At 37.9% G+C, this 122,876-nt stretch overlaps 4 protein-coding genes across 4 annotated transcripts; all 4 read left to right on the forward strand.

The window, feature by feature from the left end:
• Positions 1 to 40,762: 40,762 nt before the first annotated feature.
• On the forward strand, positions 40,763 to 51,883 carry LOC135157590 (mucin-4-like). The gene is made up of 5 exons (XM_064113828.1): positions 40,763 to 43,663; positions 44,663 to 44,735; positions 45,444 to 45,574; positions 48,097 to 48,181; positions 48,820 to 51,883. Exons 1-5 carry the CDS (start codon positions 41,174 to 41,176, stop codon positions 49,092 to 49,094), a joined length of 3,054 nt encoding a protein of 1,017 aa, XP_063969898.1. The 5' UTR covers positions 40,763 to 41,173; the 3' UTR covers positions 49,095 to 51,883.
• An 8,668-nt stretch (positions 51,884 to 60,551) lies between these two features.
• On the forward strand, positions 60,552 to 91,158 carry LOC129282658 (regulator of nonsense transcripts 1 homolog). Its single transcript, XM_064113766.1, has 13 exons — positions 60,552 to 60,670; positions 62,471 to 62,641; positions 62,761 to 62,899; positions 67,442 to 67,546; positions 68,878 to 68,966; positions 71,039 to 71,089; positions 71,918 to 72,025; positions 73,728 to 73,903; positions 82,119 to 82,190; positions 83,572 to 83,718; positions 85,248 to 85,358; positions 86,965 to 87,055; positions 87,936 to 91,158. The coding sequence occupies exons 1-13, from the start codon at positions 60,572 to 60,574 to the stop codon at positions 89,595 to 89,597; spliced, it is 3,021 nt and encodes a 1,006-aa protein (XP_063969836.1). The 5' UTR covers positions 60,552 to 60,571; the 3' UTR covers positions 89,598 to 91,158.
• A 1,380-nt stretch (positions 91,159 to 92,538) lies between these two features.
• Positions 92,539 to 95,907, forward strand: LOC135157663 (uncharacterized). The gene is made up of 2 exons (XM_064114059.1): positions 92,539 to 92,604; positions 94,735 to 95,907. Exons 1-2 carry the CDS (start codon positions 92,539 to 92,541, stop codon positions 95,905 to 95,907), a joined length of 1,239 nt encoding a protein of 412 aa, XP_063970129.1.
• Positions 95,908 to 111,759: 15,852 nt separating this feature from the next.
• Positions 111,760 to 121,261, forward strand: LOC129283112 (uncharacterized). The gene is made up of 2 exons (XM_064113879.1): positions 111,760 to 111,911; positions 120,192 to 121,261. The coding sequence occupies exon 2, from the start codon at positions 120,294 to 120,296 to the stop codon at positions 121,233 to 121,235; it is 942 nt and encodes a 313-aa protein (XP_063969949.1). The 5' UTR covers positions 111,760 to 111,911; positions 120,192 to 120,293; the 3' UTR covers positions 121,236 to 121,261.
• The last annotated feature ends 1,615 nt before the right edge of the window (positions 121,262 to 122,876 follow it).

Below are 122,876 nucleotides of genomic sequence, written 5' to 3' on the forward strand. Positions count from 1 at the left end.
TTAAAGGATGATAATCCTTCTACTCTTTTCACCATAGCATGAACACTCACTTTATAATATAAAGTGAAATGACTTCCAGGCCAGTGACTTACACTGCAACTCACAGTTATCATCGAAACATTTGTTATCAATCTCTTCAGTTTTTGTATTCTGTTCTATTACATTGTCTTTTTACTTTTTACATCCTAAATTGTGTACTACTACGAAATTTGCCTGTTTTACTCATATTTTGTCACCTCTTGTTTCAATTTTGCATAGTATACCGTTCGCTAGTTTTAAGCATTTTGTTCAATTCAACTTTTCTATTCTAAGTGTTTATTTGTAAAATGTTTGTAAATCCCTTACCTATTGATACTGACACAATGTTACATTTACAGTATGCTGACGGCAGCAACAATTCCTCTGAATCTTGTTACTATACTCCAAACCAGTTTAATAATTGTAATATCCTTAAAAATGAAGATCCTAAGAATATGTTTTCTCTTTTACACGTTAATTGTCGGAGTGTTCCAAAGAACTTTGAAAACTTATTAGTATTTCTCAATAGTATTGACCTTGAATTTACAATCATTGGCCTTTCTGAGACATGGCTCAAACCTAATTCACATATACCTCTTTATTACTTGGAGAATTATGATATGTTAACGAATAATCGAATATGTAAACAGGGAGGTGGAGTTGCAATATATATTAATAAATCTCTAGCATATAAACAGAGACCAGACTTAACGTACATGTTTGAATCTCTAGAAACCATATTTATAGAGATTAAACCAAACAATAACTCACGCTCTTGGTATATTATTGGTATAATTTATAGACCTCCCTCAGGAAATGTAGATGATTTTATTTGTAAAATGAATTGTATTCTGAGTATTGTCAATAACGAGCACAAAAAAATGTTATTTGCTTGGTGATTACAACATAGATCTCAATGATATGAATGCTTCTCAAACCACCAAGAACTTCTCTGACTGTATTAATACCAACTCTTTAACGCCGTTAATATCTGTACCCACACGTATTACTGGTCACACTGCAACCCTCCTTGACAATATATTAACGAATGATGAAAATAACTTAATGAATGGAGTGTTTGTTTCCGATGTAAGTGACCACTTACCTGTTTTTATCATCACTGAAATCCCTTCCTCAATAGATAGTCTTAGCAATGCTTATTCTAAACGGTCCATTTCAGACACTTCCATTGCAACCTTTTACCATAAACTCTCTTCCGTCAACTGGCCTATTAATGATGATGATCCAAATAGTAGTTATGATAGATTTCTATCAATATTCCTTAAATTATACAATGAATGTTTTCCTATTATATCTGCTAAACATAAAAGCTCTTCAAATAAACCTTGGTTCAATAAACATTTAAACTGCCTGTCAAAGAAGAAACTAAAATTGTATCGTAACTACCTTAAAAACCCTTCCGATAGCAATAGAGAGAAATATAGGTCTTTGAGAAACATTTTTACTAAAGAACTACGCAAAACAAAGAAAAATACTATGATCAGCTTTTCAAAGACACCAAAGGTAACTCATCTAAAACATGGAAAATATTGAATAATATGTTGGGTAAAACTAAAAGGTCAAATCATACTACTTTTGAAAATAATGGAATCACCCTTGAAGATGCAGAGGTTGCAACTCAATTCAATGACTATTTTATTAATGTGGCTCCTCTTTTAATATCAGAAAACATACGATCAACTGATCATAATTATTGCCCTCCTATACCAAAGAACCCATATTCTATATTTTGTACTCCAATTAAATACTCTGAAATAATTGACATAACCAGCAAACTAAAGAATGGAATTAGTCCTGGATTTGACAGTGTAGATGTTTCCATTGTAAAAAAGGTAATCTTTGTCATATGCAAACCACTTTGTAAAATATTTAATTCATCTATAAATAATGGTATTGTTCCTGACCAATTAAAAATAGCAAAAATCGTACCCATATATAAGAAAGGACAAAATAATGTATATAGCAATTATAGGCCGATCTCATTATTGCCCTTATTTTCAAAAATATTAGAACGATGTATGTATAACCGGATCTTAAATTTTATAAATAAACACAACATATTATATTGCAATCAATTCGGATTTAGACCACAACATTCAACTTCATCTGCCCTTATAGAATTTATTCATTATGTTTATAATGCTATTGACACCAAACAAACAACTATTAGCTTATTTCTCGATTTATCAAAAGTCTTTGACTGTCTTGACCATAAATTATTATTGTATAAACTTAACTGCTATGGAATAAGAGGTACAGCTTTAAAATGGGTTAACAGCTATCTGTCGGGGCGTAAACAATATACTACATATAAAAAGCATGATTTTGAATCTAAGATCATAATGCATGGTGTTCCTCAAGGGTCAATCTTAGGTCCCCTTCTATTTTTAATATATATAGATGATATCAGATTTACTTCCAAAAAATTGCATTTTACAATATTTGCTGATGATACAACAATTTCCTTGTCAAATGATAATGTAAATAAATTATGTGAAAATCTCAATCAAGAATTAGTTCATGTAGAAGAATGGTTAGTCAAGAATAAACTCATAATAAATATTTCTAAAACAACATCAATTATATTTTCAAATCGCCACTTCAATCCCAACGATGTTAATATATATCTCAGCAGTAAGGAAATTCAACACACATCTTATACAAAATTTCTTGGCATCCAACTTGACGATAAACTCTCCTGGTCCAATCACTTTAATTATTTATGCTCGATTATTTCAAGAAATATAGGTGTAATGAATAAATTAAATTTCCTTCCCCAAAACATATTAATCAACCTTTATTATACAATGGTTTATCCCTATTTAACTTATTGTAATGTTGTATGGGCCACCGCAGCCAACAATAACCTAAATATGTTAAGATTATTTAAATTACAGAAAAGAGCAGTAAGAATAATATGTAAGACTTCATTTAATGCTCACACCAGTGTCCTTTTTTAAAGATTAAAATTCCTGAGTGTATTTGACCTTTATAAACTATCCCTTGGATCATTTATGTATTCTTGTCACAAAAAGATAATTCCTGAATCATTAAGCAGATATTTTTTGTCTTAATATTGCTACCCACTCTCACCAAACTCGTAGACAATTTGATTTTCACATGCCCTCCGTCCGTACTACTTGTACCCACAAAACTATAATGTATTCAGGTCCCGAATTATGGAACTCTCTCCCCCCCCCCCCCCCCGACCCTTAAAAATAGTTTATCCCTTAATAGTTTTCAACGTCAGTACAAAGAAATTCTGTAAACAACGTTCGCATCCAATAACTAAGTAATTGTAACATGACTATAATTTCTGTGTTTGCCTTTCTCCTACACTTATTCTCCCTAATTTCACCTGTCGATTTTCTGTGACCCTCCACATACGCTAGTCCTTTACCTTTTTTCTATCATTTTCCTCGAAAGGCAAACACTTCATTTTAACTTTATTAATGTTTGTTTTCCCTTGTATTATTTTGTCTTTGTATGTTCTATTTTGTATCCCTTTTCTTTCTTTACTGGGCTGGAACTTCTAAGATCTAACAGATCTTTAATGCCAGTCCACACTCGAAGCCTGCTCTGTACACTATTTACTGTATTATCACTTTTGTTATTTTGTTTTGTTCTTGCCATTATGTATTTCTTATTTACCTGTATGTATGTTATTTTTATCGAGTGAAATAAATGAATTGAATTGAAATGTGACGTCTATGCTCTGCACAGCGATTCGAAGACCGCTGATTCAGTGGTTCATCGACCAGGAACGCCATGACCAAGTTCAGGTATATTCATGCAATGCTCCGAAATACGGAATCTGTGCCGTTCCAGAGCATTGCACAGTTTTAGCAGTCGTCTGACCCTACAGCAGTTCCGGAGACCCCAATTTTAAGACCAAAGTTTAGTTCCAGAGCCCCCTATTTTCGTTTTTGATGCGGCACATAGGTACCCCCGGCACCAAATCACTATACATGATTATAATGTTGATTTTAAATTCTCCGTATATATCCAAGCGCTATATCATTTTATAAAAAACATTTTAAGACAAATTTTTTTTTTCATCGTCACATCATCGGTTCTCTCACAAACACTCTTCGACACAAGAAGGCAACATTATTTTTTTTATTACATGATAATCCATCCATATGCTTGATTATTTTTTCTTGAGGTGGGCCTGACCTTTCATATATCAAGATACAGATCTACGAGACAGTTGTAGCAGGTCCAGATGTTTATACCATGTAGCATCAGTTAGTACTAAGAACAGAATTAATTGGAACTAGACAATGTGATTAGGCTACGGTCACAATCCCCAAAATTAGCCTGCTCGGCTACCGGCAGCGAGTTTTTAGCCAATTTCGCCCGGGCACCGGGCGGCGGCCGTCCGGTTTAGGTGACATCACTCGGTCGCCGTGCTCAAGATTTATAGTGGAGTTAAAATTCTGGCGGCACCTGCTCACTTTTCACTCGCCGCCCTAAATATGCCTATACGTTCGGTGCCCGGATGTCCTGGCGCCGACGCACAGTGGGCCAAATTTTGTTTTTTTCATGTTCTAAGCAAAGATAAGAACCTGTAGAATGCCTCCATACAATATTTCTCCATTAAATTGATTATTAGTTGCTCATTTTTATTCAATATTACCGGAAAATGACTCTTTACGGCTACCGCATGTGTAAATGACACGTTTTAGATATTTCACTGTTTTAACAAAACGGATTGCTTAATTTATTTCTAATTCACTGTGCTCTTTGATAAATGATTGTTTTCAGTGATCAAAGATTTTCAAGATAAAATAATAATCCCTTCAGAGGCAATTTTGGACGAAACCATTTGACAATGGGGGGTTTTAGCAATTTTTTTTTTCATGAGCATTTCTTTTACAAATTGCTGCCGATTGCTGCTCTGTAAATACCATGACGGTCTTTTTTATAGTTCATGCTTTACACTGATACCAAATTTAGCTGCATATACGTGCATTTTCTGGAGATATAACCAATTTTCCAACCACATGTTCGCCGTATTTATCACAAAAATCGTTCCAAGTTAGTGTCCCATTATGCGCGTGCCGAACGTTGCGGGTGACATCATAGAGTCCCCGTCGCGTGCTGGTAGAGAGAGAGAGAGAGGGGGGGGGGTGGGATGTCTGGCTCATGTGCCTGGCTCTTGTTGTTGTTGTTGTTTATTGGAAATTAATGGCGACCAGTCATATTTGACTATTACCGCCAACTCGTTTGGTCAACTATTATTTTCTTTCTTTTCTTTGACGTGTCCTTTATAATCGTTCCTCTCCTTTCTTTGTTTGTTTTTGTTTTTTGTTTTTTAATAATAATTTTTATCATTATAAAGGCTATCGTATCTTACAGGTTACCGCATGATCCCGTCCCTTCTAACGACACCGTCCAGACATCGTCCTGTCTCTCCGGTGTAGACAGGGGGCTCCCTTTGGGATACTCTATAGTCTTGAAACTCGGAAAAGAAATAGAGCAATAAACTGTTAAAGAGTCTTTTCCCGTGAAATGATCTCGCATATAATTACCAATCAAATACATGTATGTCTGTTTTGTTTTGTAAAGAGAAAATATAAAATTTGATATGGGGAGGTTCGGATTATTCGAAATTTATGGGGGCATTCAAAATGAGGGCTTTAATAAATGAAATGGTGCATTGTTAAATTGTGACTGGTGTCTGCCTTTAAAATAGTTTTGTTAAACATACGTAAAGGCAAGCTTTCATGTCCAATTCCACGAACTATATAATAATACATGTAACACAATTTCATTTTGATGCCAAACTGTTCCACCCCGTGTTCCATATCTGATATGCTGTCATCCTGAGAAGATTAATTCTTAAGGCAAGATTCCCGGGTAAGATTATATATTTGTTTTGTTGTTCATAAACCAAGTAGGGGCTACTGTATATCCATATAACACACATGACTAGGGATGTGATAGGTCTCATGCAGTTTTCTGACAAAATATGAAATGTGTATAGGGCAGAGATGGGATATACGTGGGCTCTATTACATGCATAAGTTGCATTATCATTATTAGTATTTATCCGCCCCCCCCCCCCAAAAAAAAAAGGTTTGTAATTTCACATACACGTATGAATTCGTTTATCTCTTTGCTCACTCTAAATTTGCTATAATTGTTAGTATCGATCAAGAAGGTAGTGTATATTATCATTTCAAGGATTGTTTGGTTTATGACTCTCATTGACTTTATATGTATTCCACAGACTAATGGTAACAGGTGACATTGTGATTAGTAGCAAGTTTTTAAGAGTACAACAATCACATCCTCTTCCCTCTGATGTTCAAATTATGCTCAAAGATCCACTCACCAAAGACATAATAGTTGGTGAGATAGAGAGACTCTGATTCGGAATAACTTTGTATCCGCCGTTCTTGGTGAAATAGGTAGGCCTTGTAGGGCCTTGTACTGATTAACATGCAGAGGACCCGGCCTCTATTATTTATAACTGGAATCATTATTTTAAAGATTTCACTGTCCACTTCTGGTATCAATCCATTTTAATTCATGTAGGTGTGGTTAATCATTGTACCCAGGGAATAAAAATACTCCTTTCCATTTTTTTTTTCAATTTCACTTTGAATTTTACAATTCCGGATTCATGGTAGGGCGCCCTCTTTAAACGATACTCAAGTCACCAATTGAATTATTTGTACCCCGAGCACAGATTTTTCTTGTTTGTTTGCCTGTTTGTGTTTGCTGTTTGCTAATATGCCTAATTATTGCTGAAATTTCTCTAAAACTAGTTTCTGAAAATTTGAAACTTATTGTAGAATTAGAAATATGTAATTTCTTCTCATTTGTTAACAGCCAATCAGAAAACAGTATTTTAACGACGTCATCAATATTTGAAAATGCTTTTATTGAATTATACGGGTGAAATTACCCCTATCTACCAAATTTAATCGTACAAATGTGTGAATAATGGGTTTTGGCGCACTTTGGGTTCATTCTGGCCCACTGTGCGACGCACAGTGGGCCGGGGCGAAACAAAAGTGCGCCAAAAGTCATTTTGGGCAATTTCAGATTGTTAATTTTTGTTATGCCCAGCTGAAAGACAACACTTTGAAGAATACTTCAGCAAAATATTTCATTCCGGAATTTGCATAAAGGTTGTTAATTTTCTACCTCAAATCGTAAAATGTGACATTTTGGGAAATTTCGTGTATATGATAACCTAGTTGAAAAACAGGCCATTTCACATGAGGTTTTTCATGTAGGAATCTGAAATGGCTCCAACATAATCCTGAAATATTCTTTTTTCGTAGGAAAGGGTTCAAAGTAGATTAAAAGACACCTTTCAGGCGGGTTATAGGATGATTATTCCTCGAAATAGGCTGAAAATCCATGTTTTTTGCATTTACATTAGAAACGTTTAGATTTCCGTGGATTTCCGTCTAAATTCTATAAGCATCATTTTTCCCGATGTCTAAGCTTTAAGTCGATACCAAATTTAGCTGCCCTTTTTTTGCCCGTTGTCATGTTAGAGCCGATTTTACTTGACACAACACCCCAAAAACCTGTTCAAAAACGGTCATTTTTATACCGCGCAGTCATCGTAGCGCACCGTATGGGTGTACATTGCCGTTCGCTTTTGCATGGCGAGGACGATTGCCCTTCCATTCCATGAAAATGACATGAATTCCGGGCATAATAAACAAAATAAAGGTTGCTAACGCAATAAGGGCTATACCCACAACTCTTCTAGAGTTAAACTTACTTGTAGAATAATTTCAGCCAAAACCCCTCCTCATAGTGATACATTCGTGGTGTTATATACTCTGCGTTTTACACAAGTCTACATCGCTTGATAAAGCACGGTTAATATTTTTCAGATTTTAAAGGTTTTTTTTATAAATCTATTTAATGATCATTTTGATGCCATAAAATTATTTTCGGCATATCATACACACCTTTTAGGCATGTGAGAAGCATAAATCAACATTCACTTTATTCAATTTATATACCACAAATAGGTTTTAAGCAGCCAATCAAAATTTGGTATTTGCGACGCACAGTGGGCCAGAATGAGTTGAAAGTGCGCCAAACTTATATTCCTTGTTAGATTTTTACTTTAACATGTTGATTTTGGGCGTAGAATCGACTGAAAATAATTTAAAACCGATATGACGTCACCTTGATACCAAATTTTGATTGGCTAACTAAAACCTAGCTGTGAAAAGACAAATTACGCTAAACAATTATGTGCTACTTTAAGATTGACCAGAGTGAATGTTGGTTAATGCTTCTCACATGCCTAAAAAGGGTGTATGAGATGCCGAAAATAATGTTATTGCATCAAAATGATCATTAATTAGATTTACAAAAAAAAAATCTTTAAAATCTGAAAAATATCAATCGTGCTTTATCAAGCTGTGTTGACTTGTGTAAAACGCAGAGTATATAACACCACGAATGTATCACTATGAGGTGTGTTTTTAGCTGAAATTATTCTACAAGTAAGTTTTATCTCTGGAAGAGTTGTGGGTATTGCGTGAGCAACCTTTATTTTGTTTGCATTATGCCCGGAATTCATGTCATTTTCATGGAATGGAAGGGGAATCGTCCTAGCCGTGCAAAAGCGGACGGCAATGTACACCCATACGGTGCGCTACGATGACTGCGCGGTATATAATGACCGTTTTGTGTCAAGTAAAATCGGCTCTAACATAGAAAACGGGCAAAAACGGGCAGCTAAATTTGGTATCGACTTAAAGCTTAGACATCGGGAAAAATGATGCTTATAGAATTTAGACGGAAATCTACGGAAATCTAAACGTTTCTAATGTAAATGCAAAAAACATGAATTTTCAGCCTATTTCGAGGAATAATCATCCTATAAACCCCACGAAAGGTGTCTTTTATCTACTTTGAACCCTTTCACACGAAAAAAAATATATATATCAGGAATATGTAGGAGCCATTTCAGATTCCTACATGAAAAACCTCCTGTAAAATGGCCTGTTTTTCAACTACATGTAGGTTGTCATATACGCGACATTTCGCAAAATGTCACATTTTACGATTTGAGGTAGGAAATTATCAATCTTTATGCAAATTCCGAAATGAAATATTTTGCTGAAGCATTCTTCAAAGTGTTGTCTTTCAGCTGGGCATGACAAAAATTAAAAATCTGAAATTGCCCAAAAATGACTTTTGGCGCACTTTTGTTTCACCCCGGCCCACTGTGCGACGTAATCGAGCGGTCGCCGTCGAAACGATTTAGGTCAAAATCGAACTCGTTGGATCAAATTTAAGGCTGTCGAGCTCGCGATGATCGGCCGCTCAGAGTTCGTTCGATGATTTCGCTGCGAATTCAAGATCGGCACGGCGATTACTTGTAAATAGACCGGGCCGATCTTGAACTTTTGTTAATGTCACTTAATTATGAATAAAACCTTATTTTTTTATGTTTGGCGGTATATTGACTTGTACGGTTATTATTCAAAACGCCTTTTTATCCTTTTAAACAGGATAAAATATGTCATTAAACACTCGATGCGAGCGCGAAGCCTGTAGTGACATGAAAGATTTTATATTTTCAAATTCCTTCCATCTCCTCAATTTTAGTCACTCTTCCTCCTTCTTTCTTATCATGGGCGGAAATCCCAGGGGGGCTGGGGGTACGTGTCCCCCCTACTCAAAATAGTTGCGGGACACAATATCAAATGCCCCCCCCCCCTCCCTACTACTTATGGTCTTTTGTGATGGTTAGAAATACATCATTCAAAATGGAAATAAAACATGTATTTTAGGACGAGATGACCTTACTTTTGGGATGATAACCTTTTTTTTGCTTGTCAAATTTATTTTCGTCGAAATTACCTGAAATTTGGCTTTTTTTTTGCTTGTCAAATTTTCCAGCCCCTTTTCCCCCTACCTTTTGGGAGAGATTTCCACCCCTGCTTCTTACCATTCTTCTTCTTTCCACTTGATTCTCTCCCCTCCCCTTCGGCCTATCGTCAGCTGCCTACGATCTACCCATCAACAGAACTCCACCATGTTTTTCTATGTTTTTTCATTGTCAGAATTTTTCCCTCTTTCCTTCGAATGCATTTGCTTCAATTTTTATTCTTTCTGTACATTCTTCCATATTTTTATCTTCTTTTTCCAAATTAGTTTATACCCTGAAGTTGCTCCAATGGGCCTGTTCCATCTGTTTCTAACAATATCTGAAAGGAATGGTTTTATTCTAATAACAATTTACATGAGATAATTCCGAGAAAACGAGTGATAAAAGCTAGCCATATCATGTGTGTGCGTATATATACGACAATCAATATTACCATCCTGATCATTATTATTCTTTATAATTCTATTGAAATTCGATGTGAATTTCATGAAAGAATAATTATATCTTAATGAGTTATTTATAACAGAGAACTCACATAACAAGCTGTGATTTATAGTGGGTTCCTTGTTTTCCTTTATTTATCTTATTTTGGCTTTGCATTGTAAATTTGTTGAAGATGAAATGAAAAAATAAATAAAAACAATCAACCAAGACAAAGTGTCCACTGCCTCCTGATTATTCTAATCCTGATGTATTTGAATCATCATACACTGTAAATGTTATGATTTCCGAACTTTTATTATTGGGGAGGATGATAACACAGGCCAATCCCCCACCTGAAATACATGAATTAGGTGGGATGTATCCCCCATGCCCCCGGAGATCGATTTTTATGCAGTTTTCGATATCTTTGATACTTACATCTTTTGCATAGTATGTTGTTGTTACAAATGTGATTTTACAAGATTTGTTTTTATATATACCACCTCTTTCAAATAAATCAGATATTCCTCATTTTTTGTTATTGCCGTGAGCTCATGATTTTGAACCTTATTATATACATGAATGAAAGTATTGTTCTTGGTTTTCAGGGGAGAGAAATAAATCATCTTGAACTTGAATGCTCAGTGATATGCCGAAACAGAATTTTTTTCATTTCTTATTTGTTTTGTACACCCACCATAATTACAAATTCAATTCAAATTTATTTCGACATCTGATTGAATAAAGACAAGTACAAATTCGCATGCAGATACACACACACAATAATAAAACATTAAAATGAAACATATTCACTGCAAAATCATGGAGCGAATTGACGGAGGCCTAAGGTCTATATCAAGATTATTCCCAAAAGTAAATAAAAATTACATAAAATATTTCTTAAATATTCACCAAATAGCATGTTTAAAATGCAAAACAAAATACCCACCCCCCCAAAAAAAAAAAAAAACATATGACATTCGGAAATATGATTAGAAATCTGCAACAACAATAAAAATAAAACTCTAGGTTACACTTCGTAATTCCTAAGGTTCTTTATTCCGAAGGTTCGTAATTCCGAAACACGTAAATTGCCTATACCTCGATGTTCGTTAATCCGAAAACGTAAAGGGGTTCGTTAATCCGAACATTTGTGGCGTTATTCCGAAGGTTCGATAATCCGAAAACGAAATAAGGTTTGATGTTCCGAAGGTTCGTTAATCCGAAAACGAAATAAGGTTCGTTGTTCCGAAGGTTCGTTAGTCCGAAAACGAAGTAAGGTTAGTTAATCATTTAGTTTTCGGACTAACGAACCTTCGGAATTACGAACCTCATTTCTTTTTCGGATTAACGAACCTTCAGAATTACGAATCTCACTTCGTTTTCGGACTTACGAACCTTCGGAATTATGAACCTTCGGAAATACGAACCTTCGGAATAACGAACCTTCAGAATATCCGAACCTTCGGAATAACGAAGCTTCGGAATTACGAATGTATGCGAAACTCTAGACCCGTACCTCAATACTTCGCTTTCTACATTTCCCACACTTAAGTAATATGGACCTAAACTCCGCGAGGCGCCACCAATAAACAACAGAATTTGAGAGGGCGCAAAGAGCGTAAAAAATATTCATCATATGGTTCAAGTGTCCTAACCTACGAATCTCCACGAAGACATATCCTATTCTGTAAATCATTCGGAATACTAAGGTCGTCGCATAAACGAGTATCAATGTGATGAAGATTTGTCTATTTTCCTGTTTTCTCTGTTCTGAGATGGCCACACCCGGTGGTCCTTCCGACACAGCCCGATAGAGAAAAAGATAAAACATGCCGGTGAGAAAGAGAAGTCCGATGTCAATGCCAAAAAAATAAAATGCATAGTATTTCTCGTTGGATAGAAGGAGGCCAGTAAGGACGGGTACAGGTAGTAGCCAACTAACGATGCAAGCAGCGATTGAGCGTGGCGTTGTGATGATGCGACGGGCGCCGAAAGGATCTATCCGAATGGTTATGAACTGATGCAGAGCGGCGAGGAAGATGCTCAACAGGGACGTCGCGTCGCTTCCAAAAACTGCCATGTAGGCGATAAATCCTAAGACGCCTTCCTGAAAGACACAAGCAGTAGGAAGAAATTTAGGCCTCGATCTGTCCACTCATAAAACTTCGTAACAGCTTTAGATTTATTGTCCATTCTGTCGAAAGACAGGGTTTGTAGACTTGTTGTAGGCCTATATCTCCGTGGGGGGGGGGGGTCAGTCAAAATATGTGAATTGCTGTACACATTATTGACCAAATTATTTCCATACACCCCCCAAACGAGTTTTTCTCTGTGCGAAAAATAACGCTTTAAAGTTTTTCGCGGACTTCATTTAACCCTAAATATGCTAAACAAGTTGTCACTAGAATATGACCACTGGGGAAAAAGCTTGGGGAAAAACATACTCTAAACACGTCTGGCTAGTCTTAACAAAAAGCTTTGGAAAAAAACTACCGTAAATACGTTTGACCCCGCGATTGACCATTGACCAGTCTTTCAAAACCATCTTTTAGGGGGGGGGGGTTGTGTTTTTGATACTCTTAACGAGTGCACGCGCGGCCCGCGTCCAAAACTGAAAAGCGCCCCTTTAAGAGCGTTTTTTTTTTGGGGGGGGGGGGCATGCATTTGTACAGCAATATATTTGACCCCCCGGGGGCCTATCTATGTGTATTTTAGAACCTCTAAGTGTCAACTGAGGACATTATCGTGATTTTTTTTCTATTTTAATTTCTCTTCCTCTTTTCCCACCCCCCCCAAAAAAAAAAAACGCCCCAAAAGGGAAACAAAAAAGAAGGGGGAAAGGAGAAAAAAGAAGAAGGGAAGGGAAGAAAGGTATAAATTTATTGTTTTTCTCATTTTTTGTGTGTCAAAATAAAAAAAATCTATACGAGACGGATTTCTTCCTCTTCACACAATTTTTTTTCTTCCGCGCTGTGCGCGGAAATTATATCGAAATTGCCTTTTCCCTCTGCTTCTCTCACCTATTCTCTACTCCGTTTTACCCTCCCCAGCAATGGGAACCGTAAATTCTTGCCAGAAAGTATACATGGGTGTAAAGAGTATGATTTTTCTTTTCTTTTTAATTTCACCGTCACAAAACGTCTGCTCTTCTGTTCAGGGGCCCGTTGCAGAAAGAGTTTCGTTTAAACGCAAGTCAAAAAATCAATCGCAAGTCCCAAATGCGCGCTGTTGATTGGTTGAAAGTCAAATTGCGCATGATTTTTAGAGTTGCGATTGATTGCAACTCTTTCTGCAACGGGCCCCAGAGCGGGTAAACCTTACCCTCACTCCCCGAGTCCCCAAATGCTATTTCCTCCGCTTTTCAGCAAGCAATTTTTGTCAAAGTATCTGCATCAAGGGGGTGGCATTAATTCGTGCCGTGCTATTTGCAAAAGTCAGTACGATGAAACTTAATCGCAGCACATCCATCTCCTCTCTTGTTTTGCGCCATTGATTTAAAATTTTTAATATCACTTAAGCTTCATACAAAAGGAAATGCTTAATTAGCAAAATTACAACAAAAAAATCTTGCAAAATAAATCATGGAGATTTCCGTGCTTTGTGTGCATGGGAAAGGGAAAGTCATGCATCTTCTAGCTTGCACCATCCCTTTCCAATTTGGACTCTATGTTTTTCGTAATCGAGTTATATAATCTAAGAAATATAACAAATTAGAGCAGGTTAAAGTTTCAGAGAAATTTGTAAACTTCAGAGCTTCAACGACATTCGCGGGAATGAATATTTCCTCCCTTCATATACCCGTCTTCTACTCTGTTTTACGAGTGAAAGAAATTTAATGTTTAAAGCTTTCAAATCAGATGTGACAAAAGTAGGCATTTTATACCACTTCTGTTCTCAATTTTTATAAAAGGTTTTAGCTTCTGCGCTTCGCGCTATAAGGTGAATTATTTCAAATTCCTCAATCTTTTCCAATTTTGGGGCGCCCATTAATTATTCCAATTTTTTTTCGTCATAGCAAGTCAATTGAATTCGAGTTGATAAGGGTACTAGAGACGCAAGAGACGTCTTCTTTTGAATTTGAATTTGATGAGATATAAAAAACCTCGCGCTTCGCGTGGGAGGGGGGGGGGTCCCCCTCCCCTGAACCCTCCCCACTAGGGAGTGTTGGCACATTTCGCGTGCACTTTTACCGCCCCCTCCAAAATCAAATCCTAGCTACGCGGTTGCGCCAGGTATTAATAGTTCCATGTAAGACCCCGTATCTTTTTGTTGTCAGTTCATTAGACCCCCATATTAGGGTTTCGTGAGGTACACCCCCCTAAAATATCGGAGTGCCTCCCCCCAGGGGGAGGGGGTTATATGTTAAAGCTGGTCCGAATTCGATAAGTAATGCCAACAAAACATCTTTGCCAATGACGTGATCATCGTAATTGGCCGTTCAATAGCTGATCTTCAACAACGTTTTGCAACGTTGTGCCATCGTCATCCACTGTCCTACCATGGAGCTACTAACGTTACAACGTGTAATAGCTGGCCTAGTAATAGTTTCATGTAACATTGCCAACATAGTATGCCTATATTATTGCTGGTCGTCCAACAACTCTAGTACCCTATCCAACGTTGCTCCATGCAGCGCCACAAATGTGCCTTCCAACCATGGGCGTAAACCCCTGGCGCCATGCTATGTAAACATGTCATTAAAACTGCGGCGTGCCCCCTCTTTTGAAAGTGAAGGCCCTTTTTTTTTTTTTTTTGCTTGTCAAATTCTTCCTCCGACATAAATGTGCCCCCCTTTTGGAAAATCCTGGATCCGCCCGTGATTGGAACAACTAGATCATCCCCTGAACAATAAGAGTGACGCAAGAATTTGCGCCAGTGCTTCCAACGTCCTTCAAGTTTCAGGTTTTCAACGTTGATCCAACGTCAGCTATTTAGCTAGGTTGTCAACAATTTATTCACGTCGACACAAGCATGACAAGGGTACACCATAAATGAAGGTAAATCGGTTGAAATTCCTCTCGTCCAAATTTGGTCGTGGAATAAAATTTATCAACTACAAGGAAATAGTTGACATTTCCTTTTCCTGGCGAATTTCCCTTCTTTTTGTAGCCCTTAAACCTATGTAGGATTGGGCTATTTGGGATGTATTGCAGGGGCTGCGAAATGGTTTTCAAAGTGGGGGCTGACCATTTCAAAAAATCACAATCATATGGTCATTCCCCCCTTTTTTTACACGGTTTTGCGAAAAAGTGGAGGGGGGTGAAGCCCCCCCCCCCCTTCAGCGGCCCCTGTATTGAGGACTGGAGGGGGGTCATGATGGCCCCCTTCTTATCTCGGCCGTCGTTCGACCGATCGTGAATTTATTATGATTTATTCGTGAAAGACATTATTTGCATATTTAACATTTGATTTGCAAATAAATATTGCCATTATTTTCCTTATGTATTTCTTTGTTTTTAGAATTTCTTATGTATTTCGATGTTTTTATTTTATTTTCATTGGAAACTATTACAGACCATTTAACAACTAAATTAAACCCTAAATTAATTAAACAGACCAATAAGAACAAAAAAATAGTCGCCCAATTATGAATTTCATCTGAAAATGAGCCATTTTCGGCATGACATTGTCTCTTGTAAAAATTCGTGCGGCGTCGTGATGCTATACCCGTACGTCGCGAAATTGGTCTCAAAAGTTTTGTGAGACTTTAAAAAAAAGTCATAAAATTTTGTGGCGCTATCTATTTGCGTTTCGGAAATATCGCGCGAAGCGTTGAGGGGGGGGGCATCATGCCCCAGTCTTTTTAGGGTTAATAGAATCACGATTTCTATATTATTTTTCGTCGCATTGTGACAAGATATTTTTTTTCCTCAACAGTTACTAACCATTCCGTTGAAATATCTTGTAGCAATAGAGATGAAATCACAAAGAACAATGTTGAAAGGGATGATAAAGCTCTGCCTCCGGAGGTTCCTGTTGAATAATATGCATAAAAGAGTGAACAGACACAATGCTCCTGAAGCGGTATTCATGAAATGGAACGTCAAGATAAATGCTCCAACTAATGTAGGGTTTTCCATATCAGAAGCTGTAGCAGAAGCATTGAATGATATTGAAGCTGTAGACATGTTCATGGTGATGATAGTATGATCATAGATGTAGATGATGATAAAGCTAGGAGGCGTGATACCGGCAGAGCGAGAGTTTCGCAATTCGATGACCCGGGTAACTCCGCTACCGCTTTGTCATGTTTGTGCGCTAGTGTCCTTTAGGCATACATCCTCATCACCAGTTCCCTCGGAGAGGACTTTAAGCCATGGGTCTTGAGTCCCTTTCACAAAAGTTAACAATCGTACGCTTGATTTTCCCCATTGATTGTACATTGTAGCCAAGGCAATCAATCGTAGAAAAAATGTTCCACACTCATAATTAAGGGCCCCTAGGTTGCTTTGCTTATGAATCACGCAAACGAAATCACCAGCACCATTACTGCATATATACCAAATAAAGGGGTTTTGTGCATTCGTTTCCAAGCTCATTAAAATCGCATCATCCACGCCATCAGACGAATCGGGTCCAGTGTCGTTTCTACTTCAACATGCTCATTCTCCTTTCAACATGTTCAATGTCACTGGGCTTAAAGAGACACCAATTTCGAAGCGATATCTAACAAAGCTGTCATTTTTTAAATTGAGGAGAGTGGTAATATTAACACGATCCCTTAAACAGTGATTAGTACAGATCGAGCTCGCTGCTGTGATAAATTCCAGTTGCTCTATAATTAAGAGGTACCATATCTACAATCTGTATCATTCTGACAGCCAAGTAATGTATTATATATGCAAGCGTAGAAAGAGTATTTATCTAAATCAATAATAGGAAATATTTTTCAATCCGATCACCAATGAGTTTAAATAAAGTTTCAGATTTCTTTGTGATATTTGTCTCATTAATACCTTCGCAAATGTCCCCCCCCCCCCGAAAAAATGGAATATGTTATGCATATAGGCAAGTGAGGGACCCTGTTTTGTTTTGTTTTTTGCTCGTCAAATTTTTCCTGGAACAAAATTACCTGGATTTAGTAGTGAAACCCTCATTTTGATGTTGTTGTCAAAATGTCCCTGCACAAATGCCCCCCCCCCCCTTGAAAAGTGGATCCGCCCCTGGCTTCTACCCATTCTCTGTTGTATATCTCTCTCTGAGTGAGGCCTAATGCAACACCAGTCGGAGTCCCCCATTTTGCGAGTTAATTTATGCTTGCAAAGATAATAATAATCCATTAAAAATGACATGGTTAAGTAATTGGAGAACATGGATACAATCATGACAATAGGGAAGTTCTAAGTATTTGAGATTACTCTTTTCTTCCAATGTCATTTGTTGAGCGACTAATGGGGTTTTTAATTGACATGGCTTCATCAGTTCATGCCGTCAGAGTGCTTGTTAAAGGGGAAGTTCACCGTGACGAAAAGATTGTTGTAAACATACCAGGAATAAATAAATATAATAAGTATTGGTGAAGGTTTGGGGAAAACTCAATTAAACATTAAGAAAGTTAGTATTTCATTTATTTTGCAACGTCACAACGAGCAGCTGCCCCATATGTTATGTCATAGGAAATGCATAAATTTAGTTTTTAATGGTTCGTGGTGACTTATTTTTTTACTTTTCTTTTCAGGGGTGTGTGTGAAATGATTTGTGTATTGATATACTGAATGTACAATAAAACCCATTTTCAATTTTCTGAGAAAATGGCGGCATTTCATGGATTTTTCCCCATACGATGTAGGAAACCCGGGGGGGGGGGGCACTCAGTATATAATGCATGAGTGGGTATGTGCCGCGGAGGGACCCCCATTTTTACACTCAAATTTCCGTTCCAAGGCATAGCATTTTTGTCTTATTGAGAAAAATAACAAAGAAAGCCACTCTAAAGCATAGCATTTTCTTATTATCGAGAAAAAAAGAATAAAGAAATCCGCTCCAAATTAAAGCTTCGCATATTTTTTGTTACACCGTTCCGGTCGCATTGATCTGCTACAATGAGCTGCAATTTTGGTGAAAAGCGGCCGCAGAGCGCTCTCCGACCATCGCCTCTGTGCGAGCGCACCCGGCGGAGGCTGCTCTAGCTGCATCATGCACGCATTCCCGCTCTATAGGAATGCATACGAATCTCTGTACACGATCCGTTTCAAGAACCTCCGTTTTCACAAACATTTGTAGTTCCGAAGCCCGTTCCGAGGACCCTCCATTTTACAATAAGCCCGCTCCAAGGCCCACGTTTTTTGTCTCGCCCGCGGCACACCCCTACAACTTTTTTTGGTCGAGAGCCCCCCCCCCCCCCGGATAGGAAAGCTGCTCGCACGACGGCCGATTTAAATTAATTAAAATTCCAATAACACGTTTTATTCTTTGTTGGATTTTCCTCAAACTTTCGCCAATTTTAAATTGTATTTTATGCTATATTTTTACAGTAAACTGTCAGGATGAACTTCCCCTTTGATAAAGATACACCTCATATCCACCAGCATGAGCGTCAAATATAATGTTCAAGCCCGTCGAAGGGAATTTGAAAGTAGCGTGGTATGATTCAAGGAAGTTCAGGGGCCGGTCCAGCATTTTAAAATAAGTGTCAAGGACGATTAAAAAATAATCCACTAATACAATTTGAACTCTAATCTAGTAGAGCAAAAATAAAGGGGGAGGGGGTTCTCTGTGCTTAAGAAATTGAACCCCACCTCCGATTTTGGATCAAAATTTGAAGAAAAAAAAGCTAATAATAAACTATTATATATTTCGGTGAAAAAAAAGATTGTTCGATAGTATGCTGTATGTGTTTCTTCATGATTATTCAATGAGCAAACCGATGATGTCATATCCCCAATCCCTGGCCTTCGGATGAGGGGGGGGGCTGTTGACCCCAGATTTGTCACTACCAAGAAAAAAAGAGAAAATGAAAAGGGATAAGGGTGAAATATAATATTATTTTCTGAATATTATCACAGACCTTTTTTTGTAATGAAAATGTTAGAATTTTTGCTTGCTCGCTTCGCTCGCTCCTTTTTATTAATTTTACGCGAAGCGCCATATATCGACCTCCCCTCAAAATATTTAGCTCATTACGCCACTGTCCTCACTTGTTCTTTTGTATTTCATTATGAAATTATATGTTTATTCATTTTTTATTCTGTTTTTATTATAACAATTTATAGCCAATTACAAAATTTACAACTAAATGCATATCACACAAACACGCGTACATTCGTAATTCTGACGCTTCGTTATTTCGAAGGTTGAGTATTCCCAAGATTCGTTAGTCCGAAAACGAAACGAAAGGTTCGTTTGAAGTACTTATTCTATCCATGTATTCCATGAAGTTCTCAAAATATTCCTTTTCAGGTCTGATCATCAAAATTTATCAGCTGGCGCTGTTTAAGCTAACTTCTACATGAATTCGATTAAACTACTTAAAATATCTCATTATGACAGTTTATATAATTTCAGCTCGCACTTCGCACTCGAAGTAATTAGATAGTTCCATACGCGTCTTTTTCATAATACCAAATATTTGCTTTCAATTTTTAGGACAAAATTCCTGAACTTTCTATAAAATTTAGCTCGCCTCTCGCATTCACATTTTTCAATCAGGGATTAAATTACAATTACAGATACAATTGTCTTGTTTATAAGAATAAAGCTAAGAAGTCACTGTTCGGACTACACCTTCAAAGAAAAAAAAAAAGCTTTGAGCAGCCGATCGGGTAAAATGTGCATGAACCCCCGCCCCTTTATTGGCGAAAGCTCGATGTACATGTACATATGTAGGCCTATATATGCATACACATATAAATTTAGTGTGAAATAAGTGTGGCTGCGGATTTTTTTTTTTTGTTTTTGTTGCCCGGCCCAAGCCAAAAAAGGGGTCTTTATCACGCCTATTCTAGTCCAAACAATCACACCCACCCCTCCCCCGCCCCCCCCCCCCCCCGCGCAGAGCGATTTTTTTTAATTAGGTTTATAATTGTTAAACATTAATGAAAAATGGATCTTTTAGTAGACATTTTTAACTTTAACAAAACAATTTCAAAATGCATCATAGCGCCCCTATCGTTATTTGATTTGATAACTTCTATGATAATAATTCTGCTCTTATACTGGTTTTCGTTAATAGGTTAATAGTAGTTTTCTTGGTGAATGTATTTATATTTTATTTGTTTGATTATCGTAAACATGTTAATTTTGGTCCTTGTATCTTTTGTATCATTTGCATTTATTTACGTTTAAACCAGATAAATGAAATGAATAATCAAATAAATTTGCAGGTCTAGCAATGAGAGATAAACATGAACTAGCCTCATGAGCCTATGATCATCCCTTTTAGAGAATTCTTGGTAGGTAAACGCCCATAGTAACGATGGATCAGCCCCTTCCCACAGGGGCGGTGAAAGGGGGTGGGGGCAGTGGGCAATTGTACCCCCCCCCCAAAAAAAAAAAATATAAATAAATAAACAATAAATGAATAGATAAATAAATAAATAAATAAATAAATAAATAAATAAGTAAATAAATAAATAGATAAATAAATAAATAAATAAATAAATAAATAGATAAATAAATAAATAAATAAATAAATAAATAAATAAATAAATAAATGAATAAATAAATAAATAAATAAAAAAAAATAATAATAATAATAATAATAAATAACAATAGCAATATTATTTCATTTTTCTGATTAACGAACCTTCGGAATAAAGAACCTTATTTAGTTTTCGGATTGTCGTAGCAACAAACCTTATTTCGTTTTCGGATTATCGAACCTTCGGAATAACGAACCTTATTTCGTTTTCGGACTAACGAACCTTCAGAATAACGAACCTTATTTTGTTTTCGGACTGACGAACCTTCGGAATAACGAATCTTCCGAATAACGCCACAGATGTTCGGATTAACGAACATGTTTCGCTTTCGGATTAATGAACATCGAGGTATAGGCAATTTACATGTTTCGAAATTACGAACCTTCGGAATAACGAATCTTCGGAATTACGAAGTGTAACCCACAAACACACGAATTAAAAAAAAACGGATTGACAAAGGTTAGAAACTGTATGTAAATTTTTCTTTTAATTTATGTTTGTGGAAAGACTGTGCCCACAGTCAAACATTTTCAAGCTGACCATTTGCAGTAATGAAGGAGACACTAATCCTGTAATTTGGAAAGTTTAGAGGAACCTTGTCAGTAAAGAAATTTTATACCGATTTTTTGTTTTTTGTTAAATACTTAGAGTAAGATTTATTCATTTCTGTTCAACAAAATAAACAAAATACAATCAAAGAATCAATACATAATCAAAATAGCACAGACAATTCAATGATATTTCATAACAAATATTGAAGATAAATTAAACATTACTTTAATTACTTTACATTTAAAGTTCATAAAGTGCATAAAATCTATTTCCACATTCGTACATGTACATAAAAAGATGTCAAAGACACGATTACAGAGTAAAATCACATAACATCAGAATACAAAGCAGAATAATGAAAAAAAAAATACAATACAGAAACAAAAATAATAATATAAAATGTCTAGAATGTGGGGGAGCAACAAAGGTCAAATACCTATCGAAGTTGCTCCCAGGTCATATGGTTAAAAAAATATATATATAAACAAAGACAAAAACAAAAATCAAAACAATCACAAATAAGTACTTAAAGAAAGGACTCGGATTCCATAACATTGCAATTTTTGTAATAAAATTTGGTGGTTAATGCAATCGAAAGTTGCCAGGTATATTGACCTAATAGAGACATTTTAAGGACAGTGCCAATAAATTGATATGTATCTCACTGGTCAAATAATGCGAGCGCGAAGCGCGAGCTTGAAAATTTTGATATTCAGACCTGAAAAGGGACATTATAATCAATCTTTTGTAATCATGGTACGTACCTGTCTCGCTAAATGATGCGAACGCGAAGCGCGATTTGAAATTTTTATAAATATTTACCCCCAAACAGGAAGATTTTAAGGACTATATCTTAGGAATCCATTAAGAGTATACACATCTCCCATAGTCATGTAATGGGAGTGCCAATAAGCGCTTGCTCATTTTGTTAGAAATATATCTAAACATGCACATAAAGCACTGGTAATCATGATTAATTTACCCATCTCACTAATCAAATATTGCGAGCGCGAAGCGCGAGCTGAAAATTTAGGAAATTCAGACCTGAATAGGAGCATATTAAGGCTTGTTTGTAAGAATTCACGAAGACCATACGTAGTTCACTAACCAAATGATGCGAGCGCGAAGCGCGAGCTGAAAATTTTTGATATTCAGATCAGAAAAAGGGACATTTTAAGAACTGATTCTATAAATTCATGGAGAGCAGCGGGGAGAGCAGATATATTTCACCAATCCACTACTGCGAATGTAAGCACGGGCAGGAAATGTTTTATATTAAGACCTTAAAATGGGGCAATCAATTTAAGTAGTCATAAACAAGAAGCATACTCTTGTACATAAAACAATAATAACTCGAAATGCGAGGAAATATATTTGGCAGTTAGGTGTATATTGACTTGAAAACGGGAGGTTTTAGTATAACAGACAATGCGAGCACCAGGAGCAATGAAGACATAGGCCCTGAGCAAATTATTTTTCATAAAATTATGAAAAAAATGTTTCTTGTGTAATACAACATAACATAATTATGATATGATATTACATTACAATGAATAAAAATGTCTTCTTTCCCACTACGTTTCTCTTCCTTTCTCCCTCCTTTTCTCCTTTTCCCCGTTTTTTTTTTTTTTGGTCAGCCGATGGGGGGGGGGTGGGGGGGGCACGTGCCCCCCATGCCCCCCCCCCCCCTGTAGTTACGCCACTGTATATATAATATATATGCAATAACTTGACAAAGCCCTATGGGCGAAAATTCGTTAAAATATTATTGTCCACGGAGTTTTAATACTTTTCTTTGTTTGAACCTATATATATATATATATATATATATATATATATGTATAAAAGATTCACGTATTGGCTTCTGTAAGGTAACAAAATAATGCTGAAGATAATGCTTTCATTGCCAATTTATATATATATATCTATATATATATATATATATATATATATATATATATATATATGTATATATATATATATATATATATATATATAGGGGAAGGCGGGGTAAGTTGAGCATAGGGGCAAGTTGAGCCACCACACCCAGGCCAATAATGAATGAGTCAGACATTGTGGTGGTGTCATGTATTGATGACCCATTACACAACCCTTTACCCAACCATGTTGTTTTCGACTTTGAAACAAAAAATACTTTTTTAGACGGAAAATACAAATTTTAGCCAAAAAAGTAAAAAAGGGTGTAAAATAGAGGAGTGCTTTTTACCCATACACGTCTTTAAATATAATAAAGACATAAGAGCAATATTGTTAGTCCAGGTATGGATCTTCATTCTTGTCATAGTCTTTTAAATGATGGATGCATAAGAAATGTGTGGATGTGAAAATATCACATTAAGTTCGGACTAGGGTACTTTGAGCCAGCCAACATGGGGCAAGTTGAGCCATGGTAATTCTTATGGTAATAAGAATGAAAAAAAAAATTAAAAAGCCATTGATATGCAGGCAGAAAGGTGTAAATTCACATGACAGTTCTTTTACTTTTAGAGGATGTTAGTATTTATAGAGAATTTGCAAGTGAAAAGACTTGAAATGAAAAATTGACATGCTTCTTCTTCCCGCATACATATTGTACATAGTTTTTGTTGGCTCAACTTACCCCAGAAGGTGGCACAACTTACCCCACATATGGGGCAAGTTGAGCCATTTGACATCGATTTTTTCAAAGGTCACAATGAATTTCAGTGTGGGGGTAGAAAGTTATATATAGCTGAAAAATATTTCCCAAGAATCAAATTTAAAGGCAAGATACTTATTTTTTACAATATTATTAGTCATATCAATTCTAACATGCAAAATGTAAAAAGTGTCACAACTTACCCCGCCTTCCCCTATATATATATATATAGATATATATATATATATATATATATATATATATATAGCTGGGGGCCCGGGTTCGATTCCCGGCAGAGAAATTTTTTCGGCATCACCAATTTTTCCAAAGGGTAGATAGCTCTGGGGAACCTTGATTTAAGCTACGCCTACCATTGTTCTCTTCATTCATTTCTTTACAATATTTAAATAAAAAGAGTTGCCAAAGCTGTTGTACATGTATAACTTCACACATTTGTATACTTTCTCCCATACGTGTACTGTATCAAAGCAATAGCTTTGATCTAGCTGAGGCATGGCGGCTTGTCATTGTTCAAAACCCACCTTCACCCGACAAAGGAAATTATAATTGGTATAGTGTCGAAAATCTGTCTATCTGACGGTCAATCGGATCGGGGTCGCCCTAGCCACTAACCCGTCTCTGTGGTCTAGTGGTTAAGGCACCGGCGTTCAAAGCTGGGGGCCCGGGTTCGATTCCCGGCAGAGACATTTTTTCGGCATCACCAATTTTTCCAAAGGGTAGATAGCTCTGGGGAACCTTGATTTAAGCTACGCCTACCATTGTTCTCTTCATTCATTTCTTTACAATATATATATATATATATATATATATATATATACTAGGGCGCTTGATACTTGGTAGGCCTATCACACCATTACTGCAGCTGTAGCTGAGCCGTCATATGGGCACTAGGCCATTCAAGGAATAAATCATAAGGGTACCCATCCACCTCATCCGGGTCGAGTGCAGCACAATGTGGGTTACTAACTTGCCGAAGGGAAACACGGCATGGCTGGGATTCGAACCCACGTCCCTCTGGTTGAACGACGAGAGTCATAACCACTAGACCACGACGCCCCTACATTATCCCAATAAATCAGAGGGTCTTGTGTCCAGATCCCAACGAGGTAATAACTCCGTTTGGCAAGGAATCAACCCACTATTTCCCAATGTGTGTATAGGCTATTGAGAACTTGGTAGAACTCAAATGTGAATGTCGTTGCCGTTGGCCGTCACACTTAAGCCTATTCGTTATGAAGTAGAATATCAACCGGAATGAAATCGATGCTCGTCCACCAGCTGGGCAAGTTTTTCTCCCCCTTGTCAGCTTACACAATGAGTTCAATATGTTTCAAATGTTGCTAGAATGTTGTAAAACTACTTCAAATGCATTCAGAATTAAGAATGTACTTCTACTTCGGACACTGTTCGATAGTCTTTCTGCTTCAAATACAAATCAAAATGTTAACATGGTCAAACCTGTTCGGAATCAGTGTGAAGGGGCCTTTACTTTAGCAATTAAGTATTTACTGTCCATTTCTGGAATATTGTACATGTATTGGGATTGTGCATGCACCGTTTGGCGATAAAGTCAAAATGCAATGACTGGGGTGATGAAGTTTCTGTTTAGTGCTTAGAGGCGCCGTCCTAATGTGCCATGCACTCAATAAAGCGGATACCATTATTTATTATTGACTATATTCCCGACATGCACCTCCGAAAATAATGAAATAAAAAATGCAATTGTATGTACAACCATGGACCTACTAGGTCCTAGGTACAAATGTCACTTTCTAGAAACCATGGACCTTGTAGGTCCATATGCTGAAACTAACCTTGAATTGTAAACAGACACAGAAGTGATAGGAGAACCCACACTGATGTAGTCATGGCAATAAAAAGGGATTTTAAAAAATCGGCCCCTCTGCAGGAACCCTTCATCATCATGTTCAAATCTCGTTGAGGAATAAAACATCCAAATTAATTCCCTCTGCTTGTTGATAATTACAGTCTTGTAGTTTATAACGCTGTGTATCTTATTCCAGATTGTTTTTAAATACACTAATGATATGTGGTGTTTCAGTCACCATTGAATTTTGACTGATATCAACCATTTGATCAACTCCCTCAAACGTTCACTGTTTATTAGACAGAATTCATGTACAGGGGCCGCGGAACGGTTTTTCAAAGTGGGGGGGAGGGGGGAGCTGACCATGCAAAAAATCACAATCCTATTGTCATTTTTACGTTTTTGTATACGGTTTTGGAAAAAGTGGGGGGCTGAAGCCCCTCAGCCCCCCCCCCCCCTGCTTCTGCGGCCCCTGATGTAGATGACGAGGTGTTCATTCATCATGTTCATGGGTGTCTAGCTAAATTGTCACCAAATATTTGGTGTTTTTTAAAGATTTTTTTCTGCACACTGAACATAATTAACTCGATACAACTTTGAAATATTGCAATGAGGCCTTGAGGCCTGGCGTAGGTCCAGTGCTGGGGGTGTGTGTGTATTTATGATCATACTCTGTAAAATCTATTCAATTCAATTCAATTCTTTATTCCATTTCCATTCAAAACATAAAGCTGTCTATAAATGGACAGCTTACTTGTATGTTAGTGCCCCCCCCCCCCTCCCCAACGTTGGAATGTTCGTATTTTTTGGTATTTTTTTTTCATTTTGATTTAGCTTATAACTTGTAATTGCATTTGCGTCTTTTTTGTGTTTGGAACCTCTTTATTTCTATAGACGAGGCGCCTCAAATATGACGTCATATTTTTGTCGGTTTTTTTTGTGTGTACAATATTCAAAGCTTGTTACTGCCATATTTTACCTAATTATATTTGATATTGTAATGTTTTCTGAACTGGTTTTTATCCCCCGGCAATGCGGTGATCTGCAAAATTTTTATTTTTAGATCAAATGAATGTAACAGTTAACTCTAATGCATGTTTATACTAAATTGTAATTCGTGCCAATGCCCATCTTCCTTGCCTGCCATTATCTCATCGACCACACATCTCACCTTCTATTCTCTTTGTGGACTTATTCTTGGTAATTTTTTATCACTTACTGCTATATTTTACAAGGTTAAAACCAGCTTTGCGTCCATATTTTCCTCCTTTTTGTACTCTCCCCTTTCTGTTGGTCTTCTTTTCCATATTTTCCCTTCATCTTCCCCTCCTTTACCTTTCCTTTCTGTCTCTTTCCACCCACTCTCTTCCCTTTTCACTCTTTTCATCATTCATCCTATCTTATCCTCTCTCTCTCTTTCTTTCTCTTCCTTTTCTCATTTGCTTTTTATATTTACTGTTTCCCGTAATATTGGTTTCCTCTCACTATCTCTCTCTCTCACTCTCTCTTTTTCCCCCTATATTACATGGTTATACATGTAATATAGCATTTAATGTCCTAGTTGCGTTCTGTTCGAATTACACCTACACACTTTATGACGTTCGTACATGCTTTCATCGATCGATATGTTACTTTTTAAAGTGTTTATTTTTTCAGTGTTTCTTTTTCCTGGTATATCTTTTATGATTGTGTAAATATGATTATCGGTTGGTTGTAATTTTGTGCTTATATTTCATCTTTATAATATTGTACTTTGCCTTTGTTTATACTGTACACTGGATTTTTCAATCTTTGGACTGTTTTGTCAGTTTTCTTGATTGAATAAAATACCATACTACTACTAATCGTAAAATTTTACGAATCAGACTTTTCCTTTTACTCGTTTTCATTCCATCTTCCCTTTCCTTCATTTCCCCCTTTTTTTCTCTCCCAGCCTCTTTCCTTTTATTAATACTTACACTATATTTGCAGGGGTGGTACCCCTTCCCTGCATTTGGCGCCACCTGTGTGGGTGCGTATATGTGTCTGTGCTCGAGTTTTTACACTGTAAAAAATGAAGTGCTAATTTAGCACTCACAGTGCTTGTATAGTGACTGCACTACGAGTGCTGATTTTCTAGTTCAACTTTAAACTAGACAATCAGCACCCAAAGTGCAGTCACTATACAAGCACCATCAGTGCTAAATTAGCACTTCGTTTTTTTACAGTGTACAGACACATATTAATCAGATTATGATTTTTGTATGATAATATCGTTTGCGGATAAATGGTTCCCCCACGAATGCGAGGAGTACAAAGAAAACATTACAAAACTTGCCGCAAGTTAGAAAAGGGGTACATTCTCCAACATGTTATTATAGTAAGCATGGTACGGGGGATGGGTGTTAGCCCTATCATGAATATAGAATATTTGAGGCATTATCTATGGTTGCAAAACACGACAAAATGTCTTGTTAGGGTAGGCCTACTCTGAGTTCGAGGGAAGATTAACAATTCTTTTATTAAAATTCGATTAACGAGCATGGTGTACTTGTATAAATGATTATTGACAGTAGTAGAAAGTAAGGGAGTATAATACTGATCTCCCATGAATTGAACGGGAAGGGGTCATAAATACCCATCATGATTTGCGAGGGCGTGTCCAGAAAATTCATATCCAATTACCTGACAGGACCCCCTCCATTTCACCCCACCCTTCCTAGATATGCCCCTGTCTTTGAGGCTTCATGTCTTGCGTGACTGCAATGTAATACATTTGTATTGAATTATGATGTCTAATGCGGTGCAACGACACAAAGCATTCATAACAAAAGAATATTTGGTTAGATTCCAAAAGACACCCGCATGAGTGAACAGTTTGGCGTTTTACACCTGATCGTGAGTAAACATGAATATGATTCGTATTGCTCATATTACGTCTTGAGGAAGTAGTAGACAAATTGCTATCTAACCACTTGACATACACAGAGGCGATATTCATACTCAGTCCTTACATGAAAATTGTGACAATTTGGATAACTGCTGCATCGTACACTGCGTCGTTACTACAAAACGCTCACCCTTCTAAATCATGTAAATTGGATAGGGAGGAGGAGGAAGAAGACTCCAGCGATGACGGATCTCAATCGTATCTAATGCGGATATCGACTAACGTGATAGTGAAAACGAGGGAGAATCTTCGGAGACCCACGAACCCGAAAAATCTAGAGACGCAAGAACCCGAATACAACAGGTGTCGTTACAGGCGGGGGAGGAGCAGGGTAAGAATCCATTAAAGATTCGTATATAGATCAATAGATATATACATGTATATAGATCAATATATATTTTGAACGTTGACTACACTTCTTCCTAGAGTCCTTTCAACACGAATAAAGGATGTTCTGGGTGAAATAATTTCACCAGATCAAGTTGGTTATACGGAAAATAGAAATATAGGTGAAGCCATAAGGTTAATAGATGATAATATGAATAAGTAGGCCTGGGAGTAAGACAAGGAGATCCATTATCTCCCTATGTGTTTATTCTTTGTATTGAAACACTCTCTCGTGTGATTCGAAATGATAATTTGGTTTTGGGTTTCCAATTTGGAGACACAGAAGTGAATCAAGTTCTTTATGCAGATGACATGACCCTTTTTGTTAAAAATCCTAGTTCAATGAACCGTTTAGAAATAATTTTTGAAAGTTTTGCAAGTGTACCTGAATTGAAAATTAATAACGAAAAGACTTATATATATGTAATATTACGAGGCAATGATGATCAATAAAACCCAGGGGTACCCTCTTCCGGAAAAGTAATATTATGGGTATTTTGTAACTTAGACATTAATGTAAAAGCATGTAAAAGAGTGTATGAACTGTAAAGAAACTTCGAGTAAATCAACAACTCCCTCTCGTGGTGGAAACAAAGAGATTTAACCTTAATTGGTAAAACACCATTGTTTAAAGCTTTCATATACCCTAAGTTGATATTTATGACGTCACTCAATCAAATTCCACATTCGATATTTCAGGAACTTGATAAATTGATGTATCATTTGTTATGGAGAGGAAAATATAAAGTTAAAGGTAAAGGCGAAATATACCTTTAAAGGTAAAGGCTTCAGCCCCCCCCCCCACTTTTTTTTCTCCAAAACCGTGTACAAACACGTAAAAATGACCATATGATTGAGATTTTTTACATGGTCAACCCCCCACCCCCCCCCCCCCCCACTTTGAAAACCGTTCCGCGGCCCCTGATTACGTATACTACAAACTATTTTTGAGAGCTTCGTTATTTTGAGATTGTTAATTAATTGTTTATTGGCCCTGTTCGCTGCCAATATTTGGGGAATCCCCGGCATGGGAATTCCCACAGTCCGCGTCCATTGTTCTGATATTGCATTTGCGTCGCTCCTGATCGATCATATCGATCAGAACACATTTATATATGATGGACCGAAGTTATGGAACTCACTTCATAATGATATAACAAATGCAACATCTTTGAACTCTTTTAAGACTAAATTCAAATTATCTCTATTAAAACCTTATAATATACTCTCAAATTAATTTTAATTCATCATCTCTGTCAAGTCATCATTATTACTTTAAAGACTACAATTAAAACATAAAATAATTATTATCCTTTTTTTATTAAAAAAAATCTGACACAAGTCCTTCTCCGATGTGCTCATTATTGAACCTCATACATTATTGTGTCTATCCTCTCCTCTATTTTCTCCTCTCCTGTCCGCTTATCCGCCTTCCTACCGGTTATTTGTTTACGGCATCAATCACATTTTTCGTGCATTATATTCTTTCCAGGTTATTTTATATCCTTTTTCTCCTTTTATACACATCATTGAATCCAGTTTGCTTGAGTCCACGACGGCATGTGTTCTATCTACATACAACAACACCCATCCATCTTCTCAGGGCATTCTCCCCTTTTTTTTTTTTTTTTTTTTTTTCCTTCTCTTTTTCTGGGGGGGGGTGGGGTGGGGAAGGGTGGATATTTTTAGGACGGGTTGTTTTGTCCTTTATCTAACTGTATATTTTTGATAACTTTGTATTTATTTTGTGAGTATTTCCCTCTCAGTTATTGATTTTTTTCTCATTTGATTATCTGTATTTATACTTTGCTATTTTGTTATTTTGTTATTTGTTGTGTTATCCATTTTTTTGAGGGGCCCACATTGTACAAGCATTGCTTTTTAGTGGGTCCCTCCATTTCCATCTTAATTTAATTTCTATTGAAAAATAGTATACTTATTTAAAACCTACAATGTGTTGCCCAAATTGTCTAAGTGTTTTTTTTTTTTGTTTTTTTTTTCACAACATATGTATCATTATTTTCTTTTTTTGCAAAGTATACAAATATTTATGTTTATATATGGTATACAATTCATGTATGTACAATTGATGGAAGTGGTGGTGATTTTTTTACCTGATTGCTAAGAAAGCATGAATGCTTGTAAGCAAGCAACCAGAGGACCGACGGCTTAAGGTCCCCTCCGAAGTGAAATGAATAAATTTGAATTTGAATTTGAATATAAAACACCGCGGGGGGAATCCGACCCCCCCCCCCCTTTCTTGACCTCAACGGGCTCCGCCTGCGTCTCATACTCAAAAGCAGAGCTAACGTTAGACTGTATACAACAAAAGATCATAACATCCTATTTTCACAGAGCATGAACGTTCATTGACTTTGCATAAAGGTGTTGCTGCCTCGGCTACCCATGATGATCGTGGCGAAGCCGCCGGGTCGTTTTTTTTTCCGTACCGCTAACGCGTCATATTCTCTAATTTAATGCCAAAGAGCGACTTGAGCAGAGGCCGTTATCTGTCTACGAATGCCTCAGCCTTGGCCTCAGCTATCTCGATCTCGCGCGCTATACAAAAGTGAATTTGTGTGTGATATTATCATAGAGTTATATATACCTAACTCTGTGGATATGATCAGTGGCGTACCGTGGGTCACGGCATTGGGGGGGGGGGCACCAGCAAAAATTTTGAGTCACTTATAGAGCTAGGTATACTGACATAATAGACACATTTAAAGGACAGTGTCATTAAACGGATATGTATCTCACTGATCACATAATGCGAGCGCGAAGCCCGAGCTGAAATTTTTTGAAATTCAGACCTAAAAAGGGACATTATAAGCAAATTTTTGTAATTATAATACATACCTGTCTCGCTAAACACACAATGCGAGCGCGAAGCGCGAGCTGAAATTTTTGTATATATTGACCCCAACCGGACATTTTAAGGACTATATTTTAGGAATGCATTAAGAGTATACATATCTCACCATAGTCATCTAATGCGAGTACAAAGCGCTTGCTGATATTGTCAGAATAATATACATCTAAACACATGAAGCACTTGTAGTCATTGTAATCATGATTAACATACGCATCTCACTAATCAAATATTGCGAGCGCGAAGCGCGAGCTGAAAATTTAGGAAATTCAGACCTAAAGAGGGGCATTCTAAGGCCTGCTTTTAGGAATTCACGAAGACCATGCATATTTCACTAACCAAATGATGCGAGCGCGAATCGCAAGCTGAATTTTTTTACATTCAGATCAGAAAAAGGGACATTTTAAGGACTGATTTTAGGAATTCATGAAGAACAGACATATCTCACCAATCCACGAATGCGAACGTAAGTACGGACAGGAAATGGTTTATATTAAGACCTTAAAATCGGGCAATCACTTTAAGTAGTCATGAAAAAAAAGTATATGTCACTATCTAAAACAATAATGATTCGAAGTCTAAGAAAATATATTTGGTGTATATTGACTTGAAAACGGGAGGTTTTAGTACAACAAGATTATATATATTGTTAAACAGACAATGCGAGCACCAGGAACAATGAAGACTAGGCCCTGTGCAAATTATGTTTCATAAAGTTATAATTTATTTATGTAATATAACATAAGATAATCATAATATTATATAACATTATAATTAACAATAATTTATTCTTTCCCACTACGTTTCTTTCCCTTTCTCCCTCTTTTTCTCCTTTTCCCCGTTTTTTTTTTGGCCAGCCGATGGGGGGGGCACGTGCCCCCCATGCCCCCCCGTAGTTACGCCACTGGATATGATAGTGATAATGCTGATGGTGATAATTGATACAGAAATGATGGTGGCAAGATGAAAGTATAGCAATATGTACTGGTGGTGTAATAATGATTGAATTAAAATCAATTTAAACGTCCCTAGAAATTAAAATACATGTTGATTTTTATTAATATGTATATGACATATATCTTGTGACATTGTGATAAATTTGTGTCATAAATTTTAGAATATTTTTTTAGATATTCTAAAACCCCATCCCTTAAACAAACTTCCACTGAGAGTACAGGGATGACATTTGCCAATCATTAGTCAGGTAACATGAATAAAATAATAAACTGGTAACCTGTTGACGATATTATATTGCTTCACATTGTCAACTCACAATTATGCAAGTACAATTACATGTAACATTTTTTGCTATCAGAAATTCCCATGCAACATCAGGGAAACCACAGCTATGATGGGATATTTCAGGAAACATTCAATGTTAATGTTATCGCGATCAAATAGCTAGTACATGTAAATAGGTATATATACACAACAAAAAAAGTAAGTCCCCTAAATCAAATTACTGTAACTTTTGAACCGAATTATTTTGAGATATGATATTTTTATAAGTAATTAAAGATTGAGTAATTAAAGATTGAATTAAAAATGACCCTTTTTAAAAGTCACAAGAGTTGTTTTTCAGTTTGTTCAAATACAAAGTTGGGCAAAAGTTGTTTTTAGGTGAAATTTATGGTGTTATGCTGTTTTACTATCCATCATTCAACCACTTCAGACCAGATTTTGATATCGTATGTTCATGGTTGAGTGAGCACAATATATTGTAGGGGCTGGGGAAGCGGGGGGGGGGGGTTGGGCTTCAGCCCCCCACTTTTTTCCAAAAGCATGTACAAAAATGTAAAAATGACCATAAGATTGTGATTTTTTGCATGGTCAGCCCCCCTCACTTTTGGCTCAGTGGCCCCTGTATTGTGACGTATCATCATAGGGGTTTATGGTAGTATCCTCTACAACTCGTTAGATCATGTTAAAATTTGAAAAATGTTGGTGGCTCCCCCGATTATAGTCCCCTCCCCATTTTATAATTCTGGATCCACCACTGATTTGTCCATACATTCAACTGATCCTGAGACATTGTTAGGAAAAGAATACATTTAAGCATTATAAAGAGTATTCATTGCTAAGTTTTCGAATGTGCTCGCTCAACCATGAAAGTTTAAAGTTCGGAAAGTGTGTGGTGATAGAAATGATGGATGATAAAAACAACAGCAATTAAAGTCACATTTAAAACCGAATTTGCCCCCAATATTTACTTTATCACCCTTTAAAATGAGTCTGTGACATTGAAAATACCAAGCTTCCCATTTTGATGCGTGCCCACTCATCCATAAATAAACAAATCGATTTCATTTTTTAACAGGATTTTGCCCATAGGTTGATAAACATTATCAGGAATTAGTACCAATAAAATGGAATCAAAGTCATTATATTTGGCTTGTGACTTTTGAAAAGTGACAGTTTTGCCTTCTGACGATGCTCACTGAAGCATGACGTAAAATACGTCCATAACATTTACTTAGAGGGTAGCTTATAAAATTACCTACACGCTCATGTAAAAATATATTTAAAACTCGCATTGGTTCGGAAATCATTGATGTTTGTTTAAGAGGGGAATCACTTTTTTGTTGTGTATATAAGCATAATCGGAGTTTTCTTAAGGGCTTATTGAAAATTTGTTTTTCTTTTCTTTTAAAAATTAATCATATGACTCAGATTTATATGTGGTATTACTTAAATACAGATCATAAGAGGTGACCATCATGCATTTATATTTTTTGGGGGGGCCTAACCTTATGACAATACCCACTTTGTAGATATAGGCAGTGGCGTACCGTGGGTCGCGGCATTGGGGGGCACCAGCAAAAATTTTGACTCACTTAGTGAGCGCGCGAAGCGCGCTGTTGCCAGGTATACTGACCTAATAGAAACATTTGAAGGACAGTGCCATCAAAAGAATATGTATCTCACTGATTAAAAAAAATATATATGACTATGGTGAGATATGTATACTCTTAATGGATTTCTTTAAAAATAGTCCTTAGAATATTCTTGTTTGGGGTCAACATATACAAAAATTTATGTATATATTGATCCCACACAGGGACATTTTAAGGACTATAGGCCTATTTTAGGAATCCATTAAGAGTATACATATCTCACCATATTCATCTAATGCGAGTGCCAAGTGCTTGTTGATTTTGTTAGAATTACATCTAAACATATGAAGCACTTTTTGTATTCATTGTAATCATGATTATCATACGCATCTTATTAATCAAATATTGTGAGCGCGAAGCGCGAGCTGAAAATTTAGGAATTTAAGACGTGAAGAGAGCGTTCTAAGGCTTTTTTGTAGGAATTCACTACGACTATACGTATTTAACTAACCAAATGATGTGAGTGCGAAGCACGAGCTGATATTTTTGTAATATACAGATCAGAAAAAGGGACATTTTAAGGACTGATTTTAGGAATTCATGAAAAGCAGACGTATCTCACCAATCCACTAATGCGAACGTAAGCACGGACAGGAAATGTTTTATATTAAGACCTTAAAATGGGGCAATCACTTTAAGTAGTCATGAAAAAGAAACATATGTCACAGACTACATAAACAAATAATAACTCGAAGTGCGGGGAAATATATTTGGTGTATATTATACAGTGTATTATATATCTCGTTAAACAGACAACGTGAGCACCAGGAACAATGAAGACATAGACCTTGAGCAATTATGTTTTATAAAGTTATGAAAAAAATGTTTCTGTTACATGACATAATTATGATATAAAATTATAATGAACAATAATTTCTTCTTTCCCACTACGTCGGTTTGTCTTCCTTTCTCTCCTATTTTTCTCCCTTTCCCATTTTTTTTTGCCAGCCGATGGGGGGGGGGGGGGGCACGTGCCCCCCATGCCCCCCCCCCCCCGTAGTTACACTACTGGATATAGGTACCCATACCTACGTACACGTTATTTGGATGGACCAGGGTGTTCAGAGTGATTGGATCGAGTCACTTACTGAGATAAAGTTCAACTGCATACAATCACGACAATTTGTGTGACTTAATTGCGTCATAGATAGTATCTATGACGCAATTAAGTCACACAAATGTATTACATTCCTCTCTATTCCTGAATTGATATTGAAATTAGTATAACACTGCCCTTAAAGGGGAAGTTCAGTATATGGGGTAGAGGGTGCAACGTTAATTTGTGATTTGTTAATTTGTGATTGAAGACCTTTTTTTTTTTTTTTTTGCTTGTCAAATTTTTTGGTGGACGGTTTTGCCCCCCCCCCCTGTGGAAAATCCTAGGGTCCAAAACGGTTTGGCAAAATTTTTCGCGATTTAGCATAATTTCGCTGCTCCTCTGGCATAATTTGATTTTTTTCACTGGCCACTGCTTCATCAGGTTGATAACTACTTCGGGAGGGAGGATGAAAACTACCATGAGTATTGAAGCAGAATTATCATCTATGAAGAAATATGTCTTTGGTCTGAAGAAAATCTGTTCAGAAATGGCTGGAATATGAAGAAAAAACTACTGTAATGAACAGTTGGGTATACCCGACAATAATTACAATTTGAAAATAACCATTATGCTATGCGCTGATTTGCCTATTTTGGGGTAATGCATATGTTAGAATTATGTTAATTTGTCATTAGCGACCAAGAACTTACATTTTTAATGGACTAGCTGTCATCCTTATTTTGGGAAAAAAAAATTTAAACCGATTATAATCCTAATCGATTGTTAAGTAATTTAATCAAATTCATCTCTAATAGTGTAATGGTTTCCAATGGTTTCTACAATTGCTGAATAATATTCCACTCCATAAATGCAATGTTAGCATGATGTTTGAATTTGGTTGAAAATTCAAAACCATTACTGATCTACCCCTTTGAATTATGAGATCTGAGACAAAACATAGAGCAGATTATTACTATAGGTAGTTAAGTTTTTTGTTTCTAAGTATATTCATAGAATAAATCTGCACGAATTTGGGAAGGACTTGTTATTGCAAACTACCATTACAATACACCCCAATTTATCCTTATTAGGTCCCTCGGAGAGGACCTTAAGCCGTCGGTCCTCTGGTTGCTTGCTCACAGGCATTCGCGTTTTCTTAGCAGTCAGGTAAAAACCTCGATAGAAATATAAACATAATTATTATACATGTGTACTCATGTCAAATTGAGTCCACGCGCATGCGTATTGCACAATTCTACCTCTGTAGTATTGCACTATTGCACTTGTTTGCGTAAAGCGACAATGGCCTCTGCTCAAGACGCTCTGCGGCATTGAATCAGATAATTTGACGCGTTTAATAGCGGTACGGTAAAAAAAAATACACGCCGCGCGTCAGCTTAGCCAGCATACCGTACCGGTACATCGATCGGCAGTGGAGGCCGGAGGACCAGGCGGAGTTCTCTATTTGCATCCGGCCAGGCGCGGCTGAGCCGCATGCACTAAGAACGTGAATTTCCTTTGTTGACTTTTGGAAGGTATGATGGTAGTTAACTTTGACTAAACATGTAACTTTTAACTTTTAAACATGTAGTTTTGTTGAAAACAAATAGGGCAAGAGTGTCATCTGCACGGCCCCACTCCATGGTTTGAAACCTTATATCGCAATAGAAATAGCGTTCGTCGCGTGAGGGCGTATGTCACTGCAAAGGATCTCGGGAATGAAAAGGGAGCAAACGCGAAATCGGCTTTCGGGAAGCTATACAACGCCATATGTTTTGCGTAGTGTCACTCGAAATCAAGGCTTTTTAAAGTTTGATTTCTTCGTATGGAAATTATTTTTGATACTTGAATGTGGATTTATATAATTATACTTTATAGAACAATTTGTATCATGATTGGGGGGAATATAGTCCTTTGCAATCAGGCTTTTGAGTTTGATCATTAATGTGAGGAGGGGGGGGGGGGGGGAGAATTGAGAATCGAGCGGCCGGAGAGACCAAATATAAAGTATATTAAAAATAAGCTATATATATGTATATATATATATATACATATATATACCATATAGAAAACCCTCAAAAAGTTTGGAAATCTGTGTTTGGCAATCAATTTCTCCGAACTCCCAATTTTACACAATGCATATTTTAATCAAAATTTCATTGAAAAGATCATTTGATTTTCGTTAAAATGATACCATGCTTGTTATAATATGATCATGCCATCACGAAAAGAGCAGGATTCAAAAGCGTTGGATAGTGACTCACTACGAGTGCTTATTTTCTAGTTTAAATTTAAACTAGAAAATCAGCACTCGTAGTGCAATCATTATACAAGCACTGTAAGTGCTAAATTAGCACTTCATTGTTTACATGAATTGGCGATTGTTTCATCAAAGTTAAATACATGGATGTCAGGAAAGGAATTTCACGATAATATGCCGTTAATATTAATAACAACAGCAGATTTAAGTAAGATTTCCATATGAAAACGTAAACATAAAACAGACTTACCGGTGAAGACTGAAGAATTTAGTCAAACTCTGACTCCATTGCATGCAGGCAGCCGATCTTTGCTCTCGCATGATCGCTTGTATGACACCACGTGGCTGTTAAACTAATTTTCGTGGAGGCACTGCAAGAATATGGTGTTGAAAGAATCGACCGAAACGAGACAACGAGTAAATGAGTTAAACGGACAAGTAAACTGCATCGAAGAACGAGACAACTAGTCAATGAGTAAATAAGTAAAATTTTAAATGAAAACTCAGTGATGCGTAAATGATGTGTAGATTTACTCATTTCACATGATTTTCATCGAGGACTCAGCTTGCGTTTGCATGGTCGCATCCGGACAATAGCGGACTATGATCCTAGGAAGCCTGAGGTCAAAGGTTAAGATCACAGTGACTTGTTTTCATCTTACCCTTCTGAAGTCCTAGATAACGCAATAATTTTAATTGAACTTAACCTAGGCTCATATAATTTGGTGTGTGTGATACTAGCATAGATCCCAGGAATTCTATTTATTTTTGAGGTCAGACAGTCCTTGCTTGACCAGATTTTCCGCGCTACAGGCGGGCTTATTATGTGCTCGCTTTAGCGACACTCTTGTTCATAGATCTAAGCGTGCCATCATTTGACTGAATTTGAGAAAGTATTAACCATTTGAATTTGTATTCAAAAGAGTGTCACTGAGTGAGAGTGTATCATCAATTGAGTGTGTATTTGAGAGTGTATCATGAGTTGAATTTTCAACTAAAAGTGTGTCATTATTCAACCATGTTTTTAGGGGTGGTGATAACGATTCTGGAACATCTGTAGTATCTTGAATTCTGAATTCTGAAATTACATGTGGCTCTATCGTGTCCTGAAAGAAAAACTTTTTTAATCATGAGCCATATTTTTTTTTTGCATTAGTGGGCCGCGCTGCTCGTATATGACATTACAAATCAAAAACTTTAATTCTAAGTACCGTTGATAGCTTTTTCAATCCTTGATGAATTTTCCTCAAACCTGATATCATCCAATTTTTTTTTTTATTATTATTTCCTGTGCTTAAGATTGCTGCATTGAGAGTGCACACAAGGAGAAAATGAATAGGTATACAAGGCCGCAGGTAAAAATGTTTGCCATGATATAGTTCATTTTCTTTGCTGGCTTCACGCATAGTCTCTTTTTTCCCTAGAGAAAAAATGAAGTATATATTTTTCCGACCCCCACTACACGCACAGTGCGCTCAAGACGCATACACTGCCGCGCATGGCAGCTATATCCATTGTGTACATCCCACTGTGTGAGCCTAGCACTGGGATGGGGGCCGCCTGCCAAGCGTTCAGCATGTCCATAAAGTTTGATGAAATCCTTTATAAGTTATTGACTTGTTTTCTTTATTTTTTTCTTATTTGATGTGATGAGGAATGATACAGGTGTGAGGGATTTAAAAAACACACTGACCCATTCTCCAACTAGGCTAAAACTATTCACGCTCGGGAACATCAATATTAGTAAAAGTTCGATGTGAATAGTTTTAGCCAGATCCTAAAGCGTCATAGTTTTTATTTATTTATTTATTTATTTATTTATTTATTTAATTTATTAATTTATTTATGTATGTATTAATTTATTTATTTAATTTATTAATTAATTTATTTATATATTTATTTATTTATTTATTTATTTATTAATTTATTTATTTATTTATTTATTTATTAATTTATTATTATCATTATTGTTTTTTTTTTTTTGGGGGGGGGAGGGGTTATTTTTACAACCAATATCTTCTTAGGGTGAACTTCCCCTCTTTAGATTTAATTGCAAAAAGTGTCGACTATTATACAGGTTTATACAGCCTTAGAAAATGTTGTGGGATTTCAGAACACCATGCAGGGGCTTCGCAAATTGTCATCTCGGTGCCTCAAGCGTTTCTCATTTATGGATTTAATACACAAAATGTTGAGGCACTTCTTGGCGAGTCTTTGTTCCAAGTTTTTATGCTAATTTAGTTCCCTTTATCAATAAATTATTACATATATTTTAGTAAATTGCATAAAGCTGCAGCAGTTGGATTCTTCGCCACGCCTCAAAACTTAATGTTGTTTTTTATTCCGTTCATGTAGGTGACTCTAAAGGATCGAGAAGCATGGAGATAACATTCCAGTGAGTGGATGACCAGGACCTTGATGATCAGCTGATGAGGACTTCTTTCTTATTGGAAAGACCAGATCTGATCTGACAGCTAAGCTTCATGAAAGTCACATGTGGTTATATTTCAGGACCTTCAGATGGACATATATGTAGATACTAAATGGATTCTCATAGTCCATAGAAGTTAAGATTGGCGGTACTCAAAAGTCTCTATACAAAGATTTTCAAAGATCTGGAGCAGCAAACCTGTCTAATCAAGAAAACTCTTTGACAGTAATCGAGAGTGAAGTGGACAAGCCTAGAAATCTGAAAGATATTAACAAGATCAGAAGTGTAATGATTGGCGTAGTGGTGTAACAGAACCGAGGATGGCCTAGAATTCATGGTACTGTCGATGGTGAAAAGAAGTGACGGTACCATGGGTGACGATTTGATTGTGATTTCTGATAGTGAGGATGAGGAGTATCCTTCAATCTCTTCATGGAACAGTCACAGAAGATCAGGGGGAGTGAGATCGAGAGAGAATTTAACCCCCAACCAAAGTGAGAAGGTGGGAAACGACGAGCTAGAAAGTGATGTCATACTTTTATCCTCGGAGACTGATTCAGACTCTGACTCAGATTTACCGGATCCTTTCACCAGAGACGATGATGATGGTAAAGTCAAAAGAAAGAAAAGGCAAAAGAAAAGCAAAAAGAAGGCCAATGTCCAAAGGACAGAATGTCAAACTCGGCATGCCAGAGTAAAGCAAGAAGTCAACGAATCTTATGAAGATCTAGCTTTTCAAGCGGAAACAAATCGTGATAGTGACCAAGACAACTCTAGACATTTGAGAAATGGGCCCACTTCAGAGGATCCTGAGTGTGATGATCGTGAAGTTTATCCAAGTTCTGGTAAAAGTACTTGTCCTTCTTGTGTTGATTTTTCTGAGCCTTTTTCACCATCTGGCGGTGCCGAGCCTGATGATCAGATGGGCAATTCAGAAGGTTTTGATACCCGGCCTTTCCAACCTGTTCTTGATGACCAAATTGAGTATTCCTCGAGTATGCACAGAGACACTTCTTCTCCTGAACAGAAATTCGCCACAGATTGTACTGATTCGGACAGTGATGGTCCTGGAGGATCATCCGATCAAGAACAGGATGGACCCCTTGATAATTCCATAGGACAGTATTTCCCTACAGATTCTCAGTTAAGTTGTAGCCTTGACAGTGAGGACACTGAAGATCAAAAAAGCCTTTCAGCGGAAGCAACAGCATTTTGTGGTAAAGAGGCAGATTCTGGTTTGTCCAACCTTTCCAACGGCCACTTACCTGGAAGAGATTCTGACTGCCCTGAAAAGAGTGATGGAAAGAAAACTCTTCCCTGCCTAAGAAATGCTTGGTCTCCTTCAGAATTGGATCCACAACAAAGATTCTTGCTGCTGCAAGGGGACGAATCTGAGAGTATTTCTTTCTCGCAGGACACTCCTTCCAATAGTGTTACCCTAAGCCCTGCACTTTCACATTGTGAATCCCAAGACATACATGTATCTACTTTGTCACCTGACAACTCAATGACTAGTGGAAGTAAGAAATGCTCTCCCATGAAGAAGAAGAAAAGATTCCCAAATCTTTCAAGAGGTGAAAAATTACCGTCAACCTTGAAAGAAAATGAGAAGCAAAGGGAAAAGAATGAGACAATTACTGCACAGGATAATGCTGACATTGCATCAACATACAATCCATCCAACAAAAGTCCTGTGGTATCTTCGCAGACCGCTTCTACCTCTGTCAAGGACATTCCTAGCACTCTAGGCAATCAACCCAGCTCAAGTTCAATGGATTCTTCCGAAACCCCTTCCAAGTTTGGGAACCTTTCTATGCAGGGTCAATCTTCGCTGTCACATTCCAATGAGGTTTGCTTTGAAACAATGCAAGTAGATTCAAGGACTTTTTCTAGAGACAATCCAAGTGTGTCCACTCCAACAAAGTCAATAGATAATGGTCGCACCGCTTCTGCAGGCATCTCAAATGGACTCGATATTGCACCAACTAGTGTGCTGTCTAATAGAGTCGGTAGAAGAATCTCTTGTGGCCATCCAAGTGTGTTCACTCCATCAGCAAGCGCATCTGTAACTAATGGTCGCAGGGCTTCTACAGGAATGTCCAATGGACTCGGTTCTGAGCCAATCAGTGTACTACCAAGTGGAGTCAGAAGTATCTCTAGTGGCCATCCGAGTGTGTCCACTCCATCGGCAAGTGCATCTGTAACTAATGGTCGCAGGGCTTCTACAGGAAGTTCCATTGGACTCGGTTCTGAGCCAATCAGTGTACTACCAAGTGGAGTCAGAAGTATCTCTAGTGGCCATCCGAGTGTGTCTACTTCATCATCAAGTTCATCTGTAACTAATGGTCGCAGGGCTTCTACAGCAAGGTCCATTGGATTCGGTTCTGAACCAATCAGTGTACTACCAAGTGGAGTCAGAAGTATCTCTAGTGGCCATCCGAGTGTGTCCACTCCATCGGCAAGTGCATCTGTAACTAATGGTCGCAGGGCTTCTACAGGAAGTTCCATTGGACTCGGTTCTGAGCCAATCAGTGTACTACCAAGTGGAGTCAGAAGTATCTCTAGTAGCCATCCGAGTGTGTCCACTCCATCATCAAGTTCAACTGTAAGTAATGGTCGCACCACCCCTGCCGGCATTTCTAATAAATCCGGTTCTGCATCAACCCCAGTCCTATCAAATGGAGTCAGTAGATCTTTTAATCCAAGTGGCACTTCAAACCAACAGTGTATGGAAAGCAGCATACCTCCTAAGAACCGATGGCATCATCAGACATCAAGTGTTCCATCGGGAAGCCATGGGTCAGAAGTCTCCACAATGACAGAGGTAGGTTCCTTTCTTTATCTTCCTCTTTTATTTATATATTGTGGTTTGGTCTACACCCACTCTCTCTATTTTCTGTTTGTTTTCATCCTAAATTGTGTAATCCTAGTTTGTTTACAACCCTTGCGTCATCTGCTTACCATTTTACCATTTGGTTTAACCCTACCTAGGCCGGGGTATTTTGGGAGTTCATATGGCCGGGTGTATAAAAAAAACTCTTTTTGGTGTTCCTAGCAAGTTTACATGAAAAGAATTGCGATATCAAATCAATTTCTTATGTATTTTATTGGTTTTTTTGCAATTTCTTTTGTATTTCTTTGTTTTTTGGACCTTTTTTTTTTTTTCTATGAAATTTGTTGTGGAATCTTCTGACATCATAAACAGCATAAAATAAATACATTTAGACCAGCAAACACTAAAAATAATCATACATTTATGAATTTCGGTTGAAAATACAATTTGCATTGACTTTCTACACAAAATCACGTTTTTGAGCTATTGTTGGTCTGACATGCACTTACATAATGTTGCGTAATTTCGGAACCGCGTACTTGGGTGACGCAAAACTGGTCTCAAAAGTTGTGCAAGACTTGAAAGTAAAAAGTCAGTGAGCGGCGCGGTCTAAAATATTTGCGCGGCGAAAATATTGCGCGAATCGTTGAAGGTGGGGGCCTCCGTTAATCGTGATTTTCATGTAACCCATGCACCACTTTGTCTGATTTCCAGTTAGACCATATACCCAGATTTCTTTACATATCCACGTAGTCTAACGGTTTCATGACATTTCCTCCAGTGACAATTTCTCTGATGGAAAATCTGCAGCTTATAAAAAAGCCAAATGTAAATCTAACCTCTACAAGTAAATATAGCCCTATTTGTTGCAGGAGCAAAATTTCATTAAAGTTTTATAAAGTAAAAAAAATAAATAAGTACATAAATGTTGTGTTATCCTTTGTGCATTGCCGTGTAAAGTAGTTCCTTTCTTTTATCCTGTATATCTAGGAAACTGGAATTAAAGAGGCCTTGTCATGTATTCTTTCGTGGAAATGTGATCGGATATCAAGCAGTGAAGGAGGTAAAGTTGTTTCTTTCTGTTGTTTTTAAAATTGAAATTATTGCTGGAGCCTTGTTTTGTAAATCGTGTTTCTGAAATTTGTATCTCTATGAAGTAGGCAAGAAATTTTGAGGTGAAAATTAGGTATGAAATCTGATTTTTTATGAATCGTTGAAATGCCTTATATTTTCCCCAAGGGGGAAGGGGTTGTCAAACTACAAGATTTAATTGGGAGTTCCAATGTTATCTCAAAAAATATTTTTATGTTATGATTATCATTATTTATAAGATTATTATGTGAAATAAGAAGACGAGCAAGATAGGACAGAATGGCACTTGTCTCTTTATGGACTGGCGCATCGGCATGCTCATGGACATTTTATGCATTCACGTCTCCTCCAGGTTTCAAAAGGCCTCATGTCTAAAGTTGCTCAATCTCGCCCTCGGGTCGCGCCGATTATCTTCGTCGGACGCTAATCTCTACTCAGCCACTACTTGACAAGGAATATAGCAAGTCACGAGGCCTTGTCAAAAGGCTACCTTTTGCATTGATGAATTAATACTTCCAAATGAGATTGCAGTTATTTATTTATTTATTTATTGTATTTATTTATTTTTTTATTTATTATTATTTTTTTTTTGGATTTAATTTTTTTTTTTTTTTTTTTTTTTTTTTTTTTTTGGGGGGGGGTAGTTTACTGGTACTTAATTCTCTATTGATTTTCACAGTCCCTTCTGCGAATGTATTGCAATCGTTCTTGGGGTGTAGAGAAGTACCTCGACACCAGGACGCCTTCCAAGACATTGGAAGCTATCAGATGTCCCTGATTTGCTTTTTACTCCTTGAAATGTGGTCGAAGGTGAGTCTGCACCCCCCCTTGTATTTTCAAGGTCAAAGGTCACAAAGCTCATTATTTGAACTTTGTGGTGAAGATACTTTGTGTTGTTTATCATTGACTGCATTATCAATAGCTGGTCTTAACCCTACATGTAATTTAATTGGGCCATTTCAGAGCAGGATATACGGGGGGGGGGTTCAATTTGAGCCCCCTTTAGATCTCGGCCGCTGATTGTGCGATCGCCAAATTTTCGATAAATTGATTGTTTATATTTTTTTAATTAATTAATTATGCCAGGGCTCCACACTAACTCTAGTTTTCTACTGGTCCAACCTGCTTGTGTCAGACCCAGTTTTTCCAGTTTTTACTCTTCTAAACCTAAAATTTAATGTTCCCCCAAAATATAAAAAACTAAAAAAAAAAAAAAAACAGCTTATTTTTCTGTCTTTTACTGCCTTTAGAAAAAAAAAAAAAAGGAAAACAAACAGTACACACATACACAAGATAATTTAGGCAGTTAGGAGAGCCATTTCTCAATTTTGGAGACCCATTTTTATAATTTACAAAAGAGGAGAAAATATTGTTTGTATCAGTTTTATATATATATATATATATTTACTGCTCATGTCGGACCAGTAAATCGAGGGGGGTGTTTCATCAATATTTTCGTCCGACAAGTTGTCAGATCTGACAACTTTCCTGGATTCTGATTGGTTGAGAAGCAATGTTACTATAGTAACTGTCGGATAAAACCATGGACCTAGGTCCATGATAAAACAGAGCTTGTCGGATAAAACGTCCGACAAGTCCTTTCATGAAACGCTCCCCTGGCTATTTCTGAAGTTATTGCCCCGGCAGCATTTTGTACTGGTCTGGGACCGTCGCGCCGATGCCAGTGTCGTGTGCTGCTTATGCAAATAAGCACATGGAATTTGCGGTAAAAATAGTTTTTTTGCCTTAACTCGCTTTATTTAGCAAGTAGAATGCTAATTTTTGGTAAAAATATTATTACATTTCTAACAAATATAAACAAAAAAAATTGCCGAAACATAATTTCCTATATGTATGTATGTTATTGAATTTTAAAATTTATCGATATTTTGAGAAAACAGTTACATGCACATCGTCGTGAAAATTTATTAGGTGGGCTGATGATGTCATATCCCCACTTTCCTTGTTCTTATGTCATTACATGAAATCATAAATGTTTCATTTTCACATGCATGTGAAAACTATGTGTCTCCATTGATGATGAGAAATAAGTTGTGGCAATAAATAACTAATTCACGTAATCAGTTGTCAATCTAATTGTCTTATTCTTGGTAAAAAAATTGTGAATAAACCGAATAAAAAAGAATAAGTGGGAATACATATATGACATCATCAGCCCACCTACGTTGTTATGAATATTCATAAAGACATGCTAAGAACTGATTCACCGGAATAATGCAAATGTTTAAAATTCAATAACTTTGTTATTTGTTATCCGATTTTGATGAACTTTTCAGCATTTTGCTCTGTGAATTTTACTCTACTTATTAAGATAAAAATATTCCCGGCCTGGACCATCCCTTTAACATAGTTAATTAGTGTGATATCCTTTCAGTGGGCCTACAAAGGCTACTGTATATTCTCAGAATGTCATATAATTGGCCAGATTTGAGTAGGTTAGACTGGAGGTGGCGGTGACATACAATACTGCTTGACCATACACTGTAAAAACTGTGGTGTTAAGACTGACACCAATTGGTGTTAATAGAGTACCACACCCTGAGGTGTTAAAATAACACCCTAGAGATTGAACATAACACCAAAGAGTGTAAATGTAACAACCATAGGTGTTGTAATAACACCTATAGGTGTAAAACTAACACCACCAATTTAACACCGGTGTAAAATAACTGGTGTAGTCCTCTATGTACACCAGGTAACACCACAGTTTTTGCTGTGTAATGGCCTAGGTATTTGCCCCTGGTGAATTGTCAATTCGTCCACTGCCAACTTGTCCCCTCACCACGTTGTTTACCTTCATTTAGTCTAATGCCATTCGGTTCTTCAACATTTCTTCTAACAATCGTTTAGTCCAATCATCACTTCGTCTAATCACCATTTCGTCTATTACCTTTTCGTCTTTATAACCAGTTGGTCTAATACCCACTTTCTTTTGATTCATTTTGCACAATTAACACTTCTTAATAGACCAAATGATACATGGATTAAGTGGTTATTGGACCAACTGGTTATGAGACGGAATGGCATTAGACTAAATGAAAGTAGACCATGATGTGAGTAGAGGAACTGATGATAGACCAAATGGTAGTAGACGAGTTGGCAGTTGGACGAATTTGAAATAAAACTTTGACCCATAATACATGTCCTTGTATTAGAACCATGACTCATACCATTATACTTAGAAACCTGCTAGTACTCTTAGTCTTAATACTAGTTATGATGTTTTTAAATGAAGTTGGGTAAATTATTTCTTTATTCAGTTCGGTGTTATCATGCGATATTTGATGATTTGATTGTCATGTTTTATGCAGGTTTCAAGTGCAGTACACAGAGAGTGTGATGTGGCATGGAGACAGATACCATGGCTAAAACAGATCTCAGAAGCCATTGTTGAAGGTACAATTAACATCAAACCACTGGACTGTTTGTATTCATAAAGTTGTTTGTTAAAATAAATACCATTTGTGGTTAACAACCTCAAAATGAGATCGAAGAGAATCCAATAAAATGACAACCCAAGTGTTTGTATATATAAATATAAATATGTGCCAAATGGCTCTGGTAGAAAATGCGTATTTTCTGAGAAATTAGCAAAATAAGCGCGAAATTCCATCAAATGTCTGGCATTTTTCCAAGCTATATAATTTTTTTTAGAATACAAGTGTATAATTATGTTATGTCTTCCTTAGAAAAATAAGTTGTAGCAATGAATAACTAATGCTTTAAATCAGTTGTCAATTCATTTTTTTACTTCTTGGTAGAAAAAATTTGAATAAACCTAATTACATATAATAAAATACAAATGAACAAGTGGGTGTATGACATCATTAGTTTGCTTATTGAATATTCATGAAGACATGCCTCGGACTATTTCACTGGAATAATTCAATTCTTTAAAACGCCATAGCTTTGTTATTCCTTTTCCAAATGTGATACATTTTCACTGTTTTCTTTGTCTGATTTTTTGTATCTGTTCAAAACATTATTTTCAGCCTGAAGTATCCCTTTAATATTTTATTCCCCTATAAATACAGTGAAATACGAACCCATTGATAGTTCTCACCAAGGCCTGATTGATGAGGACCTGGTCCTAGTCGATATGACGGCCACCAATGCTGTAGAGAACCAATACCAATTTGGACTGGTACGTGGGGTGTCTGATGGGACCGTGACCCTTGCCCTTCCTTACAAGAACAAGGTTGTACCCAGGTCAACAAGACTAAAGGTAAAGTATTACATAATGGTAATGATAATAATAGTTAAAATAATGATAATGAGAAGGGCCGTTCTTGGTCACCTGTGTGACTGAAATTATGATGAAAACTCTTGACTTTAATTAGTTATAAATCTGAACATTCTTGAGATTTAGTAATTCGAATAATATATAACATTAACATGTCAAGTCAGCCATAATTTGGAAATATTTTTTTTGCTGTCTCCAATATGCAGATTCAAGGTCAGAGGTCTAATGAAGTGTGTCATGAGTGTTACTTCACACAGAAACGTGATTTTGAAAGTTTAATTTCTAATTAACAAATGAAAGTCAAGATTTGCCATAATTTAGGTCACATGCATTACACGTGACCAAGAATGACCCAAAGGTATACCACATATCACATTTATTGTCTCGTCTGAACAAGGTTCGGCAGAGAGATCTAGTTATCACTTTTCCTGTTGGTCTATTAGTCTGTTAAAAAAATGTTAAAGTTTTTGTTCAACTTGCTCTCATTTCTTTATTTATGCATCAATTTTGATCACACTTGGTTGGTTCAAATGATCGTTGGTACCACATGTGTGTTGTTTAGGATGATAAGGTCAAACGTTATCTAGGGGTCAAATGGTCAAGTTTTTATTCAACTTGCTCTCATTCCTATATTTCTTCATCAATTGTTATCACACATGGTACAAATGATCCTTGGGCAATACCACACGTATATTCATGAGGATGATAAGGTCAAACGCCATATAGGAGTTTAAAAATTATATTGCCTATTTTATTGATCGCGAAATCAGGCAAGCTACGTTGTATTGTAATAAGTCTCAATGCGGGTCCTTACAATGGATGTGTACGTTGCCTGTGGGCCGTCAACTGTGTTTAGGTAGGTCACACTGCGGATGAAAAATGAAAAAAATCAAAGAATTGTTTTATATTGAATCCAAAGAGTGTGGATAAATAAGAACAGGTCTTATTCTGTTCTGCATTTGTTATTGCAAGTTAGGTCTTGTGAAAACTAGTATTTTAGCAATTTACTGATCTCTTTTTATACACCCGTCTCGACGGGACGTATTATGGTATCACGCTCGGTGTCCGTCCGTCCGTCTGTTAACTTTTCCTTGTAAACACGATAAATTCAGTTTAACTTAACCTAGGCTCATATAATTTGGTGTGTATGATACTATCATATAACCCAGGAAGCCTATTATTTTTTAGGTCAAAAGGTCAAGGTCACAGTGACGTATTTTCTTTTTACCCTTCTGCAGTCCCTGTAAACGCGATAACTTCAGTTTAACTTAACCTAGGCTCATATCATTTAGTGTGTATGATACTAGCATGGATCCCAGGAAGTCTCTAGATTTCGAGGTCAAAAGGTCAAAGTTCAAGGTCAAAGTGACGTATGTTAATAATACCCTTCTGCAGTCCTTGTAAACGCGAAAACATCAGTGTAAAACCTAGGCTCATATAATTTGGTGTTTATGATACTAGCATGAATCCGAGGAAGCCTTTTTATTTTGAGGCCAAAAGGTTAAGGTAAATGTTATAGTGACTTGTTTTCATCTTACCCTTTTGCAATCCTTTTAAACGAGATAACTTTAGTTTAACTTAACCTAGGCTCATATAATTTGGTGTGTATGATACTAGCATGGATCCCAGAAAGCCTATTGATTTTGAGGTTGTTATATATACAGTTGTCCTCAAAATTATTCATACCCCTTGTGGAAAAACATTCTTTGGTAGATTCTTTACTTGTAAAAGCTATTATGATGTAACTTTCTTTGTATCTTTTGTCTGCTTGTTGCTATGCATGATTTGACATATAAGCTGGCAAGTCTTCATTAGCATAATAATAGATAGGGTCGAAAGTTATTTTTTGCACTTGTTCAGAATTATTCATACCCTTGCCAAAACCTCAACAAAAATGTCCTTTTATGACAATGCGCATTATTTTCACTGTCTGGGAATGTGCTATTCTTTGTTCTATAATTATTTCAAGATGTTCCAATGAATTAAATACCCTCTTTGATAAACAAGTCATTAAACAATGATGGAAAATAGCATCTTTCTAAAAGGGTATAAATAGAGGAAAGCATTCTGGTTATTCTCTGTCTCTGATAATCATGGCCAAGAAGAATGAGCTCAGTGAGGACCTACGGCAACGGCCTCTGAATGCCCACATTGAGGGAAAAGGTTACAAGGCCATTTCAAAGCAGTATGACGTCCCTGTGGCAACAGTCCAGACCGTAATCAAGAAGCACAAGAGGTACAACACTGTGAAGAACCTTAGTGGGCGTGGCAGGAAGTGCAAGGTGTCCCCTAAACTTGCCAGGAAAATCTGCAGAGAGGTCAACAACAACCCCCGGACCACAACCAAGGCCCTACTTGAAACGCTTGACCGGTCAGGGACGAAGGTGTCCCGGTTCACCATCGAGCGAGTCTTGCACAAAGGAGGTCTCCATGGACGCAGGCCTCGGAAGACACCGTTGCTCAGGAAGATACACCTAAAGGCTCGACTGGCCTTTGCTAGAGGTCATCTGAAGCAAAATCCAAGCTTTTGGTCAACCATCCTGCGACAATAAATTAAGACACGAAAGCAACTTTGTAGTTAGGATCAACATTTAATTAACCGTAATCAAGTCAAGAGTCGGACAAACGTGTTGCCCTATAACTGACGCAGATGGCGCTGTAATGTCATATATAAATCAACTGGCGTAATCACTTTTTCCTTATGTAAATGAAAAAAAATTTACAATGATTCAAGGTATAAAGCTTTGTAAAAGTATTGTCATATTATAAAGGAGTTAACTCGCAAACAACTGCAAAGCAAATGCGCAAACATTAACGCGATGACATACCCACTGATGGGACGTGAAACAAAACCCAAAATGAAAAAAAAAAATTAAATGCGCAGCATAATTTATCACAAGCGCACAAAATGCGCAGCAATTGGTAGTAGGCGAACTAGCTGGAGTAAGAAGAGGTATTAGTTTGGTAAGGTGTGGATCCTGAAAGCAATAAACTATCAACTTAGAATAAAAAACATTTAAATTGAGGTGGCTTGTTGTTTGTGTTTGTTCGGTCGCTGAAAATAAAGGCTAAACCCATTAAGGAACCCATTAGCATACATAACTACACTCATAAAAGTAAAGTGTATGAAAATGCATAAAAAAACCAAAAGATATACACGAAAAAATAGTGTCCATCAGCGAGAGTCCATCAGTAAAGGGCAAGCTGGACAAGGCACATGCAATGGGGAGGGGGGGGGCATAAATGCAGGCTAAAGTCAATCACAAACGTAGTCGCTAAAATTCGAAGGGGGAACACGACGGCGTAAGGGATACCGCCGGCCACGATTGGGGGCAGTGACGTCAAGAGGCCCTGGGGGATCTGACTGACCAGAAAGTGAAAGGGAAGGACTAACATCAGGGTGAGAAAGTTCGTGAGGAATATCGGGGGGGGGGGGGGTCAGGAGGGGGGCAAGAGACATCCGGCACATCAGTAACGTCAGAGGTATTAGGCAAGCTTTGTGAATCATCCGCTGGGGTGGGACCGGGCAACTCCTCATCATGGTGGTCGTCGTCGTCATCAGAAACCCTCAGTCGGGAAGGATGAGAGGTAGGAATCCCTGGGGGGACCTTCAAGCAATCCGAGCGCCGGACACGGTATGACGTAGATCGGAGTTGGCTCCCAACAAACTTGAGAATGTTGCACCACTCGTTGTTGACACTGCAGACAAGGTAGCGAGGTCTGGCCTGGGTCTTAGTCAGGTCCAAGCGCAGGTAAACAAGGTCACCAACGTGAACAAGAGACTCTCCCATCGAATATAGGCGTTTGGGTGCCTTCGATTCCATACTGGGGCCATGGTTGGTGAGCCGTTTCTCATGTTGATTGGTAATAACGTCCATGTCACGCAACGGAATCTGTTCACTTATGAATTGGTCATGCTGGGTCCAAAGCTCACGAGCCGAGAGACCAACGCCACGGATACGGCTGTTAGGACGTGCAGTGACCAGAGCAAGCGCAAGTGGAGTAACAGGACCACCACGGGGATCATCACGAAGCAGCTCATCTTCCAGCTCACGGACAGCCTTCTCAGCGACAGGATTCTTGTTGATGTTCTTGGCATGGCCAATCTCCAAAGTGATACCCTGACTGCGCAAAGACTCATCATGTTGGAGAGCAGAAAATCCTGGCGCAGGGTCGGTGCGGACGACAGATGGAGAGCCATTAAGTGGCCTGAGAGGTGCGCATAGCTGAATGAGGGCTGTGCGGAGAGTCTCCTTGCGTTCATCTGGAATCAAAGCGCTCACAGCATAAGAAGTGACACTCTCCCTGAGGATGAAAACGAGTTGGCGGGAACACTTGATGACATCCGCAGCAAAAGACACCCCAATGACACATGGAGGGTCACCTGTAGACTGGGGAGTAGCAACACGAGGAACATTCTGGAGGGAGAGACATATGTGACAGCCGACAGTCACCTGTTGAATTGCTGCATCAAATACCGTGAGACAACCTGCTTGAGTTGGTGTGATGTGGGGTGACCAAGTTGAAGATGCAGGGCAGTAAGAATCCTCTGTAGCACATTGCGAGGAATGACGATACACTCCTGCTGTGGCAAGAACGCATGATCCCGGCGGACGACCAGTAAGCCATCACGAGCGATGTTGGCAACCTGGAGATATCGCTTTACATCACGGATACCTGTCAACTTCTTCGACGGGCGAGTACCATGAGTAAGGTGGGCATGGGCACGGCGGAGGGCCGGACCATCAGACTGAATCCTACCCCACGCGTGACGAGATGTGAAAGGGAGGCGTATCTTCCCTGAGAGGATGTCAGCAACAGAAGTAAGATGGACAACAGAGTCTTCCATCCGTGAAATTAAAGTACAAATCTGGCATCGAACATCAAGGCATGGGGGAGCATTCCTACTCGCAAAGTCAGCTGGGACATTAGCGGAGCCCGCTAGGTGACGTAAGGAAACCTGGTATCTGCTAATGGTTGCCAAAAAGGTAGAAACCCGTGGACTGGCAGAAAACTCACCACGACACAATTTCTCATAAGCCTGAACACAAGGTTTGCTGTCAGTAAGAATGCAGACAGGGTGGTGAGACTGGATGATGTATGGGCTGAAATGCTTGGTGGCAGCAGCGATGGACAGTGCTTCCACTTCACCAGGTAACCATGTGATTTGACGACCACGGAGCTTCGCGCTGAAGAAACCTGCGACGAAAGGCGTCCGGTCTCTTGTGACGTACATGGTAGCGCCGAGACCATGGTTCTTCACGGATCCATCAGTGACAATCCATAGCTGATCAGATGGCCGGGGTAGAGTAACCGTACGAGTAGACTTGATGCCGGACTGGGCTTTGTTGCAGGCATCATGAAACTCATCCGTCCAGCAGATGCGGACTTGAGATTTCATACCTGCAATCGATTCATCCAGGAGGGCCCAGATAGGACGCGCAATCATGTGAGGACTTGCTTTGAGGTTCCCTTCAGACCAAACCCACCCTAAAATAGTGGTGGTTTTTGGACAGACGGTAGTCTTAGATGGAGAAATGTGAAGACCATTGGAAGCTAGTGCATGTAACACTCTGGACCAGTTATGCAAAAGGGCCTGCCAGGTGTCAGCACCACAGTACAAGTCGTCTGCAAGCTTGACAACAACACCTTCAAACAATAGATCTCCTAGCACTCGACACATCAACTCCTCCAACGCAGTCTCTGATCCCGGCATACCCATAGCACAACGGGTGTAAACTCTGATGCCGCGGAAAGGGGTAGCAACACCACAATACTTCATCGAATCACGAGAGAGAGAGGTATTTGATAAAAAGCGCTTGCAAGGTCAGATTCAATAATGTACTTCCACTGACCTATCTTTCTCAGAGTGGAATCAACATCAGGCAAAACTGAGGGCTGTGGCTAAGAGTAGCGACCAACATCAGCAAAGGCTGTGACAAGACGAGAGCCGCCATTCGGCTTCTTCACAAGAAACGACGGATTGACATATTCAACCGTAATACCAATATCATCAGGGCGTGCAAAGACGCCGAGTTTCTCAAGTTCATCAAACTTTACCTGCAATTCAACAAGCTTCTCCTGGTAATACAAGGGAAGGCGACCCTTGCGTTGTGGGGGCTGCAGAGGACCCATGTTCACAACGGCCTTGAATGGACAAGATGCACCATTGTAACCCTTGAATGAAGGGCTAAACACACAATCATGTTCTGCATGAAGAGACTGAAAATCGCCCCTTGCCTTTGGGGGAGGATATTATCAGGATCCACAATAACAGACTGAGAAGGCTGTGATAAGGTCGGCCCTCCCTCCATCACAGAGGGAAGGGCAGTCTGACTAGGAGGAATTTGCGCAACCTGATCGCCATCTGAGACAACCACTGGACAAACCTGACAAAGATGTTCATTGCGACGGATAACACAAGGACTGCGAGAGAGGTTCGGGATGCGGATCCTACCAGCAAAACTTGAGACAACACCTGGAGCCAAAAAAAATATGTGATCATTGGTGTAGGAGGGGAATCCGAGCGAGGCTCCAAGACAAGTGTCTCATCAGCAGAAAACTCAGGAGGTAGGGAAAACTCAAGGAATTCACCTGGCCAAATGGTGGTAGTTTGAGAAGGGGCACGAAGGACAAATGCGCGACGCACTGCATGACCAGCCTTAGGCTCACTACAGGAACCGTAACTAAACACAGTACCATCAGCCAAGGAAATATCCCTCCTTGCTGGCCTGATGGCCACATCATTCCTTTCCATAAATGGAGTACCAGCCAAAACGTCAACATCAAGGTTCTCAATGACCAATCCTTCAAAGTGGAACTCATGACTGCCACGACAAACGGTGAAACGAGTTTCACCAAATACCTGCAGCGGGGAGGACCCATCAGCCTGATGGGCTGACTGGGTGGTGGAGGACACGTTCCAACCTAATACTCGAGCTGTAGAAGCACGCATCATGTTCCCAATAGCACCGCTGTCAAGGGTGATACGAACAGCATGATGATTATAAAATGCGTCGAAATAAGGAGACTGGCGAACTTGGACGCGCAGTGTGGAAGAGGTACCTCCACGGCCAGGGTCTGGTGACAAACAAGCCTCGTCACATGACTCCTGGGGCGGTATTCTGAAAATCGTGTTAACTTTCGTGTTAAATGTCGTGTTATCTCTCTAATTCAAAACGCCCCTAACATACCCCCAAATCAGTATTCTGAAAACCGTGTTATCTGCGTGTTATCTCATTTAGTGTTATATTCAGCTCCTCCCACTCTGCATCTATTTAATCCAATCAAATGCGCTGTTAAAGAAACAAATCGCGCAAAATTTTCAGGGAAAGGGGAGTGCGCGCTCGGTGACACGAAGCCTGCATTGTGACATCATACTGCTAAATAAAAGTTAGAGCAAGAAAAAGACGTCGGGAGGGTGATTGTGACAATTAAGAATGGATTATTTCAGACAGCATGAATACAAAATTATGACAGGAGACAGAGGCCTCGATCGATTGTGGAGCAGGCAGGGGACGTTCGCCCCCAAAATATGGGGCAAGCGTAATTCATACATGCCCCCAATGATTTTAAGAACTTGAAAAAATAAATATGCAACGTAAATTTTGAAAAGCATGAAAAGCACTTTAATAAAAATTAAACCTGACATAAGTTTAGAAATATCAAACATATAAAATTGCATTTTTTTTTAAATTAAAATTTGATGCGTATAGCGATCAGCCCCCTCCCAAAAAATTCCCCCCCCCCTCCCCTATCCGAAGCATATAGATTGACTAGCGGGATAGATGAATTAAAAATAACTTATAGAAGCATTGAGAGTCAAAAGTGTAATTTGAACTATATAACCATTGAACAGGGGGGGGGGAGGAATTGTGAATATTATAGAAGAGTTCCCCAATCGCCAATTCTATTCCTTTTAATTTCTGTTTGTGACTTTTTTAAGACGTTTTTTAATTTCCTTCCTCTCCTTCTGTCTTCTTTATATTATGGCAAAAAAGTAACTAAATAAATAACTCATGAGCACTAATGATAGTGATTTTAATTAATACAAATTAAATATGCATTTGAATTGTATTTTCACAGGAAATTCCAAAGAAATTGTTGTTTAATCATTGTTAGTAGAAAGGTAGATGGAAAATGAAGCTGGAAAAATGAAAGAAAATTACAGTAAATTATGCCAGACGATAGTTATATGCCCGTTTATGTTCTTTTTGACGTTTGCGTCTGCTAAAAAAGTGCAGCCATCGTCATTCCCAACTTAACCTCTCCTTAACGCAGTGTTAAATGTTCGTGTTATCTTTGAACAAAATTTTGACCTGCGTGGTGTTACCACTTGGGCCACGTGTTTTTAATGCTAACACGATTTTCAGAATACCAATCGTGTTAGCTAACACCGTTTTTGTGCTAACACGGTTTTCAGAATACCGCCCCTGGGGGTCAACATCAACGTCAAAATCATCGAAAATCTTGGCAACCTGCTTGGCCTTTGCCATGTACTGCCGATCAGAGTCTGGAAGGTAAGGACAGACACTCAAAAAATGGTCACTAGGACGGCAACCCTGAACGCAGAGTGGACATGATTTGGGAGGCCTGGGACGGAACTTCGCCGGGGTCCGAGACTGAGCACGCCAGGAAGCAGTCTGACTACGACGAGGCGAAAAAGCCGCTGTACGCATTGCCCTGGCAATCTGACCGAGCATAAGATCAAGTAGGTTCGCTTTCTGTTGAGCATTCTTGCGTAGCTCTGAAGGAACAGAGGGATTGTCATCTTCAAAACCCCTTGTGGGGTTAGCTTTTGTTTTCTTACCCCATATTACCGACTCAGAAAGGAAGAAAGCAAAGTTAGGATCAAGATTCAAGGTGTACAAAAGATTCTGTCTCCACCCTTCAAAGGATGTAATTGATTCGACTTTACCCAAGCACCGTTGCTTTGGTACTTTCGGCATACTGCACGCCATTGTAAGCCTGTGGGACCAACACTATTTACGGCTAGATCTAACTAACTACTCGTTCACGGTAAACTTACTTTTACGGTGCAACCGGCTGTTTTCCTTCTCAGCAAAGTCCTTCAAATGTGGCCTAAGAAAAAAATTCACTTGAGTGAATCCCAATAGCGGCCAGCACGACAATAAATTAAGACACGGAAGCAACTTTGTAGTTAGGATCAACATTTAATTAACCGTAATCAAGTCAAGAGTCGGACAAACGTGTTGCTGTATAACTGACGCAGATGGCGCTGTAATGTCATATATAAATCATCTGGCGCTGTAGTCTCATGAGACGAAGTTGGAGTTATTTGGCCATATGGATGTTGAATACGTCTGGATGAAGAAAGGGGAAGCATAGAATCCAAAGAACACTGTGCCAACCGTCAAGCATGGTGGTGGGCACATAATGCTATGGGGATGTTTCTCTTCCAGTGGCACAGTGAACCTCGTTAGAGTCCAAGGAATCATGAAAAAGGAGGATTACATCCAGATCCTTGATGAGAACTTGAAGGAATCTGCAGAAAAACTCCAGTTTGGCCCCGACTGGAAGTACCAACAAGACAATGACCCAAAGAATACCGCCAAGCTGGTGAAAAAATGGTTCAAGGACCATGATGTCAACGTCCTAGAATGGCCAAGTCAGTGTCCTGACCTGAATCCGATCGAGAACTTGTGGCGAGACTTGAAGGTCAGAGTGATGGCTAGGAACCCGACCAACCTGACCCAGTTTGAGGCCTACGCCAAGGAAGAATGGGCCAACATCACTCAGGAGACGTGCAGGAAGCTTGTGGACACTTACAGGAATCGTCTAGAAGCAGTCGTAAAGAACAAAGGCTGTGCTATTGACTATTAACGAAAGACATTGGACTCAGAAAACCTAGGGTATGAATAATTTTGAACATGACATTGTTTGAATATCTATGAATAAAATACCCCTGAAAAGAGAAATTTCTTGAATTGTGCATTGTTGTTATTCTTTCACTAGTAGGTCACACATAAATCATAGAGAAACTTGATAAAATGCATTCATTTCATCACAAACATGAAAAATCACAAATATCAACAAGGTTATGAAAAATTTTGAGGACGACTGTAAGAATAATTGTAAAAGCAATTCCATTCATTTATTTAGTTTTTTCCTCTTTAAGGATATTTATAGCATAAGAATGATCAAGAATGTTCCAGTACAGCTTTGTTGGACACTAATCTTTGAATAATCTTTGTTATCCCTGGAATGTCCCAAGAAAGACAATACAGACTGGTAAACAATAGAGATTGCTTTACAATAGACTTGTATTGGTAGTGGAAATGAACAATAGGCTTAGCTATTTCGTTGACATTGTCGATTTCAATGAGGTTATTCAAGAGTGTTTTAAATGTAGACTGCTCTAGAAATGGGCAGAATGTTCTTTTGTAGACAATACTAGAAAATTCCAGAATAGTGAATACTAGAAGTTTCTAGAATAGTTAAAATTTGTATATATAAGCTGCAGTTTCTTCAAGGACATCATCATATCAGATCAGAACTCAGAGTTTCACGCCAGACTTTATGTCAGAGCCGAGTTTATTTCCATCTGGAATACTTATCTTCTGTGGAATTATTTGCACGCCATCAATGAACGGTTTGCAGTTATTTTGGGAGGAATACTCAGTTCTCATCGAGATCATCAACCTGTTTAATGAACACTCTTCAACCCATGGATTGCTGAAATTGACTGTTAATCATCATCAACATCGTCTTCACGGACATTTCAACTCGTTACAGTGACTTATCTTATTCATCGTGCTTCAACATCAGTTTCATCATCGCTATCATTGTGAACTTTAATTTACGGAATCTTCGCCAACCAACTTGGATCTTATTTGGATTATATACTGGACTATAATAACTGTGAACTCTAATCAAGACATCAAGATATGTAAGACCGTTATCATTTATTTATATTTGTTAATGTATGCTTAAATATTTCCTGTAATAAAAAAAAAGGAAATCCAGTTTAAAACTTTAATTTCTTTATTGTTATTTGTTGCAGTATCGTAACAAGGTCAAAGTTCAAGGTCACAGTGACATGTTTTCATCTTACCCTTCTGAAGTCCTTGTTAACGCGATAACTTAAGTTTAATTTAACCTTTAGACTCATATAATTCGGTTTGTATGATACTAGAAAAGATCTCAGGAATTCTATTGATATTGAGGTCAGACAGTCAAAGGTGAAGTCGCCACCTTCCACTTTTCTTGCTTGACCGATATCTCCATTTTCCGCTTTACAGGTGGGCGTAATATGTGCTCGCCTTAGCGACGCTCTTGTTCCCAGATTATTTTTATTGACCTTTTTCCATGTTGTTTCTCATATTTCGTTTTCTACACGTTTATTCCGTTACCTAATTTAAGTATTGAGTAGATAAGCTTTTATTTTCATTTATTGCAATTACTTTGTAATTTCAGAATGAGTTATCACTTTTGTATGTGGTTGATATATGGAAAAGGAATAAAATTATGGTTTTTTTTCTTGTTTGTCTTTTCTGCAGATTGTAACATCCTTGAGTCATTACATGAACCAGATAAGAGCGTTGCTGTCATTTCAAAGTAACCCTCTTGCAAGGCATATCGCACAGCCAGAGGACTTGTCTGTATTTGTCAAGGATGGAAAGGTGTGTATAGTATAGGGGTGACACTATTATGCTCCTGCGACATACATGTATGCTCCAGTCTCAATATCTCAGAGGGAAAAGGGTTACAGTTGGAATTGTAATGGAGATTTTGGTTCAGAATAATGTAAAGATTATGATTAGGGTTAATTTAGTTTTGGAGGTTAGATTTTATGTTTGGGTGTTATGCAGATTTTCCACTGGAACAATTGTCACTGGAGCAAATTTCATGGAATCAGTATAGGATGCCATGTCAATACCTCCATGACACACTACACAATAGGAAATATAACAATTACTGGGTGAGAACGTCAACATCTACATATATGTCAACTGTTCGTTTCCACTCATATATGAATATTTTAGATTTCACTCTATGTGTACACTGTACATACGTACGTACACAGAAAGTATTGAGACATCGTTGCCATGGTAACAAGAGTTTTTGTGGAAATAGTAGAGATGTCATTGTGAGAGCTCTAGCAGCTGCATTACTTTTTCGATAATCTTCAAAAGTGGCATGAAGGTCCATTATGGTAAAGCAAAGCCGCCTATTGATTTTAATGTGGGCGGAGACATCGTTGCCATGGTAACAAGGGTTTTTGTGGAAATAGCAGAGATGTCCTTGTGAGCATTCTACCAGCTGCATTTCTTCTCAGATCATCCGACCATCTTCAAATGTGGTATAAAGATCCATTATGGTAAAGCAAAGCAGCGCATTGATTTTGGTGTGGGTGGAGACTTTGTTGCCACGGTAACAATAGTTTTTGAGGAAATAGCAGAGATGCCCTTGTGAGCGGTCTACCAGCTGCATTTTTTTCTCCGATCATCTTCAAATGTGGCATTAAGGTCCATTAAGCAAAGCCGCCTATTGATTTTCGTGTGGGCGGAGACATCATTGCCATGGTATTAAGAGTTTTTTGTGGAAATAGAAGAGATTTCCTTGTGAGTGCACTACTGGCTGCATTTTTTCTTGAATTATCTTCAAATTTGTCATGAAGGTCCATTATGGTAAAGCAAAGCCGCCTAATGATTTTGGAGTGGGTGGCGATATGGTTGCCATGGTAACCATATTTTTGTGGAAATTTGGTAAAGCCTGTAACTTCTGCTTTTTTCCAGTCTGTAAGAACAGTTGGCACACAGAAGCAATATTAGAAGGTGAAGCCATGATGCCCATAATTTTTGGTGGGGGTCTTAGGGTTAGTTTACAAAATATATCCAGATTAGTCTATAATTGTATTCCCCAACACAGGTGATTCTGGATAATATAGGTTCCGCAGAGTCATGCTGCTACGTCATATTATTGTCATCAAATTTGGTACCCACAGGCATTTTAATGTTGGCAGGGTCATTGTCACCATGATAATTATATTTATTTGTCAAATTTCTGCGTGAGCTCTATATATCGCAATGACGCATGACGCGGTGGGTTCGGGGGATACATGTGCTCGGCCGCGCGACCCGCCGAGCATCTCTAGTTATTATTATTTTCATCATAAAATAACATGGGTGCTGTAGTGAGATTTAAATCTGGACCTTGTGGTTCAGTGTCTGTAGATTTATCCACTGAGCCACAGCACCTCCTATATATTCTTCTTATTCTTCTTCTCCTCCTCATTTTCTTACTCCTACTCTTCGATCCTTCTTTTCTCATCATCGTCATTTTTTATTATGATCATTATTACTATGAAATAGTGTGAGTGCTGTGGTGGGAATTGAACCCCCGACCTTGTATTCCAAAGCCTGTAGAGTCTTTATACACTTATCCCCAACACCGCCCTCTCTGTTTAATCCTCACCACAGCCCCCTGCAGAAGGCAAAGTCTCTGATGATGCTCTACTGAAATCTTTGTCCATGTCAAGGTCTGCGCAGCAGCAAATTCGACTGATGAATGGGCCACCCGGGACGGGAAAGACTTCCTTCTTGGGTCATTTCATTCAACAAACTATAAAAGAACACATAAATATTCCAACGGTAAGATCAATTTTTCAGTCAGTGGAAGAACATTTGCTTTTGGTAAAGTTAAAATAAAAATATTTCCTGCATGTCTTTACTCAGTGCCATCTTTTAGTATACACCTTTTTGTCTTGCAGGCCCCCAAGAATCCTTACAAACTGCTTGTATGTGCACCTACTAAACAGTCACTGGATGTGCTTTTGAGGAAGATTTGGAAAAAGCTTAAGAACATGGATGAAATCAAACCATTTGACGGTGAAGCTGTTTCACACCAGAGTAAGTGTACTCAAAAGCCTTGTTCTCATCTACGTTCCAAACTAGTTTAGTTGAAAGTGGTTTAGTGGAGGCGATCTTAAGTCGTTTTCTAAACTGTGGTTTTCAAGACCTCTATCCCTCATTAAACTGGTTAATGCGCTGGTGGGGACATTATTCTTCAGGAGGCGATAATAAGAGGAAGTGCATTTTTGGTGTGCTACTCAGTACACAGTGTGTGTTTCAGATTTTCAGCAAAACATTTCACCCCACTGAGAGCATCTGCGCATAGCATAAAGATCGCTTTATGTGAAGTGTCTTTTTCTAACCCAGAAGGAAATACCAGTTCCACTGGACCAGTTAGACCAGTATGATTTTAACTGGTAACTCTGGAAATTGGAACATCGGTTTACTGGTCTAACTGGTCCAGTTAAAATTTTACTGGTCCAGTTAAAAATTAAACTGGTCTTCAATTACTGGAATTTCATACTGGTTTTGTTTCTGGTGGTTGTTACTGGTCTCACTTGTCTTCATACTGGTATCCAATTTCAGCTGGTCTTTACTGGTATTTTCTACTGGTCTGACTGGTCCTCGAACTGGTCCTCGTACTGGCCTTACTGGATCAATTTATTACATGCATTTGGTTTGTTATATACCATGGTCAGTGAAATGTGATGGAAAAGATGGTTAGTAAATTAATCTTTCTGCTGTTATTTCAAATGTGATGTATGAAATTACACATTTTCATTGTGAATTAGTTCACACACTTATTTAGAAAGTTTTTAAACAACAATGAGTGCCATTGCAAGGATATACCATTTTAAATCCTGATTTTTCGTTTAAAAACAGGAAATATGCAAATGAGGTAAACCACGTGATCAGCATCATCAGAATTACTGGTATTACTGGTCTTGACCAGTTCAATTTCAAACAATGAATTACTTTAGAACAGTTGATTCTATCAGAGGAATATATCTTGCTTTGATCTTAATCTTTTTAAAAAGGAAATAATTATTTTAATGATAATGTTAATACTTGATAATTATGATAATATTAATAATAATAATTACAATATCAATAACAATGATAACAGTAATAAGAATGATAACAACAATGTTCATAATAATCATAATAATTATGATAATTATAAAAAAGAAAGATGATAGCAATGATAAATAATAACGGTAATAACTTTCTCTGAATTGCAAGATTAATTTTCCATAATTTGTCATATGATCTGACTTGAAATAAAGTCATTATTTATTGGACCAGTACAACACCAGTTTGATGAAAAACAATTTAACTGGTATTACTACTTTGTTTGAACTGGTCTCCAGTTGACTTTTACTGGTCCAGTTAAAAATCAACTGGTCCAGTAAACATATACTGGAAACCAGTAAAAATCTACTGGAAACCATTAATTGGACCAGTAGCATCAGTTTGATCATATGAAAAACAATTTAACTGGTATTACTAATTGCTTCAACTGGAATGCAGTTGTTGGAACTGGTCTCCAGTTGATTTTTACTGGTCCAGTTAAAAATCAACTGGCCCAGTAAAAATATACTGGAAACCAGTAAAAATCTACTGGAAACCAGTAAAAATCTACTGGAAACCAGTAAAAAAAATTACTGGTCTTACTGGTTTTTCCTTCTGGGAACCTGGTTTCCAAAACTCGTTTAACCCTAACAGCATGGGCATGATGGGGGGTGGGGGGGGGGATTCACCATGTGTGCGAAACCACTGCAACTTGCGCTTTGCAATCTTATGACTTGTTACGATACTGCAACAAATATCAATGAAAAAAAAATAGATTCAAATTGTTATTTCATTTTTTTTTTACAGGAAATGTAACTAACAAAACATAAATAAATATATATATTGGTCTTACATCAATCTCTTGAAGTGCTAGAGGTAAAATTACGAAGTGATGATACTATATCCCAGTAATAATCTAAATTATAGTATCCAGATAAAAGTCCAAGTTGGCTTGCGAAAATTCCTTAAGTTAAAGTTCACAATGATGGCGATGATGAAACTGATGTTGAAGCACGACAAGAGTCACTGTAATTAGGTTAAATGTCCGTGAAGACGATGTTGATGATGATTAACAGTCAATTTCAGCAATCCATTGGTTGAAGATTGTTCATTAAAACAGGTTGATGATCTCGATGAGAACTGATAATTCCTCTCTCAAAATAACTGCAAACCGTTCATTGATGGCAGGTAAATTATTCCACAGAAGATAAATATTCCAGGTGGAAATAAAGTCTGCTCTGACATAAAGTCTAGCGTGAAATTCTTAGCTCTGATCTGATATGATGAAGTGATCTATGATGATACTGCTAGCTTATATACAAATTATTCACTATTATAGAAGGTTCTAGTATTGTCTACATTAAGAATATTCTCCTTCTTTCTGGAGCATTCAAATTCTAAAATATTCTTGAAGGACCTCAGTGAAATCAAAAAGATGTAAATAACATAGCTAATCCTATTGTTCTTTTCCACTGCCGAGGAAGTCCAATTGTCTGCCTTAAATAACACAATTCCTCGGCCTATTGTGTAGCCTTCTCTATCATGTATCTTTGCAAATTGCAGAAATAACAGAAATCACTTTATCTCATTAAATATAGTGCCTAATAAAGCTTTACTGCCAGGACATTCTGGAATATTCTTAAAGAGAAAATAACTAAATAAATGAATGTAATTGCTCTTACAATTCTTCTTATATATAACATATTTTTTTCTCTGCGCATGTTTCGACACCAAGTTTGCGAAGATCGGACTGTCTATTACGGAGTCATGAGAACTTTTGTGACCAAAGGTCAACCCAAAAAAAAGATTTATTTTCCATTTTGAGTACAAATCCAATAGCAAAGTGATATTTTCAATTTAAGCTTTAAATCACTTTAATATTTTGCCTTTGTTTATCATTTACTTTGACATAATATTGATCAAAATAAAGTACTTAAACAAAAATGTAATAAAATACAGTAAAATACATTGACATTAAAAACAATTATAGCAAACAAAAGAAATTCATAAAAAATGAAATACATAAAAACGTTTATTTTAGATATTTTTCAATGTTAACAATGCTTCTGGGAAAAAAAAATGATTTATAAGAAGCCGTGTTTATGAAGTTATTATAGAAAAAGCATGATTTATGCACATCATTTGCATAATTTATCATAACTCATTTTAGAAAGGCAATTCTTATTCTAGTCTTTTTTTAGAGTCTCCCTGTATAAATGGGAAAAATTGGTTGCAAATCTTAATGGCACCATCATCAGTAGCAATTTGAAACTGTTTTGGACTTCACTCAGACTGCAAGGCCTACAGTTACGCAGAATTTAGATTTTTGTACTCCTAGCGTTATGTCGACCTTCAAATGAGATTATTTCACTTTTTTAACTTCATACTTAATTGAGGGTAATTCGGGTTTTGCTGTGACGATTCTTGATTTTATTTCATTTCAATTCTTGTGCAACTGTAGAAACACAGTTACATAAAACTCACAGGCCTGAATTCACAAAGGTAGTTTTGAAAACCATCGGTTGAATCCATGGCTTGTACAGATTCCCTGTATAGGTTTCGCTTATTTACATGTACTGTGTATATTTAATAAAATGCCCAATATTGATAAACGCTTTCATCAAAGTGCGCTGTTGCCATGGTTAAAGGTCAAGTCCACCCCAGAAAATTGTTGATTTGAATCGATAGAGAAAAATCAAACAAACATAATGCTGCAAATTTCATCGAAATCGGGTGTAAAATAAGGAAGTTATGACATTTTTAAGTTTCGCATATTTTTCACAAAACAGTTAAATGCACAACTCAGCGATATGCAAATGAGAGAGTCGATGATGTCCATCACTCACTATTTCTTTTGTTTTTTATTGTTTGAATAATACAATATTTCAATTTTTACAAATTTGACAATAAGGACCAACTTAACTTAACCATAAACTGTTAAAATAATGGTAATTCCACATGTTCAGTGAGAAATAAAACTTTGTTTCACTTGACAAGGAGGTGAAAATTAGAATATTTCATATTTCATATAATCAAATACAAAATAATAGTGAGTGGGTGACGTCATCAGTCTGCCAATTTGCATACCGACCAGGATGTGCATAACTGTTTTGTGAAATTAAGCGAAACTTTAAAATGTCATAACTTTCTTATTTTACATCCGATTTTGATAAAATTTTCAGTGTTATACTTGTTGGATTTTTCTTCTTTTTTCAAATCAACTTTTTGTTGGGGTGGACTTGTCCTTTAAGGAGCTTTTCTATTCATGAGTCCACTGTTCTGAATTAAGGAGTCCACTCTTCAAACAGTGGACTCGTGAATAAAATATGGCAACGGGCATCAAATTGGAGCACTGACAAAAGCAGGCATCAGTATTGGACAATTTTCAATATTCACGGCAAATTAAGCGTAATTTATATGGGAAATCTGCATAAGCCATGGGTTCAACCGATGGTTTTGAAAACCACCTTTGTGAATTCAGGCCACAAAATTCAGTTTTTTGTAAACGTTGCTTATTTCGTTCTCCAGAAAACATCGTAAACGGTGTACAGATTGTACGTGTTGGTGAAGAAGCTAATGAACGACTAGAAGAATTTCTCCTTTCGACTGTTCTGGCAAGAAAGAAAAAGCAAGGTATATTCGCTGTACTGGGTCCCTGTCAAAAATGGGATTATCTTTAAGATTTTGTTGCTTGCTTTTCATAGTATTCTTGGATCAGCACCACAATAAAGTCTTTCATTTATTAATTACTACAGACCAAGCAGGTCTTTGTTCTCATCCACTTCTGGCTTCCTTCTTATTCCAAAAGTTGCAAAAACTTTGGGGAAAGATCATTTGCTTTTGCATGCCCCACTTTGTGGAATAGCCTTCCTGAAGACATTAAAAAATGTACCTCTATCGAGACTTTCAAAAATCAAATTTTTCAACTCTTAGCTCTTGAGCACTGTACAGAGTGGATTTGGCGCTTTATAAAGTCACATTTATTATTATTATTACATTTATATTACTTGCTAGGTTTGTATTCAGTTACATGACATTTTCTTCGGCAACAATTGCTCTGATGGAAAATCTGCATGTTAAGCCAAACCTAAAACTAAATAAACTCTGTTGCCCGTATTCTGAAGTCGGGTTTAATTCAGACCATGGTCTGACTGTGCTAAAATTATGGGAAGCCAAACGTTTCAAAATTTTGTTTACAGTGAATGCTTCTCATGTTTTCTGTGCTCTTTACTGATTATTTAATGGCGAAGACAACTGTCATACTTATCCTTCCCAGGCAGAATAATGTTTTGGGAGACAAATGAGCTAATACATTGGATCTTTACTGTCATAGACTTATGTAACAACTGGCTTTCCATAGTTAAACCACAACTTAAAACCAGAGTTTGAATTAAACCTGACTTCAGAATACGGGCCCTCATCTTTACTTTATTCTGAACCAAAAACTATATTACAATCCTACATCTAACCCTATTCCCTCTGACCGGAGCAATTGCCGCTGGAGCAAATGTCTTGGATCATATGTCGTAGGAGCATATGTCGTGTCACCTTGTATTCACTTGGCTACTTCCCAGAAAGGCAACCAAATACCACAGGGTTTAAACCATTTGGTCTATTATCAATTCGGACTGCTTTTATTTGGTCCAATACCAATTTAGTGTAATTTTCAATTAGTCTAATGCCCTGATGGTTCAATTCCACTTCTTCTGCCAAATGGTTTGTACATTATGAAATGAATACTAAGTGGTTTTAGACCTAGTGGAATGTAGATGAAATGGGTATAGCTTAATTAGAAATTTTCCAAATATAAATGGACTAAAATGCCAATTGGACCAAACTTGTAGATGAACGAGGATAAGACCATCTGTGGCGAAACCAAGCACATGACAAAGCTTACTTTTAGAGATTTTTTTTGGATGCTAAATTACATCACCATGAAACAAAATTATTTTGTTTTCTTAAAGGTGCCAAGCTTGGTGATGCAGACCTTCGGACGAAGATTCTTCAGCAAGCTGATATAGTTGGATGTACACTTAAAGATTGTGGATCTAAGGTACAAATATCGGATTTGGAATTGTTCCACTTTTAATGATAATAACGGTTATAATGTTGATAGTGCTTCATTCTTTGTGTATCCAAGGGCTTAACATGCAATTATTAATACCCCGGTCATAGGATCCATCACGGTTCCACACATAGAGTGCACCATCTCCCTTGATATGCACATCATACCGGGTAACCATTTAACACCTGGGTGGAGAGTGACAAACGTGGTATTAGCGCTTTGGTAAAGGACATAAGCACCGGATGGGATTTCACCCCTCGACCCTTGGTTTAAGAGTAAAGTGACTGAACCACTACATCATCACATCTGCAAATTGAATTTCTGTTGAAATTTTGATTATGGCCGAGTCAATTAAGCGGGTGGTCGCTGGTGACCTACTAATGCTGCTGGTCAGCACGGCAATTTCCTCCAGACCGATGGACCGCTCAAATAAGAAAATAGTTAAGAAACTCAGTGTCGCCAAAGACTAAAAATAACCACATTTAGATCTATATTTTCTAATGTACTTTAGATCTAAACTTTCACATGATATTATAAACTGTTAAATGTTTTGATCCATCCTGGTAGAAAAGCAGATTACAATTGAGAAAATAAATTTGTTCATCTGGACGTTACTGGTATTGAAATGGAGAACAGTTTCATGTCGGATCCGGGACGCCTGTTAGCTCGTCTGAATTGGCTTGAATTTGTCTGTGGCCGAAGAACATTTGAGACGTCGAGGAATTTTCTGGATTACTGGAATATAAATCCGAGAGAGGTTGTGTGTGTCATAATTCTCCTCCTGATGTTGTCTTTGAAACGTCAAGGAATTTTCTGGATTACTGGATTATAGCTCCGAGAGAGGTCGTGTCATAATCCTCTTTTGTTGAGAGAAGGGTTCTTGCGGTGACGTAGACTGCATCCCGGACTCCCCTCTCAAATTAACCATCTAGGTTCTTTGTCTAGAATGAGTACCCGGTTCTTCTTTGTCTTTGTAGTTGTGTTCACGTGGGAGTATACTGTTCTCTGTATCAATAACAGTAAGTCCAGATGAACGTATTTATTTTATCATTTTGTTATTTGGCACATGATACTATGTTTCCAACCTTGAATGAACTAAGTATAGCTATGGACATAATACTACTGGGGGCCGTCTTACAAAGAGTTGCGATTGATCCAATCAACCACAACTATGGACGGCTAGCAACATCAACATCCGAAATGATTTCTAGATATGATGTATATTCATACATGTTCATCGTTTTCTTGAAGATTCAGTGCGATTCCCCTTATTTACTATAAGGAGATTGTGCAAATTTTCTGTAGAAAATCGGACGTGAAACTGTCCTCTGTTTGAATCAAAGTAAGTCCAGATGAATAGATTTATTTTTTTCCATCGTAAGATATAGATGGATTTCCATACAGTTAAAATTGATTGGATCAATCGTAACTCTTTGTAAGATGGGGCCTAAACAGGATTTCTCACTTTTTGCTGGAAATTATCGGCCTGTAATGTTACAATTCTGGTGTATGGGTGCTGTATTTTATTTTGTTTGTGACTTTTAGTAGCTACACTCAAACAGGAATTGCTTCCTAATATAGGTAATATGCAGTAATGAATAATTGTTGGAATGAAATATTTCCGTGCCCTGTCTTACAAAGATTTACAATTGATCCGATCAACCTCAAATATATGGAAATCCATCAATTACCTAATTTCTTTCTTTAGGAAATTAGCACAATGTCCTTTGAAAAAAAGTAAGCATACTGAATTGTCAAGAAAACAGTGAATGTGTGAATATGCATCATATCTAGAAAACAATTTGAACAAACATGTATTTAAGATGTTGACGTTGCTGATTTTCCATAGTTGTGGTAGATTCGGTCAATCGTAACTCTTTGAAAGACTGGGCTCAGATGATTAAAAATAGCCATATCTTTCTCAATAGTAAAGAGATAAGGCAATATACATGAATATAAAACATTCACACAAATTCTAGTAGTCTCGTTAACATAAAAAATGGCCATTATGTGGAAAAGTCCAGCTATATTAATATTGATTTATTTTGTTTAATTTCAAGATTGTGAGAGAAAGTCTGGAAGGAAATGTATTTGCACTAATTGTTGATGATGTAAGTATAGTATTATTATTTATACCAATACCAATGTTTGGAATGACAGGAAAATCAGCTTCTTACGGAGTGAGCGGTAAACTGGATCTCTCCCTATTCTTTGGGAAAATTTGAATTCATGCATTTGAACATGTTTTATAAGCCCTTTTGGCTACGCTACTTTTCCTTACAAAAACTTTGTGAAGACTAATAACTACAGGTATGACATATCATTAGGGAAGCAATCCAACATTATATCTCAAAATTTTGAGCCAATTCCATACTCAAGAAATTGTCATATGCCAAAATGGAAAAAAAATCAATTTCTGTCAGATTCTTGACCAAAATACAAATAATACACATTATCTAGGATATTAATAAGAATCATACCCCCGGGTACCTTTGGATTAGGTCGAATATGCCCAAGGCAAAGCTGAGGGCAATTTTGACCGTTTCAAATTTTACAGATTTTGATAATCAGTCATATTACCATGCAAAATGAAGTGTATTATTTTATTTGTTTATAAGATAGTGATGGAGATCGTTCTAATTTGATAAATAATCCTCATCTCAAAACCGCGAGGGTCCGTTGCATAAAAATTATCATGATGGTAACTGTGGCATCCAATGGTAACTTCTCGTGAAACCTTGATTTTGATTGGCTGATGATCAATGTTACCATGGTAGTCACCATTGGAGGGTAAAGATAATAGCTTTTATGCAACGGGGACCTGGTCAATAGAAATATTAATGTAGTCTTTATAGAATTTACCTGTTGGCTCAAATAACGTATCTACATATTTTTGTCATTATAAAAGTTGTCTCATCTTTTTTCTTCTTTTTTATAAGGCCTGCCACTGTTTAGAAACTGAACTTCTTCTCGCCCTTCAATGTAAAACTAAACGTGTCTTTTTGGTTGGTGACAGAGAGCAGGAAATCATTCACATTCGTTCAAAGGTATGTGCACAGCTTGAATAGACTACTTTTAGAGCCATCTTATGGAGTGTTCATGCAATCAACCGCAAGTCAATTTTAGGTCACAGAATCAACCATAAGACTTGAAATTATTTGCAAATTTATGCTCAATTACTGATTTACTTTTTAAAGCAACCATATGGCCAGGATTTAATTTTGGAGGGGGCAGTATAAAGTGCACGCGAAGCGTGCCAACACTTACAGAGCGCGCTCCCTAGGGGGAGGGTGCAGGGAGGGGGACCTTCCCTCGCGGAGCGCGAAGTTTTCGATATCTCGTCAAATTCAAATAAAAAGAATGCGTCTCTAGTACCCTTATCAACTCGAATATTGACTTGCTATGATAAAAACAAAATTGTTTTCAAAAGAAATTATGAGCGCCTCAAAAATGGGAAAAGATTGAAGAATTTGAAATAATTCCTTGTACCGCGCGAAGCGTCGGAGCTTAAAATGTTTTATAAAAATAGATAACAGAAATGATTATGCCTACCTTGGTCACATCAGATTTGATTGTATAATGTGTATCCACATTAATTTCTTTAACTCAAGTCGCAAAACAGAGTATAAGACGGGTATATACATGAAGGAAATAGGCGCTATATTCCTTCCCGCGAATATTAAAACAGAATTCTCTGAAACTTTAATCTGTTCTAAATTTGACATTTCTTAGATTATATATAACTCGATTAAGAAGAAAAACGAGCTCAAAATATGAAAGGGATGATGCAAGCTAAAAGAGGGACTTTTCCTTTCCCATGCTCGCGAAGCGCGGAAACCTCTGTGATTTATTTTGGACAAAATTGTGTGATTTCGCTCAAATTAAGCGCTTCCTTTTGATTAAGAATCTTCAGAGATATTCAAAATTTCAATCAATGGAGCAAAACATGAAATGGATGTGCAGCGATATAGAATAAAGTATAGTATCGTACATACTTTTGCATATAGCACGGCACGAATTTAATGATCCCCCCTTTGAGCAGATACTTTGCCAAATATTACTTGCTGAAAAGCAGAAGAAATAACATTTTTGGACTCGGGGAGTGACGGTAATGTTTACCCGCTCCAAACAGAAGAGCAAAACTTTTGTGTCAATGCAATATTTGAAAAAATACTTGTCATACTCTTTACACCCATGTATACTTATAATTTCTGGCAAGAATGTACGATTCCCACAGCCGGGAAGGGGGAAAACGAAGTAAAAAATAGGTGTGGGAAACACAAGGGAATGGCAATTTTGATATTTTTTCCCACAGGGAGCGCGGAAGCAAAATCTTGTATGAAGAGAGAAGAACGTCTCGTTTGGGATTTTATTCTTTTAACCAAAAAGGAATGGAAAAGACAGCAAAGATAAACCTTCCTTCTCTTTTCTCATTTTTTTTTTTTTTTTGGGGGGGGGCGGCCGCCCCCACCGCCTTGACAGCCCCCTTGCATACTACGCGCCTGTTTTAAAGTAGTTCAAATTGATTTACTATGATTCATATTGAACCATCCATTGTAAAATTGCTCGGGAAATTTGCAATTTATTGCAAATATTTGCTTTCAACACCAGATTAATCCCATACGCACGTAAATACACACACAAATTCATGCTGGGTATGCTTAGTATTATTGATCTTTAATTGTGGAATGTGAAATAATTAATCAAATCACTTATAAGCTTCTGCACATAATTTCCTGTTTACTATAGGAGGCGAAGGAGTTGGGATTTGGTCGTTCAATGCTGGCGAGAATCGCTCAGAAATTTGCGATGGAGGATCAAAACACATGTATACATAATTGGGATACTCAATACCGCATGGAGGCAGAAATTGCAAAGTATCCGTCATCTGTGATGTACTTGCACAAACTCAAGACTGAAAAGAAGTAAGTGATTTAGATTGTATTTTGTTTAGTATATAGAAAATTAAAAATGTCAGTGAGCAACATGAACCTAACTTTATTTTCTTAATCTGCAGATTTTTTCCCCAAAATACTCTTTTTTTCAGATCGTGATTAAATTTTGGTTTGGGTACTAAATATTTTGCAGCTTCAGAACATTATGTATGTATTTCACGAGTTTGTTTTGGAGGATTGGCGAAATGTGAAGGGGGGAAAAAAGCCACAAAAGACTGCTGCGGCTTTCTAGTGAGTTGTGAGAATATTGCGCGTCCCTCATCCTCGTCTACCCATTTACTAGTGACAAAATGCCACATTTATTTGTTATTTATTACTCAGAATTATTATTTTCTACCACAATCACTTGACATAAATTAGAGCCACCCCCCCCCCCCCCCACTGCAGCCTTGTATAGCAAGTCCTCACCTTAAGCCTGGCTAGGTCCCTAACCAGGTTTCCCAGCCCATCGGGGACAATTATTGTGACGGATTTGCTGTGGCGGGTGGTCCTAATTGGTCCGCCGGCAGCTCGCTCTTGTCAGGATGCCTGCCGCCGGCGGGTGTTTTGCCACGTCGATTTCCAAACTTTTAGTCGCGGATCCCTTTGGCAGAGATATATGCTGCCGCAGTTGACTCTTGCACAAGCCTCGTTCCTGCCAGTGCACCACCAGCCAACCTCCAGACGGCTACACTCTTTGATGTCAGCTCTGGAAACAGCTCATCCGACCATATGCATCTAGCTTGTGTAGTTAAGCTCTCTCGACCATATTCATCTGATTCCTGTAGTCTAATTAAGACCTCTCGACCATACGGATGGGTTCTTCTGTAGTCAAGGTCCCAATTAAGACCATACCCATGGACTCTGCTCCAGACTTCCGTCTGTCTGCTTCAGAGTTCAGACCAGTAACCACGTCAGTTCAGTACAGCTACCACGTCTGTTCCGTACTGCAACCACGTCTGAATTCAGTACAGCAACCATGCACATCTGATTCCGTACTGCAACCAGGTCTGTTCAGTACAGCAACCACGCCTGATTCCGTACTGCAACCATAGAGTGACTGCAACCACGTCTGTTCAGTACCGCGACCACGTCTGATACCGTACTGCAACATCGTCTGTTGTAAGGGTCCTTCTTCAGTAAGGGAATCACGACTATATACCCATTGGCTCTGCTCTACTTGTAGTTTCCACCGTTGTCTGCTCCAGACCTCCGACCGTCTGCTTCAGACCAGCAACCATCCGCTTCAGACCAACCCGTCTGCTCCGGACCACCAGCCGTCTGCTCCAGACTCCGAACCGTCCGCTTCCAGACCAACCAGACTACCAAAAAAGCAAGCCCTTGTATAGTCTCTTGCCGGCATGCAAAAGACCCAACATACAAGGAAATCTAACCACAGTCGTCTCCTAGGACTATAAATCCATCCTAGGTTTCCCCATGGAAAGACATGCGGACGATCATATAAATCATTTCGATCGCATCCAGCTTTTATTATTGGATAGCGAATCCAAATCAATCTGCATACTTTACGTCAGTCAGTCGGCAGGTCCCAAGAAAGTGGCTTCTTTCATCCAAGTGATATTCATGACTAGAGGAGTTTTGCATATTTAATGAGCTTGATGCGGACCAAAACACCTCTTTTCATTCGGTCATTGCTGCTCTAATTGTGCATCGAATTTTATGAATTTGGTATCATTGTAAAGTAGAAAAATCATTATTTCAGGTCATGTGTTTGCATTTATTCAAAGATTTTGTAATATACAATGTAGGTTAAACTTTTGATCTAAAATATGCTACAAAATAATTATTTTCACCTGACAAAAGCTGCTATTTTTACACTTTATTTTTGTTTGAGCCCAAATTATTTTTAAATCGTGATAAAGCTGAATATGTATGCTTTAAAATGGTATAGATTTCAAAATAAGAATTGTTTTAATCGGGTCAAGATCACACTTTTCATTGGCCAAGTACAAAAAGCAGCTTGAAAACAAGAATACTGCACTCTGATTGGTCAAAGAGACCACACATTGGCAAATTCCAACGGTTCCAGTGCATGGGTTCATGGGAAGGTCACACTTCCCACGTGGTAATCTCCTCAAATTACCCGCGCCTGTTGTTGTGTAAACCTTATCCAGCCAATCAGAACTCTGGATTTCATTCAACTACAAAATTTCAGAAATCTCGTCTTGTACCTTGGTGGGAAAAGTGTGATCTTGACCCGATTAAAAGGTGTCGCATATCAAGAGTGGCATTGTGAGAAAGTATAGAGGTTCAGCTTTATGGTGATATATATATATTATTGAGGCTCAAAATAGAAAGTTTTGCACAATTTGCAAAAGAAAACAGAGGAAGAAAATTCAGTTTTGAGGCACATTTTCAGGCCAGAAATTTACTTATTTATCAAAATATTATATACAAAATAAATGACCAATATGAAAGAAAAACATTTACTCTATCTGATTGTGCAATGATATTTCATTTGCCGAATCACGAGATTTTGCAAGGAGGATTCAGCCACGAGATGATTTGGATGAATCTGGCCTTTTGCTCATTAGCATAGGGACCTGCGGTCTGACTGACGTGCAATGCACCCCGTGGGCGCCGTATTTTAAGAGGTTATCGGCCAAACCTTACGTGTTTATAACTTAACGTACTTGTGCATTAATTATACATTTTCTGTTACAGTTAACCTCTGGTACAATCTTAGATCAGCTATAACTTTGCTCTCGGAAATCGGATATGCATGAATGACATATCAAATTAAAGCATTGACTTAGTTTAAGCTAGTGATAACCAAATTAACCAGCTAAACATCCTCAGGAAATAATTATTCTACAAAAACAGTACAAGACATGCATAACTTCATGTTGTTATCTGCGTCATTTTGTAGAAGCATGCATGGAATATCGCCAGCTAGTGTAGATGTAGTGTTCATGGATTTTATGAAAGCCTTTGACACTGTCCCCCATCAACGACTTCTTAGTAAACTACAAGCTCTTGGAGTCAAAGGTAAAATGCATGCATGGATTAGTGACTTCCTGCTTGGTAGACGTCAACGGGTCGTTGTCAGTGGTCAACACTCCCACTGGTCAGAAGTTTGCAGTGGAATACCCCAGGGCAGTGTTCTCGGCCCCATTTTGTTTTTAATGTATGTTAATGATCTCCCAGATTCAGTGCAGACTTCAGCCAAACTGTTTGCTGACGATACTAAGTTGTATGTTCGTTCTGATGTTCCAGGGGCCACCGGTAAATTGCAAGATGATTTGACTGAGCTTGAGGCCTGGGCTGAGAAGTGGCAACTACGTTTTCACCCAGATAAATGTACTGTTTTGAAGATTGGAAGAAGTAGTTCTGACTCTGAGTATCATATGACCAAAGGTTCGCAATCGGTTGTTCTACGTGAATGTGAGAGTGAGAGAGATCTAGGAGTTCAGGTAGACTCGCGTCTTTCTTTCAAGGAGCACATTTCTAAAGTGGTGTCAAAGTCTAATAGACTGCTTGGTATTATCAGAAGAACTTTTGTACATTTGGATAAGACCTCTATTAAGCTTTTGTTTAAGGATATTATTCGCCCTATCTTAGAGTATGGCCAGGCTGCGTGGTCACCGTATAAGCTGGGTGAGCAGAGGCGGTTAGAGAGTGTCCAACGTAGAGCTACTAAATTGATCCCAGGTATTAAGCACCTATCATACTCTGAACGTCTTCGCCTCCTGAAATTGCCATCACTCAATCACAGACGCAAGACGTAAAAGAGGTTACATGATTGACGTGTACAAATATCTGCATGGTTACTATGATTCAAGTTCTGAGCTTTTCTATCTGAGACGTGGTGGTAAAACACGTGGTCATTCCTTAAAGCTAGAAAAAAGATATTCGCGTCTTGATGTGCGTAAGTTTTTCTTTGCTAACAGAGTGATAGATGTGTGGAACAGTCTCCCAGAAGATGTATTTACTGCTTGTTCAGTGATTGCATTTAAGAATAGACTGGATAAGCATTGGGAGAAGATTGCCTATGACTTTGAATGATTTTCGATTCTTGTGTGTTTCCATGGAATTTTTCACTGTCTACGATACCCCTGCCACCCCTCCATGCCAACATAAGTAGCGCATCAAATTTTGTCTGAAGGAGAGCAGCAATATACATTTCTACTTTGATCGATGAACAGGCTTAGTCCTACAACATCGTTGGAGTAAACTAAACTAAACGACAAAAGCATTATAAATCAACCAAAGGTCACATTCAAAATACGAAATAAAACCCATTTCGTGACATTATTTTACTTTCAGAGGTGATATTCCTCCAATTTAAATTGAAGTTCCGATTTTTTCTCTAATCCAGCAAGGCATACGATTTGTTTCCTTCATTTTTGCCCAATAAGCCAGTTCGTAGTTCCATTCTGCGCATGATCAAAATATTCTACGCATGATCAGAGGAAGGTCATTTATACTAAAGTGACATGGTGGTTTAAAATATAATGAGATAAGCACCAACTTTGATGTCTTGATTATTCATATATTCTTTTGAATTGTGGTTTTCATTTACATCCACAAAAACAACAATGCGTCCACGAACGACTGGTATTTCACAATTTGCCAAGTACATTGTGCAACATGCTATGATATGCATTCAAAGTAGTAATGCAACAATTACCTTCATAAAGTGTTCATTGGTGTGCTATTCTAGTCCCCTGGTCTATTCAATCTTTTCATCCTGCTATGTGAGGCAAGCTTACGTAATATCTTGCTTTGAAATCTGTCTATCATAATGAAAGAAATTAAAGGTCATTTGACCAAAATTGTCCCTGAAGTAACTACGAACTGGTCTATTTTACAGTTTGCCAAGTACATTGTGCAACATGCTATGATCTGCATTCAAAGTAGGAATGCAACAAATACCTTCATAAAGTGTTCATTGGTGTGCTATTCTAGTCACCTGGTCTATTCAATCTTTTCATCCTGCTATGTAAGGCAAGCTTACGTAATATCTTGCTTTGAAATCTGCCTATCATAATGAAAGAAATTAAAGGTCATTTGACCAAAAATTGTCCATGAAGTAACTACGAACTGGTCTATTTTGAAAATCCAAGCTTTTTTCCGATTTTTTTTCTGATGTGGTATTTTTGGTGATACCAAACATATTGCACCGCGTGGCTCTAATAATTGGTAATTTCAGCACCGCAGTAATTCCGACCGTACCCCTGAGCTAGCTGCTCTAGCGGCGCGTATATAGCACAGCTAGCACATTGGAACGTGTGTGTCAGTGTGTGCCAATGTTCGTTCGCGGGTCGCGATACGAATATCAATTTGTAGCCTTTTGAGTTTTCTTTCAAGGGGAATTTTGGCAGTTGCAGGCATCAAACTTTCATTATTTATTGTGATCTTGGTCATGGATATTGACGTGCAAATTAATTGTTCTCTTGTTTACGATGACTGAGCTAGCTGAGCTTCGACCTTCGGCTTCGCGATTTTCTTTTTTTTTACTTTTAATTAGCATCGTCTGCGTACTTACAAAGGAGGATCACACAAATTGTCATGACTGTTGCATGCCTTGTGACGGAATTCACCTCATTGATGGACTTTTGTTCTGGATTTCTTCAGCAATAATTTTCTTTTTGGATAATTATTTCGCCAAATTGGATCGATCTATAGTGAATCTCTGTTGGACCTGTGATTTTTTGTTATAGATCTAGATCCTGTGATTTTTTTGTCATAGAGAAACAGATGTGAACAATATGGCCTTGAGTAAGACTAAGTCTGAGAAACTAATTCTTGGAAGGAAAGAAGATGAAGGAAAAGTTAAAGAAATTGACTCTACTGTTCGCGACAAGTGGTCCTGGGAATGGACACAGAGAACTGTTGATGATACTTTTGACTGCAGAATGCATAAGAAAACTTGCCTTACCCTCCCCCCCCCCCCCCCCTCGGTTGATTCAATCCCTCGGGCTTGGTCTGGTCTCTACGCTCCCTCGCTTAAGTATGTTTATTTTTTTCAAGAGTGAATATCACCCCTGTACTTTTTTCCAGTCAGTAAAAATCAGGGAATTTTGATTAAAAAATACCTTAAATCAGGGGAAAATATGCCTCAAATTAGGGAAAAGTCCGGGAATTTTGATCGGCCCAAAAGTCGAAAGCACGGTAGTCGGTCAGATGTTGTTACATTTTGTTGCATATCAAAACAATATCCATTGAATGACTGGTTATGGTGTTTTTTTTAGTGTAGCCTCTTTGACTGCAGTACATGTACAAGTAGACGGGAATAACCATCGTTTTGGGGGACTTCCTTAACAATTTCTGACATTTCACTTTAATCCCCATTCACCATGTTCACCGACGGTAGTACGTTAGTGTGAGCTCGCATGTGTTATCACGGTAACCAATTCGGTAGACTAGTAGCATCAATATTTTTTTTTTTAATCGAATTTACAGTCTAAGGACTACCTAAATAATGTGTTAAGAATGAGACCCAAAAAAAAAAAAAAATGGCAGCCAAAATAGTATTTACCAACGAACGGAGAGGGCGTAAATAATTTACAAATTTGATATCGATATTGCTTTCGATATTATACGATCTGCTCCACATGCCAGCTAATCTGCTACGATCACAGGTAGCAGACGACATTCGATATATCGAGACATTAAACATGTAATAAGGGTAATGACGTCATTCAAGATGGCGACCTGCAAGAAAACCCCTTCAGCTTAGGTGAAAATGTCTTAGATGAAAGATTTCTCAATCATTCAGAGGATTTTTTTTTTCAATAACTCTGGTCCAAGCTAGGCAATTACTTAAGATATTTATATTTCCCTGATAATGGAAACCATGAAACTGTACATTTCGCTTGAAAAAACAGTTTTAAATCGCGACCTATAAAACGTTAGTTCACTATACGTTGTCTATAGGTACGGGCCAACAACTCTCTACATGGTCTGTGAGTGGAGCCAACGTAATTCAGCGGAACAACCAAAATACAGAGACTGAGGCTTTTGGTATAATGTACAAGTAGCTGTAGCACATAACCTAAATGAGGCCTCTAACTTTAAACATGATTATGTACACCAAAATTTGAATGGGTATAAATAATTATCAGGGAATTTTAAAACTTCAATTGAGAGGATTTTGTTTTCTTGAAAAGCTGTGAACCCTGCTAACCCATAATGCAACATTCTGAGTAGTGGAAATAGATCCACTTGAATGAGGACATAGTACTCAACACATTCATACTACAATAATCCTTTTACTGAAGAGTTGAAGAAGAATTTTCCTCTCAAACCTGCAGGTTCTGTATACAAGTCAAATGATAGGTTGATTTATTCTCTGTATTATAAATTGTTTATCTCGAAATGTATTTTTAAGGCTATCCATTCATAACACACAGTCAATGAAAGAACACAGTATTTGTTAGTTCGCTCCTGTTTTTTTTTTTTTTACTTTTTGAGTTTGGGTGGTCCATTTTAGGACCAACACTAATTGCCCAAGAAAGATATTCCATGAAACCTACTACACTTCTTCTTCACTGTGGAAACCTTCAGAAGTTGCTCCTAAAACTTGTAGTTGTTGGTAATTTTGTATGATTCTGTGTGAACTCATGACCATATATACCTGGGTTTTTTTACCAAGATTTTAAGTCAGTGTGATTCCCAGTTGCGTGTGGTACTAGTATATAAGGCATCATCGCGTTCAGATATATGAGATTACGCATTACATTACACGTTTGCTTTGACGTTTAAGCATAACTGTAATGCCTGGCTCACATGTACTGTGCGATTTGTTGCGACGCGATTCTTTAATAAATCGCATTTTGCATTAAATGTGAAAGTTCCAAGAAGTAAGATTATTTCATTTGAAGTTTGGCATAATGTAAGGAATAATAACATCCTAATTTTGCTTTGCAGCAAGCCCTGAGTAAAGTCCAAATCACCTTCAAGTTGCAGTCGTTGCAGTTGCACGATTTGGATTTGAATTTGTTTTTATTCCTACAGGGAGGCTCGAACTAGACTGACTTTCGATTTCCATAGTCCTACCAGAATTCTGAACTCTGATCGCTAAGATTTAATTGGTTGGAATGTTTATATCAAATGTTATTACAATTTCTTTGAAAATGGGATCGCAACAAATCGCATAGCGTGCACCGGGCTTAAGTCTCATTTAGCTCTTTGTGACCCCCCCCCCCCCCCCCTTCATGGAATTTATGTTTGATATTGACAGGCAAACGCCGTTCTTCCTCCGCCCGTACATCATCTTTGACGTGTCCGATGGAAAGGAATCTATGCAGGGAGAGTAAGTAGATCCATTTTTATTCTTCAAAATTTGCAACATCTTATATCTAAATTTTCGGTGCCATGTTTTTCTTTTTTTAATAAAGGTAAATTACTTTGTAGGACTTTTGCTTATTATAGGATACTGACACTTTCTAAAATCATGTACCATAAAGTTGTGGGGTTTACAAAATATTAATTTTTAGTCTATGGGAAATAAATGTTGAACTGAAAAAGGGGGATGCTGAGCTCAATCACACATCAAACGAAACAGCAACGGAGAGGAAAAGAGGAAGTGAACTCGAGAGACACAGGAACAGAACTGAACTCAATGAAGTCTGGCAGTGTACTGATTTATTAGAAGGGCTGCTTTGCCTCACTAAAACCAAGATCGTATTCAAGAATTAACATATATTCAAATTAATCAACAATCAATCAAAGTGAGAAAAATGGTGGAACTAACTAAAAATGTAGGGCTCGTATTCTGTACCAAGGTTTAAATTAAACCCTGGTTTAAAGTTGTGGTTTAGCTATGGACAGCCAATTTGGGCACAAATCCCTAACAGTACATATTCCATTTATTAACTTATATGATACCTAATTTGTTCATAATTGTCTGGGAAAAATAACTGAAGTTTTTTTCTTCATTATGAAAGCAATGGAAACAAAATAGGTAACAAAAATATACAATATAAACATAATTTTTCAATTCTTGGCTCCCCATAGTTTTAGCACAAAGTTAGACCGTGGTCTATATGTTAAACCTGACTTCAGAATACGGGCCTTGGAGTCTAATTCATAAAAATACAATAAGAGTACATGGAGATGTGTAACATGGTGGGATGATTATGTCATAAGTATGTTGAACAAAGAATCAGATGTGGGAATGTAATATATGAACACATCAAAGTAGCAACGGAAAGACTTGAGAAGCAGGTTGAAATCAAGATGGAAGTGGATGACAACAGAAGCATCAAGAATGTAAACAAAGCTGAATCAAATACCAAACCTGGAACTGTAAATAACTAAACTATAAAAGGAAACCAAATGTCAAAAGAAAAGTCTCAAAAAGTCAATAAGGACTCACCTCTTTACATGTAATAAATTGCAAATTGTGTACATGGGACAATATTCATGGCAAGTAAGGGTATAGTGCATGACATAATTGGCTCTTATTTCCCTATCCCCATTCATATACATGTACAACATCTGCAACTGTTGCGTGAAAATAAGCAAAATTTTAAGATGTAATAACTGTCTCATCTTCGGATTTTGATTTAATTTCAGTTTTACGCTGTTTTTATGATTCTCTGTTCCTTAACATCATTCTTTTAAAAGCAAATTCTGTCAATCTTTCTATCAGTAGAACACCCCTTGACTTCTCTTTTCCAATTAACATACAGATCAGTTATCAACAAAGCCGAGGCTTTGTTCATTAAAGAGCTACATGCACATGTAGTCTGCAGCCTCCCTGACGATAAAGAGTTAACCGTTGGGGTAATCACCCACTCCGATGGTCAGAGGGATCTCCTGAAAAGAAGGCTGGAAGGGTGAGGATGAAGCCATTAACTCTTGATCAACTTTTCTCAAATGTCCTTTTACATTTTTCATGAGGAAGAGCACTATCAATTCCAAATGAAGATGTTTTGTCAGCTTTCCTGGCAGAGCGTTCAAATTCAGAAAAAGAAAGGCCTTTCATAGACCTGGGCTCCATAATACAAAGATTGGCGATCAATCGCTAAATGAACTGACCAATCAATGTCAATGTTACACGCGCATTTGGTTTAAAATACTGACCAGGAAGCAATCAGTTCAGTTCTTTCATATTTTCAATTCATCGCAAACCTTTGTGTTACTGGACCCTGGTGTGTGTTTCATAAAGCTATTTGTGAAGTTACTCACGGCTTTATGCATGACTGGAACATGTTCTTAGGTGCGAAGACAACTGCACAGGGATATATCATGTACTAAAGGACAAGTCCACCCCAACAAAAACTTGATTTGAATAAAAAGAGAAAAATTCAACAAGCATAACACTAACAAATTCATCAAAATCGGATGTAAAATAAGAAAGTTATGACATTTTAAAGTTTCGCTTCATTTCACAAAACAGTAATATGCACATCTCGGTCAGTATGCAAATGAGGGAACTGTTGACATCACTCACTCACTATTTCTTTTGTATTTTATTATATGAAATATGAAATATTTTGATTTTCTCGTCATTGTCATGTAAAATGAAGTTTCATTCCTTCCCGAACACGTGGAATTCCTTTTTTTTTTTACATTTTGTGGTTCAGGCAAGGAGGTCCTAATCGTCAAATTCGTAAAAATTTAAATATTGTATAATTCAAACAATAAAAAACAAAAGAAATAGTGAGTGAGTGACATCATCAACTCTCTAAAATGGATGTATCTGGCTCGTTCACATAACTATTTTGTTGAAAATAAGCGAAACTTTGAAATGTCATAACTTTCTTTTTTTACATCCGATTTTTATGAAATTGTCAGCATTGTGCTTGTATGATTTTTCTCTATTGATTCAAATCAACATTTTTCTGAGGTGGACTTGACCTTTAAGAAAGGGTCACCATTCAAGCGTTAAGTCATTCCCGGTGACTGTGATAGTATGTCAGTGATCAAGTTTAGAAATCGTTTGAATATTGGAACTTTGGAAATCGCTTCTGGCTCGTTGACTATTGTTTGGGCTACTGTCAAAGATTATGAACACTTTGTTCCTCTTCAGCTTGGATGTGATGAAATGAATAATCATCAATCAATCACAAATGCTTATTTATGTCAGTGAATTTGATCTTTGTCTTTTACTGCTTCCTTGCAGTTATGATGTGATGAGGCTTATTAAGGATTGGTCAAATATAATTTAATAAAAATGAAAATGTCGAGGGGAGGAGGTAAAAAAGCCCCCCCCCCCCCATCTCGGGCTAGATGGGGTTAAGACCAGAGCTTGAATGAAACCCAAATGCAGAATAAGGGCCAAAGGCTTTTAATTATTAAACACCATTATTGTCACTTTTTATTATTTTTGCTATTCAAAAAAAAAATTGATGTTGAATTATAGGCAGAAAATTCATAAGACACTTGTAGGAACACCAATAGATTTCTTTGGCTTGGAGAAAGATGTCATCATTTTGTGTTGCACAAGAACCGGAGGAACACCTGATGATCATGGGTTAGTATGTACATACAAATCACTGATAATGGTGGTGGTGGTGGTGGTGGTGATGATGATGATGATGATGATAATATTTGTGGTATTGGTGTTGGTGGTGATGAAATGAAAAATGAATAAACGTTTTACTCTTAGAAATAAATTATCTTAAATTAGTACTGTATGTAGCTTTTTCATCAGAACCCTTGAATGGGAAAGACATTAACGAAATCTGACTACGTCGGACGAATTCTGGTTTGCCTTCTTTTCCGACCCAGTTAAAAAGTAATGAAATGTATTATTGGAATGTCGGAGGATAATCTAGTATAATTGATGTTATGACCATTTACCAACCATATCTTTATCGTGGCTTTAAAACCAACATTTTTTTGTTATAGTATTTATTAAAATCATTCAGTTCAAAATCATACAAATAATAGTATATCAACAAAACACTGTTCACAAAGTCAAATTATTCATAGTAAAAAAATTGTACAAAAAAATACAGAATATAGCACTCAAATCATCTAGAACAAAGTAAATACTTAGTCTGTAGAAAAATAAAAAATACAGATAAAACCAAAAAGAATTTATAGCAACGCAATTGAACTGAATGAGTATTAACATTTGCACCTTCGTCTAAGATATATGGTCAGATTTACAATAGGGTTTTATTTTAGGTTTAGGATAGGGTATAGTGTTTAACCCTAAATAGACTGGGCTATTTCTACACCTAAGAAGACTGGGGGGGGGGGGTCTGATTCAGCCCCCCCCCCTTATGATCTCGGCCGTCGATCGCGCGATCGCGACGAAAATTGGCACGCGCGTTACCCATGGTATTATTTACAAAACTATAATATCAAATTCTGCGAAAAATCTCATTGCTCATTAATTATGCTAATTTATGCGTAAAATCATAAGTTTGCTCTAATTAATAAAATAATGCCCCTAAAATGCTAATTTTTGTTTCACATACTCTAGATAGGCATCTGATCAAATTTATTTTTCAAAATGTTCAGCATCACATTTATTTTCTTATGTATTCTATTGTTTTCTAAATTTCTTATGTATTTCTCTGTTTTTCGACTTTTTGTTTTTTATTGTTTTTTCAATGGAAATCGTCAGGGACTTTTTTTAACCATAAAAAAGATAAAATTAATTGATTTTAAGCAGTAAAAGTAAAAATAATGATACATTAATGAATTTTGGCTAAAAACACCATTTGCATGGGATTTGTACACAAATTCACGTTTTTGAGTAATTTTGGGTCTGCATGCACTTACGCAATGTTGTGTAATTTCGGAACCGCGTACCCGGGGGTCACAATTTTGGTCTCAAAAGTTGCGCGAGACTTGAAAGTAAAAAGTCAGCGAGTGATGCGGTCGCGCGGCGGATTTATTGCGAAAAATATAGAGGGGGGGGCTGATTCAGCCCCCCAGTCTTTTTAGGGTTTATCCAGGGTTGAATTTGGCGATTCAATTAGTGTATGGAATTTACAACAGCAGTTGTTACCGGAGCAAATCTCATGGAACCTTAGAACCAGCTTACCATTTGCTATGTCCCTTTACGATGTATCACTTGATAATGGTTTCATCATTTGAAGTCGTCACTATTATCCTTATTTCAGATTTTTGATGAACAAACAGGTACTGAATCTTGTGTTGACCCGAGCCAACTTTAGTCTCATCATTGTCGGAAACATGGCAAGAATGAAGGAGGTATACATGTAGTGGAAAGTGATAGTGTTTAATAAAAGGCTTCAGAAACAAAGAAGTATTGAAATTTGTTTATTTCCAATTTTTTCCAATTGCCAACTCGTCTACTATCATTCGGTCTACTATCAATTCATCCACTCACATCATGGTCTACTATCATTTAGTCTAAAGCTATTTGTCCAAAATAACCAGTTGGTCCAATAGCCATTTAATCCATAACATTTGGTCAACATGTAGTTGGACAAAGTGTTAAATCTTGCAAAATGAATGAAAATGGAATGGATATTTAGACCAACTGGAAATGAGATGAAATGGTCATAGACGAAATGGTGATTAGACGAAGTGATGATTGGTTTTTAGACGAAATGTTGATGGACTGAATGGCATTAGACTAAATGAAAGTAGACCATGTGGTGAGTGGACGAGTTGGCAATTTACCATTGAAATTTGTTTGGTCTTATTGTCTTTGTCAAATGTCACTTCGTTCGTTGAGGTAATTACTACCTCTTGTTCACTTAGGTTAATGCAATCTGGTTTACTATTGCTTGGTCTGATATCACTTTGACGAAATTCAATGTGGTTCAATGTGGTTTATTCAATATCAAAATAGATTGATCTCACTATCTTTCAAGGTTTACAAAGTCTAGGGACAAAGGCCATATAAACAGCTATGTAAAATTATATTTGGGATCTATAACTATTATTAAATTCTTATCTTCTTTTTGTTAATTTCTTTTTGAATTATTCATGTAATTAAATCTTGCTATAATTAAATAAGGATTGATTGTGACTGCATGCTGTGGCCGTATTTTTCTTTTAGTATCCCCAAGAATCTCCATAATGCCATAAATCTTGACAAAGTTCTTCATTGATTTGTCTGCAGTTTGCCAACTGGAAATACCTGGTGGATGATGCTACTGGTAGAAAGCTTGTCTTCAGGACTTCCCAAGCAACCTACAGGGAAGATGCACAGAACTGCAGAGAAAGATATTCCCAAGCCAGTACATATAGGAAGGGATCAGAGTCACACACTCCAAGGACTGAATTTCGAGGATCAGCAGCTAGACATCAGCAGAGATTGGGACAGCCTGGACATTCTTTGACTAAATCCGTGGGAAGAAGTTCACCAGGAGACCAATCAAGATTGGGAACGGGTGGTCGTTCTCCATTGACTGGATCTGAAGTTCAAGTTTTGCCAGGATATCAGCAGACATGGAGCTGGAACGGTCTATCTCCGACAACTGAATCTGAAGCTTCGCAGAGAAGAGAACAAGCAGGGCCTTCTAATGGAATGGAGCTCGTTTATGAGAGCAGGCACAACCCACGTCATGAAGGGAATCCCGCCTATGGTAATAGCCAGGATCCAATGGAAGAAGAGGCATTGTTCAGTGAAGGTAGCAACCCCATGATTGAAGAACAAGTGCAGCATAATCGGAAAGGAATTGTTGTGGATCAGACTAGGGCTGTGGAAGTTCCGTGCCATGGACAGGAGGAGAACAGACGATCAATACAGGTTTCTGTTGATGATAACAAAGTTTATAGGGGGAAGAGGCGTGTGAGCTTTAATACAGATACAGAAGATCATCAGAGACCAGCAAAGGTACCAAGGACGAAGGACTCTGCCCAAGAGACATCCTCTCAGATGAACTCATCCACAAGAAGTGATTATCCACAAACATCCAGAGGCTCTTCTCAACCCAGGGGCATCCTAAAGAAGCCGCATGAAACCATATCAGCAACAAGTCATAGTAACGGATTGAGTACAGACCAAGACAAACCCAGTAACACCAATATTCCTCAAAGACAGAGAGGAAATGGCTCTAGTTACATTCCAAATCACGGGAGTGATGACGGGAAGAATCTGCATGAGATTGCTGTTGGTTTGGGAAACAATGAGAGGATTTCAAGAAAGGGAAAAGGTATTACTATAAGAGGTCGCACTTTTGGTAAGTTCAGACCTCAGAGATCAAGAAGAAAAGATAATGATTTAAGGAGTAAAATTAGACCTTCTGGTGAGGATGCTGATGCAGGAATAGCCAGAAGTCATCAAGATTTACATAGTAATTCAGGACAATATCACAGCCATGGAAGCAATCGGCAGCAAGAGGGTGTAGATCAATATCCTCAACCCCTGTCCCATTCAGATCAGTCGCTTTATGAAAGACCAGAGAATAGAAGGAGTGAAAGGAGACATTCGAGTGAGTCCCCCAATGTGGGAACATTTCAAAGTCGGCTTGGGCCACATGAAAATCGGAGGGACCGGTCTTTGAGACGGAATAATAATCAGCAGCAAGGCAGATCGGAGGAACGATTGCAACGTCAAAGCCGTCAAGAGCCACCGCCAGAAAGACATCTTCAGAGATTAGAATCGCTCAACCGACATGCCACCAATCCTGTGCAATTAAACCCAACGATGGAGCATCACAGACTAGTCAACCAGGCATCTGGCGGTCGCTCTACCGAGCTAACGGCACCTCTGCCAAATGTAAGAAGAAGGAACAGCTGTAACCCTGTCAAAGATAGCCAGATGGATTATCAAGATTGAACCCTCCACAGTTCATAACCTTTCACAAAACCTTGTCATGATCTGTTGTAACAAGCTACTCAAATTAAGCTGTCCTTTGGCTAAGGACAACGGCCCGACAACCTCATATTCCTGCCGATATGTACATAGCTAGATTGATAGAGAGATAGGAAGATAAATAGATATACATGTATGTTATGCAATAGTTTTAGTGAGGGTGAAAAAAGGGACTTAGTTTGCTGCCAATAAAAGGTGTAAAATATGCAATACATCCTACATTATTTCTTTGTATGTATTCTTGTGTACCTATACATATTTGGGGGTAAAAACATCAATTTTGGTGCCGTTTTGTCCAGGAATCTATTCATGAACTTTTCCTAACTGTACTATGCAATAAAATACCTTTTACTTGTATTTTGCTGTTTTATAGTGGAGACTGGCAAAACAATGAATCATGTTAAATGATAAATTTATTTGGGTTAATACATGTATCACAGAGTTCATTGGAATAAAGTGGTTTGCATCATCGCAAGACAGTCACTTTTTTCCACCAACTTGGGGAGGCCCTCATGTTACAGTGGGCTGAACATGGCTACTGATGATGATGATTATAATGATGTTGCTTGTATAACGCAGTACGCACATTACTACCTTGTTGTCTCTACGTGCTGAGGAATACAGACGAGAGAAGAAAAAGTGAATTTAATTAAAACTTGTTTGGAGACTGCTAAAAAGTGTCTTAATTGATACACTGTTTAAACAAATATTTTTGTTTAATGTGTTACATGTGGATTGTGTTCCAAATGTTTAGAGGTACATGTAGCATGACCTCTTCATGTGGCATTGTCTTGGTTGCAAGCTAGTGTGATGCAGTCAAGAGCTTCCCTAGGTCCAGCTCACAATATATATGCGACGCAATTGCACAAGATCCTGTTGAAAACAAAATTACCAAGTGTGCACCAACCTACAACGAGCTGCGCCTGCGACCCGCTTTGTTGCAGTAAGATCGCAAACCAAATCTCAGACATTTGACATGTCAGATCTTTCTTTCCAATAAGATTTTGTCCTAGATGATGACATCATGGCCAATTTGCTGCGCTTCTACAGCGCAGACAACATACAAGCAAAATAAGAGGCGCCGTGAGATACAGCGTGGCTGAGCTGTTGCAATGTGTGCGCTGGCCTGCGATTGTGGGTCGTGTGGTCCAGTGGTTAGAGCATTGGACTCATAATCGCAAGGTTGTGAGTTCGAATCCCTACTCTGCCATTGTCTCCACTTTGATAAAAAGGCCCAAGGGTGTTATATGTCGTCTATTACGTCAGCCACTATGACTGATTAACCTAGACGTAAAATGTTTCCAAGGTAATTGGTTATATACCAGCTTGGCGTTTACCAGCAAAATGCTGTCCTGCCGAGTTCCTACGGGAGTTACCACAAACAGAAACAAACAAACAGAATTGTACAGATGTACAGAGTCGGGATTTGAAACTTGTTGCAATTAGATTTTCATTCAATCGCATCGCATACTAGTAGTGTTCGCCGAGCTTCGTTGTCAGATCTGTAAATATAAGTCATACATACAAAAAAAAAAAAAAAAAAAAAAAAAAACATGAGTAAGTGTGACTCCATCAGCTCTCTCATTTGCAAATTATCCGTGTTATGTATATCACACTGTTTTGTAAAAATAGGGCAAAGCTTTGAAATGTCACCTTAATTATTAAGCTTATGCTTGTTAGCTTTTTGTCTATGTATTCAAATAAACTTCTTTTTTTAATAAGGGGTGGACTTGATCTCTAAATTTTGTGGGTAAAATTCATTCACTCCCACATGAACACTATGCAGTATGTATATATCGTTTTCTACGAATAGATATATAATGTGTTTTTTTTTTAAACAAGCCACAATATACTTAAGAATTATGTATATTATACCACATAGTTTTGACAAAAACAGGCCCTAAAGAAAATTTATGCTGCAGTTGAGCGGGGCGAGTTAGCCCATAAGGAAAAACAATATAATAATAATATATAAAAATTTATAGAGCGCAGAAACTATTCCATAAAGTATATATTCTACTGCGCTTTATGGGACTCCTAAAAATAATGCTTGTTATTAATTAAATAGATGTGTTTTGAGCTTTGATTTAAAGTTGCGTTTACGGATTGTGCTTTCCTAACTTCCATGGACATGATGGGTAAGCTATTCCAGAGCTTGGGGGCTACACAAGCAAATGCTCGATCGCCTAGCGTTACTTTTGTTTTGAAGGATGACATCTATAAAAGCAGAGGATCCCTTGAACTATACGCAAATTGCGACCACGATTACTGGTTTATACCTCAATAATCATGATAATCCCGTAACGTAGACAGGAGCTTGACCAAGAAGTGTTTTTTGTATACAATCATTGTTGAATGCTATTCTCTGCCATATTGGTAACCAATGTAGGTTTCTTAGTATTGGTGTGATGCATGTATATTTCGTACAACCATATACAAGCCTTGCGCAGGTGTTTTGCACCCTCTGCAATTTCAATAATTGAGAGTCAGTGATCCCATATAGTAATCAAATTTGCTAATAATGCATGCATGAACAATCTCTTTTGTAACATCCATATCTAAATATTTTCGGGTCCGACGAGAGAGGTTAAAGTTGTACGTATCAGACCATTTTTTTAATGTTTGTTTTGTAAATAACTACATGTAGCCCCTCTTATGGTGCTACATAATTAGAGAAATAAGTTAAAAGAGATTAGTCTCTATTAATTTTGTATTGTAGTATTTGTACCCAAACTTATATAGATAGAGAACATGTAGAGAGTGAGAGGAGAGAGTGAGATGACTTGGATGACCTCTTGTACATACTGGGAGAGAGAGAGCGAAAGAGAGAGCCAATGGTCAGTTCTGGCTAGCGTGAGTAAGGGTCAGGTGGTCCTTATTCTCAGAAAATAATGACGTGAATGACATGAATGACGTAGTAGTATTTTGGGGAAAAGTTGATGGACTCTTCCATCTTTGCTACCCTAAAGGGGTAAGCAGTTATTGTTTACTGGTTTTTTGTTTGTGAAAAGAGATGACCAAGGATCAAAAAGTATTACTTGTTATAAATATACACACCCCTTCCAAAAAATAATGGTATTGTCAAAAATACCTATATAGAGAGCTTCTGGAGGCATCCTCTTCACAACTTTTGAGATGGAGAGAGAGCATCTTCCTCCAGACAATAATTTCCGTATTTTCCTGATTCTCAGGTAAGATCCAAAGTCATCCTTCCATATTTCAGTTTATAAGATTATTTGATAACTGATCTTATAGATTTAATTTTTAATGTTAAGTTACTTTTCCAAAATTGTCTTTTACACATTTGGCTTATTATCAATCTTTGATTGAATAATATTTAAAGTTTAGTCCTACATATCTGATGATAGATATTATTCTATAATCTACATCTTATTGAATGTTTGAATTTCTTATAATTGTTACTAACCATCTATGACCATTGTTCATGGTAAAGCACTTGTTATTTATGATTGTCTAGCAGCGCGAGCATGGTGCGAGTTTTATAGTTGGACCTTTTGAACTTTGCGAACTACAAATTCTAAGCAAGTCGCGAATCCAAAACAACTGAACGGTATTATTCTGGTCAAGCGGATAGGCTGAGTTCCCTATCTTGCCGCGTTAATACCGTGCGGACTCTAATGTATCTGATTAAAGACTTTCCTGAATATCAGTGTGCTAAACCATTCTATTTCATTATTGATTTGATATGTTATTGTAAAATGAATTACTAATCCTAGTTGAAATTAATTGAGATGAAGTTTGATATTTTATATTTAATATAAGAAATAATTAATCATATTCTGATTAAACTGAATACACAACTTTTGAGATGGAGAGAGAGCATCTTCCTCCAGACATCACTTTTCAATAATTTCCGTATTTTCCTGATTCTCAGGTCACTGGTCGTCTGACCATGAACAGCATTTATTTCTTTCTGCACTGAGACCCTCAATGCCATTATGTTAGTCTTAATGTATCAGTAGTTGTTTGGCAACTGTTTTAAAGTTATGTCCAGTGAAGTAAATTCTAAGTATCCTTTGAACTATATGTTCATTCCTGTTCTGATAATTATGTAGCTAGGAGTTACACAATTTTTTATAACTGTAAATATCATGTATATACTGTTAATTTAGTTTAGAATTAAAGGAACATATATCCTTTATATAATGTGTATGTTAGTTATTTTATCGAGTTTTTATTAATTTACATTAATTAATAGCATAGTGTGAATGTTGTTGATTGATGGTGTTTGATTATGTGATGTGTGATTATTACATAGTAAAATAATTACAACCTAATAGTGTTTTATTTAATTTATACCTCTGTAGACGGACAGGGTGGGGAATCTGGGGATTCTTTGTATAAAAATCCTTCCGCTGCGCTGTTATTATTGTTAAGTAAAAGATCCTCCCCCACCCAAAACGGACCCGTGCTACAATTGGTAGCAGAGCGAGGTTATATTTTTGTTAGTAGACTATAATATTGTTAGTCTTTGCAATTGTTAGGTTTGTAATTTGTATGACCAAAGTGATAGTATAATCCTTTTGATTATCTTTTAAATAAATGGTATTAAGGGAGAGAAGGTGTAAGTATAGGTATTGAGTGAAGATACCTTTAGGAACGCGTATATGACTGTAGTTCATTTTGTTCCATTTGTGTGTGTTATTGAAAATCCTATCTCTACACCATTTAGCTCTATTGTTTGAGTAAGGAGATACTTTGTAGGAGTGCATAACAGGTTACTTGGAAAATCCTTTGCATTATACTTTTGCTGCATTTGCGCGCTCACTTTTGGTTCATTCAATATAGTGGATAATTAGGGTCTAGGTATAAGACTATTCCCGATCGGGTTCTTGTTCCATCAATCTGTCATCTACTCAGTTTGATAAGGACATTTGTTTTGAATCCAACTCTTTGGTAGTTGATTCTCTGTTGTTAGTTTTCCTTTTTCTTTTCTTTTCTTTCTTTCTCTCTTTGTATTATATTTTGATACTGTTTGCCTTACAAGAGCACAGTATTTTGGTGTTGAATATTTTGTCATTTTTATTTTGATATTGTTTGAGATTTGTATTTGATAGATAATTTCAGGCAATTATCTTAGGACTCTGTTCATTTTCATAATTTTCGTATTTTGTTAGCTATATTTCCAATATTGTTTGGTTTGTTAATCACGGCTGAAGCTAATGATTTGGTTGGTACCCCCACCCCTTTTGAGGTCAAGGAGGATTCGCCTCCTCCCTCTCCCTCAGATACACTGAGTGATTTCCTTGCAGGGGCAGGGATAAGTTTTGATGAGTTGAAGCAGTTAGTTAGAGGGAGTTCTAATACCCCCCAAGGAGGTATCTCTACCCCAGAGTCATCTCAGATCCGCTTGCCGAGGCTTGGCCTCTTCTCTGGAAAGGAACCAGTTAAGCAAGGTGAAGTGGACTGGGAGACATTTCACGATGTCGCAAGGGAAATAGCCACTTTGGCTGGCCTGAGCGAACAATCAAAACGTCGTGAAATGGTGACTCGCCTCCTATTACCTGCTAAAGACTTTGCTAAGCAAGTCGCGGCAGGCACCACCTCACTCGATCTACTGGCCTATTTGGACAGCATCTATGGTGCTGTTCAAAACAATAACCTGTTGCTTCAGGAGTTCATGGGATTGGTCCAAGGTAAGGACGAAAGACCATCGGATTTCCTGAAGCGACTCCAATTGAAGGTTAGTAGATTGGTTGAGGTGGGGGAGTTCTCCCATCAAGCAGCAACCCAAAAGTTGCTGGACAAATTCAAGCTCGGATGTCACGACGAATATATATTAACGGTAACGAATTTGCATAACCAGATCATTGCACCCCCATTTCCTAAATTAATTAGTATTATAAGAGAGGCAGAGGCAACCAGAAATGCCAAGATGGCCCAATACAAACCCAACCCCAAAATAGTCCGTAGCTATGTGCAATTTGAGAACATGAGCTTATATCACACTGAGGAACAAAAAGAGACCCAACCAAAACACAACAAACCCCAGAAAGGCCCAAATAAAGGAGCATCTCCTTCCAATAAATCCAAATATCATCCCTCAACATCTCGTCCCAAATCTTCCCCTCGATGCCCAGTTAGGGTAATCGTGTGCTTCAAGTGTGGTGAGTTTGACCACTATCAAGATGAGTGCGAAAACCCACCAAACCAAGAGCTCAAGAATAGGAACATGGCCAAAAGAGAAGAAATTATTAAGGCATGGGAGGCAATTAACGAGCCAAAAACTGTTAGGAGTCCCCCAAACGAGTAAAGACCCCTGTCAGTGGGTGGACGGGTGGTCGAAACAAAGAGAAGAAAAAGCGCCCTCATTGTTTGACATAAAGTTCAGATAACAATAGTAATTGTAATATTGATATCCCTGAAGGTTTAGTAGGTGAGCCCTGTGAGACTGCATGTGTAGTTGACGACATTCCCACCACCTGTCTCATAGATAGTGGGAGCGTAGTCACTACCATGCAGAAACACTTCTATGACGAACACTTAAGAGATAAGTATCCCCTTGAGAAAATATTAGACAGAGTATTTAGGATAGAAGGTGCTAATGGAAGCCCAGTAATGTACGAAGGATACATTTCCGTTCCCATTACCCTCCCAAAAGAAATTGTAGGAATCAATAGCCCTGTTAATGTGTTAGTGGTTATTGTTACTTGTCCTGTATCTTGCCCTTCCCCAATCATTGTTGGCACCAATGTGTTTCGAGACCTAGCAAAAGCCTGCAGAGCACAGTTGGGTTCTGGGTTTCTGTCTAGATTAGACGTTCCAACGACTGTTCTGGCATGTTACCAGAAGGCAATCAAAGAGGGAAAGATGGGTGACCCCATCACTGGTAAAGTTGGACACGTGAATAGTACGTTACGTAAGCCTATCACAATCCAACCCTCTGAGGTGGTAGAGGTAGCTGGAGTCCTCTGCCATACTCTGCCAGCTGGTAAGTATGAAGTGCTGGTTCAGGAAGTGGAAGGAACTCAAAGAACACCAGGAATTCAGGTGCTGAATTCCATTCATACGGTGCGAGGAAGGAAGGCCAAGATCAAGGTCACAATAGCCAATAACACAAAGGCCCCTGTAACACTCCGCAATAGCCAGGTAATTGCGTCTGCATATACCTACATGTGGAGTAGGCCTTTGTCACAGGTTACTCAAAACCTGAGGCAGATGATGACTGATGATGATTTTGATGTAGATATTTCTAGCAAGTCTGTCCCTTGCTATTTCACTTCTTCACCTAGCAAGGTGAATGAGGATGATGATGAAGATGATAATGATTATGACATTGCCCCTGGTGTCCCACAAGATATAGCCGACACCTTGCGGCAGCAGCTAGATCAGTTGGATGGATTGTTCTCCAAACATGATCTAGATTATGGTTGTGCTAAGGGCGTGGAACATAGCATAAACATTTCTGATAAGACTCCGTGGAATGCACGAGCACGCCCAATTCCACAAAGCATGTATGAAGAAGCAAGACAGCTTTTTCAAGGTCTTTTGGATGCAGGATTGATTAGGCCTTCAGAGAGCGCTTACAGCTCACCTGTATGTCTGGTACGCAAGAAGTCAGGAAAACTGAGGATGACAGTCGACTATCGGCAACCGAATAGGCGTGTCATTCCAGATGCGTACAGCATACCCAAGGTAGAAGACTTATTCAATTCGCTCCATGGATCAAAATTATTCACGGTAGTTGATCTCAAAGGAGCATTCTTTCAGATCCCACTCCGTGAAGAAGATAGAAAGTACAGTGCTTTCAACACTCCATTTGGGTTGTTCGAATTCAAACGAATGCCTCAAGGACTCAAGTCGAGCCCTGCCCAAATGCAAAGAGTAGTTGAACGTTGTCTTGGTGATTGCTCCCTCAGGGAAGCAATCGCTTATATTGATGACATTGTCATACATGCCCCATCCATTGAAGAGTGTATTGAACGCACGTCTAGAGTTCTTAGTAGGGTACGAGACTTTGGATTAACCTTAGAGAAATCTAAGTGCCATTTCCTCTATCAGACCATTTCCCATCTTGGTCATGAGATAAGTGGCCAGGGAATCCATCCATGCCCGATGAAAATTCAAGACGTGATACACTGGAAGAGGCCTGACAATGTCCAACAACTTCGGCAATGGCTTGGCTTCTGCGGGTATTACCGGAGGTTCTGCAAGAACTTTAGCAAGATCTGTAGGCCTCTGAATGACTTACTCACAGGTTTGTCAATGCCAAGGAAGAGCAAAAGTACACCATCAGAACGTTCAAAGGTAAGAAGAGCACAGCTCGAGCCATTTCGAGAGAAATGGACTGAGAGGTGCGAAGAAGCCTTTGAAAAGCTCAAAGAGATGCTCACGTCAGCACCTGTTCTTGGATTTGCAGATCTTTCCAAACCATTTGAACTCCATTGTGATGCTTCAGGGTTTGGGTTAGGAGCTGTGTTATATCAGGAACAAGATGGTGTGAAGCGTGTAATATCTTATGCATCTCGAGGCTTGGGCAATTCTGAGAGGAACTATTGCGCGTGGAAACGCGAATTCCTATGCCTCAAATGGGCTGTGACCGAAAAGTTCTCCGATTATCTGTATGGTACCAAATTCTTGGTCATTACAGATAACAACCCCCTAACCTATGTCATGACATCAGCAAAGCTTGATGCTACTGGACAAAGGTGGGTTGCCAATCTATCTGTCTATGACTTTGAGATCAGGTACTGTCCTGGCAAGAACCTGAATGATGCCGACTCACTAAGTAGGAGACCTAATCTCCTCCCTGATGATGGACAAATCGAGGAAGAGGTGAATAATCAAGTTGATTTTCTAAGGTCTCGAGTCAAGGCTGTTGACCATGGAGAAGTTGATGCAATTTTCCAAGGTCACATTCACGTTCCAGAACAAAGATCACAGAAGTCTAGAAAAGACAAGATAGTCCTGGCAGAATCTGTGCCTCTTACCATTGCTACAAGCCTGGCGATGCAGCCTGCAGGTATACCTGATACTTATGTTGACGGTACCGAAGGGGACCCTGCAATGCCAGGTATAAGTAATGCTGAGTGGCAAGAATACCAGCGTTTGGACCCAGATATAAATGCGGTAAGGAAATTTGTAGACTCACGGTCACGCCCTTCCTCGCAAGATAGGAAGCAAGCGAGCCGAAGGCTACTGATACTCTACCGTGAACTTAATAAGCTGGTTCTACACAATGGTGTTCTTTATCGAGAGGCGGTTGAACAGGTATCTGGCGAGAAGAGACGCCAACTGGTAATCCCAGGTAGCCATGTTGATCAAGCCATCCATGGTATACATGATGAATGTGGACATCTGGGTTTTGACAAGTGTGTCTCCCTCGCCAGGGCTCGATTTTATTTCCCCTTCATGGCTACTTCTATTAGAGCATGGATCGACAAATGTGATCGATGCATCAAGAGGAAGCGAAAGCAAGAGAAGGCGGAAATGGATTCAATCATAACAACTCAACCTTTGGAGCTGTTATGTATTGATTTCCTGAGCATTGAACCTGATAATGGAGGAGTAGAGAATGTACTGGTCATGACTGATCACTTTAGTAAGTATGCTGTTGCTGTACCTACTAAAGACCAGCGTAGTAGCACAGTGGCTAAGGCCCTTTGGGACAATTTTATTGTCCACTATGGATGGCCTGCCAAGATCCTTTCTGACCAAGCGCAGGACTTCAATTCCCGCTTGATAAAGGAACTGTGTGCTATGGCTGGTGTTGAGAAGGTAAGGACGACCCCTTACCATCCACAGTCAAATCCAGTGGAGAGATTCAATCGTGTCCTTCTTGACATGCTTGGATGTCTCTCCGACAAACAGAAGTCAGAGTGGCGGCGTCATGTAAGTACGCTTGTGCATGCGTACAATGTGTGTGAACATGACACTACGCATTTCTCACCCTACTATCTGATGTTTGGGAGGAATGCACGCCTGCCAATTGACTTGGCCTTAGGGATAGACCCGCAGTGGTCTGTACAAGATACTGACAGAACAGCATATGTCAAGGCCCTGCGTGAGCAGTTAGCCGAGGCATATGAATTGGCTGGGAGGAATATGGCCGCCCGTAGTAGTGCCAATAAACGGCACTACGATCAGAAAGCCAAGGCACCTGTCCTCGAGAAAGGTGACCATGTTCTGGTCAAGAATGTACACCTAAGGGGAAAGCATAAATTAGCTAATAGATGGGGAGATGATGTGTATGTAGTTCTCTCAAAGATGGATGACACCTGTTTATCGAGTGCAGAAGGTGGGTACTGACCTTGCACCAAAGGTCCTCCATCGGAACCTATTGTTGCCATATGATGGTAAACAACAGGCAGAACAAGAGGTGAATGACCCACCTCGTGCTAAAACACCCATCACCCGCAAAAAGGCTAAGGATATGTCTAAAAAGGTGGACATCAGTCCAGATGGTTCATCCAATCGTGATGATAGTGATGATGACGATAATAGTTTGTTTGTTCCGATGACTTCAGACCCAGAAGTCATTTCTGTCGGCCCTTCAGAGATTCAGAGATAATTCATGTCAGCTTAATGATGACCCTTCTGAAAATAATTCAGAAGTTGGTGAGGACAGCATTATTAGCGACAATGAAGAGACTAATTCTGAAGGAGCTGATACGGCAAGTAGGGATGGAGATGACAATATAGTTATGAACGATAATGTGATCGGTAGTGGTGAAAACCTATCAAATCCCCCTGATGTAGATATTGGTGAACTTGAGGATACAGCATCAAATGAAAATGCAGCCTCAGTGGATGAACCAACAGTGAGGAGGTCAGCCAGGAATAATAAAGGTGTAGGTCCTGATAAACTGTCCTACAACCAGCCCGGTCAACCCATCAATTTGGATTTTAAGCTTGCGCTAGTACAGCAAATGCGAGCATTTATGACAGACCTGTTATGAACTACACAAGTATCATATATTATATAAGAATAGTGTGCTTGTATGTATGTTTGAGTGTTTGTTTGAAATATGACTTTCAATTTGATGTAATCAATATGCGTCTTATTTGTTTAAAGTCAGAATGTTTTGATAGTGTAGGATCTTGGTTACATATAGTAGTTTGTACTTGAACCTTCACGTTAATGTATGTTATTGTTAGGAACATTGTCTAAGATAGCATAACCATTATGTTTAAGACATATTATATAATTGTCATAACTTAATATAGGATGATAAGTTAGGGCATGAGGGTTCTCAGAGGAGTTGAGAGGTAGAAGTCCATCTACTGGCATCCTGGACGAGATCTGGATCCTGTCAGAGGCCTACCCCATGGAAAGACAGTTCCTCTTGATGATCCCTTGGGACAAGATTACACCAGTACGGAGACTTGGTTGCTAAAACAAATGCATTGTTGAACTTGAACATTGATCACTGCCATGGGTAATCAACAGAGACACACATCAATCTTGGAATTTGATGGACTGCAACATTGTATAATAATACAAGCTGTGAACTCTAAACCAGGACAATGGTCCGAGACCCAAGCACTGTTCGTGATTTTTACTGATTTGAGATTGTCCTTGATTAACTGATACATCAGGACATTTTGCATAAACTATAGCGACCTCATTGTGTGCATCAGACAAGATGACATACAGAACTCTACTGCAATACTAGGATTTTGGGAATCCCTACTCGTCAGTTGCAACTGGTTGTCACACTTGGACCTGAAATTTTACGTGAAACGTCAGTTCATCGTTTTGTAGACCGAATACCTTTGGTATAAAGGAACTGTTGGAGATCAAGAATTATATTCGCTATTCAACTGATTGGAGCAGTTGGAAATTATTTTATAATATATGTTTATGTTTTCATTTTTTACTTTGGTTCATTTTTTAAGGAGGGAAGAGTTGTAGCCCCTCTTATGGTGCTACATAATTAGAGAAATAAGTTAAAAGAGATTAGTCTCTATTAATTTTGTATTGTAGTATTTGTACCCAAACTTATATAGATAGAGAACATGTAGAGAGTGAGAGGAGAGAGTGAGATGACTTGGATGACCTCTTGTACATACTGGGAGAGAGAGAGCGAAAGAGAGAGCCAATGGTCAGTTCTGGCTAGCGTGAGTAGGGTCAGGTGGTCCTTATTCTCAGAAAATAATGACGTGAATGACATGAATGACGTAGTAGTATTTTGGGGAAAAGTTGATGGACTCTTCCATCTTTGCTACCCTAAAGGGGTAAGCAGTTATTGTTTACTGTTTTTTTGTTTGTGAAAAGAGATGACCAAGGATCAAAAAGTATTACTTGTTATAAATATACACACCCCTTCCAAAAAATAATGGTATTGTCAAAAATACCTATATATAGAGCTTCTGGAGGCATCCTCTTCACAACTTTTGAGATGGAGAGAGAGCATCTTCCTCCAGACATCACTTTTCAATAATTTCCGTATTTTCCTGATTCTCAGGTAAGATCCAAAGTCATCCTTCCATATTTCAGTTTATAAGATTATTTGATAACTGATCTTATAGATTTAATTTTTAATGTTAAGTTACTTTTCCAAAATTGTCTTTTACACATTTGGCTTATTATCAATCTTTGATTGAATAATATTTAAAGTTTAGTCCTACATATCTGATGATAGATATTATTCTATAATCTACATCTTATTGAATGTTTGAATTTCTTATAATTGTTACTAACCATCTATGATTATTGTTCATGGTAAAGCACTTGTTATTTATGATTGTCTAGCAGCGCGAGCATGGTGCGAGTTTTATAGTTGAACCTTTTGAACTTTGCGAACTACAAATTCTAAGCAAGTCGCGAATCCAAAACAACTGAACGGTATTATTCTGGTCAAGCGGATAGGCTGAGTTCCCTATCTTGCCGCGTTAATACCGTGCGGACTCTAATGTATCTGATTAAAGACTTTCCTGAATATCAGTGTGCTAAACCATTCTATTTCATTATTGATTTGATATGTTATTGTAAAATGAATTACTAATCCTAGTTGAAATTATTTGAGATGAAGTTTGATATTTTATATTTAATATAAGAAATAATTAATCATATTCTGATTAAACTGGATACACAACTTTTGAGATGGAGAGAGAGCATCTTCCTCCAGACATCACTTTTCAATAATTTCCGTATTTTCCTGATTCTCAGGTCACTGGTCGTCTGACCATGAACAGCATTTATTTCTTTCTGCACTGAGACCCTCAATGCCATTATGTTAGTCTTAATGTATCAGTAGTTGTTTGGCAACTGTTTTAAAGTTATGTCCAGTGAAGTAAATTCTAAGTATCCTTTGAACTATATGTTCATTCCTGTTCTGATAATTATGTAGCTAGGAGTTACACAATTTTTTATAACTGTAAATATCATGTATATACTGTTAATTTAGTTTAGAATTAAAGGAACATATATCCTTTATATAATGTGTATGTTAGTTATTTTATCGAGTTTTTATTAATTTACATTAATTAATAGCATAGTGTGAATGTTGTTGATTGATGGTGTTTGATTATGTGATGTGTGATTATTACATAGTAAAATAATTACAACCTAATAGTGTTTTATTTAATTTATACCTCTGTAGACGGACAGGGTGGGGATTCTTTGTATAAAAATCCTTCCGCTGCGCTGTTATTATTGTTAAGTAAAAGATCCTCCCCCACCCAAAACGGACCCGTGCTACATACACACAAACACAAAATGCATTCTCACCAATGTAAGGGTATGATTATTCTAGAAGTACTTTTTTGTTTCTTTTCTACATTAAGCTGCCACTGTTTAAAGTGTCAAAATTTACCCTATGCATTTTCGACAGGAAATTATTAATGTAATGTATTAATACTTTAGATATTTTTAGAAATTTTTTTTAATTCTGTGTACAAAAGGGCTGAAATTTATCAAAATGTATTTTTTAATTCCAAGTATTATTTTTGTTGTTGTAAAGTACTTCGAATCAATACTGTTTTCTTTTTGTCTTACTTTTCTACACTATGTGATACGTACGACGTGCTATATAAAAACCGACTAGGATTATTATTATTAGAAGTTCTTGGTTTCCCTTTTTGCAAGCCTTTGAGGCCTTTGGGATACCCTTTTCTTTCATTATTTTTTTTTCAAATCTCATCTTAATATTTCATGATTATATTTGTATATTAATGTTCAAAATAATGTATGATATTTGTATGGTTTTACATGTATATATTATTGAAAGAAATAAATGAGAGTATTTCCACTCTCCCTCAATACAATATGTTGGGCTTTTTAACTACTTTAAATTTCTATTTAAAAAATTTCTCTCTTGTTACACTTTTTCTATGTTTTTTTTTTTGGGGGGGGGGGGTCGAAAGAGGGAAAATTTGATGATATTGATAATGATTTGAATTCAGATGATTGATGTATTGGTTAATTTCTATGCTTTGAAGTTTCAGACCACTTACCAATATTTCTAACTTGTGATTTAAAACTACCATACCTCAAAACATTTAACCAACATACACATAGAAGAGAATCTAAACGTAATATTGAATTATTGAAACAAGACTTAGCAATTGAGGAATGGGAGGATGTCTATAATGAAGTTAATGCAAACACATCACATAATCGCTTTAATGATAAATTACAACATTATTACAATAAGAATATCCCCATAGGTAGAATGAAAAATAATCGAAAAAAACCCCGAACATCCCTGGATAATAAAAGGTATATTGAAATCAATACATATAGACGGGTCAATCTACGACCCAAAATACCCTTACCCGGAACAAATTGCAACAAATAATTTTCAACGGTTTTTTTGTACTATTTGACCTCAGGAATAACATACTAAAAATCTATAAAAATCTGCATCGGGGAAAGTGGTTATATTCAAGATGGCGTCAATGATGGCCGCCATTCACTGAAAATGGATACAACTGACTCATTGTCCACCCTAGAATCCTATTTCGGTTCATAATCCATGGTCTAGGGGTAAAAAAAAATGCTGATACAGGCTAAAGTGAATTATAAACCCTCCAGTGTACCTGGCAAATCCAAGATGGCGACCAAAATGGCTGCCGGAGACTGAAAATCCACAATTCATCTAAGTGGCTTTTTAAGTTGGTTTTTATTCAATGGTCTGAAGGGTGAAGTAGTACATTGTAACAAGCTACAAGGACAGCCAGTGGTCTGGTGCGTGTGTCCAAAATCCAAGATGGCTATAAACCCTCCAGTGTACCTGGCAAATCCAAGATGGCAACCAAAATGGCTGCCAGAGACTGAAAATCCACAATTCATCTAAGTGGCTTTAATTTGGTTTTTATTCAATGGTTTGAAGGGTGAAGTAGTACATTGGAACAAGTTACAAGGACAGCCAGTGGTCTGGTGCGTGTGTCCAAAATCCAAGATGGCTTCAAAAATGGAGTTTAAAATGGCTGTTGATAATTAAAATGGACATAGTTCATTTCATATCCTCCGGGGACATAATGATTTTGGTGTCTATACCGTGTTTTCAATGGTCAGACAAGACATTGGGACAAGTTGCAAGGACAGTAGTCCAGTATGTTAAAAATCCAAAATGGCTAAAAAAATGGATTGAAAAATTGTCTGATGTTACTTATAAAAGGACATAGTTTGTTCAATATCTGTATGGGGAATAATTATGAGTTTGGTGTCTAACCCATGGTTTAAAGGGTCAAGTAATACACTAGGGCAAGATACAAGACCAGTCAGTTGTTTGAAAGTTAAAAATCCAAGAACACTTCAAAAATGGGGTGTAAATTGACTGTTGTTACTTAAAATTATACATAGTTTATTAGATATACACCTCGGAGAAATAATTTTACTGTCTACACTAGAGTTTAAAGGGTCAAGTAATACATTTGGTTAAGTTGAAAGGAAAGTCAGGTGTCAGGTATGTCCGAAAATTGATGATGGCTTAAAAAAATGGTCTTAAATGACTGTTGTTACTTAAAAATGGATGTAGAACATTACAAATACACATTGGGGATATTATTTTGGTATCTACACTAGGGTTACAAGGGTCAAAAGATACTTTGGAACTGGTTACCATAAAATCCAAGTTGGCTTTTTCTTAATGGGATTTAAAGTGACTGCTGTTAGTTAAAAATTGACATAGCTCATACAATATCCATCTGTGAGAAATAATTTTGGTGCCTACACTTAAATGCATGGGGATACATTATCATGTTGTTTCATGAGTTTGTAACAGCACCCATTTTGATGAAATTTTAGAATCTGCCATGGATTTTTTTTGACAAAATGGAACACAAACCGGTCATGGTGGCTCAGTGGTAGAGCGTCCGCCTCATGAAGTCCGCCTCATGAACGGGAGGTCGTGGATTCGATCCTCGGCCGAGTCATACCAAAGACTTACAAAATGGGACCTTCTGCCTTCTTGCTAGGCGCTCAGCAGATTGGGGAAGGGTAATAATAACATTATTATGTAATGCAGGGCCCGCTGGTAGAGCAGTTTCCTAACTGAAGTGGCTACCCTGGGTAAATAAAACGTTATTATTATTATTATTATTATAACACTAACCATTCTTGTTTCTTGTCCGAATGTATTATTTGACCCTTCATACCAAAATTTAGACACCAACATTATTCCTTACAGATAGATATTGTAGAACTCTGACCATTATTGAGTGATAATGAGTCATTCTAGATGCCTTTTTTTGAAAACCTTCTTGGATTTTTAGGCAAACTGGACAACTGCATATTCATGTAACCAGTTCAAACGTATTATTTCAACCATGAAACCATAGTGTGGACACCGGAATCATATTTCCTTGGTGGATTTTAGATAAACTGCCAATTTTACGGTAACAGCAGTCATTTTAGACTCCGATTTTTTGGAAGCCATCTTGGAATTTCGACATACTGGACCACTGACTGTCCTTGTAACTAATTTTCTGACTTTTAAAACCATGGTAAAGACATCAAAATCACATACCCTTGACGGATACATGAGTTATGTCCATTTGTAAATACCAGCGGCTAATTTATACTATTCTTTAAGCCACTGTGGACTTTTGGACATACTTGACCACCCATCGTCCTTGTAACTTATCCCAATGTATTATTTTACCCATTTAACATCAGTATGGGCACAAAAATCATATTCCCGGATATTGAATTTTTTTTTTTTTTTAAGTAGAAACAGCATTTTTTTACTCCATTTTTGTAAGCCATCTTGGATTTTTTTTTACAAACTGGACCACTGACAGTCCTTTTAACTTGTCCCAATGTATTATTTGACAATTTAAACCATAGTCTAGACACCGAAATCATATAATTATCTCCCAGGTGGATATTGAGCTTTGTCCATTTTAAGTATTTACAGCCATTTTAAACTCAATTTTTTTTTTAAGCCATCTTGGATTTTTGGACACACCAGACCACTGGCTGTCCTTGTAACTTGTACCAATATACTACTTCACCATCAAAACCATTGAATAAAAAACAAATTAAAGCGACTTATGTAAGTAATAGATGAATTTTGGATTTTTAGTCTCCTGCAGCCATTTTGGGCGCCATCTTGGATTTTCCTGGTATCCAGGAGTGCTTATATTCACTCTAACTTGTATCAATAAATTCGTTTACCCACTGGACCATGGAATATGAATCAAATATGATTCTAGGGTGGATAATGAGTGAGTTACATCCTTTTTCAGTGAATGGCGGCCATCTTGGACGCCATCTTAAAAATAAGTACTTTCCCATATGCGGATTTTGGTAGATTTTTAGTATGTTATTCCTGAGGTCAAATAGTACAAAAAACCGTTGAAAAATCATTTGTTGCAATTTGTTCTGGGTCAAACCATATATTGACCCGTCTAATACACGTATATCGCCTTTACAAGTCACATTTACGCAGACCGTCCGAAGCTAACTTAAAAACATATCGAAACCAATTGACAAAATTAATTCGTATATCACGTAAAATGTATTACGCTAATAAAATAAAGAATGCTAGTTTAAACACTAATGCAATTTGGAAAATCATTGAAGAGGTAGTGGGAATAAAGACAGACCCCCCCCCCCCCCCCCCCCCACTGATGATATGACACTAAACGGTTTTAAAATTGACTCTTCCCTTCATGCAAATTCATTAAATTTATTTTTCACAAATATCGGACCCGAACTTTCAAGCAAAATTAAAAGCCCTAGTGCGCGTTTTCCGACTATGTCCCCGAACCTATAATCCACACTCTATAACCCTACAGACCCTACTGAAATTATCAATATTCCACGGTCTCTTACCAGTTCAAAATCTCATGGACATGATATAATTAGTATGTCTCTTTTAAAAGAAAATATTCACCCACTTGCTAATTCTCTAAGTAACATTTTTGATAAATCATTATCACAAGGAGTTTTTCCTGACATATATTCAAAATCGCCAAAATCAATCCAATTTTCAAAAAAGACAATCCTCATGAAGTAAGTAATTATCGGCCCATTTCTCTTTTCCCAACTATATCAAAAATCTTAGAAAAAATAGTATATAACAGACTTTATAAATTCATCAGCAAACACAATCTGCTATTCTAATCAATATGGCCCGTATTCTGAAGTCGGGTTTCACTTAGACCATGGTCTAACTCTGTGCTAAAACTATGGGGAGCCAAAAGTTCAAAAAATATGTTTCTATTGTATATTTCTTATGTTCAATTTTTTGGTTTCATTTACAAAAAAAAAATACTTCAAAATAATGAATGTATTATTTCCAGATTATTATAAACAATTTGGGTGCCATATGAGTTAATAAATTGGATGTGTCCTGTTGGGGATGTGTGCCCCAATTGGCTCGCCATAGTTAAACCACAACTTTAAACCAGGGTTTAATTTAAACCCGAGTTCAGAATACGGGCCTATGGCTTTAGGAAATAATTAATCAACAAACTTGGCTTTAATCCAAATCTATATGATAAAACTACAAACGCCATTGGTAACAAAGAACATGTCATTGGCATAAAGGCATTTGATACACTCAATCACGACATTCTACTCTCAAAGCTTAATTATTAGGGCCTATGGCGTACGAGGTCAATCCCTCCTTTGATTTAAAGATTACTTAAAAATCGAAAACAATACGTCGCATTTAATGGTTATGACTCTGACCCACTGTTAGTTCATTGTGGTGTCCCTCAAAGCTCCATCTTAGGCCCACTATTATTTTTACTATATGTAAATGACATTATTAATACATCATCCATTTTTTTTGCTTTTGTATCATTCGCTTACGACACAAATATTTGTTTTTCTCTCATACAAATCTCACTTCCTTATACAATATTTTTAAATCATGAATGAAGTATCACAGTGGTTCGCATCGAGCAAAAAGAATTGACGTGTGTGCGAACGAGCGATCTGAATAAGGACAAATGAAATAGTAATAAAAAAAAAACCAACCAACAAACAAAACTCTGATCATATTTGGAGAAATCGGGTGATGTCAAACAACCATTCATTCATTTATTTATTTTTTGTTAATCAAAGGGTTTTCCGGGCTTAAAAATAATGTAAAATTCATTGAACAAAATGCTGGATTTTTTTTCTTAATATTGAATATTTTGTGAAAACATGCAGTTATTATATGCACGTCGTCCTGAAAAAGGTGGACTGATGATGAAGTTATTGAATTTTAAAATTTATCAGTATTTTGTAAAAGTAGTTATATGCACATCATCATGAATATTCATTAGGTGGGCTGATGATGTCACATCTCCACTTTCCCTTTTTCGCATGTTATCACATAAAATCATTGAGAGCAGTCTGTAACGCGTCTGCCCGTCGAACCAAGGATTGTGGGTTCGAGTCCACCCCGGGCGGATGACTGAAGCCAGTGCGTTGTGTGTAAACGTCTCTCCCATGTTTCATAGATGCAGGCTATATTACAATGGAAAACCGTTGACTCCGTCCCTCGGATAGGACATTAAATGGAGGCCCCGTGTAGAGGAGAGTCACCACCTTTGCACGTTGAGAACCCATTGCACTATTCGTATAAGAGTAGGGGGAAACCCCGGTGTATAGTGGTCCACCTGCATTCACTCAATCAGTTATATCGGGAGGAGAGACCTGCGGGTCACAGTGATTCAGTTCGCTTTTCGCCTCCCAGGCACAGGTGACGCCAAACAAATAATAATAATAATAATAAATTTTTCATTTTTTCATACAAGTGTAAATGATGTGTCTTCATTATGATGAAATAAGTTACGGCAATGAACTAAATGCACTTAATCAGTAATCATTTTCAATCCAGTTGTTTTAGTTTTTAGTAGAAGTTTTTTTAATAAACCTAAACTGTTTCACCGGAATAATAACCGTTTCACCGTAACTTATTTCATCATTAGAACGAAAAACTCACTCTAGATTTTTAGGGGTTATCATAGATGAAGCTCTATCTTGAAATCAGCATCTGCTGATCTGCACCATATATAATGTGTATTTCAAAAGGAGTATTGGAATTATTTCCAAGTTAAAATTTATTTTGCCTCTTAAAGCTTTATTCTTATTGTACATTATAATTCCTTAGTACTCCCGTATATTGTAACGTCGTTTGGGCTAATTCTGGCTCTACAAAGCTGACTTCTATTTTTAAATTGCAAAAGAGAGTTATTCGCTTTTGCACATCAGGATCGCATTACTTTGATTGGCTCACACTGATCCTTTATTTTTCAAACAAAAAACACTAAAAGTTGCCGACTTGTATACTTTTCAAGTAGCTAGTCATTATGTTTAAGTATACTAATAATCTACGTACTCCCGTCGTCTTTTGATGACATGTTTAACTTGTTCAATATTTCTGTCCATACCTTCACTAGCGTACCTACGGGGGGGGGGGGGGGGGGGGGCAGGGGGGCACTCTGCCCCCCCCCCTGACGAGCCACAACCCATGCAAAGGACGTATGCCTGCCCCCCCTGACGAGCTTGAAATACCTTTTTTGCCCCCCCCCCCCCTGACGAGCTTGAAGACCTTTATTGCCCCCCCCCCCCGCCCCCTGACGAGCTTGAAGACTTTTTTTTTTTTTTTTTTTTTTTTTGTTGCTTGTCAATTTTTTCCCCATTACGAAATCCTTCATTTGTGATTGAAGACCAACTCGTACATCTGGATACTTTCCTCTCACAAACCCCAGACTGTTAATTACTTCTAATTCAATTCGACATCATGGTCCAGATATTTCGAATAATCTTGCAGACAATATTAAATCTTGTTCCACTTTATACTCCTTAAAATCAACTCTTAAAAGAAATATCATTCAATCTTATTCATCCCATACTTCAAATTAATACTCATTAACCACTATGAATTAAATAAAAAATATAAATTATACAGCTATTTACAGCACCCGCACCTGCATTGCACCCACTTGTTAAGTAATTACCAATTAGTCACACAAAAAATCCAGCATTTAGCTCGATGAATTGTACTTTATTTTTAAGCCCGGAAAACCCTTTAATTAACAAAACATAAGAAATGAATGGTTTTTTGTTATCACCCGATTTCTCCAAATATGATCAGATGAGAGTTTTGTTTGTTTGTTCGTTTTTTTTAAATAATTATTTCATTAAGCCTTATCACTCGTTCACACGCACACGTCCATTCATTTTGCTAGCTAGATGCGAAACTTTAAAACGGAAGTTTAACGCAATGTTTACGGCTCCCTTTACGGCTCCACGATCTAAGAAAAGAAAGAAATGAAAATCCCCTCCAGGGAAAAAGATATACACTGTAAAAACTGTGGTGTTAAAACTGACACCAGTTGGTGTTAATATAGAGGACCACACCCTGAGGTGTTAAAGTTACACGGCCTAGAGAATGAACACAACACCAAATTAAGAGTACATGTAACATCCAAAGGTGTTGTAATAACACCTATATGTGTTAAACTAACACTGTAAATCTAACACCGATGTAAAATAACTGGTGTGGTCCTCTATGTACATCGGTTAACACCACAGTTTTTGCTGTGTAGGCTAATATAGGCAGACACGCTAAACACTCGCGTCTTATCGGATCAAGTTTGCACCGTTTGGGTACTTAACAGCTAGCGCATGCGCTCTAGATGCAAGTCGCTTTCGGTTGTTTATGTTGTGAAACTTTCGATTAGGCCTACTAGTATTCCACGTGGTTTACGTTTGATTGAGTCACACTTAGGTACGGTATGTGCATCCATTCTTTGCATTGCACTCCAGTAGCTCTCTCGCCTGGAAATTACTGCGACGCCAGATATCCGCCTGCCTTTTCAGTGATTGTTGGCCGGAATCATCATATCAATATTCAAGTTCAGACGGTAAGTAGGCCTACTATCCCTCAATTATTTATTTTGTTGTGTTGATGTGTCAGTGTCGTTGTCAAATATGCAAGAGGCTGAGAGGGGCTGAGAGTGAGGGGCACCCAGCCGATCTGCATCGACATGGCATGGCTTACCCCGACAATAGAGTTTTATAACTTTGCTGATGCGTGCATGCGTTTGGATCCGAAAATGAGAAATATAGTGGTGAATGATGATGTACTAAAATGTATGTAGACCACCAAACTCTTTGGAAGGCCATGCTTTGGCTCTTTGTGTGTGTGCATTTTGATACCATTATTATTTTGTGATTTTATTGATCTCATTTATTGTATGATTTTAAGTTGGCATGCCTTGGCTCTGTCAGTCGGGGGCTAACCCAGGGAGCTCCCTTGGTTATACGGGGGGCCAGTCTTGCCAGTCGTTCCTGCTGGGCCGGGCTGGGCCATCATTGTGGGTCGTACTCGTAATCATTTATTCGTTTAATTATGACTGGGTTTTCGTAACTATAGATCTATTATTATTATTATTATTATTATTATTTTAACTTATCTATAGACCTGATTTTATTTTTATTGCTCAACATTTAGCACGTCCACCCCAGTAACACAACGTTATTTTGATAAAATAGGAGAATATCGAACAAGCATAAGAAAAAAGCAGCTCTAAGACTGAAAATTCCATCAAAATTGGATGTGAAATAAGACACGACCATTATGACACTTTCTATGGACATCCTCGTTGTGCAAATGAGGGGACTGATCACTGATCATACACAATCCACTCACTATTTTTTTTGTATGTCATTATATGAAATATGAATTTATTTTAATTTTCTCATTTTCCTACTTGTCATGATTAAATTTCAGTGCCATGCTTGTCGATTTGATTTTTTTCCCTCTTTTTCATCAAATGAAGATTTGTTGGGGTGGACTTGTCCTTTCAGTATATGGGCAGTAGGCATGATTTTTGTTATGATTTTTGGGGCAATATTCCAAAGTACAGCGTACTATTTAATAGCTATGCATTTTCATGCCTACATGAAATTGCAAAATTAGCGCTCTGCGCGTGTATCCCCTGATAAATAACACCACCTCACTGCACTCCGCCCCCTTGAACCCAATGGCAGTCATACTGATTTCAACTGATGAAATGCATGTTCCCGGTATGTGACTGGTAGGGACTTGCTCATAAAAGAATACTAGACTAACTGCTGTACCATAAACCCAAAATAAAAACAAATATATTTTATATGTATATATATATATATATATTTTTTTTTTTACTGATTTGATAACCATTCGGCCTGTAGGGCATATAAAATCCAGACTCTGCTCATGATTGCAGATAAAATAATATGTTACTGATTTTGGAATCAAAATTTGACTCGTATTTACAACAGAAGAAAAACAAAATCAGAGCACTAAAATACGATGAGAAAGAAAATAAGGAGAACAAGTCGCTTTCATTTGGGGGAAGAGGAAGAAATAGAGTACATGTTTACAAAGGATCAATTATCACAGCTAATTTACCAGTCTTGTCACTCGATTGACATGGGCTTAATTACGCCTATAACTTTATATAAAGGGGGTCGAAGAAGCACCCTATTGTTGCCTCATTCTCGTTTCAGCCCGGTTCATGGCAGTTCCTATCCTCTCTGAATACGTGTTATTATCTCCCAACTGTCTGCGTAATTACCCGGCTAATCGCTTTTATAGGCCTCCTTTGTTGCTAATAATTGGACAGTACGGTGGTTTATTTGGTTCGTTGAAACATGGAGCTATATTACGTTAATCCATGGTTGAAACATGGACCTACTTGAAATAGGAGCGTTAGGACTGTAAACAAGTGCGCTGATTTAATAGAGGATTAACACCAAGATGAGATGTTTTCGCTTTTGAAGAATCAGGGGGAAGGCAGTTTAAAAACATTTCCACATATAATGTTGATGTCAATATTGAATGAAATGCAATCACTTGATATCTGCTTAGTCAGGATATGAATTCTATTATTATAGGTTCTTATCTCTTCTATTTTCTTCACGTGTGGTTTCTACCATAATTTGTTATTTTCCTCTTTTGTACGATTAAGGATTCATAAAAAAAATGTGGCTTTCTGAGACTAAGCTAGGGGGGGGGGTAGGACTTATTTTGGTTTAATACATAAAGGTTAAACGGGGTCCTCGAGGGTATTTGAACGGATAAAGAAAAACCAGACAAACAGAACAATGAAACTTTGAGCGAAATAGGAAAAGGAATAATGAAGTTCTGATATATTTTTTAGATTTGCATTATTTTGTTGAGTTCTACGCATGCAATCATAGTTAATATTCAGTGTGCAAACTGATGTCATATTATTACATTAAACAATTTTATTCATGTTGTTTTCTCCAAAAACTAAAAAGAAAATGGATAAAGGCAACAGCCTTTCTTTGTGGCATTAGGTATTCATTGATGCAGCTTTTTTTTCCCTTTTTTTTTTTAAATAAGGGAGACATATCCTGCACACGAAAAAATGTCCCCGTGCCCGACGGTGCCCCCTTAATAATTAGTGCCGCCACTGTTCATATTTTAAGTCAGCGGATCAGAGCCACCTCAAGTTGATGAGAGATGGATTTTTCTTCATCTGGTTTCATTAAAGGCATGATTCTTTCTTTTGAAAATGAATGACTCACCACCCCCCCCCCTCCCAAAAAGTGGCTTTCCGAGAATATTGAAGGGAGAACGCTATCGTGTTGAACCAGATTTTATTTTCGGACGTGTGTTTGCTTTTGTGTAGTGTTTTTTATGCATGCGCAGGACATGCTCTATATCAGTGGTCGTGGTCAGCCTTGACCACATAAACATGACTGCGTCATAGAGGCTGTTCTCACTACGTTCCTAAAACTAGTTTACTGGAAACTAGTTTAGTGGAAACTAGTTTAACGCGTAGTGAGAACGGTCGAAGCGGTCTTGGAAGCGATCTTCCAAACCAGTTTGGAAAACCACCTCGCGATGTAGTTTTCAAGATCGCTTTGCCTCGTTAAACTGGTTTTAGCGTAAGTGAGGACACAACCGTTCTTCGGGACAGGCGCGTAGCCAGGGGGGGGGGGGCGGTGGGGGCGGTCGCCCCCCCAAAAAACGTCCCCAAAAAGAAAAAAAAAGAAGGCAAAAAAGAGAGGAGAAAAGGAAAAGGGAAGGGAGGAAAGGGAAGAAAGGTAGCTTTGTGGTTTTTTTTTCTCAAAAGAGAAACTCCTTCACTCTTGCTCAAAATTTATATATGAATTTTGCTTCCGCGCTGCGCGCGGTTAAATGACAATATTGAAGATCTCCATTGTTTCCCCCACCCTTTCTCTAACCCTGTTTTTCTACCTCAGCTATATGTGTTTATTGCCAGTTAAAGTTCACGTGTATACATTAGGGCATGGAATTAGAGTAAGGTTAGGCCGAAGTATATGAAGTTATCTTTTTTTTTAGTTGATCGCGCAACTTCTGGTCGGGTCGGCTCCGGGCGGGTAAAATCTTTATATCAATTTCTGCCGTCACCTCCATAAAGTCAACTTCTCCCGCTTTTCAGCTCATTACTAAACAACCATAATTTTGGGGGCAAACAGGTTCCTAATCCAAAAAGAGGAAGGTATAAAATTCGTATCGTATAAGGGTATTAAATAAAAAAGTACAATATTTTTTATCATTCTATTTATTCTATTTATCATAATTCTATTAAACTTCATGTCATTTCCCTGTACATTCATCTCCTGTCCTGTTTTGCGCCCTCAGTTTGAAATTTTGAATGACTCTTAAGTTTCTTTATTATTCAAAATGAAGCGCTTCAGGATATGTCAAAGAAATTAGGCATCCTTTTTATATAATTTCAATAAATCACAGAAGTTTCAACTTTTTGCGCACTATTTTCCTTTTAATGAAGTTCAATAATCTTAGAAAATTAATTGAATTAGAGTCGATGGGGTATTGGAAATATCGGCATTTGATGAAACGTCCGCCCTTTGAAATTTCAGAGTTTCGTTGCTCTGCGCGGGGAGGAATATCTTCCTCCCGGCACATACATTTCTCCTCTGTTTTGCGAGTTAAAGATATGCACTGTCGCTAAATTGTTTGTAATCAAATCTGATCTTTCTAAGGGAAGTATTTAATATATGTTTGAGAATATCCTTTTCTCGGGACCCTTTTCATGGCAAAAAAAAATTGATAAAACGCTTTAGCTTCCGCACTTCGCGCGGGGTTATTATCATTTTAATTTCCTCCATTGTATTCCTTTTTTGTGCGTTCACAATCTTTTTTGAAAACAATGTTCATGAAAACCAGGTTCAAAATCACAATAATGTCAACTGAATTGGAGCTGATATAGATACTAGAGACAAAAGAGACGGCTCCTTTTCATTTTAATTTATGAAACACCAAAAGCTTCGCGCGGGAGGGGGAATCTCCCCCTCCCTGCACCCACCCCCTAGGGAGCGCGCTTCGCGCGCTCTGTAAGTGTTGGCACGCTTCGCGTGCATTTACCGCCCCCTCCAAAATGAAATCCTGGCTACGCGGTTGCTTCGGGAAGCGATCTTCACACATTTTGAGCGCGCTACTCCACACGACAGGTGTAGAATGCCCATGCTGCGGTTTCGAATTTCGCGCGAAACGTGTCACCCCACTGAGAGCGTTTCCATAGCAACAAGAGCGCTTTACGTAAAGTGATTTTGAAAACCACTTTCGTGTGATCAAGTGGGAACGCTAGCAAAGCGATCTTCCAAAGTGGTTTCCTGAATCGGTTTCCAGTAAACTAGTTTTAGAAAGCGTAATGAGAACGGCCTCCTACTTTTCCCCGAAGACAGGGAATTTTGAAAGGAATTCAAGTTATTATCTAGGTAAATGGAAGCTAGAGTGAAAGTATTTTTGTCCGGCATTCATAGTGAAGCCTTGCTAATTTAATGCACTATTTTTGCCAGTGAATAAGAAACCATTTCCCCCATGATTCATGGTAACACGCAAGAAGGGGGGGGGGGGGGGGGCAGAGGCGGTTCCAGTGTAAAGTATTCAAGAGAGAGGGAGAGACGGACAGACAGGCAGATGAAGACGTAGCGGTGACTGATGTTGATGATGATCGACATCATGATGGCGGCGATGGCGGTGTTGCCTATTGTAAAGGATGATGATGATGATTATGATGAGATGATGATCATGGTGATGATGATGAAATTGATGATGATGACAATGTGGTTAATGTTGTCCTGTTGGTGATGATTAAGAAGAAAATATCAGATAGCTTGGTCATGTAAATTCATCTTGCATCATGAATCCGTATACTTCTCATCGCACTGTATTACTAAAATACTATAGTAGCCATTGTGACCTTTTTCAAATATTTTATTTGTAAAAGTGAAATTTCTTGCACACTTTTAGTGAATTTTCCTACTACCCCCACCCCCTGCGTAATGCCATGGCCTCGAAAAATGAAATCAAAATTTTGCTCCCATCAAAATGATCAAATACCAGTAGCCCTGGCCTGGTGCTGTATATTGTATCATCAATGGTCCATTGTTCTTATTGGTTGCGTGAATATAAACATGCAATCACCGCATATTCTGGACTCTCAACTCCCTGTTTAGGAGTCCGGAGGGGGTGACAAGCTTAGCTTGGTTGTCATTTAGTAGTCTGCAAGCACAGACCCCTTTTATCCGCACTTCAACAAACTTGTAGGTTATTAAAGGACAAGTCCACCCCACAAAAAGTTGATTTGAATAAAAAGAGAAAAATCCAACAAGCATAACACTGAAAATTTCATCAAATTCGGATGTAAAATAAGAAAGTTATGACATTTTTAATTTTCGCTTAATTTCACAAAACAGTTCCTGGCTGGTATGCAAATGAGGAGACTATGACATCATCCACTCACATTTTTCTTTTGTATTTTACTATATGAAATATGAAATATTCGCATTTTCTCCTCATTTTCAAGTGATACAATGATTAATTCCTCCCTGAACATGTGGAATTAGCATTGTTTAAAGGAAACCAAAACCCAAGAAGAGATGCAATCTTATTGGTAAGAGTAAAATGAAAGGAACAATTAAAAAAAAGTTTCATCAAAATCGGTTATGAAATAAGCAAGTTATGGACGATTAAAAAGTCTTGTTGTACTTTCTATGGGGATCCTCAAATTGGCAAACGTGCTTCAAGTGGCTGATTTTGTGGACGACTCTCCATTTGTTTTGTACACATATTTTCAGATTTTCCTCAGTCTTTCAAATTGCATATTGCCTCCTTCTGAGCACAACATATGTCATGGGAAAATATTATCCATGAAAGCCATGGAAACTGCGTATGACTCCGCATGAACAATAAGGACTTCAGTATCATTACGTAAAAGCAAAAAACCAGTCGAACCTCTTTTTTTTTCAAACTTCCTTCGCACCCCCCCCCCCCCCCCCCCGGTGCATGACGGCCTTGATCGATCCCGGTTTGAAGGAAGCTCCACAATTCTTTGGTTTTGTCATGAATGAGTATTATTGTTAACTTTATGTCTGAGTGTGAACGGGATGAAAGGCGTGATGATAGAAATGCGGTTGAATGTCAAGCTTGCTTTCGAATGATATTGACGATTCATTATTTTTTTATGAAAGACTTGTTTCTGAAATGATGTGAAATTGCTATGCAATGCAGAACCCCTTCCTTCCCGCGCGCTCCATAGGGATATCGTCATCAAAGAGCAAATAAAATTGAACATACAGTGCTTCTTACAGCTGAAAAAAGAGGTGTTTGGGAGGGAAAACACATTTAATAATAGTAATAATAATAATTGGCTATTATATCTAGCGCAAACTCAATTTACGACTGTTCAAAGCGCTTTGCAATTATTATTACCCGGTCACTGGATTCATAGCTTTTTAGCAGCCTGTTATAGGCGCAAGCTTGCACGTATTTGCTAACAATTGCGTTTGAAATTTTTGTTTGCAATTTCGTTTGAAATAGACAAGCTCTCACCTGATGGAAGATTAACTAAAACTCAGTAAATTAACTCAAATGCAAATCTAAAATTCCGCCGTTGACGTCACGTTGAATCAGGTCAGGGCCGGAAATCTCTCCTGAAAGGTAGGGGGGACAAGGAGCTGGGAAATTTGACAAGCAAAAAAAAAAAGGTTATCAGGTTATCATCCCAAAAGTAAGGTCATCTCGTCCTAAAATCCCGGGGGGGGGGCACTCGACCAAAAAAAGTGGTAGGGGTGTGCCGCGGGCGAGACAAAAAACGGGGGCCTTGGAGCGGGCTTATTGTAAAAAGGAGGATCCTCGGAACGGGCTTAGGAACTACAAATGTTTGTGAAAACGGGGGTCCTTGGAACGGGTCGCCTGCGTGCGAGTGCGTATGCATCCCTATGGAACGTGCATGCAGCTGGGCTGCGGCACTACTGCCGGGCGCGCTAGCGCAGAGGCGATGGTCAGACAGCGAGCTGCGGCCGCTTTTCATCAAAATTGCGACCGGAACGGCGTAACGGAAAATATGCGAAGCCCTGGAGCGGGTTTTTTTCTTCTTTTTTTTTCGTGAAGAAGAAAATGCTATGCTTTGGAGCGGCTTTCTTTGTTCTTTTTCTCAATAAGACAAACATGCTATGCCTCGGAACGGAAATTTGAGTGTAAAAATGGGGGTCCCCTCCGCGGCACATACCCACTATGCATTATATACTGAGTGCCCCCCCACATGTTTTATTTCGATTTTGAATGATAAATTTCTTACCATCATAAAAGACTAGAAATAGTAGGGGACATTTCGTATTGTGTCCCCCTACTATTTTGAGTAGGGGGGACACGTCCCCCTGTCCTCCCCCCCCTCTGGGATTTCCGCCCATGCGTTGAATAACGACTGCGTTCATAATATTAAAATACAATTACTGAAGTTGCATTAATATGCATACCATGTATTATATACCACGCCTTATTCATATTGTCGAACTCTCTTTTTAAGGGGGTTTTGAATTAATAGAAGGCTAAAAATAATTTTGAAAATAAATAGGAATGATATAGGATTGAAGTTTAAGAAATATAGCATAAACAAATATATTGGGGGCGCTATTTCCACTCGCCTTAAATAAAAAAAATATTTAGAAAAAGTGAAGATAAAAAGGTAAATATAGTATTCAGCGGTTCCGGTATTACAAATGTTTTGTTGTCTTGGGGGCGCTATTTCCACTCGCCTTAAATAAAAAAAATATTTAGAAAAAGTGAAGATAAAAAGGTAAATATAGTATTCAGCAATTCCGGTATTACAAATGTTTTGTTGTCTTTTTTCATAATACAGATTTAATGACCGGATATCTTTGGCCTTGATTGAAGGGACAACTTTGGTAGATATTGTGACGAGGGGCATTTAAAAAATTCGAGTAAAAGTATCAACGGAATCATGGTTACCGATCGTCAAAAGAATGATTTGCCTCCAAGCATGAAAGACCGAATGATTTTTTACTCCAACCATGGAGTCTTCGACCTGCGGGTGTATACCAGGCTAGAGAGGGATGCAATTGAGCGTGCTACGCGAGGCCAAAGTGACAACGATCTATGGTCGACATACAGGTACGGCTGCATTGGCGCTTCTAACGTTGGTGGCGTCTTGCGCTTCATGGGGTTTCAAGGCAATCGACGAAGAGCAAATCCATGGGCTCTTGCTGGCAGGATTATCGGAAATGGACGCTCACTGAAGCATCTTCCTCAGATTGCTCGCGGTTATGAAATGGAGCCAGTGGCAAGAGCAAAGTATGCCGAACATCAGCAGAAGAGAGGTCACCAAGATATTGAAGTCAAAGAGTGTGGAATGTTCTTCCATCCGAGGAAGTCATTTTTGGAAGCTTCAACTGACGGTCTTGTAAGTTGCAAATGCTGTGGCGAGGGACTTGTTGAAATCAAATGCCCAAGCACAGCCCCGACGGAGAAGCCTTCGCCACTCAACGAGAAGTTCCTCAGACAGGACAAGAGAGGTAAGGTCCAACTGAAGAGGAACCACCCATACTTCGACCAGATCCAAGCGCAACTGGCAGTGACAGGGAAGACCTGGTGTGACTTCTTTGTCTACAAAGACAACGGGGTATTCCTTGAGAGGATTGAACGAGATCCACAGTGGCAGAGATCCTTCTTAATGATGATGGACCGGTTTTTCTGGAGGTTTATTGTCCCTGTCCTGGTTAGCCGGGCCATCCGCTACAAGGAGGCAGTGGTTCGTAAACGGTACGGCTGCCCTTATTGTGGAGAACCAAGCCACAGGGTTTCCTTCTGCTGGTACTGGTTTCCATTGCGCTGCCATAATTGTAAGAACCTTGGGCATAAGGAGAGAGTTTGTCCCAAAGCTTAAGAATGCTTTCTTACGCCCAAGCAGTAGCGGACCGTGACCCGGAGGAGACAAGGCATGGGGGGGGGGGGGCACTGTATTGTTTGTGAACAATGCTGTGCCCCCCCCCCAATGCTTTGTCTCCTCCGGGTCACGGTCCGCCACTGCGCCCAAGTGTATGATACTTCCAAAGATATGGAACGAAGTGCCATTCTACCTTTTGTTAAACCTTGATTAATCACTTTGTATTCATCCTCTGTACTTGTATGTCTGTATTATAGTAACGTTTTAAACAAAATGTTGTCTTTGAGAAAAGAATTTGATTGATCATTCAATTGTTTTATGAACTGTAGGCGATATCATTCCATTGTAATGTAAACAACTATTTCAGTACTTGATAAGGAAAGTGAAAAAGACCCATCAGTCACATTGTGTTTTAGATTAGTGGGCAACTTTGCACCGAACTACTGCGACTTCAGGTACTTGCATATATTGCTGCTCGACCCATTCCTACCGAAAGTATTTTCTGTTATGAGATTAATTTTGATGATCATTTAAGAGCTGTTATTTATAATTTTTCCCGGATATTTACGTAATATCAGAATTGGTTCAAGCAATGAGGCATGATACAGTTAGTATGATCTTTAATGGATTTTTGTTCCGTGTTCCATAAAGATTTTTCACCCCCTTTTTCTCTCGATGGGGCGTGGTTCGAGAGCTTCTTTTTTATAGAATTTATTGAAGATCAGTTTTACCTTTGTTATCTGTTCAAAAAAGAATGATAAAGATGACATGGCATTTTTTAGTTTCTTTTTTTAAATTTATTTATTGAAGATCAGTTTTACCTTTGTTATCTGTTCCAAAAAGAATGACAAAGATGACATGGCATTTTTTTTATTTTTTTTTTTTATAAATAATTTATTGAAGATCAGTTTTACCTTTGTTATCTGTTCAAAAAGAATGATAAAGATGACATGGCATTTTTTAGTTTCTTTTTTTTTTAATTTATTTATTGAAGATCAGTATTACCTTTGTTATCTGTTCAAAAAAGAATGATAAAGATGACATGGCATTTTTTAGTTTCTTTTTTTTTATAAATTTATTGAAGATCAGTTTTACCTTTGTTATCTGTTCAAAAAAGAATGATAAAGATGACATGGCATTTTTTTAGTTTCTTTTTTTTTTACCGGTATTCTTTTGAAATTTTGATAATCCGTACGTCTTTTGTAGGGCCGTATGTATTTTTGCTTTCAACTAAATTTACGTCCCGTATCGCAAAGGAAATGTGCCACAATGGGAACAACACAACTTTAAACTTTTCTTAGATTTTATGACATTTAGCTTTCATTGAACAATCGGAGTTAAGGGCATAAATTGTGTGTTATGCGTTTGGGTGAAACCCTAATAGGAAGGCTACATCACCCCCCCCCCCCTCCTCGCCTCTCTCGACATTTTTACGATTAGTCCGCCGCACAAATAAATTTCGACGGCGGCGCTCGCTGTTTTTTGTGTAATTTGTGTCAAAACTTTTGACCCTCGGTACGTGGTTCCGAAATCCAATGCAAATCTAAATGCAAATTGTGCTTTTAGCAAAAATTCGTAATGTATCAGTAATTCTATTTATAAGCGCTGTTTTGTTACGACGGCGGCGTCAACATGAAATGT

This window comes from Lytechinus pictus, chromosome 19 (assembly GCF_037042905.1).
Source record: "Lytechinus pictus isolate F3 Inbred chromosome 19, Lp3.0, whole genome shotgun sequence".
NCBI classification, from domain to species: Eukaryota; Metazoa; Echinodermata; class Echinoidea; order Temnopleuroida; family Toxopneustidae; genus Lytechinus; species Lytechinus pictus.

What these genes read in the sequence shown, in the direction of transcription:
- LOC135157590 (XM_064113828.1), top strand. Translation starts at nt 41,174, where the DNA reads ATGGTACTGTCGATGGTGAAAAGAAGTGACGGTACCATGGGTGACGAT. An exon ending in TCCTTGAAATGTGGTCGAAG is followed by an intron (nt 45,575 to 48,096) that starts GTGAGTCTGCAC and finishes TGTTTTATGCAG; the next exon opens with GTTTCAAGTGCAGTACACAG. An exon ending in CTCAGAAGCCATTGTTGAAG is followed by an intron (nt 48,182 to 48,819) that starts GTACAATTAACA and finishes CTATAAATACAG; the next exon opens with TGAAATACGAACCCATTGAT.
- LOC129282658 (XM_064113766.1), top strand. Translation starts at nt 60,572, where the DNA reads ATGAACCAGATAAGAGCGTTGCTGTCATTTCAAAGTAACCCTCTTGCA. An exon ending in TTGCACTAATTGTTGATGAT is followed by an intron (nt 71,090 to 71,917) that starts GTAAGTATAGTA and finishes CTTTTTTATAAG; the next exon opens with GCCTGCCACTGTTTAGAAAC. An exon ending in GGAACACCTGATGATCATGG is followed by an intron (nt 85,359 to 86,964) that starts GTTAGTATGTAC and finishes TCCTTATTTCAG; the next exon opens with ATTTTTGATGAACAAACAGG.
- LOC135157663 (XM_064114059.1), top strand. Translation starts at nt 92,539, where the DNA reads ATGAATGACGTAGTAGTATTTTGGGGAAAAGTTGATGGACTCTTCCAT. An exon ending in ATCTTTGCTACCCTAAAGGG is followed by an intron (nt 92,605 to 94,734) that starts GTAAGCAGTTAT and finishes CAATTATCTTAG; the next exon opens with GACTCTGTTCATTTTCATAA.
- LOC129283112 (XM_064113879.1), top strand. Translation starts at nt 120,294, where the DNA reads ATGGTTACCGATCGTCAAAAGAATGATTTGCCTCCAAGCATGAAAGAC.